A 112,308-nucleotide genomic window follows, 5' to 3' on the forward strand; every position below is an offset into this window, starting at 1 on the left:
GGAGAACAGGGATTTTAATGGGAAAATAACTTGTTACCCTTGCACGTCAGAATGGGATGAATGCCTGTTGTTCTTCCCACTACCCAGGAACACCCTCCTACTGACTTAGTTACAGGGCATCTTTGCATGGCCCTACCTGCACACTCACCTCGAGGCACCCAGCCAGCCTCACTCATTCTGACACCAGGGTCTGTGGTGGCCACGCCCCTCCATCCCAAAGCCAACACCCAATCATCCACCCAAGGACTCAGTTTTACCCAAAAGGGTCACATGCAGCATAACCTTGCTTGTCCAGCCCCCTGTCCTGACCTGAGGCAGGAGGCCTTCAGCTTCACACACCATAAGCCAACTGGTCACCACATTCTGACCACATAAAATAAAGACACCAGCAAGACACCATTCAAATTTTATGGAGGTTTATTTTCCTTCAAGTAACAAATGAAATTGGCTTCATTAGTACAAATATGCAAAAAATATGACTATACACCGTCGCTGCATATAAAACTGGACACAGTAAGTTCAGCAGCACAGGAGAAATCTAGTCCCAGTAGCGAAGAACACATGGAGCTCAGAGCTGAGGCAGAACAGCATACAAGGGAACGGAAAGGCCGGAGTCGCAGCCACCTCTCAAAATAAACGTGGGAACCCACCAAGGGCCCCTAATCAACCTCCTCGATGGTGGGCCCGGACCCAGGGCCGCCCCTGGCGCCCGCAGCCCCGAAGCCCCCGCCGGCCCCGGCCCCGGGGCCGCCCGCACCCTGGTAGAGCCCGCTGATGACCGGGTTGCACACCTGCTCCAGCTCCTTCCGCTTGTGCTCGAACTCGTCCTTGTCGGCCAGGGTGTTGGCGTCCAGCCAGGAGATGACCTCCTGGCACTTGTCCAGCACCCGCCGCTTGTCCGCCTCGCTGATCTTGCCCTTGAGCCCGTCGTCCTCCACGGCGCTCTTCACGTGGAAGGCGTAGGACTCGAGCGCGTTCTTGGCCGCCACGCGCTCGCGCTGCACCTCGTCCTCGGCCTTGTACTTCTCGGCCTCCTGCACCATGCGCTCGATCTGCTCCTTGCTCAGGCGGCCCTTGTCGTTGGTGATGGTGATCTTGTTGGCCTTGCCCGTGCTCTTGTCGGTGGCCGTGACGTGCAGGATGCCGTTGGCGTCGATGTCGAAGGTGACCTCGATCTGCGGCACGCCGCGCGGCGCCGGCGGGATGCCGCTGAGCTCGAAGCGCCCCAGCAGGTTGTTGTCGCGCGTCATGGCCCGCTCGCCCTCGTACACCTGGATCAGCACGCCGGGCTGGTTGTCCGAGTAGGTGGTGAACACCTGCGTCTGCTTGGTGGGGATGGTGGAGTTGCGCTTGATCAGCGGCGTCATCACGCCGCCCGCCGTCTCCAGCCCCAGCGACAGCGGCGCCACGTCGAGCAGCAGCAGGTCCTGCACCTTCTCCGACTGGTCGCCCATCAGGATGGCCGCCTGCACCGCCGCCCCGTAGGCCACCGCCTCGTCCGGGTTGATGCTCTTGTTGAGGTCGCGCCCGTGGAAGAAGTCCTGCAGCAGCTTCTGCACCTTGGGGATGCGCGTGGAGCCGCCCACCAGCACCACGTCGTGGATCTGCGCCTTGTCCAGCTTGGCGTCGCGCAGCGCCTTCTCCACGGGCTCCAGCGTGCCGCGGAACAGGTCCGAGCACAGCTCCTCGAACCGCGCCCTGGTGATGGACGTGTAGAAGTCGATGCCCTCGAACAGCGAGTCGATCTCCAGGTTGGCCTGCGTGCTGGACGACAGGGTCCTCTTGGCGCGCTCGCACGCCGTGCGCAGCCGCCGCACCGCGCGCTTGTTCCCGCTCAGGTCCTTCTTGTGCTTCCGCTTGAACTCCTCCACGAAGTGGCCCACCAGCCGGTTGTCGAAGTCCTCGCCGCCCAGGTGCGTGTCGCCCGCCGTGGCCTTCACCTCGAAGATGCCGTCGTCGATCGTCAGCACCGACACGTCGAACGTGCCCCCGCCCAGGTCGAAGATGAGCACGTTGCGCTCGCCCTTGCCGCTGCGGTCCAGCCCGTAGGCGATGGCGGCCGCCGTGGGCTCGTTGATGATGCGCAGCACGTTCAGCCCCGCGATCACCCCCGCGTCCTTCGTGGCCTGCCGCTGCGAGTCAGCGGCAGGCCACGAAGGACGCGGGCCGTGATCACCGCGGGGCTGAACGTGCTGCGCATCATCAACGAGCCACGGCGGCCGCCATCCCATGGACGAGATCTCCTCCGGGTAGAACGCCTTGCTCTCGCCCTTGTAGCTCACCTGCACCTTGGGCTTGTCGCCCTCGCTCACCACCTGGAACGGCCAGTGCTTCATGTCGGCCTGCACCACCGGGTCGCCGAACTTGCGGCCGATCAGCCGCTTCGCGTCGAACACGGTGTTCTGCGGGTTCAGCGCCACCTGGTTCTTGGCCGCGTCGCCGATCAGCCGCTCCGTGTCGGTGAAGGCCACGTAGCTGGGCGTCGTGCGGTTGCCCTGGTCGTTGGCGATGATCTCCACCTTGCCGTGCTGGAACACGCCCACGCACGAGTAGGTCGTGCCCAGGTCGATGCCGATCGCCGTGCCTTTGGCCATGGCGCTGCCGCGCGCTCTCGGCCGCGCACCGAGCCGGGGGTCTGGGGGCGGCGGGCGAGGAAGGCGGCTGCGAGCCGGGTCCTTGCCGGGAGCTGGAGGCGGACGGCGCCGCGCAGAGTGGGCCTGGGAGGCTGCGGGGCCGCGGGCTTGGCGCTGGGGGTCCTGGGGGTCCGGCCGCCGAGCAGGGTCGCGGTCGTGTGCGCTGCAGTCAGCCGCGGTCGGGGGCCGCCCGGGTTCTGCCGTTCGCCCTGGCGCCCGCAGCCGCCTTTATCCGTCGCGGCCGCGCCCCGCCTGCCGCCGCCTCGGCCAATCGGCGAGCTCGGGGCGGCCGCCGGTCTGGAATCTTCCAGGGGGTTCGGCTCGCGCCCCGCCCTCGGGCTCCCGGGCACCCGTTAGAGACCGGGGCGCCCGCCCTCCGCGGAACTTTCCAGACGCTTCTGGGAGTCGCTGGAGCGGCCCGGAGCCCCGGGGCGGGGGAGCCGCGGCGGGGCGGGAGGCGGCTGCGGGCTCCGCCTGCGCGGCGGCGGTGCCTGGACCCCTTAGTGTTAATGCGGGAACCGCAGGGCGCCTGCGGCTGCGGCCCTGACACCGGTTCCGTGGTTTAAGGGGGGACTGAGGGCTCCGCGGGTGCGCGGACTCCCAGAGCGCAGAGGCTGCGGGACTTTCCCGCAGGAGACGGCGCTCGGCGAGCTGTGGACGCTCTGAGGGCCCGTTGTGGGTGGGGGGCGTCGGGGAAGGGGCGCCTTCGGGTCTCCTTCCCGGGGTCCGGATGGGGGGCGCTGCCCGAGGGGCGCTCTGCCCCTCCCTCCCTCCGCACCCGGCCCCTCCCCGCGGAGCGCTCTCCTCGTAGTTTTAAAGTGGGAACGGAGGGAACGGTGCAGTGTAATTTCGGACAGTTTTTCACTTCAGTGTGGAATATCGGGCCAGGATGCTGGAGTAGAAAAGACCCGGGACCCCGTGAACAGCAGGTGTTAGGATGCGGGGGCGGCTCTGACCGAGGTCGGGGAGCGCTGAGGTGGGGGAGGGCAGCGCTGTGTCAGTAGCTCCCCTTTGCCTGGGACTGGATGGAGGTTAGCAGAAAAAAAAAAAAAAAATCCACAGGATGCTGGAGACTTAAGGCTTTGGGAGTTTCTTGCGTTCTTTCACCCGCCCCCCCCGCCCCCCAGCGTGGGTCCGGTTAGCCCCTCCCCCTTTCTGCCTGCTCCTCAATTCCTGCTTCACTCTGCTTGGTGATTGGGACCATGGTTCTGAACTCGTCGTCCCAATTCAATCAGCGAGTCCCTGCGGGGCCCTAAGCTGTGAACCACTTTCAGGACAAGTGTAGCAGAGTGGTGAGCTCGCAGCGTGGGGCGGACCGCTCCGGCTTCCTAACAGCACCAACCACGCACCACAGCTGTTGGCAGGGGCAATGGTGAAGGGAACCGCCAGGGTGAGGCTGAAGGGGCTGACGCCAGATGCTAGCTCTGACTCCTGCAGAGCCTCAGGCGTGGCCGCACTGAATTCATCCACTGAGGTTTTTATCCTGCTCCCCGCACCTCCTTCATGTTTTAGCCACAATTACATTGGTCACGGGCTTTGCCCTTTTGTCTTTCATCTTTTAATGGGAGGCAAGACTCCTTGTTCGGCCCCTGAAGACATTAAAATAATAGCGCTGAGTTCGCCCCCTGAGAAACACACCTGTCCCGCACCCGCCTGTCTGTGCACAGTGGGAGGGGGCAGTTTTTGACGCAGGAGGCCTGCTCTCCCCCTTGGCGTTTTCAAACTCGCACACACACACTTTCTCTCTCCCTGTGTGTCTCATGCCCACCATGAGAACACTGCTTCGTGGGACCCATGGTATTCTATTAGTGTTCCTTCATTTGCTGATCTTATCTATGTTGCAAGAAATACCTCTGCTGTGTGTGCAGGCACCCTGGAGCAGACAGGCAGTGCTTTGACGAGGGCACAGCTCCCCAGGGAATCACCTTCTAACAGACGGGTGACGCCTGAGGAATTTTCCGTTTCTCCATGCAGACTCTGGCTGCGGATTCCCCCCTGTTCACCGGCAATGCCACGTGTCAGCACTTGGGAGACCCTTAGTCTGACCCCCACTCTGGGAGCAGTCTGGCCATCAGCCCCAGCACCGGCACTTCTGAATTCTCTGCGCTCTGCTCCACACACCTGCAGTTTAGAAGACTGCGCTGCTGGTCTGAAGCCAACGGCACCCAGCGCATCTCCGCTGCCTGGCAGGCAGGTGTGGCGATGAGGCTCTGCTCCTGCTGCTGCTGCTGCTGCTCTGGTGGCATAAAACCTGCACTGGGCGAGTCCTCCGGGAACCAGACCGTCGTCACACACTGTGGCCACGCATCTGAGTACTGTTACCACCCTAACGTTTGTGTAGTTTCTCTGCACGGCTGGGCCTGGAAAGCCACTCATCTATAGAACATATTCTGCGCCTATTCTTGACAGGAGGAGGGTCGTCTGGATTTTGCCTTTTAGACTGAGGGGTTCCCACTGCACAAGCCCAGTGACAGATTTGGTTGCTATATAGGGTGACAACGAGAACCCCAGGGAGAAATTAATTTGGTTATTATGGAATGAGAATTTTATTGGGTGTGATAGTTGGAAGGAATGAGGCTCAGCTCTCCTAAGCTGGAGGGCTATCAGGCACTGCGAAGAAGTATCCTGTGGGGCTGGCGCTAGGGTGCAGTGGGTAAAGCTGCTGCTTGAACTGCTAGAATCACAATGGGCTCCTTTTGGTATTCTGGCTGTTCCACTTTGCATACAGCTCCCTGCTAATTAAAATGAAGAAAGATACAATAAAAGCAGGTGGACAGAGAGTGGAGTGCAAGAACAGTGACTCCCCAGAGTGAGCTCAGGCCTTCCTCAGCCTGGGGTTAGAGGGTCTTCATTTCTTCTCCCTTTTTTATAGTATCTCAAACAATACTGTTTTCCCTTCAATTCTATTTATTTTATTTTTATTTTTAAAAGACATTACATTTACTTGAAAGTCAGAGTTACACAGAGAGAGAAGGAGAGGCAGAGAGAGAAAAAGAGAGAGAAAGAGAGAGAGAGATAGAGAGGTCTTCCATCCCCTGGTTCACTTCCCAATTGGCCACAATGGCCAGAGCTTTGCCGATTCCAAGCCAGGAGCCAGGATGTTCTTCTGGGTCTCATATGTGGATACAGGGGCCCAAGGACTTAGGCCATCTTATATGCTTTCCCAAGCTATAGCAGAGAGTTGGATCTGAAGAGGAGCTGCTGGGACTAGAACCGGTGCCCATATGAGATGCCAGCACCACAAGTGGAGGCTTATCCCTCTACACCACAACACCGGCCCCCAATTAAATTTATTTTAAAACTGGTAAATTTCTAAGCCTATCCAGAAGAAAACAAAAGAGTTAAAATATGAAGCCTGCAGGCTGCCTTCTGAACAACTAAATTGCAAAAGATGCAGTGAGGTGGGAGCCCTGGCCGTACCAGCAGCAAGGACAAACCTGTGCGAGGCCCGGGTTTGCACCTGCACTCTGCTTCCTTCTGAAGCCATTGTGCTTCTCTTCTTCCAGTCAAGAACTTGCACACTAAACACGCCAGTCTCTGTCTGCTTACCTCAAAGCAGAATTCATGTCTGTTTCCCAGGAAGGTGACGTCAGGAATTAACAGGACAGTGCCATATTGCCTGTTCAGAGTATGCTCTAGGAAATTTACTCCGTCTCTCTCTCCCCCCTCCCCCTTTTTTGGGGGGGGGGGAGTCACACCTCACATCTGACATCCAGTCATTCATTTTTAAAAAAAGATTTATTTATTTTATTTGAAAAGCAAAGTTACAGAGATAGAGAGAGAGGGATAGCTGGAAAGAGAGATCTTCCATCCAGTGGTTCACTCCCCAAATCACTGAAATGGCCAGGGCTGGGCCAGGCTGAAGCCAGGAGCCAGAAGCTTCTTCCAGGTCTCCCACGTGGGTGCAGGGGCCCAGGCACTTGGGCCATCTTCTGATACTTTTCCCAGGTCATCACAGGAGTTGGATTAGAAGTGGAGCAGCTGGGTCTTGAATTGGCGCCCATATGGGATGCCAGCATCTCAGATGGTGGTTTAACTGGCTAGGCCATAATCTGCCCTCCCCCAGGCCCCACCGTCTTCCTAGTCATTCTTAATGAGGTGCTTCCAAGGCTGGGGCCAGTTGGAGGACGATGGCATTACAGTCCTCAGAATCTAAAAATATATCTTTAGGCACAGGCCATTCAGTCCAACCTTTTTATTCTCAAAGCTGAGCAGAGCAGAACAAAGGTGTTCAGCATGATTTGGTCATCCAGGTGATAGGTAATCCAGAACCAGTGACCTGAGACTCGTCCTGCACTGTTTTACTGGCTCCCTAACTTGCTTGTTTTATTCTGTAAGGGGAAGAATACATGGGCCTGGTTTGTGGCATAGCAGCCTGAATGCTGGCATTCTTGTGAGCGCCTGTTTGGTTCCTGCTGCTCAGCTTCTGATCCAGCTCCCTGCTAATGCACCTGGGATAAGGGTGGAAGGTAGTTCAAGTACATGGGCCCTGCCACCCACGTGGGAGACCCAGATAGAGCTTCTAACTCCTGGGATAGGCCTGCCCAGGCCCTGGCCACTTAAGTAACGTGAGCGTGCTGTCACGTTACTGAGGAGAAGTACACCTGTGGTAGGGCGGCATCTTAGGAGAGCCCTGAGAGCCGGTGCGTACAGACTGCAGATCCATGGGCGTGCGTTTGAGTCCCTGTTTCTTCCCTCTCTCATCTTCTGGGAATGGTGGATGGGGCTTTTCTGGACATGGAGCTCCTGAAAATCCTCCCAGGAGCTGAGCGGAACAGCGCTATCGACCTAAGTGCCCCCTTGGTGTATGGGGGGCGGTTCCTCCGAGCAGCCCCAGGGAGAGGGGGTGAAGCCCATCTCGCAGTTCCTAGAGGAAAAGCTGTGACTTCAGGTGCAATGGCTGCTCAGCTTTCAGACCTTGTTGCCTCGGTTCCTTGTGAAAAATCATTTTCTTTACCAATCTTCATCCTTTTCAGCTCCTACACTCCCAGGCTGCTATCTATAATACCCACCAAGCTACCTTCATAGGCACAGACACAGAGGAAGGGGGCGGGAGTAAAGGCCAGGCCAGATGAGCATCCTGAGCCCCTGGGTGTGTGCCCCCCCCCCAGGCTCTCCCTCCCCCTTCCAGCTTCTCCTAGCCCAGCCCCCACCTCCCTACAGAAGAGGCTGGCAGGCAGAATCAGGAGAAACCAGGCACAGCCCGGGCCTTGGCAGGGCTGGCACACGTTCACAGAACCTTCTGGATGCTAATGTTGAGTTCTGACTCAGCCTGATATCCCAGGGTAGGGGTGGGGTTGGGGTTGGGGTTGGTGCCTGGGGTGGAGTCCTTGTTTGTTGAGGAGTGTTCTAATTATAACGACAGGACTGTCCAGCCTGCCTGCCCGACCAGAGGATTCCTGGCCCAGCCAACAATAGGGCAAAGCAGGCCAGGCCTGAGGAACTGGGACGCAGGGGGCCGGGGCGGGAGGCGGGGCCTCCGCGGAGCTGGGACCTGGAGCCCCTGTCTTCTGTGAGCGGTCGCCTCCCACTGCCTCCAGGCCCTTGGCCCCCTGCGGACCTGTGGCAGGGAGCAGATCTGCATCCCCAGGCCGACCAGGAGCTGACTGGGCACCTGCCCCCTGCTCCTCCGCGGTGCCCTCTCCCTGGCTGACACGGGTGGGCGGGCAGCATGGGGCGAGGATTCCGCCCCTGCCCCCACTGCGCCCTGCTTCAGGAAACGTCCGTTTGGGTAGCGGTACTAGGAGAAGGCGAGGGGCTGAGCTGCATGGGATCCCCCGGGGACACCCAGGGGGCACCCCGGGACAGGCGCAGAGACCACCTAGAGGGGTGACCGCCAATCCCGGCTCCCCACCGACCCAGCCCCAGCTTGTCTTTGAACCCCAAGCCCTGTTTCTTTCCACTTCTCTCACTTTTAAGAAAGTGAATGTCCTGTTCTTGCGGTACCCTTTTCTCCATCTTTCTGAGGGTGACCATCAAGGTCTTAGAAATACATTCGTTACTAATAAAGCAATATTCTGGGCCCTATACTACTGCTTTTCTACCATAGCCACCTGCCTTCTGTGGGCTGATGTTTGAAGAACCAGGTGATTGGAATCCGGGAAGGTAGCTTATTTTTAAAGATTTCTTTATTTGGAAGGCAGAGTGGTCAGAGAGAGATAGAGAGAGAGAGGGAGAGAAACAGAGTTCTCCTATCTACTTGTTCATTCCCCCAATGTCTTGGACGGCCAGGGTGGGCCAGACCTAAGACAGGAGCCAGGAACTCCATCCAGCTCTCCCACATGTGTGACAGGGACTCAAGCACTTAGGTCGTCATTTGTTGCATCCCAGGTGGATTAGAAGGTGGCTGGATCAGACAGAGCCCAGGAATCAAATAGGCCCTGACGAGACGAGGGTGAGAGGGCAGCCATGTCTGTCATCCATCGGTCGTGGGGGTTAACTCCGCTGATCTGGCTGGCTAGGCCAGTGTCCCTCCTTCCCTCACCACTCCATGTGCGTCCCTCCACTCAATCCAAGAGGGTGACCCTCCCTGAGTGGAAGACTGCTCTGTGGTCAAGGGTGCATGAATGGCTGGGCTACCCTGCAAGACCTGCACTGAGCGGTAGGATGTAGGCATCCTGAGAGCTGGTGTAGCCTGCTGTGCCACAGTGCCCACCCCGGATACTTGATTGAAAATTCTCTCCACATCTATCGTGTTTTTCCTAATGCCTCTCCACTTCCCAAAGTCCCTCTGCTACCCCGAACATCTCTTCCTCCAGGATGTTCGTAATGATCTTGGCTCCTTGCTTGTGGCTTGGCCTGGCCCGGCCCCAGCCATTGTGGTCAATGGGGAAGTGAGCCCGCAGAAGGAATCCTTCTCTTTTTTCTGTCTCTGTAACTCAGCCTTTCAAATAAACAAATCATTTTTAAAAGGACTGTAAACTAAAGCACTAGTGTCAGCACTACATAAAAGCACTTTTCTTTGGTTTTGTTTTTGTTTTTTAAAAGAATTTTTATTTAAAAGGCAGAGTTGCAGAGAGAGAGAGAGAGAGAGAGAGAGAGAGAAAGTCTTCCATCCACTGGCTTACTCCCCAGTTGGCTGCAACAGCTGGAGCTAGGCCTCTTCTTCAGCGTCTCCCACATGGGTGCCAGGGCCTAAGGACTTGGGCCATCTTCCACTGCTTTCCCAGATCATAGCAGAGGCTGGATCGGAAATGGAGCAGCCAGAACTCAAACCAGCACCCATAGGGGATGCCGGCAATGTAGCGGCAGCCTTACCCCCTTCACCCCAGCACTGGCCCCAGGACTTTATTTTTTGATTCCCAACCAATGCCCAATAAACTTTGATGGAATCTTTAAGAAAATACAGAATTTTTGGAATGGCACATACAGGTACACTCTGCTTTGGAAGTCAGGAAATGGAAATGAAATCTAAGAGATGCTTCCTTTCCAGACCAGCCTAGAGAGGCACGGTTCACACACACACTGGTTAACCTGTAGCACTGGGGACTCTTGCCATGTTGTAAATCTTCATGGGTTGAAGCCTTTGCTATAGGAACCATTAGACCTACAGTGGCGTTTGTAACTGTCATTTGCAGATAATAGAGTGACTTTTTTCTCTTTAAAACTTAAAAATATTTACTTATTTATTTCTACAGCAGAGTTAGAGAGAGAAAGGGAGAGAGAGAGAGTTCTTCCACCTGCTGGTTCATTCCAGAATAGTCACAACAGCCAGAACTGGGCCAACTGAAAGCCAGAAGCCAGGAGCTTCATCCAGGTCTGCCATAGGCTGTCAGGGGACCAAGCACTTCGGCCATCTTGTGCTGCTTTCCAGGTGCATTAGCAGGTTGCTGGGCCAGAGGTGGAGCAACTGGAGCTCACAGGGGATGATGGTGTTCCAGGCATTGGCTTAACCTACTGTGCCACAACACTAGCCCCACACCAATATTTTAAGAGGTTCACGACCCAAGCCTTGAGGGTTGTGGCAGGCATTTTCCAAGAAGGAAGCTTGGAAGGCATTACTTCCAGGATATTAGGAGCTAGGGCATAAAGCTTCTCAAGACAAAGAAGTAGGGGTGGGCCTTATGGCCCAGTGGGCTAAACCAAGTGGACTAAGTGCTTAGCACGTCTGCATCCATATTGGAGCCACAGTTCTAGTCCTTGCTACTCCAGGTCCCAGCCAGCTCCCTGCTAGTAATGCCTGGGATGCAGCAGATGATCGGCCAGGTGGCTGAGCACCTGCCATCCATGAGAGAGACCCGGATGGAATTCTTGGCTCCTGGCTTCTGCCTGGCCCAGGCTCAACTGTTGCATCCATTAGGGAAGTGAACCACCTCATGGAAGATCTTTCTCCCTCTCTCTGTCACTCTGTTTTTTGAATAAGTAAATCTATTATTTTAAAAATGTATGTATTTGTTAGAAAGGCAGAGTGACACACAGAGTGAGGGAGAGCCATAGATTGACAGTGAGTGGTCTTCCATCCTCTGGTTCACTCCCCAAATGGCCGTAACAGCCAGAACTGGGCAAGGCAGAAACCAGGAGCCAGGAACTTCTTTGGGGTCCTCCACATGGGTGCAGGGGCCCAAGCACTTGGACCATGCCCCACTACTCTCCCAGGTGCATTAGCAGGGAGCTGGATTGGAGTGGAGCAGCCAGGACTTGAACTGCTGCCACAGGTGACAGCTTTACCCACCATACCACAGCACTGGCCCCAATAAATCTATGGGCTTCTGTTGTGGCTTAGTGGGTTAATCTGCTGCCTGCATCGCCAGCATCCTATGGGCCCTCAGATGGAGACCTGGATGAAGCTCCTGGTTCCTGGCTTTGTCCTGGTCCAGCCTTGGCCATTGTGGCCTTTTGGCTATGAACCAGCAGATGAATGATCTCTCTTTGTGTCTCTCCTCTCTGTCTGTAACTCTGGCTTTCAAATAAAAGTTTTTTAAAAGAAGTGATCCCTAGGCAACTATACTTGGAGGCCATTATTAAGCGTTGCTTTATCTGTTCTTTAGGCATCAGTTATCTTGTCCAAGTGCCAGCACAGCATCACCTTGCTGGGAATTGTGTTTCTAGAACATTCTGACAGGCAGTAAGGACAAAGTTCAAACAGGGGAACATATAGCAAAGCCAAAAAGAATATATCAAATCAAGTTTGTTATTAAAAATAATGAACAGGAAAAAAAAAAAAAAAAAAGGCTGGCGCCACGGCTCACTAGGCTAATCCTCTGCCTGTGGCGCTGGCACCCCAGGTTCTAGTCCCGGTCGGGGTTTTTATAGTCCCCGCGCAAACAAGTATTACGCCCTATTCCTTCCTTCCCCTGGCCCTGCAGGACCAAGGACGGCCCACCTTATTGGTTGCCTCCACCTGGTCCTCCCGGACCAAGAACTGCCCAGTGTTAGGTTTCATCTTTGCATACCAGACGCATCCTGGGCCTAGTCAGTTCCTTTGTCTTGTGAGAAGCCTGTCATGGCCTAGCTCTGGCCTCTCACAAGTCTAGAAGGGTGGGGCAGTGTTGTGGTGTAGCAGCTTGGGCTGCTGCCTTTGATGCCAGTACTCATGTAAGTGCAGATTCCTGTCCCGGCTGTCCGGCTTTGGACCCAGCTCCCTGCTAATGACCCAGGGAAAACATCAGAAAATGGACAAGGTTTTGGGCCCCTACCACCCACATAGGAGACCTAGATGGAGCCCCTCACTCCTGGCTTCTGGCCCAGTGCTGGTCATTGTGGCTATCTGAGGAGTGAACCAGTGAACGGAAGATCTCGATCTCTCTCTCTCTCTCTCCTCCTCCTCCTCCTCCTCCGCTTCCCTATAACTCTTTCAAATAAATAATTTTTTTAATAAAAGAACATTTGTTAGAGTCTCCATAAATCTGATTGCAAGTGATTTTAGAGAATAAAAACTGCAGATGATAAAAAACCATTTTAAATATTCCAGGCCTCTGGGTCAGGAATCTTCCAGGAGGTTCGGCTCGCGCCCCGCCCTCGGGCTCCCGGGCACCCGTTAGAGACCGGGGCGCCCGCCCTCCGCGGAACTTTCCAGACGCTTCTGGGAGTCCCTGGAGCGGCCCGGAGCCCCGGGGCAGGGGAGCCGCGGCGGGGCGGGAGGCGGCTGCGGGCTCCGCCTGCGCGGCGGCGGTGCCCGAGCCCCTTAGTGTTAATGCGGGAACCGCAGGGCGGCTGCGGCTGCGGCCCTGACACCGGTTCCGTGGTTTAAGGGGGGGACTGAGGGCTCCGCGGGTGCGCGGACTCCCAGAGCGCAGAGGCTGCGGGACTTTCCCGCAGGAGACGGCGCTCGGCGAGCTGTGGACGCTCTGAGGGCCCGTTGTGGGTGGGGGGCGTCGGGGAAGGGGCGCCCTCGGGTCTCCGTCCCGGGGTCCGGATGGGGTGCGCTGCCCGAGGGGCGCTCTGCCCCTCCCTCCCTCCGCACCCGGCCCCTCCCCGCGGAGCGCTCTCCTCGTAGTTTTAAAGTGGGAACGGAAGGAACGGTGCAGTGTAATTTCGGACACTGTTTTTCACTTCAGTGTGGAATATCGGGCCAGGATGCTGGAGTAGAAAAGACAAGCGATCCTTGTGGACAGCAGGTGTTAGGGTGCGGGGGCGGCTCTGACCGAGGTCGGGGAGCGCTGAGGTGGGGAAGGGCAGCGCTGCCAAAGTTGCACTTCTTTGATTCGTCCTGGATCCGGGTTTTAGAAAGAAAAATGATAAAAATAATAATTCGGGTCTGGCGCTGCTGCGTAGGGGGTAAAGCTACCGCCTGCAGAGCCAGCATCCCATATGAGTGCCAATTAGTGTCCTGGCTGTTCCACTTCCGATCCAGCTCTCTGCTATGGCCTGGGAAAGCAGTAGAAGATGGCCCAAGTCCTTGGGCCCCTGCACCCACGTGGGAGACCCGGAAGAAGCTCCTGGCTCCTGGCTTCTGATGGCGCACTTCAGGAGTTAGTGGATGGAAGGCATCTCTCTCTCTCTCTTCTCTTCTCTCTCTCTGCCTCCCTGTAAATCTGCATTTCAAATAAAGAAATCTTTTTTAAAAATTCATATAGCATTTGCTGACCTGAAGGTTTTGCGGGCTTTTCGGGTTCCTCACCATTCCCAGTGTTGGGTCTCCCTTCTGAATTTTTGGTTCATTTGGGTTGCTGACAGGGCCAGGATTAGAGTCCCAGTTTGAGCTTCTGCATGTGGTTGTGCCACTAAACTCCTCAACACCTTTATTGTAAATGTTAAGGAGCAGTGAGCTCACAGGGTGGGGTGGGCTGCTCTGGCTTCTTGAACAGCAAACAGGCACCACAGCTGTTTGGCAGGGGTCATGGTGAAGCACATTGTCTGGGCAAGCGGGAGGGTTGAAGCCAGATTCTGGTTTAGCTCCTGTAAAACCGCGGGTTCTTTGTTAATTCACCCATTCAAGTTTTATCCTAGAGACCAATGCCCTGCGTGTCTCTCCCTCTTGTTTTAAACACATTTAGTAATTTACTTTGCCCTTTTGGCCTTTGTCCTTCGGGAGATGGCAAGATCTCCTGTTATGCACCTGAAATGAAAAAGTGAGGGACATTAAAGTAACAGTACTGAGTTCACATCCCATGGAAAAAAATTAACCCATTGCTATAGCATATTTTATCTTTTTTTTTTTTAAAAAAAAGATTTATTTATTTGAAAGGCAGAGTTACAGAGAGGTAGAGGCAGAGAGAGAGAGAGAGGTGTGTTCCATCCGCTGGTTAACTTCCCTATGGCCACAATGGCCAATGCTGCACAGATCCAAAGCCAGGAGCCAGGAGTTTCTCCCACATGGGTGCAGGAGCCCAAGGACTTGGACCATCTTCTACTGCTTTCCCAGACCATACTAGAGAGCTGGATCAGAAAAAGAGCAGCTGGGACTCGAACCAGCACCCATATGGGATGCTGGCACTGCAGGCGGCAGCTTCACCCGCTACGCCACAGCGCTGGCCCAACTATACCATATTGTCTTCTGCACAAGTGACAGGAGGCAGTTTTTGATGAAATTTGTCTACTTCCTTTCAATTGGCATTTTCAGACTCTTTCTCTTACCCCCCCTCTCCCTACCCACCCCCACACCACACCCACAATCAAAACACTTCTTTCTGGGGTCCAAGGATATTCAATAGTTTATTTCCACATTTGCTGATATAAACCCATATTGCAAGAGATAGCAATTCTGTATGTGTGTGCAGGTGCACGCTTGTGCAGGTAGAGAAAACTTTGGCAATCAGATGCAGCTCCCAGGTGAATCACCTCCCCAGTCTAGTCAGACAAGTCAAACCTGAGGAATTTTCCATTTCTCTATATGGTCTCTGGCTGCAGATTCCCCCACACTTTCATCCTCAATGCCTAGTGTTGTAGACCCTAAGTCTCACCCCTGCCTGTGGAATCTTTCTCACCATCCACCACCACCACCACTGGCACTTCTGAGTTCTCTTCTTTCTACTCCACAAATTTGCAATTCAGAGTTTGAAGCCCATGGCATCCAGCACATCTCCGCCGGCAGGCAGGTGGGGTGATAAGGCTCTGCTGCTGCTGCTGCTGCTGCTGCTGCTGCTGCTGCTGGGGTGGCAGAAAACCTCCACTGGGCGTGTCCTCCGGGAACCCACGATCCTCTACTCCTGTGGTCAAGTCTACAGTGTTATAGTTGACCTACTTTCTGTGTACCGTTTGTCTCTATGGATTGACGTGGGAAGCTACACATCTACATTCTGTGTCTATTTCTCTACAAGAAGGGGGTCATGTGGGTTGTGTCTTTGGGGCTGGATGGTTCCCAAGACAGAAGCCCAGTGACGGGCTTGATTGCTATCTAAGGTGACTACAAGAATCCCAGGAAGATTTTAATCTGATTAATTATAAAGTTAGACTTTTTAAGATGGGTTTGGAGTTCAGAAGATGGGTGGGCTGTCAGGTACTTTTATGGGGAAAGGGGACCAGCGAGAAGAGCGCAAGAACAGTGACTTCCACAGCAGTGAGAGGGTTCGGGGAGCAGCACCTTCCTCCGCCTCATGTTACAGGATCTTCTTTTCTTCTCTCTCCTTTTACTCATAGTTTCTCCAACAGTATTGCTTTCTCCTCGAGTGCATTCATTTGGTATAATTCTAAATTTATCCAGAAGAAAGCAAAAGAGTTAACATAGGAGGCCCACAGGCAGCCGTTCTTAATAACTAAATTGCAAAAGCTGCAGTGATATGGGAGCCCTATACTTCCAGCCATGTCAAAAAAACTAAATAAATAAAATCAACAACAACAACAAAAACCGTAGGGACCGAGGTTTTTATCTGCTTGCTGCTTGCTTGAAGCTGTTTTTCTTATCTTTTTCCAATCAATCATTAAACAGATAAGTCTCCATCTGCTTATCTTTAAAGCAGAACTACTGCCTGTTTCAGAATACGTGCTCAGAAGTTTGCTCCACCTCCCCCCCCCCCCGCCTTTTTTTTTGCAGGAGACCCCACACTATTGCATCTGACAACCCAGTCATTCCTACTGAGGCTGGGAACCACTACCAGTTTGAGTTACTTTCAGCTGAACCTAAGAACTGTTACAAGATCTCTAGGCACAGGCCATTCAGTTCAAACTTTCCATGTTCACAGTGAGCACCAAGGATCAAGGAGGTTCCGAGGCTTGATCTGGTAACCCAGATGACAGGTGAGCTTCAGTGAGGGGACCTATGTGTCCTCGCACTGTGTCACAGGCTCCCTAACCTGAGTGTTTCATTCTCTAAAAGGAGGAAAACCGGCTGGGCTTCTGGCTCAGCCCCCACATGAGCAACATTCCAGTCCAGGCTGGTCTGCTTCTGATCCACCCTGCCAATGCAGCTGGGAAAGTAGCAGAAAACAGTCCAAGTACACAGGCCCTGCCATCCACTTGGGGGACCCAGATGGAATTCCAGGCTCCTGGCTCCAGCCTCCAGGCGTGGCCCAGCCATGACTATTGCAGCCATTTTGGAGAGTGGATGGTAATGAAAGGTCACTTAGTCTCTCTACGTGTGTCTTCCCCCCTCTGTGGGTACTCTGCCCTTCAAATAATAAAGGAAAGCTTTCAAAACAAACGTAAATAAGAGGAGGCAAACAAATAGGCACAGAGGAAGGGGGTGGGAGTAAAGGCCAGGCCAGTGGAGCATCCTGAGCCCCTGGGTGTGTGCCTCCCCAGGCTCCCCCTCCCCCTTCCAGCTTCTCCTAGCCCAGCCCCCACCTCCCTACAGAAGAGGCTGGCAGGCAGAATCAGGAGAAACCAGGCACAGCCCCGGGCCTTGGCAGGGCTGGCACACGGTTCACAGAACCTTCTGGATGCTAATGTTGAGTTCTGACTCAGCCTGATATCCCAGGGTAGGGGTGGGGTTGGGGTTGGGGTTGGTGCCTGGGGTGGAGTCCTTGTTTGTTGAGGAGTGTTCTAATTATAACGACAGGACTGTCCCGCCTGCCTGCCTGCCCGACCAGAGGATTCCTGGCCCAGCCAACAATAGGGCAAAGCAGGCCAGGCCTGAGTGACTGGGACGCAGGGGGCCGGGGCAGGAGGCGGGGCCCCGGTGGAGCAGGGACCTGGAGCCCCTGTTTTCCGTGGGCGGTCGCCTCCCCGCCGCCTCCAGGCCCTCGGCCCCTGTGGACCTGTGGCAGGGAGCGGGTCTGCATCCCCCAGCTGTCCCGGGAGCCGACTGTGGACCTGGCCCCTGCTCCCCTGCGGTGCCCTCTCCCTGGCTGACACGGGTGGGCGGGCAGCGCCGGGCGAGGATTCTGCCCCTGCCCCCACTGCGCCCCGCTCAGGAAACGTCCGTTTGGGTAGCGGTACTAGGAGAAGGAGAGGGGCCGAGCTGCACGGGATCCCCTGGGGACAGGCGCAGAGACCACCTAGAGGGGTGACCGCCAATCCCGGCTCCCCACCGACCCAGCCCCAGCTTGTCTTTGAGCTCCAAGTCCTGTTCCTTTCCACTTCTCTCACTTTTAAGAAAGTGAATTTTAGGGGCCGGCTTGTGGTTAAGCCCACGGCTGGTTTCCTCCACTCTGGTCTAGCTCCTTTCTAATGTGCCTGGGAAAGCCCAGGTGGGAGACCAGGATAAAGCTCTGGACTCCTGGCTTCCTTGTAGCCATTTGGGGAGTGACCAGTGGTTGGGAGATCTCTGTCTCTCTCCCTCCATCTTGGTTACTTTTCCTTTCAAATAAATAAACATTTAAAAGGAAAAAAGAAGAAAAGGTGAATTTTGTGTAGCCCTGGTACTTTTCTCAGGATCTTTTCTTTTTTGAAGATTTTATTTGAAAGGCAGAATCAGACACAGAAGCACACAAAGAGACATCTTCCACAGCTGGTTCACTCTCCAAACAGCCGGGGGGGGGGGGGGGTGGCAAGGTCAGTCTGAAGCCAGGAGCCAGAAGTTTCTTCCGAATCTCCCACTAGGTGCAGGGACCCAAGCATCTAGGCCATCTTCCCCTGCTTTCCCCTGGGCACACCGGCAGGGAGCTAACCTGCCGCACCACAGCAGTGGCCCTTTTAGTAATCTTTTGAAGATTCCTAATCTTATGAAGATCAGGAATCTATCTAGTTATGAACAAAGCAATATTCTGTGTTGAGATGCCTTATACAACTATTCTTAACTACCATAGTCTCCTGTCTTCTGAGGACTAGGAGACTAGCGTAGGAAGACTTAGGTGATTGGAATCAGGGAAGATATTTGATTTTTAAAGATTTGTTTATTTGGGGGCTGGCACTGTGGCAGAGCCATTTAAAGCCTGGACTTGCAGCGCCAGTATCCCATATGGGCACCAGTTCAGGTCCCAGCTGCGCTGCTTCTGATCCAGCTCCCTGCTAATGCACCTGGGAGGGCATGGGAGGATGACCGAAGTGTTTGGGCCCCTGCACCCAAGTGGGAGACCCGGAAAAAGCTCCTGGCTCCTGGCTTCTGGCCTAGCCCTGGCTGATGCAGCCATATGGGGAGTGAACTAGCAGATGGAAGACCTCTCTCTCTCTCTACCTCTCTTTACCTCTGTCTTTACAATACATAAAATAAATCTTTTTTAAAAAAGATTTATGTATTTGAAAGACCAGCATTGTGGCATAATGGGTTAAGCCACCGTTTGCAGTGCTGGCATCCCATGTGGGTGCTGGTTTGAGTCCTGGCTGTTCCACTTCTGATCCAGCTCCCTGTTAATGTGCCTGAGAGGGCACCAGAGGATGGCCCAAGTACTTGGGCCCCTGCACCCACATAGGACCCTCAGATGAAGCTCCTGGCTGCTGCTTCAGCCTGGCCTAACCCTGGCTGTTGCGGCCATTGGGGAGAGAACCAGTGGATGGAAGATCTCTCTTTCTCTCTCTCTCTCTCTCTCTCTCTCTGCCATAAATACATAAATAAACTAGGAGAGAGAGAGAGGGAGAGAGAGAGAGATTTGTTTATTTGAAAGCATGACAGAGAGGGAAGAGAAAAACAGAGAAGCCTCTATCTGCTTGTTCATTCCCCAAAAGCCTACTAGAGCCAGCGTGGGCCAGGCCTAGGACAGGAGACAAAAACTCCATCTGGGTCTCCCACTGGGTGACAACGACTCAAGCACCTGAGCCATCATTTGCTGCTTTTCTGGTGCATCAGCAGATAGCTGGATTGGAAGCAGAGTTCCCAAGGATTAAATAGGCCCAGAGATATGGGGTGTAGGTGTCCCAAGAGGTGGCTTAACCTGCTGTGCCACAACACCCACCCCAGGTATTCAAATTCCTTTCCACACTTATAGTTATTTTTCCTGATGCCCCTCCTCTTTCTTAAAGTCCCTCTGCTACCCCAAACATCACTTCTTCCATGGATGGCATTGAATAGTTTTTGCTAATTCTACCATTCCCTCAACTTGACTTCCATGAGCTTATAAAGTGAACATAGTCTGCTAGGGTACACTGGCAGGTAATAACTGTCAGGTTTTTTTTTGTTTTTTTTTGTTTTTTTTTTTGACAGGCAGAGTGGACAGTGAGAGAGAGAGACAGAGAGAAAGGTCTTCCTTTGCCTTGGTTCACCCCCCAATGGCCACTGTGACCGGCGCACCGCGCTGATCCGAAGGCAGGAGCCAGGTGCTTATCCTGGTCTCCCGTGGGGTGCAGGGCCCAAGCACTTGGGCCATCCTCCACTGCACTCCCGGGCCACAGCAGAGAGCTGGCCTGGAAGAGGGGCAACCGGGACAGAATCCGGTGTCCCGACCGGGACTAGAACTCGGTGTGCCAACGCTGCAAGGCGGAGGATTAGCCTGTTGAGCCGCGGCGCCAGCCATAACTGTCAGTTTTTTAAGCACGTCTGGATAACCTTAACTGATCTGATCATAGGAGCTCTTTTCTCAACTCAAAGTTATTTTAATCTCTATCTCTAATGAGAAGTATTTGGTAGGTCCTTCCCAATATGCACCCCTTCCTAACCACCCTCTCCCAACCCCAAAGGAGTAGTATTGGCTGCTGGCTTAACAAGTCACTCTGTTATCTTCAGGTGAGAGTCCCAAATGCTACTGTAGGTCTAGTGGATAGAGGGCATCCTCTAACAAATGCTTATACCCAATATTTACACTGTGACAAGATCCCCAGTGCTACAGTTGAACTACTATGTGGGTGAACTGTGCCTCTATAGGCTCTATAGGAAAAGGAGCATCTCTTAGATTTCTTTTCCAGTTCCCAACTGCCAAAGCAGAGTGTACCTGTATGTGCCATTCCTGAAATTCTGCATTTTATTCAACATTCAGTGAAGGTTTGTTGGGCTTTGGGTTATGTACCAATAAATAAAGTGCTTTTATGTTATGTTGATAGTAGTGATTTTTTTTTCAAAAGAAGTATTTACTTATTTGAAAGGCAGAGTTAGAAAGAGAGAGAGAGAATCTTCCATCTGTTGGTTCACTTCCAAATAGCCTCAATGGCCATGGCTGAGTCAAGCTGAAGCCCGGAACCTAGAACTCCATCTTGACCTCTCATGTGCGTCCAGGGGCCCCAAGACTGGGCCATTTCCAGCTGCTTTCTCAGGCCCATTAGCACAGAACTGGATAGGAAATGGAACAGGCAGGGACTTGAATCAGTGCCCATATGGAATGCTGGCCTCACAGGCAGAGGCTTAACCCTCCTGCCACAATGAGGGCCCTGTTTTACTGTCCTTTGTTGAAAAATTCACTAATATAAAATTAACCATTTTGAAGTGTGCCATTCACTAGTATTTATTTTATTTTTATAGAGATTTATTTATTTATTTGAAAGGCAGAGTTACAGTGAGGCAGAGGCAGAGAGAGCATGAGAAAGCAAAAGTGAGAGTGAGAGAGAGAGGTCTTCCATCAACTGGTTCACTCCCCAGATGGCTGTAATGGCCAAAACCATGCCAATCTGAAGCCAGGAGCCAAGAGCTTCTTCCAGGTCTCCCACACAGGTGCAAGGGCCCAAGGACTTGGGCCATCTTCTACTGCTTTCCCAGGCCATAGCAGAGAGCTGGATTGGAAGTGGAGCAGCCAGGACTCAAACCAGCACCCATAGGGGATGCCGGACCTGCAAGCAATGGCTTTACCCACTACACCACAGCGCCGGCTCTGTTCAGTGGTATTTAGTACCTTTACAATGTTATCCAATTATCACTTCTATGCAGTTGCAAGATATTCATCCTTTCTGATACAACCAATTTTTATATTTAAAATTTTTAAAGTTTTATTTATTTGAAAGGCAGATTAAAAAGGGGGAGGGGGACACAGGAGAGACAGAGATTTCCCATCTGCCGGCTCACTTACCAAATGGCTGCAGTAGCCAGGGCTGGGCCGCGTTGAATCCAGGAGCCTGGAACTCTGTCCATTTCTCCTGCATGGGTGTCTGGCAGCCAAGCATTTGGACCATCTTGTGCTACTTTCCCAGGTAAATTCACAGCAAGCTGGGTAAGAGGTGGAGTAGCTAGAGCTCACATAGGATGATGGCGTCCCAGGCCATGGCTTAAGCTGTTGCAATACACCAGTCCTACAACCAAGTTTCAAAGAGGTTTACTACCTAAAGCTGTGGAGGGCGTTGCTTCCAGGATGTCAGGATATAGGGCATAAAGCTTCTCAAAGGCAAAGAAGTAGGGGTGGGCCTTATGGCCTAATGGGTTAAACTGGTACTTTGCAGGTCTGTATTCCATGTTGGAGTCCCAGTTCAAGTCCTAGATACTCCAGTTCCCAAGCAGCTCCTTGCTAATAATGCCTGGGACATAGCAGATGCTGCGTTAAGTGTTTCAGCCCCGACCACCCACATGAGAGACCCAGATGAAGTTCCTGGGTCCTGGCTTCTGCCAACTGCACAGTGAGCCGGCTCATGAAAGATCTCTCTTGCTCCCTCTCTGTCACTCTACAGTTCAAAAAATAAAAGTTTTTATTTTATTTTATTTTTAAAGATTAATTTATTGGACGGCACTGTGGCCCAATAAATGGAATGGAAGACTTTCTCTCTGTTTCTTCCTCTCTCTGTCTCTGTAGCTCTACCTCTCAAATACATAAATTCTCAAGGAAAAAAAAAAAAAAAAAACCAGGGGAGACGTGTCCTGTACTGCAGCTCTGGGAAGGAAGAGTGAATACAGAGTGCAGTGGTGGTGGGTGACAGTGAGGATAACTGTGGAGGAGGAGGAGGTGGCTCTCAGAGGGAGAAGGTGAGACCAAGGACTCTGAAGTGATAACACTCCCCGATTAAGATGAAAGTGCGGGGAATCCCCAGCCAGGGACCGCAATGCAAATGGAAAATTCCTCAAGTCTGACCTGACTAGACTAGGTGCTGATTCACTGGAGCTGCGTGTGTCTTCACAGCAGCACGCCTGCCTGCACAATGCATGGAAGTGCGCACACACACACACACACACAGGATCCTTACCGCTTGCAACATAGGTTTAGATCAGCAAATGGGGGCATACATAATTGAACATCCTTGGATCCCAAGAAAAAATATTTGGATTGTGGAAATGAAAGCAGAGACAGGCACACAGAGACAGAGAGAAGGAAGAGACTGGGAGACAGACAGGCTGTACCTGAAAATGCCAGCTGAGCGGGAGCAGGCTTCCTCCCACCTGTGCATACAGACGTGTGCGTACAGCAGAGGGTTTGATTTGCTCATGGGTGTCAACTCAACACCACTACAATGTCCCTCACAGTTTCTATTCGGGTGCCTAACAAGGGACCTTGTGTTCCCACAAAGGATGAAGAACAAAAAAGGCAAATTAGCAAGTGTAACTGCGTTCAAATAGGAGGAAGGGGATATTCAGAGCATTGCTATGCAGGATAAAAACCTAAGTGGGCGAATTCAATGCATGACAAATCACCCGGTATTACAGAGCTAGAACTGGAATTTGCCCTGCAACCCCTTCTGCCTCGCCCTGAGAGTTTGCCAAAACCAGGCCCTTGACGAAACGCGGTGACCCATAGTATTGGCTGTAAAAGCCTGAACGTTCCGCCAAGCCAGGCCACCACTCAGTTGCTTTTAGACTGAAAGAGAACAGTGTAGCTGACACGAAGGCAGAAGATCGAATGGGGCTCAGATGATGAACCTTTGCCACCCTAACCAAGACGAAATAAACCAGGAATTAAAGTAACACAGAAAGGAGGGAGGGGCTGAGGGGACTAGGCGGGGTGGGGGGTGGGGGGGTGGGGTGTTCGGGACGCCACCTAGGCTTTAAAGACCACGACGGTCTGCGAAAATTTTTTTGTGCTAACCTCCGGTCCAGTCCCAGGTAAGAGGAGCGACTGACATAGCGCTGTCCTCCCCCACCTCAGCGCTCCTCGTCCTCGGTCAGAGCCGCCCCCGCATCCTAACACCTGCTGTTCACGGGGTCGCGGGTCTTTTCTACTCCAGCATCCTGGCCCGATATTCCACACTGAAGTGAAAAACAGTGTCCGAAATTACACTGCACCGTTCCCTCCGTTCCCACTTTAAAACTACGAGGAGAGCGCTCCGAAGGGAGGGGCCGGGAGCGGAGGGAGGGAGGGGCAGAGCGCCCCTCGGGCAGCGCCCCCCATCCGGACCCCGGGAAGGAGACCCGAAGGCGCCCCTTCCCCGACGCCCCCCACCCACAACGGGCCCTCAGAGCGTCCACAGCTCGCCGAGCGCCGTCTCCTGCGGGAAAGTCCCGCACCCTCTGCGCTCTGGGAGTCCGCGCACCCGCGGAGCCCTCAGTCCCCCCTTAAACCACGGAACCGGTGTCAGGGCCGCAGCCGCAGCCGCCCCGCGGTTCCCGCATTAACACTAAGGGGTCCAGGCACCGCCGCCGCGCAGGCGGAGCCCGCAGCCGCCTCCCGCCCCGCCGCGGCTCCCCCGCCCCGGGGCTCCGGGCCGCTCCAGGGACTCCCAGAAGCGTCTGGAAAGTTCCGCGGAGGGCGGGCGCCCCGGTCTCTAACGGGTGCCCGGGAGCCCGAGGGCGGGGCGCGAGCCGAACCCCCTGGAAGATTCCAGACCGGCGGCCGCCCCGAGCTCGCCGATTGGCCGAGGCGGCGGCAGGCGGGGCGCGGCCGCGACGGATAAAGGCGGCTGCGGGCGCCGGGGCGAACGGCAGAACCCGGGCGGCCCCCGACCGCGGCTGACTGCAGCGCACACGACCGCGACCCTGCTCGGCGGCCGGACCCCCAGGACCCCCAGCGCCAAGCCCGCGGCCCCGCAGCCTCCCAGGCCCCCTCTGCGCGGCGCCGTCCGCCTCCAGCTCCCGGCAAGGACCCGGCTCGCAGCCGCCTTCCTCGCCCGCCGCCCCCAGACCCCCGGCTCGGTGCGCGGCCGAGAGCGCGCGGCAGCGCCATGGCCAAAGGCACGGCGATCGGCATCGACCTGGGCACGACCTACTCGTGCGTGGGCGTGTTCCAGCACGGCAAGGTGGAGATCATCGCCAACGACCAGGGCAACCGCACGACGCCCAGCTACGTGGCCTTCACCGACACGGAGCGGCTGATCGGCGACGCGGCCAAGAACCAGGTGGCGCTGAACCCGCAGAACACCGTGTTCGACGCGAAGCGGCTGATCGGCCGCAAGTTCGGCGACCCGGTGGTGCAGGCCGACATGAAGCACTGGCCGTTCCAGGTGGTGAGCGAGGGCGACAAGCCCAAGGTGCAGGTGAGCTACAAGGGCGAGAGCAAGGCGTTCTACCCGGAGGAGATCTCGTCCATGGTGCTGAGCAAGATGAAGGAGATCGCCGAGGCGTACCTGGGCCAGCCGGTGAGCAACGCGGTGATCACGGTGCCGGCCTACTTCAACGACTCGCAGCGGCAGGCCACGAAGGACGCGGGGGTGATCGCGGGGCTGAACGTGCTGCGCATCATCAACGAGCCCACGGCGGCCGCCATCGCCTACGGGCTGGACCGCAGCGGCAAGGGCGAGCGCAACGTGCTCATCTTCGACCTGGGCGGGGGCACGTTCGACGTGTCGGTGCTGACGATCGACGACGGCATCTTCGAGGTGAAGGCCACGGCGGGCGACACGCACCTGGGCGGCGAGGACTTCGACAACCGGCTGGTGGGCCACTTCGTGGAGGAGTTCAAGCGGAAGCACAAGAAGGACCTGAGCGGGAACAAGCGCGCGGTGCGGCGGCTGCGCACGGCGTGCGAGCGCGCCAAGAGGACCCTGTCGTCCAGCACGCAGGCCAACCTGGAGATCGACTCGCTGTTCGAGGGCATCGACTTCTACACGTCCATCACCAGGGCGCGGTTCGAGGAGCTGTGCTCGGACCTGTTCCGCGGCACGCTGGAGCCCGTGGAGAAGGCGCTGCGCGACGCCAAGCTGGACAAGGCGCAGATCCACGACGTGGTGCTGGTGGGCGGCTCCACGCGCATCCCCAAGGTGCAGAAGCTGCTGCAGGACTTCTTCCACGGGCGCGACCTCAACAAGAGCATCAACCCGGACGAGGCGGTGGCCTACGGGGCGGCGGTGCAGGCGGCCATCCTGATGGGCGACCAGTCGGAGAAGGTGCAGGACCTGCTGCTGCTCGACGTGGCGCCGCTGTCGCTGGGGCTGGAGACGGCGGGCGGCGTGATGACGCCGCTGATCAAGCGCAACTCCACCATCCCCACCAAGCAGACGCAGGTGTTCACCACCTACTCGGACAACCAGCCCGGCGTGCTGATCCAGGTGTACGAGGGCGAGCGGGCCATGACGCGCGACAACAACCTGCTGGGGCGCTTCGAGCTCAGCGGCATCCCGCCGGCGCCGCGCGGCGTGCCGCAGATCGAGGTCACCTTCGACATCGACGCCAACGGCATCCTGCACGTCACGGCCACCGACAAGAGCACGGGCAAGGCCAACAAGATCACCATCACCAACGACAAGGGCCGCCTGAGCAAGGAGCAGATCGAGCGCATGGTGCAGGAGGCCGAGAAGTACAAGGCCGAGGACGAGGTGCAGCGCGAGCGCGTGGCGGCCAAGAACGCGCTCGAGTCCTACGCCTTCCACGTGAAGAGCGCCGTGGAGGACGACGGGCTCAAGGGCAAGATCAGCGAGGCGGACAAGCGGCGGGTGCTGGACAAGTGCCAGGAGGTCATCTCCTGGCTGGACGCCAACACCCTGGCCGACAAGGACGAGTTCGAGCACAAGCGGAAGGAGCTGGAGCAGGTGTGCAACCCGGTCATCAGCGGGCTCTACCAGGGTGCGGGCGGCCCCGGGGCCGGGGCCGGCGGGGGCTTCGGGGCTGCGGGCGCCAGGGGCGGCCCTGGGTCCGGGCCCACCATCGAGGAGGTCGATTAGGGACATTTCCTTTATTTCACTAATTTGCGATATAACTGGGACTGAAAGACTTTACTGTTGTCCTTTTTTACTTAAGTCACCCGTCTACTTGGTAAGTTGCTTTTAAAGTTATAACTTGATAGTAATTAGCTCTTCTTTGTTATTAGTTCGTTGTAACCTAGATATTCGTTGGAGTTTTTGTAGTTAATCTAAGTTTGTACTGTAAGATTGTCTTCTTCCTCTCAAATGAATCAATACTGCCACCGTCTGTACAACTTTGCTTTGTAAATCATCACAGTGTAGGGATGCTTATTTTTATATTTTGTTTATTCAGCTATGATTAATAAAATACTGAAAATGTTTGTCTCTTTGTGTTTCTGGAGGTGTAATGGAGTCGTCTTCTCTATTTGAATTTTTCTCTTGATCAAAGGGCCATGCTGCTGAGCAGTATGGGTATTTGGAGTCATGGCCATGGGTATTTTCGTTGTCTTAGTTGTAAGGTGGTAAATGACATGCGTTACAGATGGTTTGGTGCCTAAAGTTTTTCTCCACTTCCTGGCCCCTGTTGGCATTCGGTGGTTCATGTCAGGCTGTGTGTGAGGCTTGTACCCCAGATTAAGCTCTTTTCCCTACTTAATAATGGCCTTCAAAACTATAGCAGTGTAACATAATAGTAAATTTAATTGTGAAGAAGGGAAAGAAAAAGTGGTAGGCATAGAGCCAGAGAGATCCAGGCAAGGTCAAGGCAGAGTCTTCCCTGAGGGCTCCTACTGCAGCCACTGGGTGTCTCTAAGTCTCCACCGGCCTGAGAGAATCCTGACTTCTCTCCTCCCCTATACTCAGCCTGAAAGATTCCTCCCGAATCAGACTGATTAACGTTCCATGTTATATCGGTCACTGAATCCTTACCCGGTGGCAAAATCAAACATTTTAGCAATGACAAAGTACAGGAAATCCTCTTTGAAAGCTTATATAGGAAAATACAGCAAAAATTACTTTGGTTTCTGAGCCAATTTTCAAAGGTAAATTATAACGTGACAGCCTCTGACCACAGCATATGCTGAATGGTTCTGCTGCAGCAGGAAGTGGGGCTTTCTCTCTCATTGTTTGTTTTTGGTGGTTTTTAGTTTGTTGTTAATTGACAGGCAGTAGAAGGAACAATTCTTCAGCTTCAAGCCATTAGAGCCATGGTGTTCTACCCTAATGGTATAATAAAATCATTTGGGGGAAAAATACAAATACAAATCCCAGGCTAAATTAGAATCTGTGTGGGCCAAAGTGGTATTTTTATTTAAAACTGCCCAAGTATTTTTTTAAGATTTATTTTATTTATTTGAAAGGCAGAGTTACACAGAGAGAGAAGTAGAGATGTTCCATCTGCTGGTTCACTTCCCAAATAATCACAATGGCCAGGGCTGGGCCAGGCTGAAACCAAGGGCCAGGAGCTTCATCCAGGTCTCCCATGCAGGGACCCAAGGACTATGGGCCATCTTCCACTGCTTTTCCAGGAGCATTAGCTGGGAGCTGGATGGGAACTGGACTCAAACTGGTGCCCGTATGGGATGCCAGTGTCACAGGTGGTGGCTAAACATTATATCACAACACTGGCCCCTGCCCAAGTATTTCTAATGTGCAGCCCAAGTTGAGAGAAGCCAGTAAACCAGAGGCTGCTCCTGACTTTATGTTTAGGAGGACTAGGAATTGGGGAAAGGAAGTCAGGAAAATGTGAGTGCTCCATGGAGCAGTGGCTGGTGGGTAAGAAGCAGTCTGCTGGAGCTTGAGGCAGCAGTCTCAAGAGGCCCATCAGCCATCAGAGGCCAGGGAGCTCTCCAGCAGCAGTTTAATGAGCGGGAAAAGAATCCCAGAGGCTGAGTAAACACACTCATGACTCCCTTATTAGGGAATGGATTCAAATGGAAGCAATGCCAGGATGTGAGAAGTCATGGCTTATTTGTACACATACACAGCATGGAGCTTGAAACACTTGGCAACATCAGCCCCCGGTGGAACTTGGCCTATAGGAGCTGAGAAATGTATCAAATAAACGGCGGAATACCAGAGGCCTCTTGGAAGGTTTTTTTGGGTGTTTTTTGTGTTTGTTTTTTAATGTAAGGCTGAAACCTTGAGGGAAGAGGAAGGACATGAAATAACTGCAGAAGGAAAGACGTTTCCTGTGCCCGCAGTGGCCTCTGTCCCAATCTGAGCCGCGGCTTCTTGGCACCTGTGTTATGAAACTGAAAGGGTGTGACTGACAGAGTATGACAAGGGTCCCCCAATTCATCCTTTTGTATGTGACTTTCTCAGAGACGAAGGAAAACATGCCAGCACATCACCAGACTCGTGCTTCTACACGCAAGGGTCCAGGAGGTGGGATCTGGATGACATCTGCAGTGGCGGGAGCAAGGGAAGAGCACAGGGCTAAGGAAGAGCCCCTCGAGGGGAAGGGACCGGCCTGGCTGTTGCCACTGCACACCAACTGGGCTTGCTCCCAATCCCCGGGGACCGGCGCTGGGCAGAGGGTACTGAGCACTCGCACCATTTTTGGTCAATTCCCAACCCACTCACTGCACATAGACAGGGCACAGTGCAGGGGGCTAGGGAGTCATTGTGTAACGGGGATAGCTTTTTAGTTTGGGAAGGTGGAGATGCGTTGCAGGACAATGTCCATTCTCCTGAATGCAGAACTACATTGAAAAGGATGATGGCTACAGTTCATTATAACAATTTGTTATATAAAGACCTAGAATGGAAGAGTGTGAAGTTTCTCAACACAAAAACTTGATGTTTAAGGAGATGGGAATACTAATTGATTTGATCACAGCACACTGTACACGTATCAAATTATCACATAATAAGCCCTAAATATGTACAATTACATAAAATGTTTTTTAAAAAAAGTGTTTTTATTTGAGAGTTAATGAGAGGGAGAGACATTAGTCTTCCATCTCCTGGTTCACTCCCCAAATGACCGCAACGGCTGCAGCGGGGGCCATCCGAAGCCAGGAGCCTCCTCCAGGTCTCCCACGCAAGTGCAAGGGCCCAAGGGCCATCCTCCACGGCTTTCCCAGGCCACAGCAGAGAACTGGACAGAATTGCAGCGGCCGGGTCTCGAACCGGCGTCCACATGGGATGCCGGCGCCCACAGGCGGAGGCTTAGCCCAACACACCACAGTGTCAGCCCCAATTTAAAAAATTTTAATGTTAAGATTATTTTCTAAAAAGACTCTTACCAAATTTTATATTTCAACTATATGCAAATAATTATGCAGCAGTATAATAAAACTATTTTGAATATTTAAAAGATACGAAGCTCAATACGCGTAACAGGTCCGCCGGCTCAGCGCGGGAGCCAATTCCGACTGTGGCGGCACCGAGCGGTGGGTGCTGCGGCGCGGGTCGGACCCAAGCGAGGACAGCCGATAGCGGGCGAGGGCGCGCGGGGTCCTCGACCTCGCGAGCCGCGGCTGGGGAACGCGCCGAACTCTCGCGAGACCGGCTGCGGGGGACTTTCTTCTGCCTGTCTTCCAAAATTTACAGAAACCTCCCAGTATTAGCAGCATGCCTCTGAAATGATGTGCAACATACTTTCGAGGCCTTTATTTCCTGTGTTTTTATTCGTATTTGGACAAACGATGGGCAAAATGCTGCACGTGGAGACAGGCATATAAGAAGACAGCCATGCCCACCAGGCCCCCGATCCGCGCCGCCATAAATAGCCCCCGCCTGGCTCGCGCCCTTCTTTGTGCGGTGGATGCCGGCTGGGCTGCGTTCAGTCGTTTTGCTATGGAGCACGGGGCAGGCGGGGGGCCCGACTCGGCGCGGACTGGCTTGCATAGGTACCGCGGGGCGCTGCTGGGGTTGGGGGCCGCACTCCCGGGCTGAGCAGGATGAACGACTGTTAACAGACTAGAGTTTCTGAGGTCTCTGTGACGCCACTGCTTGTATCTGACCCAGCCCGGGTCGCAGGCGGGAACGCCGGAGTCTCCCCTTGCTCTGCTAATTCCTCGACTTGGTTCTAGGTCCCTGATGCGTGCCGGCCGCTCCGCAGCGACGTGATGGCCGGTGAGTGGGTCCCGCGGGCGGTGGCGCGCTCGAGTGCCTGGCGGCCTTGTGGGCAGACGAGGGTTGATGATGACCCCAGGTGACTCTGAGTGTCTCGCTGAGGCCAGCACCGCAGCGCGCTGACGGCCCCTCTACCTCAGGTTCGGGGAGGTTGGTGGCTGGAGGGCTCAGGTTAGTAATCTTTCTCTTATTTCCCTTACTAGGGGATGTGAGGCGTCCCCCGGTGTTACCAGCGGGAAAAGGTGAGTGTTGCCTGCGGGAGCCCTCCTGCTCGCTGACCATCTCGTCCCCACGTTTGTCCTTCGTGGGGGCGCTCTCGAGGTCTGTTTTTATTATTTTTTTTTGAAAGGCAGAGTGACAAGTCTTCTGTCCCTTGCTTAGCTTCCCCGGGCTGAAGCCAGGAACCCATTCCCTCCACGGTGGTAGGAGTTCCAGTACTTAGCTGTCTTGTGCTTCCCAGGCGCATAAGCACGGAGCTGGATTGGAAGCACAGCTGGGACCCTGGTATGGGATGCATGCCGTACCATCTGTGGGTTAACTCAATACAACACAACCCCCGTCCCAGATCTGCCCTTTTTTATTTGAGAGGTAGGAAGAGAGAGGTCTTTCATCCGCTGGTTCACTCTGGAAATGGCCAGAGCTGTGCCGATCTGAAGCCAGGTCTCCCACGTGGGTGTGGGGGCCCAAGGACTTGGGCCGTCTTCTGTTGCTTTCTGAGGTCATAGCCGAGAGCTGGATCGGCGGTAGAGCATCCAGGACTTGAACCAGCACCCATATGAGATGCTGGCCCCAGTACCCTGCATTTTTTGCTCACCCTCAAACCTGTCTGCATCACCCATTTTTCTGTTGTGAGCCCAAGTGTATATGGCGCCTCCCAGTGGCCTTAGGTTTTTTTAATAAGATTTGTTTATTTGAAAGAGCCGTAGAGATCACGCATCTGCTGGTTTACTGTTACGGCCAGGGATGCCCCAGGCCAAAGCCCTGATCCAGGAATTGAGTCTTGGGTGTCAGTATGGGTGGCAGTGGCCCAAGCACTTGGCCCATCTTCTATTGTCTTCCCAGGCACGTTAGCAAATAGCTGAATCAGAAGCAGAGTGCGCAGGACTTGAACTGGTGCTCCGATGGATGTTGGCATAAAAAGTGGCTTGACCTGCACCGCAGTGCAAGCCCCCGTCCCTGGCAGGAACTCCAGGACTTACCCAGCTTCTATTTCCAGGCGCGGTAGCTGGGTGGGAAGCAGACCATCTGGGGCTCCTGGCACTCTGATGGGATGTGGCTGTTCGTTCTGGCTTAATTCACTACTCCACAGCCCTGTCCCAGTTCTCCCTGGTTCCTGATGAGCACATGGTACGGTGCAAATATTGCGCCTGGTGATTTTCTAAGCACCACTTTGTGGATCTTACTTCCTGTGCAGCTGTTATTGCTTATATCCCTGGCTTCCTTATTTGTTAGAGGGTACTGTCTCTTCCAGATGGCATCCCTTGATCCAGGTCTCCCTAAACAGGTATGATGATTTCACAGACTAGAGTCTCTGACCCTGGTCCTGATGTCAAAAATGAGTTCTGACTCGTTTAGGAGACCGGACACGGGGGTTTCTGCCAGGGCTGTGTCTCCTTGTTGGTCTCATGGTTGCCCGGTTTTCATGTCTCTAGGATGAGAGCTCTGGAAACAGCCAGGGCCGGTGCCCCCTGACAGACTGAACGCCTCAGTTGTGGCTGGGCTGACTGCTGGTTCGTCCTCGGGCTGTGATGAGTGCAGAGCCGGCCCTCTTGAGTGCAGTGGTGAGTGTTACTGGCTTGGGCTCCCAGCACAGCACACAGTGGTCGTGATGACTTGGTTGGACTAGAGTCTCTGAGCTTTCTCTGAGGATCTTTGAGACCACCTGATCCACTCTGTGCTTCCCCCACGGCCGGGGCTGCTCACTGCTGGTTGCCAGCATGGTTCTAACACTTGTTCCTTTTGTGGACTTCAGGAGTTTGCTGACAAGGATGGGGCAGACCATAGGAACTCAGCGTCTTTGGCGTTTTCCTGAGTGACCATCAACGAATGCAGAAATACTAGAAATTTTGAGGCCCCTGCATGTCAGCTGGAAAGGTTATGAGTACCAGTTTTTGTCAAAAAAATTTCAATAAAATAAGTAAAACAAGTAATGGATTGGTCTCAGTGCAAACAAGGCGCCATAGCGCTGGCCCACAAGGCAGTAATTGAGGGAAGTGGGAGGTGGCATCACACCGGGGAACAGTCACCGCGGTTGGCACCAAAGTGTTTCTTTACAGACAGGTGTAAAATGGGATTACCAGAGTACTTTCATGTCCGGTATTAACAGTATTCCCAAAGGCTCCTGGTTGTGTTTCCGTGTGAAAACGGGGCCCCTGACAGCTTCCCAGGTGAGTGTGACAGCAGGAAGCTGCAGCCCACTGCGTACCCTGTGTGAGGTGAGACAGCAGCATGAGAGTGCAAATGGAATTGAAGGACAAGTGCATCTTCAGAATTCTAAGACATTTGAGAGTGATAGAATTCACTGGTACACTCACTAACGTCCATAATGATCAGGGTTCAGTCAGACTGAAGCCAGGAGTCAGGAACCTTGGGTCTCCCTTGAGGGGTGCCAGGGCCTAAATACTTGGACCACCTTCCACTATCGGGCATGTTACTGCAGAGCTGGATTGGAGGCAGAACCCTGGAACTGCAGCTCTGACGGCATGGTGAGGGCCACGGCATTGGCCGCAGGTAATGGGCATTTTCATGTAGTTTGAACCACCTGTGTTGGTGCTACCTAGCAGACAACTGGGCGGGGAGCAGAACAGATAATGCCCAGAGGAACAGATTTGGGTGTGAGGGTTTTTTGTTTTAAAGATTTATTTTATTTGAAAGGAGTTCAACAGGAGAGGCTGCAGTCAGGACTCAAACCAGTGCCCATATGGGGTGCTGGTGCTGCAGGGCTAGCCCCTTAATTTACTTGAAAAAGAAAATAAAGTTGTTTAAAAATGATTTATGTATTTGAAAGGTAGAGTTAGAGCTTTCATCTGCTGGTTCACTCCCCGGCTGCATTTCCTGGTGGGTGCAGGGCCATCCTCTACTGCTTTCCCAGGCACAGGAGCAGGGAGCTGAGGTGGAGGTAAAGCAGCACCTGGGGCCTGAACCAGCACCCAAGGGATGTGAACGCTGCAGGCTATGCTACAGTGCCGGCTCCCTCCCCACAATATTTAAGACAAGTTTTGTTTCTAGAATATTCCTATCACAGATAAACTGCAGAAAGCAAATCTCCATCTCTAAGGGGCTTACAGTATGTGTTCTTAGGGAATGTTTCCTGCTTTTCTATCCCACTAGTCCAGCAAGGATTTCTTTATTTTCCTTAATCATGTTTTTGCTCACTGTGCTCCCAGAGGACAGGGTCACCTGCTGCCATTTCTGTTCTGAGCTCTAGTCCCTGTCCCAAAACTGAACTAGCCCTGTGTTAAAAGAACTGGATTAAAGTTGGGTGTTTTTGATTTGAAGGCAGAGGCAAACATTTCAACCAGTGGTTCTCTCAAATGCCTGTAACAACCAGGGCTGGGTCAAGGAGTCCCCCGTGGTGGGTGGGCTGTGACCTGCCTCCTGGGGTACAGATGTACAGGAAGCTGGAACACAAACCCAGTCTTAGTATGGAATGCAGGCATCCCAGCATGGCGTCTTAACTCCTGCACCTGACATCTGACATCTGCCTCAAGATGGCGCACTGGTTTGAAGCTCGGCTGCTCTCATCCCGCTCCCTGATGTGCCTGAGAAGGCAACTGAAGGTGAATCTAGCACCTGGGCTCCCGCCACCCATGTGGGTGACCAGGCTGGAGTTCCCGGCTCCCGGCTTCCCCAGCCCTGCTCTGGCTGTTGTGGCTGTTTCGGGAGTGAACCAGTGGATGAAAGACCTTTCTCTAGCTTTGCCTTTCAAGTAGGTTTGAAAAAAACCATTTCTTTAGCTCTGGTGGCTCCCGTTCTTAGGACAAGATCAAACTCTTGGGAAGACCCACCAGCCTGTTGTCAGTTAAGGTGACTTGCAGAGGGGGATTGGGCCTGGGGTGTGGGTAGGAGCACACATCTACTTTTTACCCGTGTGTCTGAGTTGTTCCCAGCTGAGAAGGCACTCTTGCTAGAAGGTGCCAAGCACATCATTCTGTTTGGCTCCCGCATGTCATTCTGCATCGTTTTAGCAGTCACGATGTGTTTCGTGTTTAGATCAGTGCCAGGTATTTTACATGTTTCACTTCATTGAATCTTTACCAGCAGATGTGATCTGTCTTCTCTGACTTTCAAATCTTTAAAAAAGGGCGGTTGGCAGGGAGATGGGCATTGTGTCTTCAGATTGGCTCAGCTCTGGCTGTTGCAGCCATTTGGGGAGTGAACCAGTGGATGGAAGACCTCTGTAACTCTGACTTTCAAATATTTTAAAATAAATCTTTTTAAAAATGCTTTTTTTTTTTTTTTTTACTTTCGAAAGGCAGAGAGAAAGCTCCCATTGGTTCACTCTCCAGATACCTGCAGTGGCCAGGAGCCCAGAACTCATTCTGGGTCTCGAACCCAGGCACTCCAGTGTGGGCTGGAGCAGAGTCTTCAGCGCTGTGCACCACCCGCCCTGTTACTGCACAGTTCTGAACTGTGAAGCTCCCAGGTACTGAACTCAGGGTAGTGGTTCCTTGGGCTGAGACGTGGAAGTGCGTGTAGGGAGGCCGATGAGCAGCCAAGGAGCTGTTTGTGGGAGCTCACTGAGTAATCTTGATGTTTCCAAAACAGTTCTCCGTAGCTTAGCAACACATTGTGACCTGATTCCCAAAGGACTGAACAAAAACTGAGCTGTCCTCCAGGGACACCTGCGTGCTCCAGCTCACACATGGAGTTCCCTTGCGAGACAACCGTTAGGAGCCAGGGTCAGGACCACAGGGGGATCCGGCCCCGCAGCAGCAAGCCAGCAGGTGTAATAAAAGGTGACTGAGCAGCCAGGAAACATAACAGCTCACGAGGTGGGATTAGGAGGCTGACAGCACTCGGAGAAAGAGCTTAGTCCTTTGTGCAAGGGCAGGGCCTTGTAAAGGAGGGAGCAGCAGACTAGAATTGACATAAGCAGGTGAAACAACAGACTGGGAAATTAGTGAATTAGAAGAAAAAACCTGAGGCTGCCGCCTGCAATGCAGGCATCCCACATGGCACTGGTTTGAGTCCCAGCTGCTCCACTTCTGATCCTTGCTAATGGCCTGTGAAAGCAGTCCTTGGGCCACTGCACTTGCATAGAAGATCCTGAAGAAGCTCCTGGCTTCAGATCGGCCTAGTTCCAGCTGTTGTGGCCATTTGGGGATGAACCAGTGGATGGAGGACCTAAGTGTGCCTCTCGAGTAAATAAATCTTGGAAAAAAAAAAAAAAAAAAAGCCAACGTGTGGAGCAGAGAAGCTGGAGATGGTTAGAAGCAGTCTTGAAGCGTGAAGCATGGAGTGACTTGCTCCGGCCTTGGTGCTGCTTGTTCAGCTCTGCCCTCACCGTGCTGGTGGCTTATGCTGCAGCCCCAGGTGCCATCTTCAGCTCTCCCAGTGGTGCATGGGAACATCTGGTTTTAGCAACACAGACCCATTTGTTAGTTTATTATAGTACTTTCTTTTCCATGACATCCTACTCCCCTATGATCATCTTTAAAAAAAAAAAAAAAAGTACTTTTTTAAGATTTATTTTATTTTGAAAGGCACAGGCAGAGAGAGAGGTCTTCCATCCACTGGTTGCAACAGCCCAAAGCTGCGCTGATCCAAAGCCAGGAGCCAGGAGCTTCTTCCTGGTCTCCCACGTGGGTGCAGGGGCCCAAGGACTGGGCCATCTTCTACTGCTTTCCCAGGCCACAGCAGAGAGCTGGATCAGAAGTGGAGCAGCCAGGTCTCAAATTGGTGCCCATTTGGGATGCCTGCACTGTAGGCAACAGCTTTATCTGCTACGCCACAGTACCGGCCCCCAAAATGTACTTATTTATATGAAAGGGGAAGCATCAGGGAAAGAGAGATCTTCCATCCACTGGTTTAATCCACAAATGGCTGCAACAACCTGGCTGGCCAGGTCGAAGTCAGGAGGCTGGAACTCCATCCAGGTCTCACATGAGTGGCAGATGCTCACGCTTGGGCCATCACCCTGGTGCATTAGCAAAGAGCTGGATTGGAAGCAGAGTAGCTGCTGCTTGAACCAGCTGTCTGAAAAGGGATACCAGTGTCACAAACTTAACCTGCTGGGCTACAAAGCTGGCGCCTGTGTTTTGTTTACTTTTATTTTCATTTTAAGATTTATTTATATATGGGGCTGGCACTGTGGTGTAGTAGGCTAAGCCTCCACCTGTGGCGCCAGCATCCCATATGGGCACCAGTTCATGTCCCAGCTGCTGCTCTTCCAATCCAGCTCTCTGCTTTTTACCTGGGAAAGCAGCGGAAGATGGCCCAAGTCCTTAGGCTCCTGCACCCACGTGGGAGACCCAGAAGAAGCTCCTGGCTTCAGATCTGCCAATTTCTGGCCATGGCAGCCATTTGGGGAGTGAACCAGTGGATGGAAGATTTGTCTCGCTGTCTCTCCATCTCTGTCTATAACTCTAGCTCTCAAGTAAATAAATAAAAATCTTAAAAGATTTATTTATCTATTTGAAAGGCAGAGAGAAGGAAAGACAGAAAGAGCTCTTCCATTTCCTGGTTCACTCCCCAAATGTCTGCAGCAGCCAGGGCTGGGCCAGGCAGAAGCTAGAAGTCAGGAGCTCCATCCTGGTCTCCCACGTGGATGGCAGGGACCGATATACTCGGCCCATCCTGCATTGCCTTCACAGGTGTGTTAGCACATTAACAGGAAACTGAACCAGAAGTGGAGCAGCTGAGACTGGAAACGGGTACTTGGCCTTGAACATGGGATGCTGGTGGCTTCACCTGCTGTGCCACAACACCAGAGCCCCATGATTGTGTCATTTCCCAAAGAATAAGGAAACAAATGGTCCTAAGGGTTAAAGTACCTGCTGACTCTGAAAGCAGCAAATGTCATTGTCCCCAGTCAAGTGAAACTCAGGTAGAAGTAGGTCACATTCTAGACTGGCTATTACCATCATTAAACCATAAATGCTAAAGAATGTAGTCAAGATGGCAGCCTTAGTCCTCCAGTAAGTGCTCTTAGGTAATAAGCTGGGAGAGGGGAGATGTTTGTGAAGGGCCTGGCGTGAGCAGCGACCACCCTCCAGCACCACACAGGGGTGGTTGATTTCTTCTAGAAGCTGAGCAAATATTACAGAACCAAACCAAACCAAAAAGCAACTTTTTATTATGGAAACTTCAAAAAAAATTTATTTATTTATTTATTTATTTGAGAGGTAGAGTTACAGAGGAGAGACAGATTGAAAAGTCTTCTATCCACTGGTTCACTCCCCAGATGGCTGAAACAGCTGGAGTTTCATGGATCCGAAGCCAGGAGCCAGGAGCTTCTTCCAGGTTTCCCATGTGGGTGCAGGAACCCAAGCACTTAGGCCATCTTCTGCTACTTTCCCAGGCCATTAGCAGAGAGCTGGATCAGAAGAGGAACCCCTGAGACAGGAACCGAACCAGCACCCATATGGGTTGCTGGCACCACCAGTGGAGGCTTAGCGTACTATGCCACAGTACCAGCCCCTATTATGGATCTTTTAAAACAATAGGAAGGATACTATCAGGGAAATCTGTACACCTACAACCTAAATCCAACAGTCACTAACACTTTGTCAACATTTTCCCATATTTGTGAATATAGCAAAAAAAGTTGTGTTCATATTTATTTGTGTTTGACATGTTGTTTCAAAGTAAATTATAAAGATCAAGACATTTTTATCCCTTATTATTTGAGCATACATCTCCCAAAAAATGAGGATATTAATCTACACATCAACTATTTTTTTTTAAGTTTTATTTATTTATTTGAAAGGCAGAGTGAGAGAGAGAGAGAGAGAGAGATCTCCAATTTGCTGGTTCACTCCCTAAATGGCTGCAATAGCCAGGTACTGGCCAAGGGCCAAGAACTCCATCCCAGTGTCCCACACAGACGCAGGGGCCCAAGTACTTGGACCATCATTCTCTGACTTCACAGGTGCATTGGCAGGAAGCTGCATCAGAATTGGAGCATCTGGGACCCACACCAGATAGGGGATGCCAGTATCACAAGCTGTGACCTAACCTGCTGTGCCACAATGCTGGCCCCCACAGCACTATATTTATTTATTGGGTTGGTATTCGCTTTCTGTCCTTTATCCTGAAATACACAGTTGGGCTAGATGAGTAGGCAATATTTGTCAGATGCCCCCCACATGGCAAAACACAGGTAATGAAAGATATCTGTGGATGTGTGATTGTCTCTGAGACACTGGCCTAGCCCTTGAATAAGCTTTTCTAATTCAGCATCTACAACCCAATACTATTTTCATAGCCAAGAAAGCTAACTGGAGTTCCCTAAAATTACTTACTCAGCATTCAAACTTTTCAAATGACCCCAAGATATCGTATGGATTTTATTATTAAAACATTTTAAAAAGTTTTATTTGTTTATTTGAAAGGAGAGAGAGAGAGAGAGAATCTTCCATCCGTTGCTTTACTCCCCAAATGCCTGTGCCAGTGTTGGGCCAGGCCAAAGCCAGGATCCTGGAACTCATTCCCGTTCTCCCAAGTAGGTGGCAGGGACCAATATGCCATCACCTGCTGCCTCCCAGGGTGCCCTTTAGAAAGCTTGATCCGGGGGCTGGTGCAGTGGCACAGTAGGTTAATCCTCCGCCTGCGGCACCGGCATCCCATATGAGTGCTAGTTCTAGTCCCAGCTGCTTCACTTCCGATCCAGCTCTGCTGTGGCCTGGGAAAGCAGTAGATGATGGCCCAAGTCCTTGGGTGCCTGCACCCACGTGGGAGACCTGGAAGAAGCTCTTGGCTCCTGCCTTTGGAATGTTGTGGCCATTTGGGGAGTGAACCAACAGACGGAAGACCTTTCTCTCTGTCTCTCCCTCTCACTGTCTGTAACTCTACCTCTCAAATAAATAAATAAAATTTAAAAAAAAGAGGGGCTGGCGCCGCGGCTCACTTGATTAATCCTCCGCCTTGCGGTGCCAGCATCCCGTATGGGCGCCGGGTTCTAGTCCTGGTTGCTCCTCTTCCAGTCCAGCTCTCTGCTGTGGCCCAGGAGTGCAGTGGAGGATGCCTGGGCGCTGCACCCACATGGGAGACCAGGAGAAGCACCTGGCTCCTGGCTTCGGATCGGCCAGTGCGCCGGCTGTAGCGGCCATTTTGGGAGGTGAACCAACGGAAGGAAGACCTCTCTCTCTCTCTCTCTCTCTCTCACTGTCTACCTCTGCCTTTCAAAAAAAAAAAAAAAGGATTCTCAAAAAAAAAAAAAAAAAAGAAAGAAAGAAAAAAGAAGCTCGGTCAGAAGCAGAGCTGGGACTCACTGGCACTCTGAGAATCCCAAGAGAGAGAACTGCTGCACCAAGCACTCGCCCTTATTGATGTGCTCTAAGGATTTATTTACTTAGGCAGAGAGAGAGAGAAAGAGAAGAGAGAATGAGCAAGCTAACGAGAAGTCTTCCATCTGCTGGTTCACTCCTCAAATGGCAAGTACGTGAGCCATCTCCCGCTGCCTCCAGGCACGTTAGCAGTTAGGAAGCTGGACTGGAAGCCGAGCGGCCGTGACCGGGCAGGCGACGCCAGCACTGTGAGCGGCAGTTTAATCTTCTACACTGCGACACCGGCCCTGTGATCAGGGCTCGAGCGCTGTGCTTCACTGTTAATTTCTAAGTGTTTATTCCATAGCAATCCCCTTGTTTTCTTCTTTCTGTGACATCCGTCTTAATTTTCAAATTATTTTTAAAGATTTATTTATTTATTTGAAAGGCAGAGTTACACAGAGAAAGAAAGAAAGGCAGAGAGAGAGAGAGAGAGAGAGAGAGAGGTCTTACATCCGCTGGTTCACTCCCCAATTGGCCACAACGGCTGCGGCTGCGCCGATCCGAAGCCAGGAGCCAGGAGCTTCTTCTGGGTCTCCCACGCGGATGCAGGGGTCCAAGGACTTGGGCCATCTTCTACTGCTTTCCCAGGCCACAGCAGAGAGCTCGGTTGAAAGTGGAGCAGCCAAGACTCAAACCTGTGCCCATATGGGATGCTGGCACTGCTAGACGGTGGCTGTACTAGCTACTCCACAGCGCTGGCCCCTCAGATTATTTTAAAAATTTATATTTTATTTGAAATGCCAAGAGACAGATTGCGTGTGTGTGTGTGTGTGAGAGAGAGAGAGAGAGAGAGAGAGGTCATCCGTCTTCTGATTCACTCCCCAAATGCCCACAGCAGCCTGGGCTGAGCCAGGTGGAAGCTAAGAACTGGGAACTCACTCCAGGCCTCTCATGGGTGACAGGGACCCAGCTACTTGAACCATCATCTGATGCTTCCCAGGGTGCACAGTGACAGGAAGCTGGAAGCGGAAGCCAAGCTGGGACTCAACCCCAGCACTCAGACACGGGTTGGGGACATCCCAGGTGGCATCTTAGCCACTGCGCCAAATGCCCCTCCATTCTGTTGAAGAGAACAGACGGATTGTTGTGTACGGTGTTCTGCGTGGTGGCTTTGTCTGACGGTGCCCTCTTGTTGCTAACTGTTCCTTGATCTGCACTTTTTGAACTGGAAATTCAACCCGAAGGCGTGCAGGCAAACGCTTCACGAGTGAAGTATGTGTTTGTTTGTTTCCTGTGAGTGGGCTGACACCTTACCGGAAACCTAATGGCTTAAAACAGCACAAACTTAAAAAAAAAAAAAAAAAAAAAAAAGAAAGAAAGCAGAAACTCGCTCTCCCAGATGCAGCAGCAGAAGTCTAAAATTAGTTTGTCCTGGGCTGAAAACAACATACCAGCAGGGCCTTGCCCCTTCCCGCGGCCTCAGGGGAATTGTTGCTGCTGCCTCCAGCTTCTGGGAGCCACCGACCTGGCTTGACCTGTGCCTGTGGTCACCTCACTCTCACCTCCACCCAGGGTCACCTTGCTGCCTCCTTTCTATTCGATGTGTGCATCCAGTCTTACCTTTCAGTCTGTTGCCCACCGCGTCCTCCCAAGACCCTTCATCCGGGCATCAGCCTCTGCTTCTCCTGCTGTCCCTGGTCGCAATCTTATCACCGGGTGGCCATGGTGACTCCCAAATCTCCGTCGTAGAAGTCCTTCCCCCCACGCCTCTGTGGTTGCCAAGAGTGCTGTCATGAATTCTTCGACCTCATGTGAATAAATCCAGTTCCCTATCAACTCTTTTTTTTTATGTAATGATTTCAGCAGCCATTGTTGATGTTTGCCCGACTTACTTCACTGGGGTTTGCAAAATAGTGATTTTCTCCTTTGATTATTCTTTCAACAGCTATTAGCCGACATTCTTCATACAAGAAGTAATAAATAAATCATCTCATCAATTGCTAATTCTTTGCCCTGAATAAACACTGCAGAGGCAGTCTGAATGACTCATTCTTTTCCTTTATTTACAAGATCACAGTGCATAGAGGGAATTGATGTAAAGTCTTCTCTAAGGCCACCAGATGAATTTCCCCCTCTTCTGTATATGTGAGACGAGGAAATTTCACTCTTGTTCCTTTGTCCATAGCAGACTTCCTCTGAAACCCAGACGTGCTGAGACACTGGTCCTACCCTTGTCCCTCCTGCTGGCCCTGGTTCTGGTGTAGGCCCAGCCCGGTGCCCTCAGAGAACCCACCTTAGCTCCCAGACCTTTCTCTGCATCAGACCCGCACCGCATTGCTTCCCACCCCAACCCCCAAGCCCTCAGTAGTAGAAGGGCAAACCGCGGTTCCATAGCATTCATAGGAGACCATCGGCTTGGCCTGAAGCCTGCACCAGGCCTAGCAGATCTAGTGAAGTGGAGTCACTCAAGTTAGTGCCACATCACCAAGTTGAAACAAAGGTGTTTTTTTTTCCATCTGATCTGCCAGGAAATCAGGAGAGATAATGATCCGATCTCCAAGCAGGCCAATCCCTCTGCTTTACCCTTTACCGGGAAAGTAGCTTGGAAACCAACCAGCTGCTGTTTGCCTTCATTTTGGCTTTCCTCAGCCCTTTTCTATTCATAAAGCTAGCTTTTCTCAGCTTATGGAAGGTTCGCTCTAGTTTATAGAATGAGTTGTTACCCGAGTCTGGGATAGCAAACAATGGCAGTCAGATCTTTAAATTTGTTGTAATTATATATATATATATATATATATAGATTTATTTATATATATAAAATATAAATATATAAATATACATTTATATATAAATATAACATATTATATTTATATAATATAAATATTATATATTTATATAATATATAATAATATATTATATATTATATAAATATATAAATATTTATATATAAAATATATAATATAAATTATATATAAAATATATTTAAATAAATATATTTATTTATTTTCTTTGAAAGGCAGAATTACAGAGAGGCAGAGGCAGAGAGAGAGAGAGAGAGAGAGAGGTCTTCCATCTGCTGGTTCACTCCCCAATTGGCTGCAATGGCCAGAGCTGCACTGACCCAAAGCCAGGAGCCAGGAGCGTCTTCTGGGTCTCCCATGTGGGTGCAGGGGCCCGAGAACTTGGGCCACCTTTCACTGCTTCCCCAGGCCACAGCAGAGAGCTGGATTGAAAGTGGAGCAGCCAGGACTCGAACTAGCGCCCATATGGGATGCCGGCGCTGCAGGTGGCGGCTTTACCCACTACCACACAGCACCGGTCCCAATTTTATCTTTTGACACAACACTGTGATAGGCCAGAGCTACGCCATGACAGGCTTCTCACAAGACAAAAAAAAAAAAAAAAAAAAAAACTGGCTAGGCCCAGGATGTGCCTGGTATGAAAAGATGAAACCTAACACTGGGCAGTTCTTGGTCCGGGAGGACCAGGTGGAGGCAACCAATAAGGTGGGCCGTCCTTGGTCCTGCAGGGCCAGGGGAAGGAAGGAATAGGGCGTAATACTTGTTTGCGCGGGAACTATAAAAACCCCGGGAACAAAGAGAAGGGGGTCTTGGTCTCCCAGCACTGCATTGCATGGGAGGCCAGGGCCCTAGCATGCTGGACCTACAAATAAAGTCCCTTTGTTTCTTGCATTTCGGTGAGTCTTGCTGGTTCTTTCTATCTGGGCAATCGGAACACAACAAACACATGTGCCTTGTAAATTGATTTACTGATAGGAACATTGCAAAGTTTTCTTGGTTTGGCTTAAGATACTACAGCAGGGGCCAGCGCTGTGGCACAGTGGGTAAGCCACTGCCTACATCAGTGTCCTGTATGGGCACCTAACCCAGCCCTGGCTAGAATGCCCGTTTGAAGAGTGAAAGATCTCTCTCTGTAACTCTACCTTTCAGACAAATAAATATATATATATTCTTACTGAGTTTTTTGTTTCCCTGAAATCCTGCTTTGTTGAGAGCAAGGGTCCCTCTGCTTAACTTCCCTTCATTTTCACAACCCTGGTTTTGTCTTTGGACTGCAAACCCGTGATCTACCGAGACCTTCATTTAAGCGCTGGGATTTGACCAAATCCCCCAGGGCAAAAGCCAGAAGTTCCAGAAATCATTTACTGTTTTGGACTCTTACTTGTGTCATTTGTGGCTTCTAAGGGTTTCCCTTCCTTTCCTGGCAGCTAACCCTTACACTCAAAATGTGTTTTTAAAAATATACTATCCAGGGGCCGGCGCCATAGATTGATCCTCTGCCTGTGGCGCCGTCATCTAATACGGACACTGGTTCTAGTCCTGGCTGCTCCTCTTCCGATCCAACTCTCTGCTATGGCCTGGGAAAGCAGCATAAGACGGCCTAAGTGCTCAGGCCCCTGCACCCGCATTGAAGGACCCTTATGGGGGAGAGGGACAAGAAACTAGGCCTGGGCAAATATCAGGGGCTTCTTAAGAGGATAGATGTTCCCCAGAGTCTAGCGGGCAGGACATTCTCTGGGAAGGAAAAGTCAATCCCCTTCAGAGAACCTCTAGGCACGCCCAGAGCAGAACTGCCCCTCCCCTCTGGGAAACCTCTGGGCGCGCCCAGAGCAGAGCTGCCCCTCCCCTTCGGAGAGTCTCTAGGCGCACACTTATGATGTCACTGCGACCGGCCAATCCTGTAACACCTCAGCACTCTCCCTCAGCACTCTCCCTCAGCACTCTCCCTCAGCATTCTCCGGTATGCTAATTGTCCCTCTGAACCAGCCAATCCCGTGCCACCTCTGCATTTTATACCAGCACTCTCCACCAGCATTCTCCCATATGCTAATTCGTTGCCTATATAACCTGTGTGAAACTGCCGCTCAGGGCTCCTCACCGCCTGAGGTGGGGGCCCGTTTGCGCAAACGTTTAATAAAAACCTCGTGCTTTTTGCATCAACTGGTCTGGAATCTGGATCTTTGGGCGTCCTCCCGAGTAAGTGGGCATCTCTGCAACTGAGAGGTCCAACAGCATGGGAGACCTGGAAGAAGTTCTTGGTTCCTGGCTTCGGATCGGCGCAGCTCTGGCCGTTGCAGCTGAAGGACCCTTATGGGGGGAGGGACAAGAAACTAGGCCTGGGCAAATATCAGGGGCTTCTTAAGAGGTTAGATGTTCCCCAGAGTCCAGCGGGCAGGACGTTCTCTGGGAAGGAAAAGTCAATCCCCTTCAGAGAACCTCTAGGCACACCCAGAGCAGAACTGCCCCTCCCCTCCGGGAAACCTCTGGGCGCACCCACAGCAGAGCTGCCCCTCCCCTTTGGAGAGTCTCTAGGCGCGCACTTATGATGTCACTGCGACCGGCCAATCCTCAGCACTCTCCCTCAGCACTCTCCCTCAGCATTCTCTAGTATGTTAATTGTCCCTCCGAACCAGCCAATCCCGTGCCACCTCTGCATTTTCCACCAGCACTCTCCACCAGCATTCTTCGCCAGCATTCTCCCATATGCTAATGGTCCCTCTGAACTGACCAATCCTATGCATGCGCATTAGGAATATGCTAATTCGTTGCCTATATAACCTGTGTGAAACTGCCGCTCAGGGCTCCTCACTGCCTGAGGTGGGGGCCCGTTTGCGCAAACGTTCAATAAAAACCTCGTGCTTTTTGCATCAACTGGTCTGGAGTCTGGATCTTTGGGCGTCCTCCCGAGCAAGTGGGCATCTCTGCAACTGAGAGGTCCAACACGGCCATCTGGGGAGTTAACCAATGAAAGGAAGACTTTTCTCTCTGTCTCTCTCTCTCACTGTCTGTAACTCTACCTCTCAAATAAATAAATAAAATCTTTATATATATATATATATATATATATACACACACACACACACACACACTATCCAGGGACCAGTGCTGTGACATAGCAGTTAAAGCCGCCATTTGCAGTGCCGGCATCCATATGGGCACCAGTTCGAGTCCCGGCTGCTCCACTTCAGATCCAGCTCTCTGCTATGGCCTGGGAAAGTAGCAGAAGATGGCCCAAGTCCTTTTCACTCACATGGGTGACTCAGAGGAATCTCCAGGTTCCTGGCTTTGGATCGGCACAGCTCCGGCCACTGGGGCCATTTGGGGAGTGAACCAGCAGATGGAAAACCTTTCTCTCTCTCCTTCTTTCTCTCTTTCTCTCTCTGCCTTGACATCTCTGTAACTCTGACTTTCAAATAAATAAATCTTTAAATATATATATATATATATATATATATATATATATATATATATATATAATCTGAAGTGTGTGTGTGTGTGTGCATACTATCCAGTGTCAAACTCAAAACTGAGGCCAAAGCATCCCTGGAATAAAAGGGCTTACTGAGCCAGTGCACCTGCTGCCTGGGAGGGGCAGCACCAGGTCCTAGGACAAGTTCTTGCAGTTGCCAGCAGCAGGGCCAGGTAGTGGTTGGAAGAGTTTTTCTGGGCCAGAGCTAAGAGCAGTTTTAGAAATTCTGGGAGAAGCAAAGCAGGGGCTCTGAACAAGGGGATAGGATTAGGACCAGCTTTCGAGAGACGGATGGGTATGTAAATAGGGCCTTTGGTGGCCCACCTTGATGACATTTAAGTTTCTTTCTTAGAGAGAGAGAGATTCCATTCATTAAAGATGGAGAGAGTGAGAGGAAGAAACAGATCTTCCATCTGCTGATTCGCTCCCTAAATGGCCAAGGATGGGTCAGGCCAAAGCCAGGAGGCAGAAGTTTCTTCTCGGTCTCCCACATGCATGCAGGGGCCCTACAGAGAGCTGGATTGGAAGTGGAGCTGCCAGGACTCGAACCGGTGCCCATATAAGATGCTGGCACTGCAGGTAGTGGCTTAGCTTACTTCACCATGCTGCCACCCTGAGTCTTGGTTTCACCAGCATTGGTTAACTGATTAATTTCCCTTATCTCTTCAACTTCCATCTCTGGCCTTTATAATTAAACTTAGGACATCTCAGAATTTATTTTTATTGTCAGAATATTAGGAAAGGAGAGACCTGACCTTTCATTTACATCACCATTATTATTATTATTATTATTATTATTATTATCATCATCAAAAAGAAGGGGCAGATGTGATACAGAGGGTTAAACCACCTCTTTCAGTGCCAGCATCCCGCTTGTGTCCAGGCTGCTCCACTTCTGATCTAGCTTCCTGCTAAGGTGCCTGGAAAAGCAGCAGAAGATGGCCCAAGTCCTCGGGCCCCTGCCCCCACATGGGAGCCCTGGCTCCTGGCTCCTGGCTTCTGTCTTCAGCCTGGCTCAGCCTTGGTGGCTGAGGCCATCTGGCGAGTGAAGTAGTGGATGAAAGATCTCCTCTCGCTCTTGCTCTCGCTCTCGCTCTCACTCTCTCTGTAACTCTGTCTTCCAAATAAATAAATAAGTAACTAAGTAAGTTACTAAGTTCTTCTCTAAAAGAAGTCCAAGCCTCTGTGTCTTCGGCTTCCTTCCTGGTCCTTGTTTGGGCAAATAGGATCAATTTCTCGCTACTCCTTCTTGGTAATGGCTTTTGCTCGTGAGAATTTGTGTGGCTACAACAGATCTGACTCCAACTCAGCTTCTCCTCCCCTGTGCTAGGGCTATAGATCAGTTGTGTGGCCTTGGAAGATGTGAGGGTTTCCTCCCTCCAGCAAATGACCAGTTCTGCTGCAGACACCAGCTGGGTGTGCCCGAATTCACTCAAGTCCAGACCGCACAGGCTGAAGGCACAGTCCACACATGGCGTTTCCTCTGCAGACATTCGGTCCCAAGCCCCAGGGAGTTTTACCTGTGCTTCTGACCAACTGGCTGTATGCTATTTTATTCCAATCTGTTTGAAAGTCAGAGAGACAAAGAGACAGAGACACAGAGAGAGATCTGCCATCTGCTGATTTGCTCACAAACAGCTGGGGTTGGGTGAGGCTGAAGCCAGGAGCCCAAGCTCAATCCGATCTCTCACTGGGGGAAGGGGACCCAGGGACTTGGCCCGTCACCTGTTGCCCCCACAGAGTGCACATTAGCAGGAAGCTAGAATTGGGAGTGGAGCTGAGGCTGGAGCCCAGGGACTTCAGGAGATGGAATATGAGTATCCCAAGCAGCGCCTTTTTTTTTTAATTACAAAATGTATTGTTTATTTTCATTTTATTGAAAGGGAGAGAGACAGAGACATCTTCCACCCACTGGTTCAGTCTCCAAATGCCTGCAGCAGCCAGGGCTGGGCCAGACCAAAGTCAGGAGCCAGGAATTCAGTCTGGGTCTCTAACATGGATGGCAAGGACCCAACTATTGGATCATCCTGTGCAGCCTCCAGGGTGTGCATTGGCAGGAAGTTGGATAGGAAGCGGAGGAGGCAGGACTCGAACCAGGTCATCAGATAAGGGATGTGCATCCTGAGTGGCATCCTCACCCCAGAGACCAATGACTGCTCCCCCGGCCCCGCCATGGCTATAAATCCGGGGTACCACCCCTACTCAGCTTTCACAGCTCACAGAACTCAGGGAAGCAGGTAAACTGGTTCATTACCAAGGACAGCACACGGATACTGAGGGAAGGGAGGCACTGGGCGCGGTGTGGGAGGAGGGGTGTGGCGCTTCTGTGCCCTCTGTGGGTGCACCACCCTCTGGGAGTCTCACGTGTTCAGCTTTCCAGAAGCCCTCTGGACCCTGTCCTCTGGGGCTTTTATGAGGCCATTGTTGCACACAACGTGTCAACATCTGAGTGGACAAAAAGGGTATGGCCTGATGTTACCAGACTGGGCGCGGAAACCCAGCGAGGCCTGTGTGCTCAGGTTGTTCTGGGCCTCACTGGCTGCATTCCTTCCTCCAGGGTATGGGTTAGGACCCCCCACTGAAACGGGGGTCTTCTCATCCCTTGTCAGACAAGGTGGGTCAGAGAGAGGTGGGGACAATTAGAGTTTCTAGGGCATACCTTAATTTCTATGGCCTGCCTCACTGAGGGATTTCTGAGCCAGGAATGGTGGACAAAAAGACAGTCTATATGTGGTATATGTGGTATATATATATGTGGTATATGTGTCCATATACCATAACCTCACAGAAATAAATTAGTGGAAAAACTGTACATGGTGCTTGGTCCCTGGTATTGGCTACTGGTCAGTGTTGTTACAGCTCCCCCGTTGTTTAAGTGTTCAGCTGGTAAGACGGAGGTGGGGGGAGGGGGAGAGTGAGAAGTGGGGAGGGCTGATGGTGGGAGTGGGAAGCTTCCTGCTAAACTTCGGCTGCAGATCCAGGCTGGGATCTGGGAGGTCCGCTTGTCACATTTGCACAGGTGAGTGCCACACCTTCATCCTTCCGTCTTCTGTCATTGCTCTCAATCTTCCTCATAGGAACAGCAAAAGACCTGAAAAAAAAAAAAGGGGTGGGGGAGGTCTTCAATCCTTTCCCTGACAAATTAGCTAGACGCTAGAACTTGCTTAAGAGGTAAGTGGTTGGCCGGCGCCGTGGCTCAATAGGCTAATCCTCCGCCTTGCGGCGCCAGCACACCGGGTTCTAGTCCCGGTTGGGGCACCAGATTCTGTCCCGGTTGCTCCTCTTCCAGTCCAGCTCTCTGCTGTGGCCAGGGAGTGCAGTGGAGGATGGCCCAAGTGCTTGGGCCCTGCACCCACATGGGAGACCAGAAGAAGCACCTGGCTCCTGCCATCGGATCAGCGCGGTGCGCCATTGGAGGGTGAACCAGAGGCAAAAGGAAGACCTTTCTCTCTCTCTCTCTCTCTCACTGTCCACTCTGCCTGTCAAAAAAAAAATATATATATATATATAATATATTAGTTCTTAAAAAAAAAGAGGTAAGTGATCTAAGGGCAGGGGCTGGTCTGTAGCAGGTAAAGCTGACTCCTGCCATGCCAGCATCCCCCATGGGTGCCAGTCTGATTCCCGGCTGTTCCACTTCCCATTCAACTCTTTGCTATGGCCTGAGAAAGCAGCAGAGGATGACCCAAATGCTTGGGAGACCTGGATGGAGCTCAAGGCTCCTGGCTTCAGTCTGGCCCAGTCTGGGCTGTTTACAGCCATTTGAGGAGTGAGCCAGTAGATGGAAGATCTCTTTGTCTTCATCTGCTGGTTCATTCCCCCAAATAGCTGCAATGGTCTGAGCTGGGCCAGACTGAAGTCTGAGGCCAGGAACTCTATCCGAGTCTCCCTCTGGGTGGAAGGGGTCTGAGTACTTGGGCCATCTTCCACTGCCTTCCCAGGTGCATTAGCAAGGAGCTGGATGGGAAGCAGAGGAGCTGAGACTCGAACCAGGACTGGAACCTGATACAGGATGCTGGCATCAGCAGGTGCACAATGCCACAGTGCCGGCCCAAATTCACCAGAGGACTTATTCATGTTCTGGGAGCTGGGCCCCACCTCCACAGCCCGGCATTGGTCTGGGGGGTGGGGTGGTGGGCAGGTCAGCCATTACTAACTTACACCCAGGTTGTTGCTACCTGTTCAGAAACACTTGGAGAACCAGGGGCCCAAGGCCTCAGCATTCTATATTTGTCTTTCCTTGTGGATGAATCACCCCGTGCACGCTGGGTGGTGTGGCAGGCAGCCAAGATGCTGAGGGAGATAAGGGCAGGTTTAGTTCCCGACAGCTGTTAACTGGTTTTCATTTCTTAAGACACAAATTCTTCCTGGCATTAAAAAAATATTTGAAAAGCAAACAGGAGAGAGAGAGAGAGACAAAGAGAGAGAGAGAGATCTTCCATCTGCTGGTTCACTCCCCAAATGGCTGCAGCAGTTAGGACTGGGCCAGGCTGAAGCCAGGAGCCAGGAGTTTCATCTGGGTCTCCCACATGGGTGGCAGGGGCCCAAGCACTTAGGCCATTTTCCACTGCTTCTCAGGTGCATTAGCAGGGAGCTGGATCAGATGAGGAGTAGTCTGGCCTGAAACCTGCACTCCGATATGGCATGTGGGCATTCCAGGTGGTGGCTTAACCTACTGCACCCCTCCTGCATCTCCCACGTGGGTGGCAGGGGCCCAGCACCCTGAGCCAGCAGCTCACTGGCCTCAGCCTTCTGTGGTCCTAGGGGAAGAGCAGGACTCCAAGGCAGGCGCTGATTTGGGACGTGGGCATCTCCAGCAGTGACTTAACCGCTGCACCAAACACCCAGCCTACACGTTCTGAGATTTTTTTTTCTTCAGTATTTCAAAATCTGTTCTTACATCTAGGCTTACCGTCCAGGAGTGTTCTTACAATGCAGCCCCGGCAGCCCAGTGACAGAGTCTCCTGCAGTTCCTGTTAGAAAACGCACATTCTGGAACCTTGTTCTAGAGACACTGGCGCCACAGGCATGCTCTGGGCCCGGCTCTGGTTTCTGATCAGCTGCTGGTGCCTGGGAAGGGTGCCCTGGAGGATGGCCGAGGATGCTCAGGCCATGAAGAACGAAGGCAGCGGCTCGCAAGCCTGCAGCCACACTTGCTGCACAGCCAGCTGCTCACGGGGCAGACACTCCCAGCGTCATCCCCTAACACTGTCAGCAAGGCTTGGTCAGATGTGGGGCTTTTGGTGGAGGAAGTCCCGCAGCAGGGCATGCCGGCTGCTGCGTCTCCCGAGCTATGTGGCCATCTGCGCTGGGAAGGTGGCCCCAGGCTGCCTCAGTTGAGCTCATAGGATGCCCTTCCCCCACTTCCTGGGGCCAACAGATTCTTCCTGTTTGGTCCCATGGGGTAACAAAGTGGTTTACTGACAAAGGCAAATGATTACAACACTTTACTCTGAAAACTGATCATTAAAGGGGGAAATATAAGCATTTATCACGCAATTCCTATACTGTTTTGCTTACCATGTTTCATGGCAATCCAACAGCCTTGACAAGGAAAACTTTTTTTTAAAAAAAATAATAATTTATTTGAAAGGCAGAGTTGCACAGAGAGGAAGACTTGGAAGAGAAAGAGTTTTTATCCATTGGTTCACTTCCCAAATGGCTGCAGCTGGACTAGGCCAAAGCCAGGAGCCTGGAGCTTCCTCTGGGTCTTCCATGTGGGGCCCAAGGACCCAGGCCATCTTCTGTTGCTTTTTCAGGCACATTAGCAGGGAGCTGGGTCAGAAGTGGAGCAGCCAGGATTCGGACTGGTGCCCATATGGGATGCTGGTGTTGCAGGCAGTGGTTTAAACCTGCTACACTACACTGCTGGACCCAGAGGAAAGCTTTCTAAATACTTTTTTTTTTTTTTTTAATTTACTTGAAAGACACAGAGACTAAGGGGAGACAGGGAGAGATCTCCCAACCTCTGGGTTACTCCCCAAATGCCTATAACAGCTGGGGCCAGTCCAGGAGCCCAGAACTCAATCCAGGTCTCCCATGTGGGTGGCAGGGACCTGACTGCTTGAGCCAGGGTGCACATTAGCAGGAAGCTGGCGTCTGAAGCAGAGCCAGGCCTCAAAGCCAGGCACTTTGCTGTGGGCCGCAGGGGGCCCAAGAGGCATTGCAACTGCTGGGCCAAATGTTTGTTTTACTGAAGAGTTTCAGCTAATGCTCACAAATGAGGAAGAGCAGAATTTTAAAATCACCATTTTGCAACTCCTCATGAAATAACCGACCAGGACAAAGTCACCCACGGGTAACACTGTCATCGGGAGTGTCCACGGTGGGGAGCTTACAAGGGAGGAGCCGGGCTCTGGCCGTCTGTCCCCACCGCTGATCTCTGCTTCACTCCACCAGACGGAGGCTGTAGCCTCTGCTGTGCCCCTGAGCGGGCCCAGCAGGAAGCACAGGGCACCTGGAAAGCCATCTTGCCCGCCAGTCAAACTGTCACAGGTTTGGTAACTGGAAATACGAGGGGCGGAGGAATATAGTGACCTCAAGAAAGCACCCTCACAAATCCAGAGACGGAGATTCTCCACAAAGACGCTGTTCTGCCTAGACGGCATTAAAAACAGAAGGGAGAGCAGACTATTGTAGACTAGGAGGGACAGCAAAAGGCGAAGTGCACATTGTTTTTTAGATCCTGATTTGAACAAATCAACTATAAAGAAGTCATTCTTGAGCCATTTGATGAAATTTGAATGTCAACTGGGTATTAGATGATATGTTATTAATTGCTGGGGTGTGCAATGGCATTGTGGTTATATAATAACCATAATGGTCATTTTATTATTTATTTTCACTTTATTTAAAAGGCAAAGAGATACAAATTTTTTTTTTTTTGACAGGCAGAGTGGATAGTGAGAGAGAGAGACAGAGAGAAAGGTCTTCCTTTTTGCTGTTGGTTCACCCTCAATGGCCGCTGCGGCTGGCACATCACGCTGATCCGAAGCCAGGAGCCAGGTGCTTCTCCTGGTCTCCCATGCGGGTGCAGGGCCCAAGGACTTGGGCCATCCTCCACTGCCTTCCCAGGCCACAGCAGAGAGCTGGCCTGGAAGAAGGGCAACCAGGATAGAATCCGGTGCCCCAACCGGGACTAGAACCCGGTGTGCTGGTGCCGCAAGGCGGAGGATTAGCCTGTTAAGCCACGGCGCCGGCCGAGATACAAGTTTTTTAAAAATATTTTTTAATTAAAGGAATTATCTCAGGTTTTTTTTTTTTTTTTAAGATTTACTTATTTATTTGAAAGGCAGAGTTAGAGAGAGGCAGAGGCAGAGAGAGAAAGGTCTTCCATCTGCTGGTTCACTCCCCTGATGGCTGCAATGTTTGGAGCTGGGCTGATCCAAAGCCAGGAGTCAGGAGCTTCTTCCAGGTTTCCCATGCAGGTGCAGGGGCCCAAGGCCATCTTCTACTGCTTTCCTAGGCCATAGCAGAGAGCTGGATTGGAAGTGGGGCAGCCTGGACTTGAACTGGTGCCCATATGAGATGCTGGCACTACAGGCAGCAGCTTTACCTGCTGTGCCACAGTGCCGGCCCCAGGTTGTTTTTTTTTTTTTTTTTTAAGATTTATTTATTTATTTGAAAGGCAGAGTCGCAGAAAGGCAGAGGCAGAGAAAGGAGAGAGGAGAGAGAGAGAAAGGGAGAGAGAGGTCTTCTATCTCCTGGTTCACTCCCCATATGGCTGCAATGGCCAAAGCTGTGTCAATCTGAAGCTAGGAGTCAGAAGCTTCTTCCAGGTTTTCCATGTGAGTGCAGGGGCCCAAGGACTTGGGCCATCTTCTACTGCTTCTCCAGGCCATAGCAGAGAGCTGGATTGGAAGTGGAGCAGACGAGACATGAACCAATGCCCATATGGGATGCTGACACTGCAGACAGTGGCTTTACCCCCTATGCCACTGTGCTGGCCCCAAGTTTATTTTATTTTATTTTTTAAAGATTTATTTATTTCTTTGAAAGGCAGAGTTGAGAGAGAGAGAGTCAGAGAGAGTGGTCTTCCATCCACTGGTTCACTCCCCTAATGGCTGCAATGACTGGAGCTGGGCTGATCCGAAGCCAAAAGCTTCTTCTGGGTCTCCCACAAAGGTGCAGGGGCCCAAGCACTTGGGCCATCCTATTTTGCTTTCCCAGGTGCATTAGCAAGGAGCTGGATAAGAAGTGGAGCAGCTGGGCCGGCGCCCTGGCTCACTAGGCTAATCCTCCGCCTTGCGGCGCCGGCACACCGGGTTCTAGTCCCGGTCGGGGCACCGATCCTGTCCCGGTTGCCCCTCTTCCAGGCCAGCTCTCTGCTGTGGCCAGGGAGTGCAGTGGAGGATGGCCCAAGCACTTGGGCCCTGCACCCCATGGGAGACCAGGAGAAGCACCTGGCTCCTGCCATCGGATCAGCGCGGTGCGCCGGCCGCAGCGCGCCCTCCGCGGCAGCCATTGGAGGGTGAACCAACGGCAAAAGGAAGACCTTTCTCTCTGTCTCTCTCTCACTGTCCACTCTGCCTGTCAAAAAAAAAAAAAAAAAAAAAAGAAGTGGAGCAGCTGGGACTTGAACTGGTGCCCCTATGGGATGCTGGCACTGAAGGCAGCAGCTTAACCCACTATGCCACAGTGCTGGCTCCAATTTTTTTTTTTTTTTTTTTAAGATTTATTTTGAAAGGCAAGGCAACAGAGAGAAGAGACAGAGAGAAAGAGAAAGGGAGCTCTTCCATGCCCTGGTTCACAACAGCTGGGGCTGGGAAGGCAGAAGCCAGGAGCCAGGAACTCCATCCGTGTCTCCCAGGTGGGTGCAGGGGACCAAGTCTTGTGCGATCTCCTGCTGCTTTCCTGGGCACATTAGCGGGGAGCTGGATCAGAAGTGCAGCAGCCGGGACTCAAACTGGTTCCTATATGGGATGCCAGCATCGAAGGTCCTGGCTTAACCCGCTGTGCCACGGTGCTGGCCTCTGCTCCACCCTTTCTACAAGCATCTGCTATAACACAAAATTGCCATTTTCTTTTCTTTTCTTTTTTTTTAATTTTTGACAGGCAGAGTGGACAGTGAGAGAGAGAGAGACAGAGAGAAAGGTCTTCCTTTTCCATTGGTTCATCCCCCAATGGTCGCTGTGACCAGTGCACTGCACTGATCCTAAGCCAGGAGCCAGGCGCTTCTCCCGGTCTCCCATGCGGGTGCAGGGCCCAAGGACCTGGGCCATACTCCACTGCCTTCCCGGGCCACAGCAGAGAGCTGGACAGGAAGAGGAGCAACCGGGACAGAATCCGGCGCCCCGACCGGGACTAGAACCCGGTGTGCCAGCGCCGCAGGTGGAGGATTAGCCTATTGAGCCGCGGCACCGGCCAAAATTGCCATTTCCTCACACCATGTCACAGGAAGCACTTGCTTCCCTGCCGGGCTGGCCTAGGACTGGCTACCTATCTGCGTTTTATACACCTGCTCCCTGTCTCAGGGACACTATCCCACCACATCCTAGAAATATAAAACACGGGCAGGCATTTAGCCTAGCAGTTGAGAAATCTGCTCCCCATACTGGAGTGAGTTGGAAGCCTGCCTCTGGCTCCTGACTCCAGCTCTCTGCTAATGCAGACTGTGGGAAGCAGTGGTGATGGGGGAGACCTGGACTGAGTTCCAGGCTTCTGGGTTTGGCCCCAGCCCGGCCCTGGCCACTGCAGGCATTTGGGTAGCGGGCCAGTGGATAGCAACTCTGTCTTTAAAGTAATTAAAAAGAAGAAAGAGATACAAAGCACAGCAGTGTTGCATTCAGGTATCAGGCCGAGCTCTCTCCTCATTACCCCCAAAGATCAGCCTGTTTTTCTGTGGGAGGCAGAAATGCCCGAGGGAAGGGGCTGAGCTGCCACACCCAGGTCTCACAGGCCACAGCACTCAGCGCCTCCCCCAGAGCTCACTCCCGGTCTCACAAATGCACAGAAACACGGAGACTCTGCACATGTTCATTTTCATTAAAAACGCTGAGTTCCATCAGTTTGATTCATAAATAGTGATGGGGAGGAGGGTGCACCTAGTTTCTTACCCTGAAACCAAGTATCCTGCCCCCTGGAGACCTCCACCAACCCTCTTCAAAGCCAGATTCTCACCCCAACCCTAGAGAGGAGGCTCCGCCTTCCTCAGGTCCCTGAGTTCACATTTATTCGATTCCACAGGCCCACCTGGCTCAGCCCAAAAAAGTATGAAATCACTGTCCTGGAAGGGCCGAGAGGGGCCAGGGTCACACCCGGCAACGAGCAGAGGAAGCACTTCCGGGTGAGAGCAGGACTTCCTGTGTGGGACAGGAAGTGGCTTCAGTGCTAACAGAGGGATTGTCCTACCAAAAAGAAGTTGGTTTTGCAAAAGGCTAGGGCCCACAGGAACGTGGGACTGTCACTGGGCACCTCCAGCTGGCCTTCTAAGAACCGTGCGCCTGAAGGCAGAGTCCAGGCCTTCTCCTCTGGGGCGGGGCCGCAGCTCAGAGCACCCCGTAAATGCTGACTTTGACCAGAGAGATGCTCTCTGTGTAGTGGTTCTGGCCTTTCTCATACAGGACGTAGAGCTGGGACGCCTGCTTCTCGCCATCCACGCTGTCCTCCAGGGCTGTCAGCGATGAGTAGCCACTGGGCCCTGGCCACAGCTGCACTGTCTCTTTTTGCCATGAGGTGCCGTTGCTGAAGCTCCAGCGGAGGGTCAGGTTCACTCCTGGGGAGAGGGGAGGGGAGGGAGGGCGTGTCTGAGCCCAGGTCTGCTGGAGACACCAGGCTCCCCAGCCGGCCCCACCCAGCGGGCACTCACGGAACTCGGGGTGGGCTGGGTTGGAGAAGAAGATGATGCCGGAGCTGGTGGCAAGGGCTCCTGCCGCGACTACGGGGTCCACGAGCTCGGGGTCGAAGGTCACGTCCCGGGGCCTCAGCGTATCACAGCCGTCGTAGCTGTGCAGGACGATGCGGCAGCGGCAGTGGTAGTTGTTCTGGTTTCGCGCGTTGATGGCCACGGACCCGTCCAGGAGCTCATAGGGCTGAGGGGAGAGCACAGGGCCTCAGCGGATGGGGAGGGGCAGGGCCAACGCTCCAGCCTTCAGGGCGCCCAGCCTGGGTGGCACCAAGCTGGGCGGCCAGCTCCCGGGTCTGTGTGCTCACTGGTGCTCTGAGCCCAGGGCAGACCGGAGAGTGGGCACCACCCCGACCCCCTGTCCCCAGCCCAGGGCTCCTGACCTGGCACTCATCGGGGTTGAAATCGTTCTCCCGCTTGGGCTGGCCGTAGGGGATGCCGGTGATCCTCCCGCCATAGCGCCAGGAGGCGCCGTGGTCATCGCTCAGGAGACAGAAGACGCCATCTCGCTCCAGTGTCCCGTGGCCACACACGATGAGCCGGCCCTTGTGTGGCTCGCGCTGTTTCTGTGGGGAGCGGAGCTGGGTGTCACAGACGGCGATGCGGTGGGGGCTCCGAGGTGGGGTCGGGGAACTCATGGCCTCCCAGGTGTGAGGACATGTGTGTTCCCTTTAGGTCCGCCCTTCCTCACGAGGTCCTAGAAGGACCCCACAGACCGCCTGAATTAAGCAGCTCTGAGACATGCTGTGCACATGGGGACACTGCCACAGGGCAGCTTTAGGGCTAAACCCAACCATGGGGGCCGGCGCTGTGGTGTAGCAGGTAAAGCCACCTCCTGTGGTGCCGGCATCCCATATGGGCACCAGTTCAGGCCCTGCCTGCTCCTCTTCCGATCCAGCCCCCTGCCAATGGCCTGGGAAAGCAGCAGAGAATGGCCCAAGTCCTTGGGTTGCCACACCATGGGAGACCCAGAAAAAGCTCCTGGCTTCAGGCTGGCCCAGCCTAGCCACTGCAGCCATCTGGAGAGTGAATCAGGGGATGGAAGATCCCTCTCTCTCTGCCTCTGCCTCTCTGTAACTCTGCCTTTGAAACAGATAAATAGGAGCTGGCACCTGCAGTGCCAGCATCCCATATGGGCACTGGTTCTAGTCCCTGCTGCTCTACTTCCAATCCAGTTCTCTGCTGTGGCCTGGGAAAGCAGCGGAGGATGGGCCAAGTCCTTGGGCCCCTGCACCCGCATGGGAGACCCAGAAGAAGCTCCTGGCTTCGGATTGGCCCAGCTCTGGCCATTGCGGCCATCTGAGGAGTGAACCAGCAGATAGAAGATCTCTCTGTATCCCCTCTCTCTGTAACTCTGCCTTTCAAATAAACAAATCTTTTTTAAAAATAATAAATAAGTAAATATTTAAGAAAATAACCAAAAAACCCAAACCTAAGCTCACTTACCAAACTACACCCTCCCCCCCCCCCAGGCCTGGGTCGGCCTGAAGGAAGGGGTGTCTTTGCCTACCTTGCCTAGGAGCAGGTACAACCCCAAGTGGGGAGCCAGCGGCAAAGCTCTGTCCTCCCTGCTAGGGGGTTCCTCCCAGGACATCCTTTCTTACCCGGGAATCCCACCCAAGACAGAAGACCGGATGCACAGCATCTACCCCCAGGAAGGAGCCCATTCAAAGGCATCCCCCCAGCGTGTCCGCAAGGCAGGCCCGTCCACTCATCTCTCAGCAGAGACCTGGATGCCGGAGCCTGGGCCGGGGGCAAACATCTCCGTGCCAATATCCAGCGAGAGGTTCCGGGGCAAGCTCCAGGAAATGCCATCATCCTTGCTCCATATCAGCATGGTGGAGGCCACCTGGCAGCCGGCCCTGTGAGCACAGAGGCTGTAGAAAAGGAACACCACTCCTGTCTCCACGTCGCTCACCACGGCGCCCAGGTTGAGCCCGTCGGGGGTTTCCCCGTCATCTACAATAAATGCTGTAGAGGACCACGTGCTGCCTGTGAAAGAAAATGGAGAAAGCACCGTGAGAACGCACAAGGGCCCCTTCGCACCGCTCTGTTAATGTCCTGCCGCCAGCCAGGCACCCAAGGCTTACAATGGCCCCAGGGCCCCGCGAGACCATCGGCATCTTATCTGCTCTTCCTTCCTGCTCACTCCATCCAGCGACAGCAGATCCTTCCCATTCCTCAAATACCTCCCCTCCTGCAGGTCTCCGCTCAGGTCTGCACCCTTCATCCCGGCTCACTCTTCACTTCCTTCCAGTCTTTGCTGGAATGTCGCCTGTTTACAGTCGCAGTCCATCACGGGCACGCCCCGCGCTTCTTGCATCAATCCCATTCAACACACACACACACACACATCTATTTATTATGCTCATTGTGGGGCTCCTCCCAACAGAACATAACTCCCAGAAGGGGCAGGGATTTGGGTTTTGTTCATGACTGCATTCCCTTGAACGGGGTACCCAGTGGGGCTGGTGTGGTGCAGTGGCTTAAGCCACTACCTATGATGCTGACATTCCGTATTGCTCTACCAGTTCAAATCCCAGCTGCTCTGCTTCTGATACAGCTCCCTAACACAGACGGGAAAGCAGAGGAAGAGGGCCCATGTGGGAGACCCAGATGGAGTTCCAGGTTCCTGATTCTGGCCTGGCCCAGCCCCAGCTGTGGTGGCCATTGGGCAGTGAATAAGCTTATTTTTTTTTTAGAGGAAAGGCTTATTGTTGGGTGTAATAAGCCCAATGGGCCAGGGAAAGAGGGTGAGAGAGTAAGAAAGAGAGATCAAGAGAGCACGTGTTTGGGAACAGCTCCTGTGAAACCTTTGGGGGGGGGGGGAGGCAGGGAAGCAGGAGCAGTGAATCCCATTAGAGTGGGGGTAGAGCTGATGCCTGTAGTTGGGCCATGGGGTCACCTGGTTCCCAGCAGTGGTTGCAGGAGGCTAGAGCCTAGGACGGTGTCTGGGGCATAGATCCCGCCACAGGTAAGACTGTGCTATTTTACTAAATAAATATTTTTTGAATGAACATTCACTTATTGCCAATCCCAATGTCCAGATCACGGCCCTGGACGCCTTCCCTCCTCAGGTTCTTCCTACCCCTGGGAGCCCCTGAGCAGTGGGCGCTCCCCATGCATCCAACCCAGCACTTGCTCTTTGGACCCAGGCATCCTCATACCCTGGTCGGTGGACCTCCGCAGTGCGATGAACTTGGCCCCAGCGTCGGATGCCGACATTTTTCTGGCCTCAGCGAAGGCTAGGAGAGTGCCCTGAGGGGTGGCCGTGATGAGCGGGATGCGGAAGGTGTCCACTTCGCCAATCTGTTTCCCGCTCACCCACAGCAGCTGCTCCATGGTCACCAGCGGCTGCACCTGCCACGGGAGGAGCAAGGGTCAACACGGACCAGCCTGAGTCGGGATTCTGGGACCGACTCGGACTCGGGTTCTCAGGGGAGTTAGGGTAACTGGGATTCCCAGAAGCACTAGGGATCCTAGAACAGGAAAGGGGAACCTGAAAAGAGAGTTTGGAGCGAGGCTGGCGGCTGGGAGCGGAAGAGGCGCCACGGGGAGGGAAGGAACGCGGACCTGGAGAGGAAGAGGGGCCGAAGCGGGCGCGGAGCGGCCTCTAGAAGCGAGGGGCGTCCCATCGCGGGACCGGGCAGCGACCACCCGCGGCAGTCGGGATGGAGATTGACGAGGGGCGACTCACCAGGCTGAAGTCATTCTTAGCCCCAGCTTCGAGCCCGGCCAGAGTCAACAGCAGCTGGAAGAGAGCCGTAAACACCTGCGCCCTACCGCCTCTCCGCAAACCCAGCGTCCGCGGTGCCCAGGGTCTGGCCAGGAGCGCTGAGCCCAGCCGCTCGCCGGTCATCGCTTCCTCAGGCGGCCGCGACCCTGTCCGCGAAACTAGACATGAGCCGATCAGCTGACCCGGGCCCTTTAAACGCCGAGATGTCACCCTCAAGCCCGCCCCGCGCCGGGCAGCCGGGCCGCGGGGCGCGCAGCCGCACCGCCGCGCCTCTAATTGGCCCGCAAGTATCCTGGCCCGCCCACGCGATTCGGCAGTGCCCGAGAGCGCGACCTCCTGATTGGTTCTCCCAAAGGCGCCGGAGCGCGTGACTCGGCGGAGAGCAAATTGACCCGCGCGAAGTTGGGCGGCCTTCCTCCATCCGAGCCTTATGATTGGCTATGGCACCCGGGTCACGTCACCAGGGGCGGGGCCTATTTTTAAAGAGCCGGCGCGAGACGAGGAAAAAGGCCGGACGTCTTGGAGTAGAAGTCACAGACTGAGAAAACAAAAATCTCAATCTTTAATAAAATCTTGATACTACAAAATAGAGATCTGTAAGGCGAAGTGTGGCTGGGCCAGGGTACGGGCGGGTGCAGTCCTGGGTCAGGGCCATGGCCCTCACTTCTTCCTCTTTCTGTCCCCCGGAGGCGCCTCGTTTTTCTTGCCCAGAATCTTCAGAAGGGATTTGGACATGTAATAGGGCCGGTCCCGGGAGCCGTCGTTCCGCTCCAGGTCTTCCACTGAGCCGCAACGGAGACGGGTTAGAAGGGGTGGGAAGTCGGGGAGGGGAGGCTGCACCTGCTCCCGCTGGGTGGGCGTGTGTGGCTCCCGGGGGTTTTTTTCTCCGGGTTTTGTGGACTGTAAGTGGTATCACCCTAGAGTGATGCTGAGGATAAACTGCAAACGCGCGGCACGGGTGATGCACCCCGCGGAGTAAGGAGGCCCCCTCATTACAGCTACCTGCTGGGAAGTCCCCCTTGCGGCCCCTTAAGTGGAGGCGTTCGCTCTTTCCTTTCTTCCCAAACCCCTGGCCACAGGATGTCAGAAGGGACTCCCTCTGCCTCCCCTGGTGCACAAAATGCTGTTTCTGGAAACACCAAGTCTCTAGGAAACACCTGAACAGCCTGGAACCTTGAGGCTGGACTGGACAGGGGTGTTTGTTGTGTGTGTGTGTGCACGGCTGGGGTTGTCACGGAAGCAGAGGAAGAGGGTGTCCACGGTGTGTGTGTGTGTGTGTGCACGGCTGGGGTTGTTACAGAAGCAGAGGAAGAGGGTGTCCACGGCGTGTGTGTGTGTGTGTGCACGGCTGGGGTTGTCACTCACAGAAGCAGAGGAAGAGGGTGTCCACGCACATGCCAAAAACACTGAAGAAGCCACTGGCAATGACGTAGGCCCCCACGATGGAGGTCTGGAAGACAGAAAGCCCAATGGGGCTGCCAGGTTCCTTTGGGAAGTTGGGGTGTGCAGCAGAGTGAGCGGGGCCACTCACCATGATGGGCAGCCAGTAATAGTTGAGGTGGGGGTTCTCAAAGTCTTTACCCAGTCCCTGGATTCGGCCCGAGAAAAAAAAGAAGGCCAGGACCCCTGTGGGAGAGGACTAGAGGTTAGGGCTTTCCTCTGAGGCCGCCAGGCACCCCGACCCTCTGCCCCCACGAGGCTTGGCCTTGGTGCGTACCAACACCTCCGACCACCAGCAGCTTCCCAAAGAACAGCAGCAGGTCTGTGACTTTATCCAGGACCACCACCCTGTACCGGAAGTTAGGGCGAGTCGGGGGTGAGAGGCTGTGGTGGGGGTGGGCGCTGGGCTACATACGGTGCGCGACAGGTGCAAAATGAAAACTGTTCGCATTTCCAGAGGTGCTAGCCGGGCCTCCAATGGCACACAGGGCCCTTCCCAGCACAGCACGCACAGCTGTGGGTGGGCAATCTGAGAGGACCCCCAACACACTCCGTGGGTGGGGACAGCCTGACCTGATAATGTTTCGCATGAGCAGCATGAAGGCATTCTTGGCTGAGACGCAGAAATTCTTCCCGTAGATAGCGATCTGAGGGAGGGCAGGAGGGTGGGTGTCACCTGTGCTGAGCCTGGGCCAGGCCGGGGGCACTGGAGCGGGGAGGAGGGGGCGTTTGCACCGTCCGCTCACCATGATGTAGGCGTTGCGGTTCAGGAACTTGATGAACTTTTCCAGACACCAGAGGCAGCACTTGAAGCAGCACATGATGCAGCGGGCCACAGGGTTCTGGGCTCCTGGGGGCAGAGGAAGCTCCTGCTTGCTCTCTGCTCGCTGAGAGCCCCTAGCCAAGGACCCAGCTGCCCAGCACCGGACGTGGAGCTCACCTCTCAGCTTGTGGTCGATGTACTCCAAGACGATCCGGGCCAGCTGCACCAGGGTCAGGATGAGGGCCCCAAATGCCAGAGACCCAGTGTGGTACCTGCAGAGGGAGCTGGACAGTCAGGCGGGCAGCCCTGGGACCCCCGTGGACTTCAGTCCCGCAGCCCCTGCCCCAGGCTTACCGCAGTGTGCGGATGAAGGCAGAGGCCAGGGGGAAGGTGGGGATGTCTCGGGGCTTATGGAAGGCCCAGTAGAAGGAGGCAAAGGCCCCGGCCAGCACACACTGGCCCAGGGCCAGTACCCAGTTAACGGTCCAGAAGAGCCCCAGGACCCCGTAGATTTGCAGGTTGAAGATAGAGCGTTGCACCAGGCCTGTGGATGAGTAGCTCTGGAAGACGCACATGAGCCCTGGGCACGAGTAGTTCCTGGACTGGGCCTGGGAGTGGGGCGGGGGAGCAGAGCAGGTTCAGGCCCAGGCTTCAGAGACCTCAGTGCAGAGTCCCTGCCTCTGGCCAAGGCCAGCCGGCGCCTGTCCCTCCCAGAGGTGAGGGAGGGAAGTGGCAGCCTGGAGTTCCATCTCCAGGCTCACACTGGGCTCCGCCTGCCTATCGTGTGAGCCGGATGAGCTTCAGACTGGCACAAGAGCTCCCAGGCCATCTGGGCCAAGTCACCATGGTGCGAGTGCAGGCCGTCTGCCATACCCACTAGCAGCCCCCTCCCACAGCGCCTCTGCAATGACACCCAAAACACTTCCCAGTCAGCTAACAGACAGGTACATGGTGATGTTAAGGGATTATTTCTGATTTGTAAGGTCTGATAATGGAGGTAACAGTGGTTACGCTTTTTAAATGTCCTCATCTATTGTGATCCATCCTGGAATACTTACAGGTGAAACGGTATGATATCTAGAATTTGTCTTAAAAAAAAAAAAAAAAAAAACTCCAGAAAAAAATTACAGGTGTGGAGGGGTTAGGTTACAGGGTTAGGTGCGGAGTGGGTAGATGGAATAAGAATAGCAAAATTGAGAGCTATAAGTCTGGGTACAAGGATTCATTGCACTATTTTTTTTTTTAAATATGCATTTATTTGAAAGGCAAAGTGACAGAGAGGCAGAACCAATCGAACCCAGAGAGAGACAGAGCCAGGCATGGCCAATCAAACCAGAGTGAGAGTGAGGGGGAGGGAGAGAGGGAGAGAGGGAGAGAGGAAGAGAGGGAGAGAGGGAGAGAGGGAGAGAGGGAGAGAGGGAGAGGGAGGGAGGGAGGGAAGGAAGGAAGGAAGGAAGGAAGGAAGGAAGGAAGGAAGGAAGGAAATAAATGAACCTTCCATCTGCTGGCTCAGCCCCCCAAATGGCGGCAACAGTGGAAGGCTGGGCCAGGCAGAAGCCAATAGCCAGGAGCCAGGAACGCTATCCGAGTCTTCCAGCTAGTGGGAGCAACTGAGCTGCCTGAGCTGTCGTCCGTGGCTGGGATTCCAGGCCTATCAGGGAGCTGGATTGGCAGCAGCAGGAGCTCACACTGGCACTCCGACATGGATGCATGCATCCCCAGTGGTGGCCTGACCCACCGCACCACAAGCCTGCCTGTCCCTGTATTATCATCTTTACCTTTGCACGTGATTGAAATCTTCCATAGTGAAATGTAAAAATGAGGGGCCAGCGCTGTGGTTAGGTATCTGCCTGTGGTGCTGGCATCCCATATGGGCACTGGTTTGAGTCCCGGCTGCTCCACTTCCAATCCAGCTCTCTGCTATGGCCTGGGAAAGCAGTGGAAGATGGCCCAAGTCCTTGGGCCCCTGCACCTATGTGGGAGACCAGGAAGAAGCTCCTGGCTCCTGGCTTTGGATCTGCCCAGCTCCGGCCGTTGAGGCCATCTGGGGAGTGACCCAGCAGATGGAAGACTCTCTCTCTGCCTCTGCCCTTCAAATAAATAAGTAGAGCTTAAAAAAAAAATTGGGGCAGGTGTTGTACACAGCAGCTTGAGCTGCTGCTTGGGACAACTGCATGCCAGGTCAGAGTGCAGATCCGGGTGTGGGTTCAAGTCTCATGACCACCTTTACTTCTGATCTAGCCCTGGCTGTTGTGGGCATTTGGGGAGTGAATCAGCAGATGGAAAATTCTCCTCTCTCTCTCTGTCTTTCTCTCTCTCTGCCTTTCAAGCAGATGAAAGTAAACAAGCTTAAAAGAAATGAACCACTGTTCACTTTGTGCATAACTGTAGGCTTGCGTCCATCTTCACTGCTGGGTGGAGGACAGGTTGAAAATGAGCCGCAGGTCCTTCTGGGCTGTCACCCCCAGGGCCTGGCATGCAGTGGGCCCTCTGACATGTCAAAGCCCTTTCACAGAGTGGGGCTAATGCCCGCAGCCACAGCCCAGGGGCCCAGCTCAGCCGAGTCGATGACCTGGCACAGTGCTGACGACAACCCCTTCCCAACAGGCTAGTGCGCCTCCGCCCCGGGGCCCTCGTAGGGGACTTTGGGGAGCAGCTTCCCCCTGTCTCCCAGACCCTGTGCCCTCAGGACTCCCACCTGCACCTGCGTATGCATAGGGCAGCATTCCCAGGGAGGAGGGCAAAACAAAACAAAACAAAACGACCCAACCAGTGGTGAGCTCTTAACAGGTGCCAGGCATTGTATTAAGCACCATGCGCGTTCAGCATCATTGAACCGTCTCAGCCACCCACATGGACAGGTATTAAGATCATGTCCATCTTACAGGGGAGTGGCTGGGGTGTAGGGGTGGTTCATGGGCCTCCAGGCAGAGGACCGACCCAGTATCCAGCCCCAGTTGCTACCTCCCCAGCAGGCCAAGGCTCTTGTCCCAGGCTCCACAAGAAGAATGTGAGGTCAGGGGCCGGCGGCCTGGCTGCTTCCTGCCCTGCTGTGTGGCCTTGCGTGAGCTCCTCACCCTCTTTGGGCATCAGCCCCCTCTGTGCAAGGAAGGATTTGATCAGTGGCCCCTCACGTGCCCTCCACGTCTACCCCATGTCCCCTCACCATGGGGTCACACGACGTATTCATCGGCACTTCCTCACAGCCAGGCAAGCTGGCGTTGGGGGCCCAGTAGACGTACTGGGGTTGCCCTGATGTGGCCAGGTATCCAGTTGGGGCGTCAAGGAAAGCATGGAGCTGGAACGCCCGCAGGCCGCACCCTAGAGACCTGCTCCTGGGTGCACAAAGCGGGCTGGAGGTCACGCGGTGCCCGTGCTTTCCACTCTGGCCTGCAGGGGCTGTGTCTTCCCAACAGCACTCAGGCACTGCCAGGAAAGCGCCCACATGCCCCGCCCGGCCCCGCGAATCCAGGAGGGCAAAGGATACAGCGCAGTCATAGCCCAGTAGGCAATGCAGATGAGCAGGAGGACGAAGGTGAGCACCGGGAAGAACATGGTCGACAGCATCTGTCCCACTGCCCTGTGTGGGAGGGAAGAGCTGCAGCCAGCATGGCCCCGCGGGTCTTCTCACGGGGCTGACCTCTGACCCTGCAGGCTGGGAGCCACTGGGCAGCCTCAGAGTCATTCCCGTCCATGTCCCCAGCTCCTAGGACAGGTGCCCACTGCATCAACCAGGCTCGGGTGCCGCAGAAGAAGCGAGTGTGGCAGAGAAGCCACCGCGGCGGCTCCCAGGGGAAGGGAAGAGTCTCTCGTAGATTTGGCAGCTCCTGGTTAGGGGGCAAGCTGCTGCTTCTCCCTGCCAGGGTTCTGGCCTCCTACCCACAACCACTCCTACCAACCCTTCTAGAAGGGCTACTCCACATTCTAGGCACTGGACAGGGCTTACTCATTTAATCTCTGTGATAACCCTATACCCATTTTACAGATGGCAAAACTGAGGCTCTGAGCATCCAAGCCACACATCAGTGTTAGCCATCGCACTACTCTGCCCTCCTCCTCTAGGGCTCCCCGCCACCCCCTAGCTGGGCCCGCAGCCCTGCCGCGGCCCCATCATTCCTCACTTGCTGGCCTCCTTCAGCAGGGCGATGGCGATGCGAATCCGCTGTCGCAGGAAGATCAGCATCAGCAGCAGGATGCCTTCGAGCACGGCCAGCAGGATCACTGCGGGGCACAGGGGTGGGGGACCTGCGTTGGGGCCGGGCCAGGCACAGCCCAGGGTGGTCCCTGGACGGCTGGTGGCTTGGGGTATGCAGGGCACTCACAGGCAGCCAGCCAGGTCTCCTGCACGCTCTGGTAGGCGCTGAGGTTGGTGGTGAAGCCGAGCTGGGAGATGGAGGCGCCCTGGTCCCGCAGCACCCGGTACTCCTTCCAGCAGTGGTAGATGCCGTAGGCCAGCACGGCCAGCACCCCTAGGATCAGCACGAGCACCAGGGGCCCGGCCACCAGGCGCAGAAGCAGGATAAACAGCAGGCTGAGGAGCAGAGCCACGCCCAGGGCACTGCAGGCGGCATGGGGAGCCTAGGGTCAGCCTTGTCAGAGGACCCCCAGGGCCCCTCCCCTGTAAGTCCTGCCGGGCTGGGGGTCCGTTCTGAGCTGCAGCCCCTCCTGCTCTGGCCAGAGCCTCTGTTTCAGAAATCAGGCTGCGAGAGGGGATCAGGGAGGGGGAGAAGGGAAAATGGGCCTGGGGGGTGGGGGCTCTGATGACTCACACAAGAATCCAATACCAGGACTGCGCGAAGTCTTCAAAGATCTTCACGCCGATGTCTCGGGCATTGAGAGCGTCAAGAACCCCGCTGTCGGGGAGAGACAGTCAGGGGGCGCTGCGGGGGGGGGGGGGGAAGGGTGGGAGTGCAGATGTGCGGGCTGGGGGATGCCTACCTGATGCCCTGAGAGATGGACGTGTTGCTGATTCCTGGGAGTTCTGGGGAGGTCACGTTGGACCACGGAAAGCAACGGCCCAGGGCTGCAGGGGAGAAGTGGGTGCTGGGTGCTGGGTGCTGGGAGGGAGGCCTTTGCCTGGGAAGGCTCTGCCCCCTGCCCAGGCCACAGTGCCCTGGAGGGGGCAGGGAGGAGTGCTGGCTCAGCCCCCCCAACAGCCAATGGGAGCTCCTGGCTTGCAGAATCCAAGCCCCCCCCCCCCCCCCCGCCCCGTCTCCACTGCTACCCTGTTTCAGCCCCCCCTCCCCTCTGGCCTGGACCTTGTAACTTCCACCCTGACCTTGCCACATCTCAGTCCGTCCTCTGAGAGGACCAACAGGCCTCATCATTCCAGGGCTGGGCCACACTCGCTGGCCAGGCTTCCAGGTCCTGCCAGCAGAGCCCTGCTCACTGCTGCCTCGGCTCCATGCTTGCTCTTGTTGGGTCTCTCAGAGAGCTTCCCGTGCCCCCAGAAACGCCATCCATTATCCCCTGGTCAGCTCCAGCTCCGGCTCAGCTCCCCCAGGAAGCCCTCCCACCCCACCCCTATTTCCCAAGGCGCCTGCAGAGCCATTGGTTGCCACTCTCACATCATCTTGGCCAGGCGGGCTTGCTTTTCCTTCTACATTCTATATATGAAGAACACGGTTCAGAGAGGTTGAGTAACTGGCCCCAACCCACACAGCTGGGAAGTGCAGGAATTTCAGCTTAGATGTATCTGGCTTTTCAGTATTCATTTGAGATATTGCCTGTTGCACTTACACTAAGAACTGGGTATCTTTTCTTATGCTATAAGTTAACAAAGAACATTTTCCATTAAAAAAAATAACATTTGTGGGGCCGATGCTGTGGTGTAGCGAGTAAAGCTGCTGCCTGCAATGCCGGCATCCCATATGGGTACCAGTTCAAGTCCCGGCTGCTCCACTTCCAATCCAGCTCTCTAGTATGGTCTGGGAAAGCAGCAGAAGATGGTCCAAGTCCTTGGGCCCCTGCACCAGTGTGGGAGACCCGTAAGAAGTTCCTGGCTTCGGGTTGGCACAGTTCCGGCCATTGCAGCCATTTGGGGAGTGAACCAGAGCATGGAAGACCTCTCTCTCTCTCTCTTTCTCTGCCTCTGTAATGCTTTCATATAAATAAATACATCTTTAAAAGATAACATTTGCTATTGGCAAGAAGAGCATCAGAAAAAAAGAGGTGGGCTGAGACTCTACTGCCCAGCCACACTCGCTCACAACATTTGGATGCGTGCCCCCAGGTCACGCATCAGTGTGTGCCCAGGGACACCCCAGTGTGTCATGGGATTCTTACAGCCTCTCTGTGAACATCTCTGGTCCGTGTGCCCAGAACACAGCTCAGCAGGGAGAATGTTCTTCCCTGCGTCCGTCCCCAGTGCCTGGCACACAGCCGGAGCCAATGAGCAGTGACGAGTTCACTGGGGTGGCGTGCAGCAGAGAGGGACGGGAAGGCCTGGTGCTAACCCCCATTGGGCCATGGACAAGCTGTGTGGCCCTACTCTGTCCGGGCCGGACTTCCGCTCACGGGTGACACCAGCCCAGGGCTAGAAGGAGTGTGTACTCTCACCTGGAGAGGACGGGAGCAGGAAACGGGGGCACAGTTCCTGTTCCAGGCTTTGGAGCACCGGCTGGGGCGGGGGTGGGGTGGGGGAGGACAGACAGACGCCCAGACTCAGAACAGAGAAGTGGGTACCCTCACCATGCCACCGCCCACCACCACCTTGGGGTTCAGCTGGCCCACCCTCCCCGGCTGCTGTGGGCCCTCTGGGCAGCAGTGTGGTTGGGGGCAGCGCTCACCAGATCCCCGGGCACCCCGGGCCGGCAGAAGTTCCTGTTTTCAGAATAGAAGACCTCGCCCACCGTCTGCGAGTACTGGCTCTCTTGCGGGACCCACAGGGCTCCGGGGCAGGAGGCCACACACACCTGGGGAAAGCAGGCGCGCTGAGGGGCAGTCCCCTGGGGACCCCAGGGGAAGCCCTGTGGCAGAGGCAGGCCCCGGGCTCTCACCTGGGGCGTGGGGCACTGGAGGCCGTTGGTGGCGGCTGTGATGATGTTGGTGCCCAGGATGCAGCTGAAGATGTTGAAGTACAGGAGGTAGGGCTTCTCTCTGCAGCAAGGGAGGAGGTCTGCATGTGGGGGCCTGGCCAGGTGTTGGGGGTGGGGAGGCATGGCTAGGGGGTCTCCCCAAGAGCACAGCGGGGGGCCAGTGTGGCCTCAGGACTTCACAAGCCAGCTCCTGGCTTTGGCTCAGCTAGGGAGGCGGGGAGACGCCCGCAAGGCTTCTGAGTCATTTAGCATTGCCGCAGCTAAAGGTAGCCACACACTTGAACTTGAGGGCCAAACACCCTCCTACCAGCTATGACCTCGAGCAGTGGCTGAGCGGCACTTGTGGGTGTCCAGTACCCCTGTCCAGTAGTCCTCTCTTACGCAGCTTTGCTGTCTCCAGCTCCCATTACTCTTGCTAAACCACAGTCAGAAAATATTAAATAGAGGCCGGCGGTTGCCTAGGGGTTGGGACAGCCCACGAGATGCCTGTGCTCTGCAAGAGAACACCCAGGCTTGAGTCCAATCCCAGCTTCCCGCTAATGCGCCTCCTGGTCTCAGCTCAAACGGTGTGTGGGACACCAGGATGGAGTTCCTGGCTCCCAGCTTGGCCCCAGCCCAGCCCTGGTTTTTGGGGCCACTTGGGGGAGCAAACCAGCAGATGGAAGCTGTCTCTGACTCTCAACTAAAATAAATAATAAATAAAAAGGTAATTTATTTTTCTAAAGATTTATTTTGTTTATTTATTTGAAAGGCAGAGTGACACAGAGAGAGGGAGAGACAGAGAGAGAGAGAGAGTGTGTGTGTGTGTGTGGGGGGGAGAGAGAGAGAGAGAGAGGGAGAGAGAATCTTCTATCTGCTGGTCCACTCCCCAAATGGAGCTGTGCCAATCTGAAGCTAGGAGCCAGGAGCTTCTTCCAGGTCTCCCACATGGGTGCAGTGGTCCAAGCACCTGGGCCATCCTCCACCGCTTTCCCAGGTGCAGTAGCAGGGAGCTGGATCAGAAGTGGAGCTGGGACTCAAACCAGCGCCTATTTGGGGGTGCTGGTGCTGCAGGTAGCAATTTAATCCGCTGTGCCACAGCCCCGGCCCTATCCCCAAAACATATTTTAAAAAGAAAATGCTAAATAAGAAATTCCAGAAAGAAGCAATCTGTAAGTTTCAAAGCGCTCCTCACTGCGAGCAGAGTGTTGATGGTTCACTCTGTCCGGCCCTTGTCCAGCGTGTCCACGCCATGCACCACCCTGACACCAGAGCGACCATCGTGGCCTCACGGTGCCTGTGCTTGGCTAACCCTTATTTTACCTAATAACGGCACCAAAGCACAAGGACAGTGATGCTGGTGACTCATCTACGCCAGAAAGAAGCCATAAAGTGCTTCCTTTATGTGAGAAGGTCAAAGTACAGGATATTTCCAGAGAGAGAGAGAACATTCACATAACCTTTATTATACTCTATCATTATAACTGTCCTATTTTATCATTGATTACTGTTAATCTCTTACTGGGCCTGATTTCCAAATTAAACGTTATCATAGATCGGTATGTCTAGGAAAATATATAGACTCTACACACTATTTGAGGTTTCAGGCATCCTTGGGGGTTTTGGGACCATCCCCACGGATAAGGGGGCCCTCCTGCACTGCCTACCTGGACATAGTGAATGCTATAGAAATTGTAGCGGTCCTATGATGCATGGAGCATCCTGCTTGTAGGAACTGAGAGCATTGCTTCTGAAGACATCCGTCTGCTTCAGACGAGGAAGTCAAAGCCCGGAGATGCTGAGTGTCTTGCCCAAGGCCACACAACCAGAACTAAGCCCAGCAGGGAGTCCAGACTCCAATCTCTGAACTCCAAAACCATGCACTTAACTATGACCCTGCAAGGCCTCCCAGGTCTGGGCTGACAGCATAGGAGGCTTCTCTATGCGGCCTGGAGAGGTCAACTTCCAGGAGGCACAGGGTGGGGTGGCAACCAGCCCTGTGCGTCCTCTGCTCTCCTGCCCGCCTGCCCACCTCTGCCCGCCTTTGCACTCACTTGTTCTGGCCTATCCCGCAGTAGGCCCCCGTGGAGTTCCTGGGGTAGAGGACTTGCCGAGGGTCTCCATACACCCAGGCTGGAGACAGACACAAATGAATCACACTGCAAGGTAGGGGCTCAGTGGGGGCAGCTGCGGGCGTGGTCCCTGCCCCTCCCCCACTGCCCCAGCTTTGGGCGGCTGGAAACTCACCCACGATCCCCACCACAATGTAACCCAAAATGAAGAGCAGGAAGAGGACGCAGCAAATGACATCTGTGCAGCCCCTGGGAGAGAAATGGGGATGGGAGCTGGGGGAGTCTGCTTCCGGGAGGGGCTGTGTGGGGTGCCGTCCCCTGGGGTCCCAGGCTGGCCAGTGACAGGGGCGGGGGGGTGCGAGAGGGTAGCAGCAGCAGGTCTTATTAAAGGGAATCTCTGAGTCTGGGTGGGTGCGTCTTCTTCTGAGGGTTTTCCCAAAAGGCACGAGCAGGTGTAGCCAGCACCCAAACCAGGGAACAAACATCTCGCCCCAAGGCACCACGCAGCAGGACACCCGACACAGCAGTCCGTCCCAAGGCACCACACTTGGGGGGGGGGGTTCTTTTTCTGCTTCTTACTAATATTCAATAAAGATAAAGCAAACAAAATGACCCCTTTCCCTGACTCTGCCCCCACCCCGACCCCGGGCAGTACTCAGAACTCACCTGTTCTTGATGGGGCCTCGAAAGGAGGGGTCGTACTTGGCTGGTTTCCCTGAGGGGTACGGGGAGGAGGGTGGGCAGTGAGGCCCCCATAACCAGCACTCAGGTATTGGAGGGGGTGGTAATGGCAGGGCAGTGCTGGCAGGAGTAGGGGACAGGGTTGAGAGGGGGCAGGAAAGGTAGGGTTCCAGCCTGGTCAGTCTCACTAAATCCCCAGGAATTTCACCCAGGCTGTTGAAATAGTCTTGGTCCCCTGTTCCCCCTCTGTTCCATTTCTCCTGAGTCTCCCTCCAGCTGGGACATGGGACCCTGTGCCTTAGTGGCTTTCACATCCATCCCCCCACCCCTTGTCCCTTGCCTCTCCCTTAAGCTCCTTCCAGACTGCACAGACCTGGAGCCCCTCTGGCAAGTCACGGCCCCTCCCCACAGGTACCCAGGTCCCACCTCCTTCCATGGTTCAAGTCCACAGGTGTCAACCCCCCCAGGGTCCGGAGACGGAGATGGCCCCTGTGGACCCCCACTCTGAAGGGACCTCAGTCCCCAGGCGGGAAGTCAGGGTGACACCTGAGCTGGCCTGTTGGGACTGTGGCCGCACACTGTTCCTGGTCCTCCCTGAGTACACACTGGGAGGAGGTGGGGCCTGGCAGCCAGGGTCCTCACAGGCACCCAGAAGCAGGGCAAGTCTGGGAAGGGTGGGATCTGTTCTCCCCTCGTGCTCTGGACTCTGTTCCTCCGGGGCCATGGACAGGAGGTGAATGATTGACCCAAAGCTCCTCCAGGAAGTCTACTGGGAAGTTCCATCTGCCCCTTTCCCTATCCCCCTAGGGCCAAGGCCCAGGGTTCCCTCCCCTCCAACAGGAACTCAGGCACCCAGGCCTCACTGTTCACAGGGATCTGAAGCTGGCCCCCTCTCCCGGGGGCCCTCTCCCCATGCCCTCTGCACCCCTTCTCCTGGGGGCCCTCTCTCCCCACGCCCCCTGCGCCAGGCTCAAGCCCTTATCCCTTGAGATCTGGCTCCTTGCCCCTTCTTCCCTCTGGCCTCACCCTCCACAGAAACCCCCAAAGGCCCTGCCTCTATTCCTCAGAACATTCCAGGCAGGTTCCTACTCCCTCTGTGGCTGGCCCCTAGCCCCTCCTCCACAGGGGCTAGAGAGAGACCCCTGCAGGCAGACCCCAGCCTGGTTAGGATCCCAATCCCTCAAGACCTCACAGACCCTGACCAGATGGCCCCGCCCCTTCCTCCCCCACCCCCAGCAGCAGGGCCCGGGCTTAAGCTGCTGCTGCCCACAAGGCCTTCCAGGGCCTCCCCCAGCTCCGGCCCTCCCTGCCTTAAACCCCACTCTCCTGCTCAAGATCCTACCCGGCCACCTCACACAGGCTTTGTTTGTCAAGGCCTTGCCTTCAGGGACCCAGAGCCCAGGACTGACACACCCAGGGACCCCAGCTCCAAATCCTCACACCCACCAACCCCAGCAGCAGCCCCCCAAGGCTCCCCAGCACTGGCTCCAGGCCCGAGCCCCCTCTCCCTCCCAGAACGCCTCCTTCCTTGGGTTCCTGCTTCCCGGCCCTCCCCTCGGGGACCCCCAGACTCCCCCTCGTTCCTCTCCCTGCAGCCAGCCCCAGGTACCCTGCCCACCTGGCTGGCCTCCCTCCCTTCCTCCCCAGCCTCACCGTAGGCCCCGTCCTTGTCCGGCTTTCGCCCCATGGCTCAGTCTCCGGAGTGATTGGAGCCCGGGAGACCTGGCGGCTCACCTGCTGCCTGCCCCGCCCTCCCACACGTCAGAGCCCCACCCCCGACTGTGGTCCCCGACACAGGACACACTAGTTCCTGCTTCCCCACTCTGCCCAGTGGGCCGGGACACCTGAGCCTGGGACTGGGGCTTGGGGCTGCTGTGGACCACAGCGTGAAGGACCCGGCACGCTCCAGTAAGAAAACAATTCATTATCTTGCAGACTTTCCCTGTATGGGGTGCGCGGGCTCACACTCTCCAGATTTGCCTTGAAGCTCGCTAGACCCTGCTGCCAGCACCACCCCAGCCCTCCACCCCACTGGGCTGCTGCCCATAGCAGCCACACCTGTCCACCCTGCTTCCCACTGCCCCTTGGACCCTCTGTCCCCGTGTGTGCTTCCTCCTCGCCTTCCCGCAACAATTACCCAGACAGTTTATTACCAAACCCAACATTTACTGAAAACAAAAAGGAAACCAGTTGGCGCTGAGGCCCAATTTCAATTCATCAAAAGTCAGCTGAGGACGGGGAACAGGGGACGGCCAGCCCTGAAGCCCCCTTCCCAGGGAGGAACCAGCTCTGGGGGACGGGGCTGTCAGACCTCCAGGGCCTGGCTGGGGTCTCTGGTCCAGGAATGTGTGCCAGGGTAGTAGGGGAGGAGTGGGCAGATGGCAGAGGAGGCTGCTGGGCGTGGGGCAGGGGTGGGGGGAGGCAGGGTTGGTCCAGGCTCAGGTGTTGACAGGGGGCAGGGAGCCGAGCTCAGGCAGCAGCTCAGGGTGAGGATCCATCCGGGCCAGGCGGCTCTGCTCCAGGGCGATGGCCTCGGCTGAGTGCTTGCACTTCTCAGAGCCACACTGGCATGTGAAATATTTGCTTTTGATGTCCCAGAAGCGGTCGCCATAGTCAAATCTGTCAGGAGCACAGGAGCTTGTGGGACTGAGGCTATCCAGCCCTGCCTGGCTGCAGAGGGGCTCCAGGCCCGGTGTGTCCCATGGACTTGGAGCATCAGCACAGCCTGTGGACTCGTTAGAAAGGCAGATCTGGCCCCCTCTCCCCTAAATGCACTGGATCTCTTGGTGAGGCCTAACACTACAGACACTGGGCTCTGCCAAGTCTCACTCCAACCCAAGCCTGGAAAGCGGGCGCCCTCCGGCCGTCAGATTCCCAGGGTGCAGCACCTCCCGCACTCCGGGAAGAACCCCAGGACGCCTCACCCCAGCTCCTCTCCAGTCCGGATGTCGCGGGAGCTGAAGAAGGCGATGCGTGGAAATCGCAGGTCCTGGTGGAGCATGAAGACTCGGACGGGGATGATGTTGGGGTCACACAGGTGGTTGATGAAGCGGCTGATGTTGCCATAGTAACGGGCATCAATGCAGTAGACCTCTCCATCCTGAGGGGCATGTCACCGTTCACATCCACCCCAGCCTGCCTGCCTGGCCAGCCTCACCCCGCCACCTGCCCAGGCCCTCCTCCCCAGAGAGCTCCAGGAAGCCGGCCGCTAAGGGCTCAGGGCCAGAGGGGTCTCCTGCACACCTTGTTGTCTAAGTCGAAGAGATAAGAGTCATCCTCTCTCACGTCAGCCTCAGCGTCGGAGATCAGCTCCCCAACGTACCTGTGGGGCAGGAATCGGTGGTGCTGAGGGACCAGAGCTCCAGGCCGTGTCTTTCCTCACAAGCTGTGGAAGCCTCTTCTGCTACTGCCCTGCCCTGTCCTTGAACTCACAGGGGAAGACCAGAGGCCCAGAGGGCCCAGAGGGGAGTGGACACCACGGGCCAGGGGGGAGGCCAATGGTCAGGAGGAGGAACGCGACACAGGCGTGTGAGGGGAGCCACCCAGGACACAATCCTGTCAGCTGGGGTCCCCCCTGCTGGACAACTGGAATAACAGGACCGGCAAGGTGGGGAAAGCCCTGGGCAGTGAATCAGGGAAGCCGTGGAGAGGCAGCGCAGTGCCACTGAGCCTCTGCGGTTATGGGGATTAGTAGCCGGGCAGCTGGCTCGGCCATGGAAACCGCTGGGGTCTATGGTGTGTGTTGGAAACAGCCAGCAGGCGGCAGATGATGCAGGGCGGAGTGAGGAATGTGAAACAGGGGTGAGGACAGGCATGGGTCAGCAGAAGGAGGAAGAGGAGCTGGCGAGGTCGGGGTGCACAGAGGTGCGGGCCACACCACGGGAGCCGGGAGGTCTACGGGGTAGACAGTGGCGCAGTGAACGAAGACAGAGGCATGCGGGGCAGGAGTGGCTGCGGAGAGGCGGCAGCTGCAGAGGGCGAGGGCGACGGCAGATTCTGGCTAGGCCAGGCGGTGAGTGGACGGTGGGGAGGCTGGGGCCCAGGAGGCAGGGGCCATCTGTCTGAGAAGCTGAGAGCTGACACCAGACTGCAGGGTCCCTTGCACAGGCAAACAAACGGGACTCAAGAGACCTAGGGAGCCTGAGAGCTGTCAGTTCAGGGGAGATAAGGAGATGGGATGACTGCAGGTGCCGGGCAGGGGAAGCTGATAAGAGCAGCACAGGCCCCAGAGAAGGCAGCCGGAAAGGTGGCTGCTGTCACGTCCGATTTACAGACAAGAAAAGTATGACTCAGAGAGGCCAAGCAACTTGGTCAAGGATACCCAGCAGCAGAACCAGCTCAGCTGCCTCTGAACCTGGTGCTTCCCCTAGCTAGTAGGAGGGTTGCCCGCGGCTCTGAGACTCGCCGGAGTAGTGAGAAGGGCAGGGCATAGGCAGTGCAGAGGAGCGCCCTGCAGCCTGGTCTTTGGCCGTGGGGACGGGGGCCAGGAGAAGCTGGCCCGAGGGTGGACAGCAGAGGACAGGTGGAGGAGCCTGGGAGTCCGCAGTGGCCACGTGCTTCCCCGCAGGTGCCAGGGCGCCCCCTGCCGACTTACTCGCAGATGAAGGTGCCCTGGGGGATGGTCTGCAGGGCGCGGACCCCCCAGCCCATCTTGGCTGTCCGGTAGAGCTGCAGTCGAACCCTGGGGGTGGGGAGAGGATGAGGTTGGCATAGGGAACTGGAAAAGCCCCCAGGGCAGGGGAGCAGAGGGGAGGGGAGGAGGGCTGGGGGTGGCCGGAGGGGCGGGGCCTCACTTGATGCCGCTCTGCACCACCCGGTTCTTGCAGTTTCTCCAGCAGGAGCACGCCTGGTTACACTCAAAAATCAGGGGGGGCTCGATCTTGTTAAATTCCTGGAGCAGCCGCCCATCCTGGGACGCAGAGGGAAGGGAGAAAAGTGGTTTCAGTAGGGGTGCACCTCGGCTGCCCAGGACCTCCACGCCTCCAGGGAAAAAGCCACTGCCGACCCCAACCCAGAGACGGGGAGGATGGGCAGGCCACGCACAGGCTCTGAGGTCAGACAACAGGAAACGCACGAGCCACACCCTTGATCTGCATATACCTGGCACAGGCTCGTCTCAGTCCTGGCACTGTCCCAGGCCTTGCCCCGCCCCCTCTGTCACTTCTCCCGAGGGGGCAGCAGGTGAGGAGCAAGGTCTCGGGGAGTTGGCAGTAGAGCCCAGCTCCTTTGAAGGAGTGACCGGGCCTCTGCGGGCACGCACCTTATCATACCAGCATCGGATGCTGAGCTGGCCGCAAAGGCAGTTGGAGCTGGAGCAGTCGTCCACACACGTGCAGTGCTGGAAGGGGAGGCAGAGGGCCAGCTCAACCTCCAGAACTGGCTCCCAGCACCGCTCCCAGCCTGCAAAGCCCACATGTCTCTCGGGGAGGGCCCCGGGCCCCGCTCACCTGCAGGTGTGTGATGTTGCGGTCGATGTTCATGGTGGACGTCTCGCAGTTCTCTGAGATGTACTTGTAATCCTCAGGGCAGGGCTCCCCGTCCACACCGTTGACACAGGGAATAGGCACGTTCTCATAGCCTCGAGCCACATCCCTGCACGGGAAGGGGGGAGACGGGGCTGCGGGCCAGGGCAGGGAGCCAGGGGCGGGTTGACAGAACCGTGGGGAAGTCTGCCCAAAAAGGCAGGACACCCAGGTAACCTTAAATTTCAGGTGAACAAGCAATGACACTTTAGCATAAGCACGTCCCAAGTATTGCAGGAGCATCCTTATGCCAACCAAGCGTGCATTTGCCTGTCCTAGCTGGGGGTGGGGGGCAGGGAGGCTAGGGCAGCTGTTGGATTCAACGTAGCACGGGGAGGGTCTTGAGGATGCTCTGAGGGTGCAGCAGGGCCTGGGGTGGGGCTCACCGGCAGATGATCTTCTCCGTGCGGATGGCGCGATTGCCCACCCCGAGCCGGAGCTTGCGGTTGAGCTGCAGCGCGAACCACACGTCAGAGCGCTCCGGGGTCAGATCCCACGCGGTGTCCCCCTCCTTGTTGCGCAGTTCGGGGTTGGCGCCGCGCGACAGGAACAGGCTGGGGCGAGGACAGGTAGTTGGTGAGTGGGGGCGGGGCTGGGGTGGAGGGGGCGGGGCTGGCTGGGCGGGCGGGGCTCACAGCACACAGTCGTGGTAGCTCTCCCGGGCAGCAATGTGCAGGGGCGTGTCCCCGTGGTAGTTCACAGCGTGCAGGTCACAGCGGGCGTTCAGGAGGACCTCAGCGATGGCAGCGCTGCCGGTGAAGGAGGCCCAGTGCAAGCAGATATTTTCCTCCTGGGGAGGTGGTGGGGCGAAGAGAGCGCTGGGCTGCAGGCTGCTGAGCCCCAGGGCCCAGCCCCCACCTGGCCTCCTCCCACCCTGAGCAAACTGTCACTCACGTTGTCAGTGAGGGTGACGTCGGCACCCCGTGTCAGCAGCATGCGGATCACCTCAATGTGCTTGTGCTCCGCGGCCCAGATGATAGGCGTCCACCCCCCGCTGTCCTGTGGATGGGAAGCCAGTGAGGGTGGGGAGCGGCTGGCCCTGGCGCCCAAGTGACTAGGACCCAGCTCCACCACTCACAGCTGTAGGACCCTGACTACTATCCAAGGTTGCAGAGGCAATGAAGCGAGTGCTGGCCGGCGCCGTGGCTTAACAGGCTAATCCTCCGCCTTGTGGCACCAGCACACTGGGTTCTAGTCCCGGTGGGGGCGCCGGATTCTGTCCCAGTTGCCCCCCTTCCAGGCCAGCTCTCTGCTGTGGCCAGGGAGTGCAGTGGAGGTGGCCCAAGCACTTGGGCCCTGCACCCCATGGGAGACCAGGAGAAGCACCTGGCTCCTGCCATAGGATCAGCGCAGCGCGCCGGCCGCAGCGCGCCTACCGCGGCGGCCATTGGAGGGTGAACCAACGGCAAAAGGAAGACCTTTCTCTCTGTCTCTCTCTCACTGTCCACTCTGCCTGTCAAAAAAAAAAAAAAAAAAGAAGCGAGTGCTTTCCTTTAAAAAAAAAAAAAAAAAAAAACGCATTTGCTAAGTCTGCCTGCTCCAAAGTCCAGGAGTCAGAACCCGGGCTGTGTTTCCTATAAGATACTCCCCAGGTCAAGGAACCCAAGTTTCTTAGCAAAACGGAGTCTGGGGCAGGAAAGCTGCGGAGAGGGCAGAGGCAGGTCAAAGGCCACAGAAGCCCACCTCGAGAGCCCAGTCCTGGACAGAGGAGGCAAGAATGAGAATAAAACAGAACACCTCCGCCGGCAGTTACTAAGTCACACTGGACGCACTGGGAGTCAGGCAGCTCTGCCGGGAGAGCAGGGAGCTCGCTAACGCTCCTGACTCGGACCCTCTGTGCTGCAGGTGTCGACGGTGCTGGAGCCTACCTCTGGGAGTGCAAAGCATCCTGCACCTGCTTCACGACACGTCGTAGTGCCCGTGCTTTATCAGAGCTGTTTTTAGTGACGTTACTCTAGAATGCTTTCTTTCCCGATGATGACTGAGAAGCTAATAAAAAAAAAACGGTGCCAGGTACCACAACAGTAACAGGACTTTGCTGTTTGGGGGATTTTTGTTTTTTAAATGGAGTGTGCTAGATGTCTCTATAATTTGGTTCAAATGACTGCAGAAACTGGAAAGGCTGTTTCTGCTATTGATACAAAACACACTGCTATTACTGGTCTTTTTATAGAAATATAAACATATATACATATATGTAATTTAATTTTTGGAAACTGCAGCTGTGCTGTCAACTTTGAGAACAGTATCTCAGATTACCGTGTTGACTTAGCACTGTACAGAAACTAACAGCCACATTGGTCTAGAAATGTTAAACTTAATTTTTTTTTCCATTTGTACAGGGATAACGCACTGTATTAAACATGTAAGGTCTTATCTACATGGGTTTGATTACAGAACTAATAAAGTATTCCGTAAATAATGAAAAAAAAAGAAGTTAAGGCAGGAACTCATTCTAAAAACAGATAAAGAGGGGGCCAGCCCTGTGGCATAGTGAGTAAAGCCACCGCCTGCAGTGCCGGCATCCCATATGGGTGCTGGTTCGAGACCTGACTGCTCCATTTCCCCATGCAGCTCTCTGCTATGGTCTGAGAAAGCAGTAGAAGATGGCCCAAGTGCATGGGCCCCCGAACCCATGTGGGAAACCTGGAGGAAGCTCCTGGCTCCTGGCTTCAGATCGGCCCAGCTCTGGCCATTGAGGCCATTTGGAGAGTGAACCAGTGGATGGAAGACCTCTTTCTCTCTGCCTCTGCCTCTGCATCTCTGCCTTTCAAATAAATATATTAATTAATTAAAAAATAATAATAAAGAGGAAGAAAGCAAGAAAAAGGGTGAAGAGAAATGTAGAGGAAGAGACAGGACAGACCCAGGCAGCGTGACACAGAGTGAACGGGGCCCAAAGCCCCCTGCTGAGGCCAGGCGCCCGGGCTGGACGGGCAGCTTAGGCCGCTGACCTGGGCATTGACGTCCACCTGTCCCGTGCTGAGCAGCAGACTGACCATCTCCAGGTTCCCGATTTTGGCTGCATGGTGGAGGCAGGTGGAGCCATCCTCCTCCTGAGGGAGACACGCGCGCTGGTGAGAATCTGGCTGCACCCAACCCCAGCCCCGACTCCTGCTGGCCGTGCCTGCAGCCGGCCGGGCCGCACCTTGCTGTACACACAGCCGCCTCGCTGCACCATGTAGCGCGCCACCTCCAGGTGGTTGTTCACCACAGCCTCCATCAGGGGTGTCCGCTGCTGCTTGTCCACCGCGTTGATGTTGGCTCCAGCCTGCGAGGGGCAGGCACACGGGCTGGCATCGGGGAGGGGCTGGGCAGGGGAGGGGTCCCAAGGCTGGGGCTGTGCTGACCTGCAGCAGCACGTGGCAGATCTCTACGGAGCCCTTCTGGGCGGCCGCATGCAGGGGTGTGCGCTTGCTCTGCTGGTCGCTCTGGAAGTTGGGGTCCAGGTTGTCCACTGCGGGGAGAGCCCGCCACACCGGGAGAGGGAGGGGGACAAGTGGTAAGCAAGCTAGGGGGCAGGTGGCGCCTCCTACTGGAAGGCTTCTTGGGGGGGGTCCCAGCCTGGGTCAGGGGCCCCTCCTGGCATTCTACATGGCGCTTAAAGAGAATATGGAGTTGAGAGCCCTGGCTGCGCCCGAGTTCAGGGCCACTGCATGCTGGGCAAGGCACTCAACGTCTCTGCACCTACACGCCAGGAGGTTAAGAGTAAAGACGTAGCAGTCCTCAGAACAGCACCACTGCTCCCAACATCCAGGTCTTTCGCCCACCCCACTGCTCCCTTTGTGGCTGTCTTCCCCGGAGCCCAGTGCCTGGGGTACAGTGAGGATACGGGGAGAGGGGCAGCCGAGCAATGAGTGCCATACTCACGCAGCATCAGGATCACCTTCTGCAGCTCCCCCTGCTTCACCGACAGGTACAGCTGCCGGGGGTGGAACCGGAGCTTCTTCCTCCTGCCACAGGAGGGAGACGAGATGGCTCCGACACCCGCTCCTCCAGCCCCAGCCCCACTCCCGAGGCCGGAGGGCATCCCTGCTCACCTCTCTGACTCCTGGATGACCAGGGCCTTTTCCAGGGCCTCCCGGCCTGGCCCTGGTGGCAGCCCCACAGCTGAGAGGCAGCCTCCATTGGGCAGGGTCAGAGAGGGGCCGGAACTGTCAATGGTGTCAGCGAGGGGGTCGCAGGGTGGGCGCCGTGGCTCTCCATGCCCACGCATCCGGGCGCTGCGGAAGACAGGAGGAGGTGTTGGTACCTGGGGACAATGGGGAGTGGGGAGGGAGAAGGGGACAGACAGCAGGGTAGAGAAGGCCAGTACCTGGGCTGGGACGTGTCTGCTCTCCCAGGGGCATCCTGGGCCAGGGTTGGGGGCACGGGAACTGCAGTGCCAGCTGGGGAGGTCACCCCATCCCCCCGGGGGATGGTCACCTCCTGGGCCTCAGAAGCGTCCTCCCCACAGTGGGGACAGAAGACCATCCCGTTCAGCTGGGACACACAGGCCTTGTGGAAGCGATGGGCCACGCGGAAGTCCGGGTGGCACTCTAGGAAGGTGCCCTGGGGGCAGGGAAGTGATGTGGTCAGGCTCGGAGAGACACCTGCGGGGACACGCTGCCTGGCTGCGCCTCTGCTCACTCACCGCGGTGCAGAAGTAGCCGCAGCCTGGGCAGCAGTGGTGCTTGACCATGCGGGCGCGGTGGGTCTCGCAGAGCACCATGAGCGCCACACGGCTGGACGGCCTCATGGTCTCCCGTTTGAGGATGGCGGCGTTGCAGCCCGACAGCTGTGGGCGGGAAGGCGGCGTGAGGCTGGCGCCTGGGGGGCTGGAGGCCCCGCACTTCTCCCAGCAGCCCACAGGCCCACCTCGCCGTCCACGCTCTCAGTGGCCATGCACTTGTGCCCTGCTCTCTCACTGATGCGGTCGATCTTGGGCGCCTCCATGCGGCAGCTACAGAGAGGCAGCTCCTCAAAGCCCCGCTCGGTCTCCAGCGAAGATGTGTCATTGGACACCCCTTGGACAGAGGGATGGGGAGGTGAGGGGGGCCCTGCCCTTCACTCCCAGGGCAAGTCCTCTCACTCCCACCCTTCCTCTCCCTCCGTGCTCCAGAACCCTCAAAGCCTGGCCACCGACACCCCAGCTCCACTGGGGCCTCCCTCCTCCCCTTTCCCTCCGGCCCCGAGGGCGCCCCCTGGTGGTTCCCTGTCCCGGCAATTACCAGCGTGGTTGGGGGAGAGGGTCCCCTCGCTGGGCAGCTCCAGGGACCCCAGAGGGACCTCCATGTACTCACTGGGGCCTGAGGAGCCCACACCATTCACTCCTGACACAGAGACAGAGAGAGTGAGAGTGCGAGCTCACGGTGCCTGGGCGCGTGGGTACATGCGGGTGTGTGTACGATGCAGGTGCATGCTCCCTAGGGCCAGGAGGGGCGGAGGAGGGCACCCAAAAGCCGAGCAGCCCCTCACCTCGAGGCTCCTTGGCCCGCGGAGGCTCCCGCTTCCGTCGCTTCCGAGTCGGCTTCACCCACGGGCTGTCCTTCCGCCATTTCTTCTTGGCTTTGCGCCGGCCGCTGGAACCGCTCTGTGGGGAAGGCAGGGAGTCAGGGCCCAGGGCCTCCCCCCCCCCCCCCCCCCCCAGTCACACCTCTCCTCCTCTGAGGGCTCAGACTCGGACCGCAGTCCCTCACTCCTCTCAGGGCACCAGCACCCTGCTCCTCCTACCCTATCTGACTGATTGCCCGACTCCTCATCTTCCTCCTCTTCTTCCTCCTCTTCCTCCTCCTCCTCCTCTTCTTCTTCTTCCTCCTCCTCTTCTTCCTCCTCTTCACTCAGTTGTTCTGCCAGAGCTTCCACTTCAGACTGGGAGAGAGGAAAAATGGTGTTGGGGGGGTCTCTGCAGGGAGACCGTGGGAGAGGGGCAGGGCAGGACAGATCCAACCCCAGGACTCAAAGGGTGGGCAGAGACGGCCACTTCTGCCACCGTTGCCCAGGGATGGCTCCTTGGAGGACGGAAAGGCACAGGAGATCACACAGCAGTGAAAAAGCTGCGATGGTTACGCAGGAGGGTATTCAAAAACTCCACGGCAAAATGGAGTTACAAGATAAATGTATTTCAGGGCAAAGGAAAAAGTAGATCTGTGTGTGGTTTCTTCATAATATCCATTTTCCACGGACGTTAAGACCCCTCACACAACCACATGTGTGATTCTTGGCAATATTAATATTCAGTAAAAAAAAAAAAAAAAGTTCCAGGAGACAAACATCTAGGGTGACATCATTCTTAAGAAGTTCACAAACAGACAAGGCTACCAGTGACTCAAAACACCAGATGGCGCAGCTGGGCAGGGGTGGGGTGGGCTGGGGGTGTGTGTCTTGGCCTGAGGGTTGATACCAGCTGGGACACCTGCATCCCGTGTCAGAGTGCCCCGGCTGGAGTCCCCACGTCAGCTCTCATTTCCAACTTCCTGCTAACGTGCACCGGGGGAGGTGGCAGGGTATGACACAAGTAGTCAGGTCCCTGGCACCCACATAGGAAACCTGCCCTGGCACCCCAGCTCCAGCCTGGCCCAGCCCAGGCTGTTACAGACATCTGGGGAGTAAACAAGCAGATATGGGGGCTCTCTTTCTCTGAATCTCAAACCGACTAAAACAAATAAAACAAACACAAAACCCAAAAGCCAACAACATAATGACAAAAATATCACAAGGAACTTTATAATGGTGACTAAGTCAATCTCACCCAAACCCACTGGTCAACCTTACAGTTCCTAACAAGAAAAAGAAGACATGCCTCCTGACACCTGGCCACCACACCCACTGTCTAGTCTTCCTGCCATAAAAGGATGCTGGGGCGAGCTTCTGAATCTACCAGTGTACAAGATACTACCGAGCAGACAGGAACGTGTCCATCCCTACCCAATCAGCCAGCTCCAACACGCAAGGAATTCTACAGGACAAGTGACTGACTTCAATAAACAAATGGTGCGAAAAAGGATTTTTAAGAAAATGACACACGGTGCCGGCGCCATGGCATAGCAGGTAAAGCCGCCGCCTGCAGTACCAGCATCCCATATGGGCACCAGTTCGAGTCCTGGCTGCTCCACTTCCCATCCAGCTCTCTGCTAACGGCCTGGGAAAGCACTAGAAGATGGCTCAAGTCCTTGGGCCCTGCACCCACATGGGAGACCCAGAAGAAGCTCCTGGCTCCTGGCTTCGGATTGGCACCTGCGTTGGGGACCAGGAGGAAACTCCTGACTCCTGATTGGCCCAGCTCTGGCCATTGCAGCCATCTGGGGAATAAACCAGCAGATAGAAGACCTCTTTATCCCTCTGCCTTTCTAATAAATAAATAAATCTTTAAAAAAGAAAATGACACAGGGGCTAGTGCTGCTCAGCGGGTTAATGCCCTGGCTTGCGGCGCCAGCATCCCATAGGGTGACAGTTCAAGTCTTGTTGCTCACTTCTGATCCAGCTCCCTACTAATGCGCCTGGGAAAGAGAAGGAACATGGCCCAAGTGCTTGGGCTCCTGCATCCACGTGGCAGACCTGGGAGAAGCTCCTGGTTCCTAGTTCCAGACCGGCTGAGCTCTGGCCGTTGGGGCCATTTGGGGAGTGAACCAGGAGATGGATACTCCCTTCTCCCTCTCTCTCTCTGTCACTCCCTTCCAAGTAAATAAACAAACAAATCTTAAAAAGAAATAAAGAAAAAGAAAACCCATATATCAAGAGAAATCTAAGACAAATGTCAACCAAATCAACATGTGGACTCCATTTGGACTGCTTATGAACAGTTGAAAAAGTATGAAGACTGATATTTGATGATATTAAAAATCATCACTAATATTTTTAGGTGTGAAATAGTAGCATAGTGACGTTAAAAAACAAAAAGTAGATTTATATGTAGAGATACACATGGAAGTATTTCTGGATAAAATGATGATGCCTGGGATTTGCTCGAACATTCAGCTGGTGCCAGGTTAAGCTGACACCCACAATGCCAGCATCCCATATGATGAGCACCAGTTCAAGTCCCGGCTGCTCTGCTTCTGATCCAGCTCCCTGCTACTGCTCCTGGGAAAGCAGTGGAGGACAGTCCCAGTGCCTGGGCCCCTGCCACCCGTGTAGGAGACCCGGATGGAGTTCTGGGCTCTTGGCTTTCAACCCAACCCAGCTCTGGCTGTTGTGGGCATTTGGAGAAAACACCAGCAGATGGAAGATCTCCCTCAAACAGATGAGAAAATAAAATAAACGATTCAGCCAGCACGTGCTGAGGGAGGAACAGATAGGTCGAGGCTGGCTGTGTGTATTAGTAATGGGTTTGCACTAACACCCTGGAGCTGGGTGCTGGGCATATGGGGGCTCACTCTTCGCCTCTGTGTATCCTTGAAAGTTGCCATGACAAAAATGTTAAAAGAGCAAAACGGGCAAGGCTGAACATATGATGTAGGCAAACATGAGATAAAGCCAAACCCAGAGCAGGGAAAAAGCAAACACACACATAACAAGATGGGATGCTGACCCGCAGGTACAGGATGCTGGCGGGGGGACGGGGTGGAGCACACTCTGGAAGTAGCTGCAGACAGCATGGGGCAATAAACTGAGTGGGTGCTCGGGAGACTAAACAGGGAAGGATGGGAAAGACGAGCGTGAGCCGGGAGGGCAGGCGGCTCACCTTGCTGTCAGAGTCCACGCGCTCATCCACAGAGTAGGAGTCATAGTAGAGACTGAAGTCATCGCCCACCACCGTCTCCCACTCCTCCAGGGACCTGTGGTCCCCCTTCTCCAGGGTCACCTCTCCTGAACCCCGAGTAGAACCCAACTCCTCTGACTAGGAAAAGATCAGAGAAATTGAGGCCACTGTGCTCTCCCACCCCTGCCCCCCACTTCTCTGGATGCAGCCCCAGGGGGAGAGGTCTTGCTCCCTGCTCTCTTGCTCACCAGGCCACCTCCTGAGTTCAGCTTTCTCCTTTTGGCCACATCTGGAAGAGGAGAGATAGAGAGAGAGAGAGAGAGAGGGAGGGAGGGAAAGAGGGAACGAGAGAGAAAGAAAGAGAGAGGTGAGCAGTGAGGCCTGTACTGTCAAAGCCTCAGGCAAGGCCACGTCAACAACAGGGTAGGGGTGGGCCGCAGGACACGGGACTGACCGGAGGTCACCTTCCCCAGCGAGTGGACATCATCACTCATGCGGAAGTGCTGCACTTCAGGAGGCCGCTTCTCCGGGACAGGGGGCTGGGGATGAGGAGGAGCACGGTTAGGGTCACACAGCACCTACAGTCCTAGTGGGCTTGGCTGGGAGCCCAGCTGGGGGGCAGCAGGGAGCCACCCAGCACTGAGGCCCACGCAGAGGCAGGGCCCCCTGTCCCAGTGTGCAGAGGAGGACAAAGTTAGCAAGGTTAAAGACCACATTCAGAGCAGCATCGTTCCCGACAGCGTGGGAGCGACCAGTGTCCGCTGACAGATGAGTGCAGAAATGAGATAGACAGTCAGCTTCTTTCTGTATCCACTGATTCCACCAACGTTGGAAATATTGGGAGAAAGACAGGGGCCGGCGCTGTGGCGCAGCGGGTTAACACCCTGGCCTGAAGCGCCGGCATCTCATGTGGGTGCTGATTCGAGACCCGGCTGCTCCACTTTCAATCCAGCTCTCTGCTATGGCCTGGGAAAGCAGTAGAAGATGGCCCAAGTCCTTGGGCCCCTGCACCCGCCAGGGCGACCCAGAAGAAGCTCCTGGTTCCTGGCTTTGGATTGGTCCAGCTCCGGCCATTGCGAGAGTGAATCATCAGATGGAGAACCTCTCTCTCTCTTTCTCTCTCTGCCTCTCCTCTGTCTGTGTAACTCTTTCAAATAAAAATAAATAAATCTTAAAAAAAAAAAAAAAGATAAACACTGCCTGTACTGAACACATGGAACTTTCTTTTTCATCACGATTCTCTTAACAACACAGCAGAACAACTATTGATGCAGCATCTACGCTGCATGAGGTGTTGGTGCTGGAAGTAAATGCATTAGGAGGCTGTGCAAGGGGGTGGGTGGGAGTCTTGGAGCCAACCCCCCCCCCCCATCTCCGGGAAGGACTGCTGGACACAAAGTGGAGTATTCCTCAGCCATAAACAGGAGGGAGATGCTACCACAACACAGACAACGCACATTACGCTAACTGAAACGAGCCAGTCACAAAAAGACATGCTGCACGATTACGCGTATGCCAACGCTTTAGGAAGTTCAAGGAAGATGGGAAGATAAATATGGGGCAAGTGATCAACACAGCCGTCAAAGAACCACTCGGGACACACACAACACAAAACAGAGTGCCCGGTCCCTCTGCTTCCCATCCAGCTCCCTGCTAATGGACCTGGGAGGCAGTAGCTGATGGCTCAAGGACTTGAGCCCCTGCCACCCACGTGGGAGACCTGGATGGAGTACCAGGCTCATGGCATTGGCCTGGTCCAGCCTGGCATTTAGGCAGTAAATAAGCAGATGGAAGACTTCTCTGTCTCTCTCCCTTTCAAATAAAATCAAAAGAAAATTTTCAAGTATATTTCAGAATAAAAGATTTTGAAATCCTTACATAGTGTTTTCATAATATGCATTTCCCACAAACCGTGAAGTAAGCTTCTAAGTCCTCAAACTCAGAAACAAAACAGATGTCAGGGGCTTGGGAGAGAATAGGGGAGTTATTAATTTTTTAAAAGATTTATTATTTTTGGGCCGGCGCTGTGGCTTAACAGGCTAATCCTCCGCCCTGCAGCGCCAGCACACTGGGTTCTAGTCCCGGTTGGGGCACCGGATTCTATCCTGGTTGCCCCTCTTCCAGGCCGGCTCTCTGCTATGGCCCGGGAAGGCAGTGGAGGATGGCCCAAGTGCTTGGGCCCTGCACCTGCATGGGAGACCAGGAGAAGCACCTGGCTTCTGGCTTCGGATCAGCGCGATGCGCCGGCCGCAGCGGCCATTGGAGGGTGAACCAACGGCAAAAGGAAGACCTTTCTCTCTGTCTCTCTCTCTCTCACTATCCACTCTGTCAAAAAAAAAAAAAAAAAAGATTTATTATTTTTGAAAAGCATAAATAGAGAGAAGGAGGGAGGGAAGGAGAGAGAAAGAGAGAGAGGGAGAGAATCTCCATCTTTTCCATCCTCTGGTTCACTGCCCAAATGGCTGCAATCGCCAGGGCTCTGCCAGGCCAAATCCAGGTCTCCCACGTGGGTGCAGGGGCCCAAGAACTTGAAGACCACTGCTTTCCTAGGCGCATTAGCAGGGAGCTGGGTCAGAAATGGAGCAGCTGGTTCCCTATGGGATGCCAGTACTGTAAATGGCCACAGTGCCGGCCCTGGGAATTACTGCTTAATGGGTACAGTTTTTAGTTTTATAAGCTGAAAAGTTATGTAGAGTGCTGGTTGTACAACATTATGAATATACTTAATACCACAGAAGTAGTTTAGATGGCAAACTTTACATTATACCTATTCTACCACGAGAAAAAAGTTGCAAGAAGAAAGAGGCTTCACAGGCTACCCAAACCACATCCAGAACACAATATCAACAGCCTTAACACTCTGCTTAAGCCACCATGGGGGAGGCCTGGATGGAGGTTCAGGCTCCTGGCTTCAGCCTGGTCCAGCCACGGCCACTGCACTATTTGGAGTTAACTAGCAGATGGAAGATCTCTGCCTTCCAAATAAATACTAAACAAATCTTGCTTCTGGGATGCTGGAGCCTTCATCATTTCCCTCTGCCAACATTTCTGTGGCCTCCATCTCCTTCCTAGTAGGGATTCTCAGGGAAAAGTTTACATACAAAACAGGGGCAGTTTTGGTGCCGGTGCCGTAGTGCTGGGGTTAAACTGCTGCCTGTGTTGCTGGCATCCCATGCAGTCGCTGGTTCCAAGTCCTGGATGCACCACTTCCAATCCAGCTCCCTGCTAACGTGTCTGGGAAAACAGTGGAGGATGGCCCAAGTGCTTGGGCCCCTGGACCCACGTGGGAGACCTGGAGGAACTTCCTGGCTCCTGGCTTTAGTCTGGCCCAGCCCTGGCCATTGTGGCCATTTGGGAGTGAACCAGTGGATGGAAGACCTTTCTCTCCCTCTTCCTCTCAGACTTTCATATAAATAAATAAATAAATCTTAGAACAACAAAAACTAGGGCAGTTTCAAAGAAGGAAAGAAAAATTCCCTCAGGGCTTGCTTTGAGGTAGAAAGGAAGGGTGGTTAGAAATTCATTTGCATGGTCATTATCATAAGAGTAAACACGACATCAGCTATTTAATTAACTCTTTAACATCTGTATTCTACTCTCACCACTCCTCCCCCTAGAATGCAAACTCCGGAGGGGGTTGGGGAGCAGTCTGTTTGTTCTCAGGCTCATCTGAATATCAGACACAAAGTAGCCCCCCCATAAACACCAGGTGCGGAAGGAAGAGACTAGGCCTAACGCTAAATTTAAAAAAGACCAGGTTTCTCCCAGTCCCGCTCCGCAATCCTCACCTGTCCATTTCCTGGTTTGGCCATGGTTTTCCGGGCTCGGTGGACCTTGGGCTGCCCCTCTGGGCTGGTGGTGGCTGGAGAGGGCTCAGGTCCCGCTGCTACAGCTCCCTGGGTCCCTGGCATACTCAGCAGCCTCATAGCCAAGCTCTGCACAGATGGGGGGGACTTCCCCGCCCCTGTCATGGACATCTTGGCGCGGCTCGCACAGGCACCCCCTTTGCTGGGAGATGAGGGGAACGACTTTGTGGCATGGCCTGGGAAACAAAGAGGAAGGCAGGCAGAGGACAGGGTAAGAAGGCAGGCGGGGTTAGACGGTTCCCCCACCCTACAGCCCAGGCTCCCCAGCCTCTCACCCAGCAGGACTCGGCCCCCAGGAAGGTCCCCATCTCCCTCCAGGCTCTCGGGTTCGTCCCCAAGGAGAGGTGTAGCCCCTACAGGGGTGTCAGCCCCCTCATCGCCCACGGTGACAGTGACAGAGGCCGGAGAGGAGGGGCCAGCAGGCTCCAGGGAGTCGGGACTGGCCTTGGGCACGGTCTCCTCACTACGAGGAGTGTCTCCCAGGGAGCCGTGAACTGTGGAGGAAGAGAAAAAGTTCAGGGCTAAGGGTTCCAGGGCCCCTGCGGCAGGAGAGCCCAGGGGCCAACTCAGCCGGCTCCTGCTGCACTCACTCACCTCTCTCGGCGGCTCCTCGCGGCTCCTGGTCCAGCAGCAGCGCCCCCATCTCAGCGGGGGCCTCCCCCTGGGAGGGGAGACAAGGGACAGGGGGCGGGCTGGTCAGTCTGGGAGAGAGCTGGGGGGCCCAGGAAGCCTGGGCCCTGGGCAGAGAGAGGAGGCTCCGGGGCCTACCTCTCCCTCTATGGGGCGCCCCTCTTCCTCGGCCTCGGCTGCCGGGAGGGGCCGCACGACCCCTCCCCCGGGCCCGCATCAACCCCCTCCCTCTCGGTAGACCCCGCATCTCCGGGGCCGAGAGGAGAGGAGGGGGAGGGGGCGGGGCCTCGGCGCCCCGGCCCCGCCCCCTCCTCCCGGCTGCACGCGCCGCTCCCCCTTTGTCCCCCAGGCCGCGGGGACCCCGGGCACCAACCCCTCCAGCGCCCGCTGCCCCCCAGCCCGGTGGACGGCCCCTCGTGCCCCTCGCGCGCGCTCCTGGGGCCCCGGCACCCGCCGCCCACTCGGGGGCAGCCGGCGGCTGCATGCGCGCCTCCGTGCCCACTCCCCCCACCTCCCACCCCCTGGTCCCCTCATCCGCCCCCGGTGCTGGCCCCCCGGTTTGCTGCAAGTCCCGCCCGGGCCCCCCGGCCCCGTTGCACCCCCGGAGCATTGCACGGGTGCGCGCTTCCCCCGGGCGCGCGCGCGGGCATGCACCCGCCTCTCCCCCTCCCCTTCCGCACCTCGGCGGCCGCCGCCGCTGCAGCTCCCGCCGCCGCCGCCATCGCCGCTTGCGCGGGGGGCTGAGCCGGCGCGCGGCCGCCCCGGATCACGTGGGCGAGGGAGGGCGGCCGGGGAGGGGCCTTAAAGGAGCCGCGGCACGCAGCCGGGCCATTTTCCCCTGAGAGCGGCTTTGGCGATGGCAATGGCTGTCCTTACACTGGGGCCTGCAGAGAATTCCTATCGTTCCCGGCGTCGGCCCTGCAGGGGGCCAAGGTCCAGGGCCGCCCGGGTTCAAGTGTAGCTTCCCCATCCCCACCTCGGGTTAGGTAACGAGCGGGGTGTCCGAGCCTCCGGACGCAACGGCGGCGGCTGTTTCTGTCTGGCCCGCTGGTCCTTCCCCCGCATCTAGCTTTTCTATTTCTGGTTCACCACAGGGAAGGCTCTGCCTCGGGTCGAGGCCTCGCCTTCATAAACGAGCACGGAAAGGAGCGATAGGGCCGCACAGGAGACACCGTGACTATTGGCTTCTCCTGGAGCGGCGTCCCCTTTTGAAACCCTGGGTCTCAGTGCCTCTTCTAGGCCGCCACGCGCAGTGGAAATCCAGGTAAGCCCAGCCGCCCGACAGTCACTGGCTCGCGACCTTGCATAAGGAACCTTTTTTTTTTTTTTTTTTTGGCCACAAGTCACAAGCACAGGTAGGCACCTTACTCCGTGCGTTATGTTGCCCAGCTGAGTTTCGGCATCAATGATATACACCCTAGACATGCAGCCCTGGCAGAGCAGAATTTATGTACCGCCCTCCTAGGTCTTAAGACCTGGTCAGTTTGGAAATAACCATTTGGTTTCACAAGCAGTATCTCACATAGGTATGTGGTTGGGATGTGGGGCACCTGAGGCCAATTCAAGGCCTTCTGGGAACTGTAGTTCTCTTCGCTGAAGGGTGAGTCCAAAGCTTTCTGGGAATTGTAGTCTTCCCACACCCTAACCCAAACTTGGTGGTGTTTTTTTTTTTTTTTTTTTGCTTTCCTGGAGACAGGAAGCGTTTCTCCACGTCCCTCGCCCAAAAAAAAAAAAAAAAAAAGGCGCCCGAGTACAGGCACAATTTCCTTGGGCACACCGCCACCTGTGGCCCAGCCCTAGCGCTGGTACCAACTCAACCCATGGAGCACCAGGACTGCCGATCACTTGTGCTGCGAGGTATCAGGCTGGGCTGAGGCTGCAGAATGGGAGTAGGGGGGACTGAGTGTCCCTGGCCAGAGGAGCTCACTTGTCACACTCCTTTGTTTAGGGCTGGGCTAATCAGCCCTGGACCTGTTTGAGTGGTGGTGTCTGGCTATTGAACACACGGTGTCAGGATGATCATATACACGCACTTACCAGAACATAAAGAAAAAAAAAAGTTTTTTTTTTATTTTGTGGAAAACAAAAGCAGAAAAACTAAAACCCCAAACTCCAGAAAAAATCCTAAAAAATACGTTTTCTTAAAAAATACTGTATACGTCTCTACTCCTCTCCCTCCCCCCCGCAACGGCCCTCTGTGTCCTTTTTTCCTAAGTGCCCTACCCCCCACCCCTCCACTATCCCTGGTTCTCGCTAGTGAACCCCTAGTTCCCAACATCTACCCAGGCAGCTCACCCCGCGTTCTCTGACCGGCACCTGGCTTTGCCTCCCTCACGCCTTGGCGAGCCTCGTACCCACAGTCCCGGTTCCCCAGCATGCAAGAACTGTCTCCCACTTCCTCTTCTGGGATTCAATCATCCTTCCCCCCTACCATTCCCTCTCCCCAGGATCTATTCTAAGCAGGAGCACCTATGCCGCCTCCTGCCAATTCCCTCCCGTTCCCACCCACCCACACTCCCTACCTCAAGAAATGTCAGAGCCTTCTCCTGGGCAGCGACAGCCAGGAATGCAATTGTCCAGTCTCTGCCTTTCCTTACTCTACGGGACCCCTGCCCCTCCCTCCGCATAATCCATGCACCTCGAAGGGAAGAAAATCTGTCTCTGGGACCCCACGTCCCCTCGGCCTTCTCCAAGAACCCTGTCCCTGGCTCCACCCACCCCCAGCTCCCCTGGGCTAAGGTGCCCCCTGCCCACCCAGCCCAGGGCCCCAGCCTCGCGGCCCCCACGCCCACGGCGCTAGCGGATGAGGACGTTGATCTCGGCCACGCTGGCCTCCAGCACGTTCTCGGCTGTGGTCTTGCCGTGCTGCTCCTTGAGGTGCCGCCTGATGGCGGGCTTGTGGGCGAAGCGCACGTCGCAGTAGGAGCAGCGGTAGGGCCGCGCCCCCGAGTGCAGGTTGAGGTGGTCGTGCAGGGTGGACTTCTGCGTGAAGCACTTGCCGCAGATGCCGCACGAGTGCGACTTCACGCCGCGGTGCACGTTCATGTGGCGGTTGAGGTTGCTGCTGTGGTTGAACTGCTTGCCGCAGCGCGGGCACATGAAGATGAAGTGCTGCGCCCGCATGTGGAAGACCAGCTTCTCCACGCCCTGGAACACTTCCGGGCACTTGGTGCACTTGATGTTCTTTAAGGGGTTTCCGCTCGAGAAGCCCCCGGGCAGGGGTCCCCGGCTGCCCCCTGCCCCCAGGCTGCCCCCCGCCCCCCGGGCAGCCATGGCCACCGCTGCCGCTTCCACCAGGCCAGAGGTGGCCCCCACACTGGCCCGGCCCCCGGGGATCAGCAGCAGGCCCTCCCCTTCCGCGTCCTCCGACAGGCTGTAGCAAGCTTTCACCACGCCCTGCGGGGAGGCCACGGAGCTAGGCGGCGCGCTGCTCTGGGCCAGCTCCCCAAGGTGGCTGCTCACGGAGCCCCCAATCCCCAGACCTCCGCCCAGGCTTCCAGAGGGCTTGAGCCGGTGCGCCACCTCCAGGGCCGACTCCACCTTGACAATGCAGATGTCGGACACGTCCTCGTCCTCGTCCTCGTCCTCCTCCTCGGCCTTCAGCTCCAGGTCCTCGTCCAGCGGGAATTCCAGCTTCACGGGCCGCAGGAGCGGAGGGGGCAGAGGAGGTGGGGGCGGGGGCTTGGGGGCTGGCTTTGGGGTCCTGGCCGGAGGCAGGAGGGACTTGGTGGCGCTGACACTGCTCACCAGGCTCGCCTCGCTGACCCCGTCCTCCTTGAGGCCTATCTTGGGCTCAATGAACTGGCTGAGGGCGTTCCGGCATTTCTCGACCACGTGCTCCATCTGCAGGTAGGAGGCGGCCGTCAGGTAGTTGACGATGTCCCTGACGGCGAATTCGAGGGCGCCGGTGTAGCAGGAGAGGAGCAGGTCGGCCACGATGCGGGCGCTGTGCATCAGCGAGACCTGCAGCTCGGAGCTGGGGTTCAGCAGGAACTGGTCCCGGAGGAACGGGGAGCAGGCGGCTAGGATGACCTTGTGGCCGCGGAACTTGAGGCTGTCGGCCACAATGGTCACGTCGCAGAACCGCTCCTCCGCGCGGAGCTGGTTCATGTTCCGCAGCGTGGCGGCCTCGTGGCCGGGCAGCTGGAAGCGCAGCACTTCCACCCCCGAGGCCATTGTGGCGGGGCCGGGCAACCCTGGGTGGGAAGGAAACCGGTCAGAGACAAAGGTCTCCGCTCTCGGGCCCCTGGCCCCCTCTTCCTCAGTTTCCCCAACCCTGGGGAGGCGCCGGCCCTCGGAGAGGAGGGAGGCGTGGTTCCCGGGGGCGGGGCGGCGGCGTCCACACCCCCCAGTCCGGCAGCCCGCGAGGATGGGGGCGCGCTCGCGCGCCCTCGGGGTGGGGGGAAGGACGGAGAAAAGGGGGCGCAGAGGCCCGGGGCTCTGGACTTGGGGGCGGCCCCGCCGGCTGGCTCCTCACCCCGCCCCCTTTACCCGCTGCCTCGTTCCTCGCCCCCCCCTCGCCTCTTGCACGCATCGTGCACGCCCCCCCACCCCACGCTCAAGGCTCCGTGGCACGCCCCCCCCACCCCCACGACCCTGAGTGCACGCGCCTCTCACCTGGCCGGGTTCCGCGCGCTGTTTTTTTCCCCCCAATTTCCCCCACCCCCCCGGGGCCGGCTGTGCCCCCCACACAGAACACGGGCAGGGCCTGGGCAGCGCGCAGGCGCGGAGGTTCGCGGGGCGCGCGCGCGGGGCCGGCTCCGCGTGGGCGTGAAGGGGGAGGGGCGCGGGCAGCTCGCGCCGAGTGTTCCAGGCCCCGCGCGCGGCGGCGTCGGCGCGGACTCGGGGAGGAGGAAGAGGGGAGGGAATTAAAGGAGCAGGAGCCCACTCCCCGACCCCCCTTTATTCGCCAGCACCCCCACGCGGTTAAAGGGCCGGACGGCCTCGCCTCCCCTTTGGCCAGGATTATTTGTCCGCCAGAGCGGAAATACGTTCCACACCCCCCCTTCGTGCTCGCTCCCCCGCCTCTGTGCCTCCGGGGCCCGCGGCACGTCTGCGCGTGCGTGCCAAGTGCCGCGCGGAGGCCCGCTCGCGCCGGCCCGCCCTCCGCTCCCGGCGGCCCGCGGCGCTGCCCGCTCCGCGCCCCCGCGCGCCGGCCCGAGCGTCCCCGCGGCCGCGCTGCCACCTGCTCCCGGGGCGGCTGCCGCTCGGGCCGGGCCGGCGCCCCTCGCAGGGCCCGAGGCCGCCGCTGCTGCCCACGCACGTCCTCTCAGTCTGTTCACGGTTCCTCCGGGCACGCTCGGAGACCCTTGCGACCTTGGAGTCCACTGCCTGCCAGGCCAGAGGACCCGCTGCTCTCAGCTCCCCCTGCCGCTGGCACGGTCACTTAAAATCACGCCCGTTCTCCCGACTTCTTGCCAAGGAAAAGGCCTCTTGTGCTGTCCTGCCCTTGAACGTTTCACCTCTACTGTATAATTGACCCCGGCACTAATAATTCTAATTATGCGATCATGTACATTAGTATGATTCTGCTGTCTTCAAATTTTCCGCTGCGCCAGCGCCTCCTCGCCCTCACGTCTGCAGATGCTTGCGGGCCCACCGCCCTGAAGAAAACCCCCCAGCGCTGTGCCTGGGCCCCTCAGGCCCTCCCGAGCTGTGGTCTCACAGCCGCACCACCAGCACTGACCAGCGCCCGGCTTTCCTGCGCCCGCCGTGGGCGCGGTTCCCGACCCAGCCACGTCCGTGTGAGGGTGCCAGTTGGGTTTCTTAGTCCTCGGGGAGACCAGCTCATTCTCCTTACGTCTCAGTTCTGGCTGCCCGTTCTGGTTCCCCCTCGAGACTGTAAACTTCCTGACTGCGGGAATTATGGTGCGGGTCATGTTTTGCAAATAAAAGGCAGTAAGTGACTCTTGAAGTCAGTGCTCCCAGTTCAGCCAGCTTCCGCCCCGTAAAGCGTTTGCTCCAGACTTCGCTGAATACCCAAGCTCTGGGGTGCCCCTGGTGGGAGGCTGGGGCGGTGTTTACTTGGGGTCTCCTCTCCCCGCCTTTCACTTTCAAATTCTCTTTTTTGTTCCCACTCTGTTTTCCCTATACTAAAATGCCTCCTTTGTAGTCTAGCGGTGTGGAAGAACATAAGCTCTGGTGTCAGACGCACCTGGGCTGAATGCCATATTCCACTGCATGCTAAGTGAGGGCCCTCGGGCCGCTTACTCAGCTCCTGAACCACAGCGGTGTAGCTGAGCGCAAGGCCCTCGTGGCCGCCGAGGGGGTTTAAGTGACCCTGGCGCACAGTAGGTGCTGAATCAACCGTACTTAGCTCCTTTCGCCTCTGCCTAATTGCGGGACAGACTGTGAGGTTTTTTTTAAGGAACCTTAAAAATTCTATTCTCCCTGTGTAATCTCTGCTTTTCCTCATTGCCGAACTTCTCGAAAGAGTAGCACACGCTCCAGTGAGAGCAGAGGTGGGAAAAGCTGTTGAGAGTGAGAGTTTGAAACTAGATTACTGTCCGCTTCACACCACTCGTTTCTGAAAGTGTGGGTGGGGCGATCGAAGCCTGGCACCTAGCGCAGATGGTGCCTGGGGGCAGGTGGAGCCCTCAGCCAAAGTGTCCCATGTGTCCAGCCCGTCTAGAAGCGAGCGGAGTGCACAAAGCTGGTTTCCTGTACAGCCGGGGGGGAGGTGATGGAGGCTGTTTTCCCACATACCCTATCTAGAGGGTCTAGAACCATCTAGATCCCTGTTCCTTGTTCTTCAGCTACTGCCAGTGGAGGACAAGGGGTCCTGGTGTAGTGTCCAGGACAGATACGCTGAGGACTCCTGGGGAGGGAAGGGTTGGCATAGCAGGTAGGATGCTGCTTAGGCTGCCTGCCTGCCGTACTGGAGCGCCTGGGTTTCCGTCCCACCCCTGATCTCTGTACTAACTTCCAGCTTCCTGTGCAACCTAGGAGGCGGCCCACAAGGGGTGGGGTCTCTCCCACCTACAGGAGAGACAGGGGTAGAGTTCTGGATCTGGGTTTCAGTCTCGGTCATCTTGGGCATTTGGGGAGTGAACCAGTTCTTTCACCCACACTCCCCGCTGCTGTCCCAGCCAGGACCCTGGAGGACGGTACAGGCACTTCTGCCCACACGGGCAGGGGCTCACTGCTGGGGAAGAGGAACCACGTGAGAGAGGGGGGCCTCCCTCACTGCGCTGCTGCCATGCAAAGCTGGATTTCCGAAGGCCATCCCTCGCCTTCAGTGTGCTCCTCACCCTGACTCTTCCTCCTGCGGCCTCCTGCTTCCTCGGGGCGCACCAGCTCTTTGGAACGCTCTCATGTCTCCGTGCCCTGACAGCTCCTCCTTCCCCTCCTGCCTGAGAGGAAGGTCTTCGTGCTCCCTGATCAGGACCAGGTCTGGGGCCCAGGCAGAACAGGCTCTTCCACTTCCGACCCCCTGTGCTTCCCTCCCTGCCTCACCGGTCTGCTCTGCAGAGTGAACCAGCAGATGGAAGACTTCTCTCTGTGTAAAAAAAAAAAAAAAAAAAAGAGAGAGAACCTGGTGAAGGCCTTCCTCCCCTCTTCCCTGTTCCACTTCCCTTTGGCAACCACTTGTGGTTTTTTCAAAGCTTCTTGACTTTCTTGCACCAACTTTTTTTTTAATATTTATATTTATTTATTTTATTTGAAAGGCAGAGTTAGAGAGGCTGAGTCAGAAAGAAGGAGAGAGAGAGAGAGAGAGAGGTCTTCCATCCGCTGGTTCACTCCCCAGATGGCCGCTAAGGCTAGAGCCAAGCTGATCCAGGAGCCAGGAGCTTATTCCAGGTCTCCCATGTGGGTGCAGGGGCCCAAGGACTTGGGCCATCTTCTACTGCTTTCCCAGGACATAGAAGAGGGCCGGGTTGGAAGTGGAGCAGCCAGGACTTGAACTTGCACCCATATGGGATGCCAGTGCCACAGGAGAAGGCTTTACCCACTACGCCACAGCGCTGGCCCCACCAACTTTTTTTTTTTTTTTAATTTATTTAGGGGCCGGCGCTGTGCGGTAGTGGGTAAAGCTGCAGCAGCCTGCAGTGCCAGCATCCCATATGGGCACCAGTTTGAGTCCCGAAGCTCCTGGCTCCTGGCTTTGGATTGGCGCAGCTCCGGCCAATTGGGGAGTGAACCAGTGGATGGAAGACCTCTCTCTCTCTCTCTCTCTCTCTCTGCCTCTCCTTCTCTCTCTGTGTAACTCTGGGCTTCAAATAAATAAATAAATCTTTTAAAAAATTATTTATTTGAAAGGTAAAGTGTATGTGTGTGTGTGGGAGGGTAGAAGTTGGGGGAGATCTTCCATCTGCTGGTTCACTCCCCAAGTGGCCACAACAAAGCCTGGAGTCTGAAACTCTGTCCTGCAAACTGTGCTCCTTTGTTGGGGGGTGGGTCAGCTTTGTATGCAGAGGCTTAACCTGTGGGCCCCACGACGCTGGCGCCCTCTTTCTGATGACCTTTGTCTCTACTGTTTCAGCCACTTCCTCCCAGACCTTGCAGAGGTGATGATCACCACCTGGGACTTCATCCTGTGTGAGGCTGAGACGCCAGGTGTGGCTCACAGGCTGCTGCCTTACCCTCAGGAGCGCCTCCGCCCTCGGGCTGCCGAGGTCCATCACATCCTTCTCCCTTCCTCCTTCCCTGTCCAGCCATGATGCCTCTTATTTTTAAAAAAAATCACTTATTTATATTTATTTGAAAGGCAGAGAGATGCACACAGAGAGACAGACAGGAACAGAGATCTTCCAGTCTGCTGGTTCACTCTCCAAAATACCCATAACAGCTGGGGCTGGGCCGAGCTGAAGTCAAGATCCCGGCACGCTATCTGGGTCTCCCATGTGGGTCGCAGACACCCAAACACTTGGGCGATCACCTGCTGCCTCCCAGGGTGCACAGTAGCAGGGCGCTGGAGTTGGAAGCAGAGCCAGGCGCTCTGATATGGGACGTGGGCGTCTCAGTGGCATCTGAACTGCAGCGCCATATCCCCGCCCCAGCAATACCCCTCTCACTCAGCAGGGACCGGTGATGCCACTGTGTGTACCCCGTGAGCCCCTCTCCCCTCCTGTCCTCCATGGCTCCTCTCCAACCTTGTCCATCCTCAGGGTCCCCTGCCAGCTCCCCGTCCTGCTCTCTTAGCAGGCGCCATGGGTCTCCTCACTGATAGCCCTCCCTTCACAGCCCCTAACGCCTTCCTTTACTCATCTGGACTTCCCTGCCCTAGGTTCCCCATCTCTTGGAAGCCACAATCCCTTCCTACAAGCTATTCCTAATCTTGCTCCAGGGCGTCCCTTGGATCCCTTTCACTACTTTGGACTTACAGTCTGCAAACAGCAACAACAAACAAAACCTTGGCCTCCGGACTTCCCTGGCTGTGCACGTCCCACTTCCCCTTTCCCAGCACAGCCAGCAACCTGAGGGTTCACCCTCTCCACCCCTTCTTCACTCTCATACTCTCTCCTAACAAAAATGTATCACACAGGGCTGGCACTGTGACGCAGCACGTTAAGGCGCTGCCTGCAATGCTGGCATCCCATACAGGAGCTGAAAGCAGTGCTTAATGGTCCAAGTGCTGGGCCCCTGCAGCCACAGGGGAGGCCCAAATGAAGCTCCTGGTTGCTGGTTTCCTGCCTGGCCCCATCCAGGCGGTTGTAACCATTTGGGGAGTGAACCCATGGATGGAAGTACTCTCTTTCTCTCTCGCTCTCTCTCTCTCTGTCTTTTCCTCTCTCACTCTTTGTAACTCTGCCTTTCAAATAAATTAATTAAATTGCAAGAAAAAAATGTATCACACACAAAGCAGAATGGACTAAATGAGTAAATGAGTGTGTGTAAATAAAGATGAATGAGGGGCCGGCACTGTGGCGTAGTGGATAATGCGGTGCCGCATCCCATATGGGCACCAGTTCGAAACCCAGCTGCTCCACTTTCAATCCGGCTCCCTGCTGTGGCCTGGGAAAGCAGTGGAAGATGGCCCAAGTTCTTGGGCCCCTGCACTTGTGTGGGAGACCCGGAAGAAGCTCCTGGCTCCTGGCTTCTGATTGCTGCAGCTCCGGCCGTTGCGGCCATCTGGGGAGTGAACCAGCAGATGGAAGACCTCTCTCTCTGCCTCTTCTTCTCTCTCTGTGTAACTCTGACTTTCAAATAAATAAATATTAAAAAAAAAAAAGATGAATGAAACTCACCTGAGTACCTGACTCCAACTTAAGGAATACATTCAGGGGCTGGGTGTTTGGCACAGTAGTTACAACCCCATTTGGGAGAGATGCCTATTTCTCATAGCAGAGTGCCTGAGTTTGAATCCTGGCTCCATCTTCTTCCGGCTTCCTAGTAGTATGCACTCTGGGAGTAACAGGTGCCTGCTCAGGTGGCTGACCTGGATTGAATTCCTGGCTTTGCCCTGACCCAGCTCCAGCTGTTGCTGGGCATCTGGGCAGTGAACCAGCAAATGGAAGATATCTCTGTCTCGGTCTCTGTCTCCTTGCCTTTCAAATAAAGTGAAAACAAGTAATTTTTGAAAACAAAGGAATAGTCAGGAACTTAGAGGGCCCTGTGTGCTCCACGCTGACCCCTTCCATGCAGGACAACATCTGTCCTGAATTAGTTGTTTTTTTTTTTTTTTTTCAGATTTTAAAAACTGATATCTTCATTTTATTTGAAAGGCAGAGACAGAGAAAGAAGCGAAAAGAAATTTTCCCATCTGCTGTTTTACTCCCTAAATATCCACCATAGTCAGGGCTGGGCCTGGCTATAGCCAGGAGCTCAGTACTCCATCCGGGTATCCCACTTGAGTGGCAGGGGCCCAAGCACTGGGGCCATCCTCTGCTGCTTCCCAGGGTGTTCATTAATAGGAAGCTGGATCAGAAGCCGAGTGGCCAGGACTCAAACCAGGGTGAGGACAACCTAAGGCGCAGCTTAGCCACTGAGCCAAACAACTGCTCCCATCCTGAATTCCCTGCACCCCCCTTGCTGATGGTCTCCCGTGTAGCACTGTGGTGTGGGAGGCGTTCCCAGACAGTACACTGTTTCGCGCTGCCTGTTCTGCCTTCTTGTGGATGGATCACACGTCACCTGCTCTGGGGCTGGCTCTCTCACTCCACACTGTTGACTTAGGTCATCTGATTTATTCATTGTCTTTGTGTTGTGTGCACATACCGCTGTTTGTTCATCCTTCCCTCTGTTGACTTGACTGGTTCACACTGGTGGCTGTCGCCAGTTTCTGTGCTTTCCTTGTTGCCTTCTCTGGGTGCGATGTGTGAGTTTCTTCAGAGCAGCAGTCAGTCTTCACACTGGGGCGTCTGTGTCCGGCCCCCTGGTGCAAGGGGCTGTCCAAGGAGTGTGTAGACCTGGGTAGCTTAAAGGGACTTGTTCGCAGATCTGACACTCCCAGGGGACATTGGACATTGATGGGGCTGAGAGGGTCCCTGTGAAGGCTCCCCTGCCCCTTGCCCAATCTTCCTTACCACTGGAAGAGGGTCTGGGGGGACTTCAGGAGGGTAAGGACATTCAGGACACCAAAGGAGCACTCCCCAAAATCTGTGTTGGTTCTGAGGACTTCAGTGGCTTTGTCACTGGGGAGCAAATACTTTCTTCCTGTTTTTCTTTTCAACAAAACTGAAGGATTTTTTTTTTAAAGATTTTCTCCATTTATTTGAAAGGCAGAGTTACAGAGAGAAGGAGAGACAGAGAGAGAGAGAGAGAGAGAGAGAGGTCTTCCATCCGCTGATTCACTCCCCAAATGGCCACAAGGGCCAGGGCTGGAAGCCAGGAGCTTCTTCTGTGTCTCCCTGGCGGGTGCAGGGGCCCAAACACTTGGGCCATCCTCTGCTGCTTTCCTAGGTGCATTAGCAGGGAGAGGGATAGGAAGTGGAGCAGCCGAGACTCAAAACAGCACCCGTACGAGATCCTGGTCCTATAGGCAGCCGTCCAATCCACTGAGCTACAACTTCGGCCCCAAGGATTCACTTTTTTTTTTTTGACAGATAGAGTTAGACAGTGAGAGAGGACACAAAGAAAATGGTCTTCCTACTGTTGGTTCACCCCCCAAATGGCTGCCACAGCCGGAACTGCGCCGATCCGAAGCCAGGAGCCAGGCGCTTCCTCCTGGTCTCCCATGTGGGTGCAGGGCCCAAGCACTTGGGCCATCCTCCACTGCCCTCCTGGGCCACAGCAGAGAGCTGGACTGGAAGAGGAGCAACTGAGACTAGAACCCTGTGCCCATATGGGATGCCAGTGCTGCAGGAAGAGGATTAACCAAGTGAGCCACAGCACTGGCCCCAGGATTCACTTTTTTAACCCTTTTTGTTCTTGAGATAGCATTCACATAAAGTAAACTTGACTGCTTTGAAGTGAACAACTTGGTGACATTTAGTGCATCCGCAGTATTGTGCGACCACTACCTCAATTTACTTCCAACACATTCACATTCACTACCCTGAAAGGGAGCTCTGTGCCCACTGAGCTCCCCATCAACTTCCCCCCCAAGCCTGGGGCAGCAGCTGGTAACTGTTTTGTTTTTCATGTATTTGGGTATTTCCTATAAATGGAGTAATACAATAAGTGGATTTTTGTATCTAGGAGTGAAATTGCAGGATTATTTGGTAATTCTTTGTTTAACTTTTTGAGGGATTGACAAACTGCTTTCTACTGTTTGGTGGCTAAACCATTTTATAGTCCCATAAGCGCATTGTGCAAGGATTTCAAATTCTCTACATCCTTGCCAATATCTGTTGTTTTCTGTTTGTTTGTTTTATCATAGACATCCTTGTGGGTGTGATGCACTACTCCTGATTTTTTTTTTAAAAACATTTATTTATTTATTTATTTGAAAGGTGGAGTTACAGAGAGAGAGAGAGAAAGAGAGATCTTTCATCCACTGATTCACTCCCCAAATGGCCAAAATGGCCAGGGCTGGGCCAGGCCGAAACCAGGAGCGGGGAACTCCATCTGGGTCTCCCATGTGGGTAGCAGGAGCCCAAGCAGTTGGGCCATCTTCTGTTGTTTTCGAAGGCACATCAGCAGGGAGCTGGATCATAAGTGGAGTAGCTGGGATTCCAACCAGCGCCCTTATGGGATGGCGGCATCACAGGCGGTGGCTTGGCCTGGTGCTCCATAACACCCAGCCTTAATGATTTATTTTTAAAATTTTCTTTGAAAGAGGGCAGGGGAGACACACACACACACAGACAGAGAGACAGAGACAGAGAGAGACAGAGAGATAACTTCCCATTGGCTCACTCTCCAAATGCTTGCAACAGCCAGGGCTGGGTCAGGCTGAAGTCAGAGCCAGGAACTCCATCCTGGTCTCCCACATAGAAGGCAGGGACCCAAGTACTTGGGTCATCATCTACTGCCTTCCCAGATGCATTAGCAAGAAGGTGGATCAAAAGCATAGTAGCTGTGACTCCAACCAGCACTCCGATATGGATGCCACATGGGAAGTGACAGCTTAACTTTTTGTTTTTAGAGATTGATTTATTTGAAATGCAGAGTTACAGAGAGGCACAGGCAGAGGCACAGAGAGAGAGAGAGAGAGAGAGAGAGAGAGAGTGGTCTTCCGTTTCCTGGTTCACTCCCCAGATGGCCGCAGTGGCTGGAGTTGCACTGATCTGAAGCCAGGAGCCAGGAGCTTCTTCTGGGTCTCCCATGTGGATACAGAGGCCCAAGAACCTGGGCCATCTTCTGCTGCTTTTCCAGGCCATAGCAGAGAGCTGGATTGGAAGAGGAGCAGCCGGTACTTGAACTGGCGACCATATGGGATACTGGCACCGCAGGTGACAGCATTACCCACTACACCACAGTGCTTAACTTTTGCCAAAATAGATTTGAGGGGCTGGTGCTGTGGTGTAGTAGGTTAAGCCCCCACCTGAGGTGCTGGCATCCTCTGTGGGCACTGTTTCGAGTCCTGGCTTCTCCACTTCCCATCCGGCTCCCTGCTAATGCACCTGAGAAAGCAGTGGAAGACGTCCCAAGTGCTTGGGGCCCTGCATTCATGCAGGAGACCTGGAAGAAACTCCTGGTTCCTGGCTTCAGCCTGGCCCCTAGCTTCGGCCTGGTCCAGCTCTGGCTGTTACAGCCATCTGGGGAGTGAAGCAGTGAGTGAAAGATGTCTCTTTCTGTCTGTAATTCTGCCTCTCAAATAAATAAGTGGATCTGCTTTCTATAAAAAATAAGTGAATCTTTAAAAAATAGATTTGGTATTGTGGATTTTAAATCTATGTATAATAATTGTATTATTGGTGTGTGGTGCAATATAATGCTATGTTTTGAATTATCTAAAATCAATTTCAGAAGGAGAGGGCAAGTAGAGATGAAAGCAGATTGTCCAGGTTGATGGCTGTTGAAGCCAGCGGTGGCCGCATGGAGTTCGTGGTACTATTTCTCTACTTTTCCTTGTCTGAAATTTTATGAAGTAAAAATCTAGAGATGCTCTTCGGGTTTGTTGGTTTTGGTCCAGCAGCGGTGATCCCGCGTGTGTTGGAGCCCTCCAGCCTCTGTTTCTGTAGCAGTTTCCCAGAGCTTCTCCCACCCTCTCCCCCCCCACCCCGCCCCCTCCATGCCCGGGACCCTGAGTAGACAAAGGAATTGTTGACCTCCCCCAAAGAACCCTGCCCAGGGGGAGCCTCTCTGCCAGCTTCCAGACCTTTCTCCTCAGTCCCCTATGTTCCCCTCCACGTGTTTGAATAGGGATCACATGTGCCCAATACAAAGTCCAAGCCATAATCGAGGAGCTTGGCATAGGGCCGGTCTCCCTCCTTGCCTCCATCCTCCCCAGAGGCAACTCTCCCACCCAGCTTCTTGTGCCCCTTTCCAGAGAGTTTACACGCATAAAAAGCACACTTGTGGCTACCAACCAACCTCTTTTTATCCCTTCTGTAAATGGTGGCATCCCATACACATATGTCTGTTTAGTTAGAAAGTAGATGTTATGGGGCTGGCACTGTGCTGTAGCTGGTAAAGCCACCGCCTGCAGTGCCGCATCCCATATGGCCTCTGGTTAGAATCCTGGCTGTTCCTCTTCCGATCCAGCTCTCTGCTATGGCCTGGGAAGGCAGTGGAAGATGGTTCCTTGGGCCCCTGCACCCACAAGGGAGACTCAGGGGAGGCACCTGGCTCCTGGTTTCGGATTGGCCCAGGTCTGACCATTGTGGCCACTGGTGGAGTGGACTAGCAGATGGAAGACTCTGTCTATATCTGTCTCTGCCTGTCTGTAACTCTGCCTTTCAAATAAATAAATAAATACCTAAAGAAAAAGAAAGCAGATGTTATAGCACATATAATATCCTGAGACCTTCCACTCTGTACATCTGGAGAAGCCTTAAGCTTTCTGAGGCTGCGTAGGATTCCAGGGCCCACACACCACAGTGCGCTGTGCCAATAGACGCAAGTTGTTCCCAAGCCTTTGTTCTTGGTAACAGTGGATTCTGCAGGGAATATCCAGGTACATCGCCCGTGCACACCTGCACATCCCCCTTGCACACCTGCACGTCACGATGGTGCACCTGGACTGTACTATCTCATATACCTAGGGCAGCAGCTCCTCTCCTTTTGATGGTCCTGACTTAACTCGCAGAGGTAACCTTAAGGTGACTATATTTTACACTTGGCTTCATGTGTGACAGGTGACGAAATAGGGTGAGTGGGGTTATGAAATAGTCGTTTTGCCAGACTGAACCTGAAATCCCGGGCTGTCTTAGGTCTGGGGCCTGGGGGTAAATCTTTAGTTTGTGCCTGGCAGGAAAGCACAGCATGACCGGGTGCCCTTTCTATCTGGAAAATTCTCTCCCTGCCCCTTGGCAGCACCTGGGGGTGAGGGCAGGAGGCTGTCCAAGCCCGGGCTCCAGGGCCTTTCTTTCGGTAGGAGCCTGGCACCAGCGCGGGGAGGGAGAGAGGCATCTCCCCCACTGGGAGACAAGGAAAACATTACCAGTGATTTTGAATGACAGAGGGGAGGGCGGGTGTTTAGATAACCCCCTGCTGCCAAAGCTAAGTCCAGAGATTGGGGGGGGTTGGGGAGGTGGGAGAGTGAGGCATGAGCTGGGGTGGTTGAGCCCTAGGCCACCCGTGAGCACTGAGTAATCAAGCTGTGGTTGCCATGGTCACCATCCTGGCACTTGAGTTATGCAGGGCAGCGCCCTTCATTGGTAGCAAGATGTCTGTGTGTGGGGGAGGGTGGCTAACGTGCACCCCTGGCCCCCTAGACAGCAGAGACCTCAGAGGGCTGGGACCCAGGGGTGAGGTAAGAGCTGTGGTGTGGGCAGACAGACACCCTGGCGAACTCCAGGCCAGGGAGTCGCCACAGTTTGAATTTTGTCTAAGGCAGCCTCTAATAGGAAATCTTGTGTTTCTTGCAAGGTCTTGCTCTGCTCTAGTTCCGGTCTAGTTCAGAGTTGTTTCTGCGGTGAATGAGTGAGGGCGGGAGGCTCAGTGTCTATCCCTAGGGTGGCCTCTGGCTCCTACAGGAGCCTGGGAGTGGGGAAAAGCCAGGGTCAGGTTGGTCATAACCCTTTCCTGAGGCTCGAAGTGGGGGGAGGGATGAGGGGACTTCAAAAAGTTCATGGAAAAATTGAACTGAATGATACGTTTATTTTGGAGTAAAAAATTAGAAATCCATGCATTGTTTCTTCATAAGATGTATTTTTCCGACCCTTTTTTTAAAGATTTATTTATTTATTTAAAGAGTTACACAGAGAGAGGAGAGGCAGAGAGAGAGAGAGAGAGAGAGAGGTCTTCCATCTGCTGGTTCACTCCCCAAATGGCAGCCCCGGCCTGAGCTGTGCCTCCGAAGCCAGGAGCCAAGAGCTTCCTTTGGGTCTTCCACGTGGCCGGGACTCAGAACTGGTGCTCCTATGGGATGCTGGCACTGCAGGCAATGGCTTCCCCTGCTTTGCCACAACCTTTTTGAAGACCTTTCATTGGCAAAGTTTCCTTTAGGTCACAGTTGGGCAATCAGTTCAAAGTAAATAGGTCTGTGATTGGGGGATGGGGCTCGTGTGTGTACATAGCGACGGACTGCATAGCAGCCTGTGTTGGAAAGTGGGTGGTCTGACCCAATGCAAATATATTTATTTAAAAAAAAAAAGCAACAATGGGGAGATTAGGAACCAAAGCCACTTTTGCTGCCAATGTGAAGGATGCTATTTATTTGGGAGTGAGGAAAGGACCAGGAGGAGTGTTGGTCCTGAGCTTACTTTTAGAGTTCATTGTTTCAACAAAAATTCCTGGGATCCCTCCTCTGGGGAGTTTGAACCAAACACATGAATAACTGGGAGGCAGTACGTGAAATGCACCGGCTCTGTAGGAGTCTGGAGGGTGAGGGCTCTGAGGAGGATGGAGAAGGAGGAGCCAGAGGCTAGAGCCTTGGGGAGGGAGGGCTGAGAGAGCCATAGTGCCAGGGGTGGGCTGGACCTGGGGGGTATGCAGGGGGCTGCTGCAGAGGTGTGAGCAAGAGGCACTGTGGTGTAGACGGTGCAGACGGTGTAGATGGTGCAGACAGTGTAGATGGTGCAGACAGTGTAGACGGTGTGCACACAGGAGCCCTGCTCCCCGGAGCGGGATCTCAGCTTGGCCACTTAGTACCCCTGTAAAGTTGGCAAAGCTCAGGCACTTGTTGTTGGTCTTCTTTAGTACATGCACTACCAAGCTGAGTGCTCACGTAACCATGTGACTCGGTTTCCCGCTCTGTAAGGTGGTAGAAATGATAGAAACTGTGTTCAAGGCCTGGTGGAAAGATTAAGTGAGCAGCTCCCTATGAAGGGCTTACAAAAGTGTCTGACACGTAGTAGATCCTAGTAATTACAAAGTCTTCCCCCAGAGGCAGACCTTGAGACAATGAGTCAGGTGCAAACAGTGCATGTGGGAGACCGTCCCAGGAAACCTGGGTAGGGGAGTGGAAAAGTGGGACGGGAAGAGGTCAATGTTCTCAAGCTGTGAGTGGAGTTTAATCCTGTTGGTAGCTTTGTTTCTTTGCCGGCATCACCATGTGGCCTAAGGTGGCTGTTGCTGCAGTGCCGGCATCTCATATGGTCGCTGGTTCAAGACCCGGCTGCTCCACTTCCTATCCAGCTCTCTGCTATGGCCTGAGAAAGCAGCAGAGGATGGCCCAAGTCCTTGGGCCCCTGCACCTGCCTGGGAGACCCAGAAGAAGCTCCTGGCTCCTGGCTTCCGATTGGCGCAGCTCCAGCCATTGCAGCCAACTGGGGAGTGAACCAGCAGATGGATGATCTCTCTTTCTCTCTGCCTCTCCTTTGACTTTCAATTAAATAAATAAATCTTAAAAAAAAAAAAAAAAAAGAGCATGCTCCAGGGGCCCAGGGAAAATTTGGAAAAACTTGGCATGTTATTACTTAAGGAAGAAGAAAATGAATTCTGCCACATTTTGCCAAGTTCATGTTACTTAAAAAATATTGGGAGAAGTCTGTGAAAGAAAGATGCCTTTAAATTTTTTTTTACTTATTTATTTATTTATTTATGAGAGAGCTCACTAATCACTGATTCCCCTTCCAAGTGCCCACAACAGTGGGGGCTGGGCCAGGCTGAAGGTAAGAGCCGGGAACTCAATCCAAGTCTCCCAGGTGGGTGACAGGGACTCAGCTGCTTGAGCAACCACCTGACTCAGCCCAGGGAAAACCAGCAGGAGAACCACATGGCCAACCTACAGAACCGTGGGAAAGAATAATCATTTAAAACCCCTGCATTTGGGGCAATAGTTGTTTTTTCTTGTAATGCAGTAGATTAAAATAACAAAAGTTTATTTTTTCGCTAGTATGACATTTCCAGAGAGGGTCAGCAGAAAATTCTGCTTTGGGCGTTACACCCTGAGATCCAAGCTAATGGAGCAGCCACCATCTCAAACATTGCAAAACAAAGGGGAAAGTGCCTTTGCTCTTAGAGCTTCCGCCTGGAGGTGACACACCCCACTTGTACTCACATTTCATTGGCTAAAGCAAACAGATGGGAACATATGGTCCCACCATGCGAAAGGAGACAAAGTCACACTATTTGTGACTATCCCTAAATATCTCCATCCTTAAATAATTTATTTCTCTCTTGTAACAATCTGAGTGGGTGGGCCTGACATAGTAGGACTAGCCTGACATCAGCACAGCGTGGGGACCCAAGCTCGTCTGTTTGCTTGGTCTGTCACCCCAGAAGGGTGCCATCATCTTCATGATGAATGATGGAAGGGTTATATTCCAATTTAGGAGGATAACTTGAAAGTTACACATTTAAGTTGCGTTTGCATCTCATTGGCCACAACCAAATCACCTGACCACCTGCTGGGAAATGTAGTCCTTTGTAAAAAAGATTTATTTTACTTATGTGAAAGAGAGAGAGAGAGAGAGAGAGAGAGAGAATCTTCTACCCACTGGTTCATACCCAACATGGCCACAACAGTTGGGGCTGGGCCAAGATGAATCCAGGAGCCAGGAACTTCCTCTGGGTCTCCCATGTGGGTGTAGGGGCCAAGCAGTTGGGCCATCTTCCACTGCTTTCCCTGGCACATTAGCAGAGAGCTGGATTGGAAGTGGAGCAGCCGGGACTTGAATGGTGCCCCACATGGGACCCTGGCGGTGCAGGCAGTGGATAAACCCATTATGCCAGAGCGCCAGCCCCAGGAAATGTAGCATTTAGCTGAGTGACTGTGTGCCTGCCTAAACATCACCGTAGAAGGAAAGGGAAAAGAGAGGAGGGGGGCACAGCAGCTCTGGGACCCCACAATACCAGGGCTGTCATGGTTTTCATGCACTCAGTCCTGTCCACGGTGAATCCCACTTTGGATACACGTGATTCTGATCAGTTATTTTAAATCAAAAGAGTTTCCACGAACTTAGTGGTCACTTCAGAGAGGTCTGACCTTCATTAGAAAACATTTGAGAAGCAGAACTAGGTGTGCGGAGACGTCACACAGAGACAGAGCTCCCATCCTCTGTCTGCAGCAGCTGAGGCTGGGCCAGGGCCCAGCTGGGAGCCAGGAACTTGGTTCAGGCCTCTCGGGCGGAATACTGGAACCCAATTACTGGAGCCAGCACCTTGTCTCCCAGGGTCTGCCTTAGCAGGAAGCTGGAAACTGGACAGCGGACTCCGACGTGGGCGTCTTAGCTACCAGGTTAAATGTTCACCCAGTGTCTTCGCTTCTGATTGGTCTTACTTATTTATACCCACATTGTTTGAAAAACCACTGAAGCAGCAAGGAAGCCGCTTGGGACGCCCGCTTCCCATATCAGAGTGCCTGGTTCCAGTCCCTGCTACTCTGCTTCTGAGCCAGCTTCCTGCTAGTGTGCACCCTAGGAGGCCCCTGCCGATCATGTAGGAGACAAGGATTGAGTTTCTGGCTCTTGGCTTTCACCTGGGACAGTGCTGGCTGTTGTGGGCATTTGGGGAGTGAAGAAACTCTCTCTTCTAAAGTGAAAAATACATTAAAAAAAAAAAAAAAAAGAGGAGAGAGAGAGAGACTTCTCCAGGATGGGGAGACCAACACACTAACTTAGTTTCTTTGCTTCCTACATTTCATCTACATGCAGGTTATTATTTTTAAAAAATATTTATTTATTTGAGAGGCAGAGTTACAGAGAGAGAGAGAGAGAGAGAGGTCTTCCATCCACTGGGTCACTCCCCAATCGGCTGCAATAGCCGGAACTGCTTTGGTCTCTCATGTGGGTGCAGGGGCCCAAGGACTTGGGCCATCTTCTACTGCTTTCCCAGGCCATAGCAGAGAGCTGGATGGGAAGTGGAGTAGCCGGGACTTAAACCTGTAACCATTTGGGGTGCTGGCACTACAGGTGATGGCTTTACCCACTTATGCCCCAGTGCTGGCCCTGTAGGTTATGATTTAAAGGAACTTCTCAACCCTTAACTATTTTATTTCCTTCAAGTAGCCAACCCCAAATTCATTTATGATGTAAGCTAGGAATTTTATCTTCTGGGAGATCCCATAAAAATGTTCTAAACATTTTTCCTGGCTCCACAGCTAAGCGCTGATTTCATTTGTATCTTCAGATTCTTTCTGGGGGAAAGGTTGCAGGGGGGAAAAAGATTGTGACTCTTCCTACTGA

At 54.7% G+C, this 112,308-nt stretch overlaps 6 protein-coding genes, 1 long non-coding RNA gene and 3 other non-coding genes across 16 annotated transcripts; 5 read left to right on the plus strand and 5 right to left on the minus strand.

Annotated features, from left to right (window-relative positions):
- Positions 1-399: 399 nt before the first annotated feature.
- On the minus strand, positions 400-2,829 carry LOC133755791 (heat shock 70 kDa protein 1B-like). Its single transcript, XM_062185869.1, has one exon. It carries the CDS (start codon positions 2,592-2,594, stop codon positions 660-662), a length of 1,935 nt encoding a protein of 644 aa, XP_062041853.1. The 5' UTR covers positions 2,595-2,829; the 3' UTR covers positions 400-659.
- A 21,265-nt stretch (positions 2,830-24,094) lies between these two features.
- LOC133755792 (heat shock 70 kDa protein 1B) lies at positions 24,095-26,602 on the plus strand. Its single transcript, XM_062185870.1, has one exon. It carries the CDS (start codon positions 24,327-24,329, stop codon positions 26,259-26,261), a length of 1,935 nt encoding a protein of 644 aa, XP_062041854.1. The 5' UTR covers positions 24,095-24,326; the 3' UTR covers positions 26,262-26,602.
- A 3,388-nt stretch (positions 26,603-29,990) lies between these two features.
- Positions 29,991-32,448, plus strand: LOC133756821 (uncharacterized). The gene is made up of 5 exons (XR_009865541.1): positions 29,991-30,076; positions 30,260-30,302; positions 30,506-30,544; positions 31,955-32,083; positions 32,275-32,448. It is a non-coding gene; the product is annotated as an uncharacterized LOC133756821 (long non-coding RNA).
- On the plus strand, positions 30,365-30,426 carry LOC133757247 (small nucleolar RNA SNORD48). The gene has a single exon (XR_009865621.1). It is a non-coding gene; the product is annotated as a small nucleolar RNA SNORD48 (small nucleolar RNA).
- On the plus strand, positions 31,805-31,871 carry LOC133757244 (small nucleolar RNA SNORD52). Its single transcript, XR_009865618.1, has one exon. It is a non-coding gene; the product is annotated as a small nucleolar RNA SNORD52 (small nucleolar RNA).
- LOC133757275 (small nucleolar RNA ZL8) lies at positions 32,117-32,199 on the plus strand. Its single transcript, XR_009865646.1, has one exon. It is a non-coding gene; the product is annotated as a small nucleolar RNA ZL8 (small nucleolar RNA).
- A 22,916-nt stretch (positions 32,449-55,364) lies between the features above and the next one.
- NEU1 (neuraminidase 1) lies at positions 55,365-60,820 on the minus strand. Its single transcript, XM_062185871.1, has 6 exons — positions 60,544-60,820; positions 60,014-60,206; positions 58,576-58,838; positions 57,230-57,412; positions 56,811-57,033; positions 55,365-56,717 (listed from the first exon to the last, which is right to left on the minus strand). Exons 1-6 carry the CDS (start codon positions 60,703-60,705, stop codon positions 56,491-56,493), a joined length of 1,251 nt encoding a protein of 416 aa, XP_062041855.1. The 5' UTR covers positions 60,706-60,820; the 3' UTR covers positions 55,365-56,490.
- Positions 60,821-61,198: 378 nt separating this feature from the next.
- On the minus strand, positions 61,199-74,241 carry SLC44A4 (solute carrier family 44 member 4). The gene is made up of 21 exons (XM_062187419.1): positions 74,208-74,241; positions 72,540-72,588; positions 72,049-72,122; positions 71,856-71,934; positions 69,784-69,883; positions 69,574-69,699; positions 69,344-69,404; positions 67,724-67,808; positions 67,555-67,638; positions 67,108-67,343; positions 66,907-67,006; positions 66,273-66,365; positions 65,952-66,054; positions 63,140-63,393; positions 62,963-63,057; positions 62,769-62,872; positions 62,596-62,669; positions 62,300-62,370; positions 62,114-62,208; positions 61,948-62,032; positions 61,199-61,364 (listed from the first exon to the last, which is right to left on the minus strand). Exons 1-21 carry the CDS (start codon positions 74,239-74,241, stop codon positions 61,243-61,245), a joined length of 2,124 nt encoding a protein of 707 aa, XP_062043403.1. The 3' UTR covers positions 61,199-61,242.
- Positions 74,242-74,697: 456 nt separating this feature from the next.
- EHMT2 (euchromatic histone lysine methyltransferase 2) lies at positions 74,698-91,979 on the minus strand. Of its 7 annotated transcripts, XM_062185876.1 has the most exons (28): positions 91,933-91,979; positions 91,217-91,283; positions 90,898-91,116; positions 90,545-90,798; positions 87,211-87,295; positions 87,005-87,045; positions 86,739-86,894; positions 83,789-83,926; positions 83,534-83,648; positions 83,287-83,388; positions 82,934-83,082; positions 82,710-82,853; positions 82,392-82,627; positions 82,117-82,299; positions 81,947-82,029; positions 81,427-81,533; positions 81,225-81,347; positions 81,031-81,132; positions 78,971-79,075; positions 78,712-78,866; positions 78,463-78,630; positions 78,002-78,146; positions 77,815-77,892; positions 77,348-77,463; positions 77,149-77,235; positions 75,798-75,876; positions 75,479-75,654; positions 74,698-75,173 (listed from the first exon to the last, which is right to left on the minus strand). In XM_062185876.1, exons 1-28 carry the CDS (start codon positions 91,972-91,974, stop codon positions 74,993-74,995), a joined length of 3,636 nt encoding a protein of 1,211 aa, XP_062041860.1. In that variant the 5' UTR covers positions 91,975-91,979; the 3' UTR covers positions 74,698-74,992. The 7 variants fall into 7 exon arrangements, with proteins under 7 accessions (XP_062041860.1, XP_062041861.1, XP_062041857.1 ...); XM_062185877.1 differs by lacking the exon at positions 83,287-83,388; XM_062185873.1 differs by lacking the exon at positions 91,933-91,979 and having other exon boundaries at positions 91,217-91,519.
- Positions 91,980-93,362: 1,383 nt separating this feature from the next.
- ZBTB12 (zinc finger and BTB domain containing 12) lies at positions 93,363-95,918 on the minus strand. Its single transcript, XM_062185885.1, has 2 exons — positions 95,870-95,918; positions 93,363-95,448 (listed from the first exon to the last, which is right to left on the minus strand). Exon 2 carries the CDS (start codon positions 95,426-95,428, stop codon positions 94,049-94,051), a length of 1,380 nt encoding a protein of 459 aa, XP_062041869.1. The 5' UTR covers positions 95,429-95,448; positions 95,870-95,918; the 3' UTR covers positions 93,363-94,048.
- Between the last annotated feature and the right edge of the window lie 16,390 nt (positions 95,919-112,308).

This window comes from Lepus europaeus, chromosome 3 (assembly GCF_033115175.1).
Source record: "Lepus europaeus isolate LE1 chromosome 3, mLepTim1.pri, whole genome shotgun sequence".
In the NCBI taxonomy this organism is placed as follows: Eukaryota; Metazoa; Chordata; class Mammalia; order Lagomorpha; family Leporidae; genus Lepus; species Lepus europaeus.

Bases quoted from the DNA above. Each gene is read 5' to 3' on its own strand.
- SLC44A4 (XM_062187419.1), bottom strand. From the start codon at position 74,241: ATGGGGCGAAAGCCGGACAAGGACGGGGCCTACG. The intron at 62,209-62,299 runs GTACGCACCAAG...CCTCTCCCACAG, and splicing joins GCTGGTGGTCGGAGGTGTTG to GGGTCCTGGCCTTCTTTTTT. The intron at 62,033-62,113 runs GTGAGTGGCCCC...TCTGTCTTCCAG, and splicing joins ATTACTGGCTGCCCATCATG to ACCTCCATCGTGGGGGCCTA.
- LOC133755792 (XM_062185870.1), top strand. From the start codon at position 24,327: ATGGCCAAAGGCACGGCGATCGGCATCGACCTGGGCACGACCTACTCG.
- ZBTB12 (XM_062185885.1), bottom strand. From the start codon at position 95,428: ATGGCCTCGGGGGTGGAAGTGCTGCGCTTCCAGCTGCCCGGCCACGAG.
- EHMT2 (XM_062185873.1), bottom strand. From the start codon at position 91,499: ATGCGGGGTCTACCGAGAGGGAGGGGGTTGATGCGGGCCCGGGGGAGG. The intron at 82,300-82,391 runs GTACTGGCCTTC...TGTCTTCCGCAG, and splicing joins GCAGACACGTCCCAGCCCAG to CGCCCGGATGCGTGGGCATG. The intron at 77,236-77,347 runs GTGAGGCCCCGC...CCCCACCCCCAG, and splicing joins GTGGTGCAGAGCGGCATCAA to GGTTCGACTGCAGCTCTACC.
- LOC133755791 (XM_062185869.1), bottom strand. From the start codon at position 2,594: ATGGCCAAAGGCACGGCGATCGGCATCGACCTGGGCACGACCTACTCG.
- NEU1 (XM_062185871.1), bottom strand. From the start codon at position 60,705: ATGACCGGCGAGCGGCTGGGCTCAGCGCTCCTGGCCAGACCCTGGGCA. The intron at 60,207-60,543 runs GTGAGTCGCCCC...CTCCCGTGGCAG, and splicing joins CTAAGAATGACTTCAGCCTG to GTGCAGCCGCTGGTGACCAT. The intron at 58,839-60,013 runs GTATGAGGATGC...TTTCTTTCACAG, and splicing joins GCGGAGGTCCACCGACCAGG to GCAGCACGTGGTCCTCTACA.